Source organism: Arvicanthis niloticus, chromosome X, assembly GCF_011762505.2.
Source record: "Arvicanthis niloticus isolate mArvNil1 chromosome X, mArvNil1.pat.X, whole genome shotgun sequence".
In the NCBI taxonomy this organism is placed as follows: Eukaryota; Metazoa; Chordata; class Mammalia; order Rodentia; family Muridae; genus Arvicanthis; species Arvicanthis niloticus.
In genome coordinates, this window is record NC_047679.1 from 82,429,160 (window position 1) to 82,573,338 (window position 144,179).

At 40.5% G+C, this 144,179-nt stretch overlaps 6 protein-coding genes and 1 pseudogene across 14 annotated transcripts; 4 read left to right on the forward strand and 3 right to left on the reverse strand.

Annotated features, from left to right (window-relative positions):
• The first annotated feature begins 25,263 nt into the window (after positions 1-25,263).
• On the forward strand, positions 25,264-26,728 carry Bex4 (brain expressed X-linked 4). Its single transcript, XM_034485571.2, has 3 exons — positions 25,264-25,426; positions 25,789-25,864; positions 26,135-26,728. The coding sequence occupies exon 3, from the start codon at positions 26,140-26,142 to the stop codon at positions 26,494-26,496; it is 357 nt and encodes a 118-aa protein (XP_034341462.1). The 5' UTR covers positions 25,264-25,426; positions 25,789-25,864; positions 26,135-26,139; the 3' UTR covers positions 26,497-26,728.
• Positions 26,729-52,975: 26,247 nt separating this feature from the next.
• Positions 52,976-55,217, reverse strand: Tceal8 (transcription elongation factor A like 8). 2 transcript variants are annotated; one of them, XM_034484683.2, is made up of 3 exons: positions 55,061-55,217; positions 54,566-54,635; positions 52,976-53,955 (listed from the first exon to the last, which is right to left on the reverse strand). In XM_034484683.2, the coding sequence occupies exon 3, from the start codon at positions 53,923-53,925 to the stop codon at positions 53,569-53,571; it is 357 nt and encodes a 118-aa protein (XP_034340574.1). In that variant the 5' UTR covers positions 53,926-53,955; positions 54,566-54,635; positions 55,061-55,217; the 3' UTR covers positions 52,976-53,568. The 2 variants fall into 2 exon arrangements, with proteins under 2 accessions (XP_034340574.1, XP_034340575.1); XM_034484684.2 differs by having other exon boundaries at positions 54,965-55,134.
• A 19,664-nt stretch (positions 55,218-74,881) lies between these two features.
• LOC117693958 (eukaryotic translation initiation factor 3 subunit L-like) lies at positions 74,882-77,213 on the forward strand (annotated as a pseudogene).
• A 5,550-nt stretch (positions 77,214-82,763) lies between these two features.
• On the reverse strand, positions 82,764-85,672 carry Tceal5 (transcription elongation factor A like 5). 4 transcript variants are annotated; one of them, XM_076918266.1, is made up of 4 exons: positions 85,499-85,672; positions 84,864-84,981; positions 84,179-84,246; positions 82,764-83,627 (listed from the first exon to the last, which is right to left on the reverse strand). In XM_076918266.1, the coding sequence occupies exon 4, from the start codon at positions 83,599-83,601 to the stop codon at positions 82,999-83,001; it is 603 nt and encodes a 200-aa protein (XP_076774381.1). In that variant the 5' UTR covers positions 83,602-83,627; positions 84,179-84,246; positions 84,864-84,981; positions 85,499-85,672; the 3' UTR covers positions 82,764-82,998. The 4 variants fall into 4 exon arrangements, with proteins under 4 accessions (XP_076774381.1, XP_034340566.1, XP_034340568.1 ...); XM_034484675.2 differs by lacking the exon at positions 84,864-84,981; XM_034484677.2 differs by lacking the exons at positions 84,864-84,981; positions 85,499-85,672 and adding an exon at positions 85,372-85,462.
• Positions 85,673-96,296: 10,624 nt separating this feature from the next.
• LOC117694506 (protein BEX1) lies at positions 96,297-97,755 on the reverse strand. Its single transcript, XM_034485450.2, has 3 exons — positions 97,683-97,755; positions 97,235-97,310; positions 96,297-96,914 (listed from the first exon to the last, which is right to left on the reverse strand). The coding sequence occupies exon 3, from the start codon at positions 96,907-96,909 to the stop codon at positions 96,523-96,525; it is 387 nt and encodes a 128-aa protein (XP_034341341.1). The 5' UTR covers positions 96,910-96,914; positions 97,235-97,310; positions 97,683-97,755; the 3' UTR covers positions 96,297-96,522.
• Positions 97,247-108,366, forward strand: Tceal7 (transcription elongation factor A like 7). Of its 4 annotated transcripts, none has more exons than XM_076918975.1 (7): positions 97,247-97,333; positions 99,293-99,385; positions 99,879-100,012; positions 101,839-101,918; positions 104,048-104,105; positions 107,142-107,210; positions 107,521-108,366. In XM_076918975.1, exon 7 carries the CDS (start codon positions 107,538-107,540, stop codon positions 107,832-107,834), a length of 297 nt encoding a protein of 98 aa, XP_076775090.1. In that variant the 5' UTR covers positions 97,247-97,333; positions 99,293-99,385; positions 99,879-100,012; positions 101,839-101,918; positions 104,048-104,105; positions 107,142-107,210; positions 107,521-107,537; the 3' UTR covers positions 107,835-108,366. The 4 variants fall into 4 exon arrangements, with proteins under 4 accessions (XP_076775090.1, XP_034341602.1, XP_076775091.1 ...); XM_034485711.2 differs by having other exon boundaries at positions 107,524-108,366; XM_076918976.1 differs by lacking the exons at positions 97,247-97,333; positions 99,293-99,385; positions 99,879-100,012; positions 101,839-101,918; positions 104,048-104,105 and adding an exon at positions 106,166-106,357.
• Positions 108,367-125,612: 17,246 nt separating this feature from the next.
• Positions 125,613-127,649, forward strand: Tceal9 (transcription elongation factor A like 9). 2 transcript variants are annotated; one of them, XM_076918974.1, is made up of 3 exons: positions 125,613-125,772; positions 126,251-126,316; positions 126,821-127,649. In XM_076918974.1, the coding sequence occupies exon 3, from the start codon at positions 126,878-126,880 to the stop codon at positions 127,190-127,192; it is 315 nt and encodes a 104-aa protein (XP_076775089.1). In that variant the 5' UTR covers positions 125,613-125,772; positions 126,251-126,316; positions 126,821-126,877; the 3' UTR covers positions 127,193-127,649. The 2 variants fall into 2 exon arrangements, with proteins under 2 accessions (XP_076775089.1, XP_034341193.1); XM_034485302.2 differs by having other exon boundaries at positions 126,848-127,649.
• The last annotated feature ends 16,530 nt before the right edge of the window (positions 127,650-144,179 follow it).

Below are 144,179 nucleotides of genomic sequence, written 5' to 3' on the forward strand. Positions count from 1 at the left end.
ATCTTTTATGCTAAAACACATAAAATGCCTGACCTTCCCGTTTGTCGTTTGTTCTAGGTTGACTCACAAGGTTATCAGTCATTCTGAAGTGGGAACTCATTTTATTGTGTGAATAGTTTATCGTGGCTCATTTAAGCTGCTGCACCAATCCCGACCCTCAGTGTGTCATTTCTGATGTGTTTTCTTTAACTCTGTAACTCTGTTCTGCATTTGGCGTTTAGTGCTAAACTCATTGCATGCCTGGCATATAGAGCCCTTATAGAGAGTTGGAATCTCCATTCACCCTTGTTCTGATTGTGTGTTACAAGGTCTGGATTTTATGCAGGATTTGAACTCAGGTCCTCACACTTGGGCAGCGAGTGCTTTCCTCACTGGCTCAGACTTGTTCAGACTGTGGCATCTTGTACATGAATGAATGAATAAATGAGTGAGTGAATGAATGAGATTGAAATTCCCTGGCTTCCTTTTCTGAAGACTGAACAAATTAGCAGTACCTACTACTAGTGTTCTCGTGAGAAGAGAAACATAGCACAAAGTTAAAATTAAAAAATCACATTTCTTGAAGCTGACAGTATTGTCTTCTCACCTAAGTTACTTGGGCCAATAAACAGCAAGTTATAAACGTTACTAGCAGGAGCTTTGGTCCAGACAATGAAGTCACGCTTCCCCGCCCCCTTGTTATTTCATCCAATAACATTTTTTTCCTAGCTGTCTCATTGAAAGTGCACTCTCCGTTGGTCATTAACCTTGCAGATGTACCAGTCTGGTTCCTCTGTTGTATTTTAAGAACTCAAAGGGAAAATCATTTTCTGTTATAATAGTAGTGGATCTGCATCCGGGGTACCTACTGAAATATTGGTTCTTGTTTCCAATGGTAATGAATTCGACCAGAGGCATAAAGTTAGAAGTAGAAATGGAGATTATTTATTAAGAAAAAAACACAAAAATGAGGATAAGCTTATAATCTGCTGGTAAAGAGCCCAAAATGTAATATTTACACAGCACTCTCCTATCTATATGGAAAGCTATCCTTTTCACACATGCTCTGTTTGTTAAATGAAGCTCAGAAGGGCTTTCTTTTATGTGCTAATGTTGAGGTAGCTTCCTCCAAATCTCTATTTTCCTGCCACACTATGATTAACCTAAAGGTAAATCAAAGGGATACAAAATACCTCATTAGATTAGCCTCCTAGGATTTGTTTCTGCCACCAATTTTTATGAATGGCAAAAATAGTTGATGCTTTTTTTGTTTGTTTTGTTTTGGTATTGGGGGTTGAGCCTAGATCCTTGTGCTTGCTACGTAAGTATTCTACCCCTGAGCTATGACTCCCTCAACCCCTTTTCATGAATACATTGAGACAGAATTTTATTGCTTTCCCAGGTTGACTTCAAACTTGTAGTTATATTGCCTTATTCTCCCAAGTTAGTAGAATCACAGGTGTGTGTCATCATGTCTGGTGATGTCCTGCCTTTTTTTTTTTTAAAATCTTTTTTTAAAAAATATTTTTTAAATTTTTTTGTTTTTTTGTTTTTCAAGACAGGGTCTCTCCGTGTAGCCCTGGCTGTCCTGGAACTCACTCTGTAGACTAAGCTGGCCTTGAACTCAGAAATCCGCCTGCCTCTGCCTCCCAAGTGCTGGGATTAAAGGTGTGCGCCACCACCGGCTGGCCAATGTCTTGCCTTAAAAAAAAAACAACTTTCTTTTATGATTTTATTTTAGTTCAATTTATTTTTGCTGCAAGCTGACACTGACCCTGCTGCCATGGCTCCTGAGTTCTATGCCTAGTTCTTAACAGGACACTATCCACTGGATCCAGTTAGGACTCCTAGAGATGTCTGTATTTTTCTGTAGGACTAATGTGTGCTCTGAAATGACATATAGAAGTGCTCTAAATGTCCCAGGCCAGTGAGTTGATTGTCTGGGTCTTTATTTACCAGTGTAAGGTTCTTGTTTTCAAAGTGAGCTGTCACTCAGCTACTCTTCCTGGCATCTTCTCAGCTATAGGAGACTGTGCTGTTCTCTGTCCGTGGATTCTTAAAAATAGACCTCCTGTGCTTTTGAAAGGACTCAGTCCTTTCCCATTACTACCCCTCAACCTTCCCATAGGAGCATAGCTATAATGTTGTTTCTGATTACAATTTATTATAACTGACTTATCTGACTTAGGGTCACGGTGTTCATTTATTTCTTCTCCTTCTCCTTCTCCTTCTCCTTCTCCTCCTCCTCCTCCTCCTCCTCCTCCTCCTCCTCCTCCTCCTCCTCCTCTTCCTCCCTCTCCCTCTCCCTCTTCCCCTCCTCCTCCTCCTCCTCCTCCTCCTCCTCCTCCTCCTCCTCCTCCTCCTCCTCCTCCCCCTCCCTCTCCCTCTCCCTCTCCCTCTCCTTCTCCTTCTCCTCTTCCTCCTCCTTTTCCTCTTCCTCCTCCTTCTCCTCTTCCTCCTCCTCCTCTTCCTCCTCCTCTTCCTCCTCCTCCTCCTCCTCCTCCTCCTCCTCCTTCTTCTTCTTCTTTTGTGTGTGTGTGGGGGGGGTGTCAAGACAGGGTTTCTCTGTGTAGCCCTGGCTGTCCTGGAACTCACTCTGTAGACCAGGCTGGCCTCAAACTCAGAAATCCGCCTGCCTCTGCCTCCCAAGTGCTGGGATTAAAGGTGTGCACCACCACCGCCCGGCTGTTCATTTATTTCTTACATAAATATTCTTTGCTTCTAACTTCTACTGACTTATGTATCTTTCAAGGCATAAATTTTTCACTTTTGTCCAGGATGATATCCTAAGGTCAAAGAACCATTCATTGAAAAAAAAGAATATCCCCCTCCCTCAAGGTTTTCCTACCTATAGGGGGTGGCTGTGGAGGAAGGAAGAGGATGGGGCTGGGGGTCTCAGTGTCTTTGTGGAATACTTTCTGGAAGAAATCAAGTCTGCAGTATGATCATATCATCAAACATTCTAAGGTGAAGAAGATGAAGTGAACAAAATGTATGATGTCAATAACAAATGAAACTTATGCTTACTCTTTCATACACACAAAAAAAATTTAAAACAGATTTGCTCTTGTGTGGCTGCAAATGTGTGTGCTTCCTGAGAATTAGCTATAAAATGAAATGCTAGGACACTGTCAGCTTATTGGGAAGCTCTGAGATGAGCGTGACTTTGATGTGAGAAATAGGTGGACACTGTGGTCCAAAATCAAACGAGCCAATTATAACAGTGGTGACCAGCAATAAAGGTGGCATATTTTCCCTCATCAGAGCTATCTGGAATCCTTATCAGAACGATGCAGTCATGTCTGTGTGCTTAAGATACTGGCTCCCAACATTGTGAGCACAGACAGAAATATAGCTTTCCTCAAACTGGCAGGTTGAGGGTGGTAATGAGAGAAAGTTGACTCCTTTGAATGTCATATATGATTTATTTTTAAGAGTCAACTGACAGGACAGGACAGTCTCCTATAGCTGAGAGGAGGACAGGAGATGCAGCAAGGTGGACAGCAGATGACTTTTAAAGCAAGAACCACACAGTGGTAAATGAATACCAGACCATCAACTCACTGACACACTGACATGGTGGCCCGGGAACATATTTGTTCCCAAGTTTTCAGAAGCTGAAACTAGAACCTACGCCTACAGAATCCCACCCATGTGCCCTCCTCATGAATTACAGCATGCTGCACCTGGAAGAGGGGCAGGCTTTCTTCTCACCATCTTGGGACAAGTTTCTTGTTCAGTATGAAAGGGAAATTGATTCCATTCTTTTGCAACGTAATCCTAAAGCATGGAACTCTGTGTGTGGATCACAATCCCTTTGCAAAAGCAACCCCTTTATTGGATGAGGTTTTGGGTTGCTCACAAAATGGAGAAATCAGTGAATGGGTGAAGGGTGTTTTTTTTTTTTTTTTCATAACAGATAGTGCTGGACACAAAGAGTTAGGCGCATGGGAGGCAGGACAGTAGTAGAAAAAGGAGATGGGATGCCTGTGAAGGTGTTTTGGAGATACAGTTTCATCCACCTTTCCAAAACCATTGGCAGTACTTGGGGCCACTTTTCCTTCCAGGGACAGTTTTTGGTTCTCAGCTTCTGTTGCTATGCAACAGCTTGCCTCCAAGTTCAATGCAAAATTTGGGAAAAATGGCCTATGTAGCTATGCCCTGTAGATGCAGTGGGGGGGGGGGGGTGTTGGTGGGGTACAGGAGCAGGGAAGTATGGACAGCCTTGACGGGTGGGGGATCTTGGCATCATTGTGGAATGCTTTCTGTGAGAGAACCTGTCTGTAGTGCAGTGATATCGTCTAACAGTATGAAAGAGGGAGCAGAGTAGGTAAGGCAGATGGTTAATGAACAAAATATGTGATGTCAATACCAAATGAATCTTAGGTTTTTTTTTACCTTTTTAATGTTCAAAGAAATTATTCCAGAGAATATTACACACTTTCTTATTTAGTGAATTAGAAGCTTAATTGTTAAGAAATGAGAACCAAAATTATAATCACACCTGGAGGAGTGGGAACTCAAGTATGTATGGTGAAAGGAAGATAGCAATGTGACTTAATGTTTTCAATAGAAGTTTCTGGAATTTTTCTACTCACTAGCAACGATCCTTCTGTATCCATCACTTTTAGAATCTCTTAAGTCTAAAGTAGTTCCAAGTTATCTCCAAAATGTAGAGAAGAACTAAACCTTGTGTGTATCTGTATATGGAGTGATAACATTTGAGATATAGAAACCATGACACATATAGTATCGTAGTGATGCATACACACATATAGACATATATATCTTCTGTGTTTAAACAGTTGGTACCTCTTTGTGGTTATGATGATAAAAGCAAGTGCTTTGCCACTGACTTATATCCATAGGCTTAAACATTTATTTTACTTATTTCCCCAGTGAGAAATATGGTTTGTACCTATTGAAAAATAGTAAATGTATGTAGCATCTTTTTGTTAATGTATGTATAGATTAATCTTTCTTTCTTTCTTTCTTTCTTTCTTTCTTTCTTTCTTTCTTTCTTAGACAGGCCCTCACTCTGTAGCTAAGACTGTGTTCCTTGTTCCTCCTCCTTTAGTCTCCCAAGGGCACACACACACATATATATTAACATATGCATATAAAGACAGGAGAAAGAATGATTACTATATGGATACAAAATAAGATATGATATGGATATTCTCAACTAGATCTAATTTTTTTTTGTGATGGCACGTGAAGTCTACTGTCAGGGTTTTAGTGCTGTGAAGAGACACCACGACCAAGACAACTCTTATAAAAGACAACATTTAATTGGGGCTGGCTTACAATTTCAGAGGTTCAGTTCATTATCATCATGGTGGGAAGCATGGCAGTGTGCAGGAAGACGTGGCAATGGAGGAGATGAGAATTCAACATCTTGATCCAAAAGCAACAGGATACTGAGACACTGGGTCTAGGTTGAGCATAGCAGACCTCAAAGTCTGCCCCCACAATGGCACACTTGCTCCAACAAGGTCACACCTCATATTAGTGCCACTTCTATGAGCCAAATATTCAAACACATGAATCTCTGAGAGCCATACCTATTCAAACCATGACATCTACTCTGACCAAATTTCCTATACACATTACATTATGTGCTATAGGCATGCTGTATATTATACCCTTCTGCTGCTTTTAGATAGATGAATTTGTATACTGTGATGAACATTTCACCATTTTGTATTTCTAACTGGAAATATGTGGCTTCTGAATTTAACTAGGGTTTACATTATAAGTCAAAACACACATTATTTGACTTTATCTAGCTTTATCTCACTTATCATAATGTCTTTCAGGTTCATCTATGTTATCAAATAGCAAATCTTTCCATTATGGCTGAGTTTTTCATTGAACATAGGCAATAATCCATCCATTTGTATGCCAACAGACATTACAGTATTCACATATTAGCTGTTATGAATAGCGTTTTGATAAACACTGCTGTTGTTATACTCTTTTAGTTTGTGACCAAAAGAGGAATTGGATTGCTGGACCACAAGGTAGTTCTATTTTAAATGTCAGAGGAACTACTACATTATTCTGTATAATGTCTGTATCAATCTACATTTCCACCAACAGTATATAAGGGTTCTGGGTTTTTTCTACATCCTTGCCAAAATTTGTAATCTTTTATTTCTTGATAATAACTATCCTAGCAGGTATAAGGTGGTATCTGGGTTTTATTTTACTTTAATTTCCCTAATGCTTAATGATGGTGTACAGTTTTACATTTTTATATGCTTGTTGGCCTTGTGTAAATCCTCTTTGGAAAAATGTCTGGGGCTGAGGAAAGAACTCAGTGGTACACCATATATCTACCACGTAGAAAGCTTTGGGTTCAATAATGCCATCAACTAAAGTGATCACCATGTGTCAGTCCCTTTCTGCAAGTTCTTTCTCCCCAATGAAGGTGGCCCATCATTCAGCAAACATCCAAATAGTGGCCAGTGTTTAACAAGTGATTTAAAATAAGGGATAGATAAGTGTTTTTCTTTTTATCATTGGTTATTTTATTTATTTACATTTCAAATGTTATCCCCCTTCCCAGTTTCCCCTCCACAAACCCCCATCCACTCCCTCCTCCCCCTGCCTCTATGAGGGTGCTCCCTGACCCACTCACCCACTCCTGCTTCAGTGCCCTAGCATTCCCCTGCCCTGGGTCATTGAGCCTCCACAGGACCAAGGGCCTCCCCTCCCTTTGATGCCAAATAAGGCCATCCTCTGCTACATATGTGGCTGAAGCCATGGGTCCCTCCATGTGTACTCTTTGGTTGGTGGTTTAGTCCCTGGGAGCTTTGGGGGGTCTGGTTGGTTGATATTGTTGTTCTTCCTATGGGGTTGCAAACCCCTTCAGCTCCTTCAGTCCTTTCCCTAACTCCTCCATTGGGGTTCCTGTGCCCAGTCCAATGGTTGACTGTGAGCATCTACCTCTGTATTTGTCAGGCTCTGGCAGAGCCTCTCAGGAGACAGCTGTATCAGGCTCCTGTCAGCAAGCACTTCTTGGCATCAGCAATAGTGTCTGGGTTTGGTGTATATATGTGGGATGGATCCCCAGGTGGGGAAATCTCTGGATGGCCTTTCCTTCAGTTCCTGCTCCACTCTTTGTCTCCAGATTTCCTTTAGACAGGAGTAATTCTGGGTTAATATTTTTGAGAAGGGTGAGTGGCACCATCCCTCAACCAGGGGCTATGCCTAACATCTGGATATGGTCTCTATAGGTTCTGATGTCCTATCCTTTACTCCACATAAGGAACACGCAGCAGTGTCTCCTTTACAATACTGGTTTCTAGGACTAAAAGATGTAGACACTCTCCAGTTTCCTGCTATTGCTGCCTTATAGGTCCTTACCAACAGACTCTCTCAATGAGGATGGAAAAGGACAGAAAAGTTTCCCTTTGTGTCAAGATGCCATAATGATATGCATCAAAATGTACATAAAGCCACATGAGGTGGCTGATCCCTGAAGTGGTAAGGTCTCGAGAAGAGTTAGTGAACAGATATGCACTGAACTATGTTAAGCCATCAGGACTTGTATTTCTTCTCCTTTCATCCTAGCAGCTAGTCAAGTCACCACCTATAATTAGTATTTAAATTAGAATGCTGTATTATCACAGTGTATGGAAATCAGGGAGATATTTTTCACATGTCTTAACTAGGACCCTACCCTGAATGATGTCAGTTGATTGTACTATCTTCTTCTAAGCTCCTAGAGTATTCACTTTTAAAGCCTGACCTGGGAAGATTTTAAGCTGCACTGCTATGATTGAAATTGTAAAACAAATTGTAAATTTTTAAAAATTGCACAGTAGTGATCGTGAACACCTTTAATCCCAGCACTAGGGAGGCAGAGGCATGTGAATCTCTATGAGTTTGAGGCCAGCCTGGTCTACAGAGTGAGTTCCAGGACAGCCAGAGCTATACAGAGAAACTGTGTCCTTATTATTATTTTTTTTTTTTTTTTACAAATTCTGAGTACTGTTTTTATATTGGTTTTATATCCTGCAACTTTACTGTAAGCTTATTAAATCTAAGAGTTTTCTGGTAGATTATATAGCATCTTTTAGCTATAGAATCATGTTGTTTACAAAAAGATAGTTTTTTTTTTCTTTTCTTACTTTTATCCTATTATGCCTTTTCTTTTGTCTAATTGCTATCATTAAGACTGAGTCTTATACTGAGTAACAGGGGATAGTGAGTATCCTTTTCTCATTCCTGATTTTACAAGAAATTATCTCAGCTTGTCTCCGTTTAGTATAATGTTGTCTATATGTTTGTTGTATATAACCTTTATTATATTGAGATGTGATACATCTCCTCCTTTGTCACTAAGACACCTTAAGTTTATCAAATGCCTTTTTGGCATCAATTGAGATGATTATGTGGTTTTGTTCCTTGGGTTTGTTTATAAGGTGCATTATATTATTGATCTTTGCATTGCATGTTTTATATTATTGATCTTTGCATGTTCCATCAACCATGAATCTCTGGGATGAAGCCGACTTTGCCATGATGTATTATCTTCCTAATGTCTTCCAGAATTCAGTTTGCAATCACTTTCTTGCCATTTTTGCATTTGTGTTCATTGAAGTTTTCTTGTTCTAGTGTGTCTATTGTGATTTTAGTGTCAAGATGATACTGACTTAGAATGAAATTTGGTAGTGTTCCATTGTTGTTGTTCTTTTGGTTTGGCTTGTTTTGTTTTGTAGAACTACTTCCAAAGAATTGATAGTAAATCTTGCTTGAAAGTTTGACAGAATGCAACAGTGAAAGTGTCCTGTCCTGAGCTTTTCTTTGCAGGGAGATTACAGTATTGATTCATTTGCTTGAGATGAATCAGGTTAAATATCTTCCTATCTTCTGGCTTTAGTTTTGGCTAGTCATCTCTATTTAGAAATTCATCCCTTTCTTCTAGCCTTTCTAGCTTTTTGGAGTATGTATTTTCAAATTATCTTTCATGTATACCAATAATAAAGTCTTAGAGAAAGAATTTAGAATAAAATCCCATTCATAATAGTTTCAAAACTAAAGTATCTAACCAAAGAGGAAAAAGATTTCCAAAATCAAAAGTAAAAGATATTATGAAAGGGATCAGAGAAACACTAGACAATGGAGGACTCCATGCTTATTGATTGGTAGAATATTGGGGTAATGGGTCTTCTACTATAATTAATGTACAGATTCAATGCAATACTTATTTATCAAAATCCTGATGTCATAGTCCATTAATGTAGGAAAAACAATACAGGAATTCATATGAAACTATGAAAGATCATAATTAACCAAAGCCAAGTCAAAAAAAAAAAAAAAAAAAAAAACCACAGCTAAATATATCATAGTACCTGACCTCAAATTATACGATAGAACTTTAGTGATAAAGATAGCCTGGTACTGGCATAAAAAACAGACCAATGAAACAGAAGACCCAGAAATATACTAACAAAGCTACAGCTTCAGCAAAGATGGCAAATGCATGGGTTGGAAAAAACTGGATATCCACTTACTTATAGAAGAATGAAATTATTCCCGTATCTTTTTCCTTATTAAAAGCAGTCTGAAATTGATTAAAGACTTTAATTCAAAACCTGAGCTGTTGAAAATTCTAAAGCAGTAGTTCTCTACCGTTGGGTCATGTATGACCCCTTTGGAGTGAGTAACACTTTCACAGGGGTCGCATATCAGTTATTTACATTACAATACATAAAAGTAGCAAAGTTACAGTTATGAAGTAGCTTATTGTTGGGAACTGCACTAGCCCCACGTTCGGGTGCCAAAAAATGTTGCGGCCTGAGCAAAATGTTGAGGCCTGGGTTGCCCCGCGTTTGGCAGCCACTGTATCCCAGCCCAAGCTGCCGCTCCAGTCCCGGGGTTGGGGTTCAGCAAGAGAGAAAGTGAGGCCGGACTCGAAGAATGGAGACCAGACAGAATGTGTTTCATTCCCGTTTATTCTTCAGTCTCTCTTCCTCTAAGTGTCTCCTAAAAGTGTCTCCTCTGTCTGCTGTGTCTGATTCTCTCTAGAGCCAAGTGTCTTCTACCTAATGTCAAGTAATCTGTTGCTTTCTTTGTCTGCCTCTAGCCTTTTATATGCCTCACTTCTAAGCCACGCCTCTAAGTTACACCTTTAATCATGCCCTTAGGTCTTGTCTCTAAATCTGATCTCTACACTTCTAAGTCATACTCTTAAGTCACACACCTTTAATCTCACACACCCAAGGTATCTAAAACAAGATGTTATCAGAGTGCACTCAGCTGTTGTAGGCTATTGTAATCCAAGTCTCATGTCAGGGTATATGGCTCAAGATGGCTGCAAAGCTGATAGCCGCTTTCTGCTAAAAGTCGGCCCCCAACAGCTTATGGCTGGGGTCACCACAACATGAGGAACTGTATTGAAGGGCTGCAACATTAGGGAGGGTGCAAATCAGTGTTCTAGAGGAAAACATCGAGACTATGTGGCAAGGACACTGAGATGGGCAAGAAAATTTTAAACACAACTTTTGTAGTACAGGAACTTACTCCAAGTATCATCAGATGAAAATATAAATTGAAAAGGTTACTTATTGGCTGGGTGGTAGTAGTGTGCTCCTTTTAATCTCAGGATTCAGGAAGCAGAGGCAGGTAGATATCTGTGAGTTCGAGGCCAGACTGGTTTACAAATCAAGTTCAGGAGTGGGCAAGGGCTACACAGAGAAAAGTTTCTGTACAGTAAAGGAAATTATCAGCAGAGTAGACAGACAGTCCACAAAATGGGAAATCTTCACCAGATATACTTTTAAGGAGTACGAATATCCAGAATTTAACAAAGAACTACAGAAATTAAACACCAAGTAAATGGAAGTGCCAACAGACAAAAGGGCTAATGAGAGATCAGATACTTCACAAAAGAAGAAAGATAAATGGCCCATAACTATATTTTTTAAACTGTTCAACATCCTTAGTCATCAGAAAAATGCAAATTAAAACTACTTTGAGCCAGGTATGGTGGTGCATGCCTATAATTCTAGCACTCAGAAAGCAGGAGCAGGTAGATCTCTATGACTTTGATATTAGCCTTGTCTACAGTGATTTCCATGCCAGCCAGAGCTACACAGTTAGTTCATGTCTCCAAGAATAAACGAACAAACAAAAACAAACCTTGAGTTCCCACCTAGCCACAGTCTGAATGGCTGTTATCAAGAAATGGCTAGAAATTAAGAGCACTGGCTTCTCTTCCAGAGGACCTGAGTTTAATGCCTAACAACCACATGGTTACAACCTAGTATAATGGAATCTGATGGTCTCTTCTGTCATACAGGCATACATGCAAATACAGCACTCATATACATAAATAAATAATAAATGAATAAATCTTTTTAAAAAAAATAAAGAAAACTGGCTGGGTTGTGGTGGAGCACTTGGGAGGCAGAGGCAGGCAGAGTTCTGAATTCGAAGCCAGCCTGGTCTACAGAGCAAGTTCCAGGACAGCCAGGGCTACAGAAAGAAACCCTGTCTCGAAAAAAAGATAAAGAAAAAAAAAGGAAATCTAACCACAAATGTTGGAGAGAATGTGGCGGGAGAAAGAGCCTTTATTCACTGCTAGTGGAGGTACAAATTAACACAGCCATTACAGAAATCAGTGTGGAAATTCCTTAAAAATATTAACTATCATATGACTTATCTATTCTACTCCTGGACATACACACAAAGGACTTTATATCCTAACACAGAGATATTTGCACCTCCATGTTTATCAGTGATCTGTTTATGATAGTAAATCAATGGAAACAACCTATATGTCCTCAACAGATGAACAAATAGTGACAATGGTACACATACAAGTTGGGATATTATTCAACTCTAAAGGAAAACGAAATCATGAAAATTTCAGGAAAATAAGTGGAGTTGGAACATATAATATTAAACAATATGACTCAAACTAAGAAAGAAAAAGAAGGGCTGGAGAGATGGCTCAGCGGTTAAGTGCACTGACTGCTCTTTGGGAGGTCATGAGTTCAAGTCTCAGCAACCACATGGTGGCTCGCAACCATCTGTAATGAGACCTGATGCCCTTTTACGGGTGTCTGAAGACAGCTGCAGTGTACTTATGTATAATAAATAAATAAAAACCTTTGGGCCAGAGCTAGCGGAGCTGGAGTGAGAGGGACAAGGGAAGGGGAGAAAAAGAAAAAAGAAAGAAAGAAAAAGAAATCATACGTAGTCTAGCCTATAATATAAGCATTATATGTGTAAGTGTGATTATTGCATAATTTTAGGAAAGAGACCAAAAAAAGGTAACATTAAGTGACACAGAATGACATATTGAAGACAAAATGACACAAGTCGTGAAATGATAATGATAAAGCTAATGTTTTCTAGTTTAATTATTATAGTAAAATTATAATCATAAAATTGTAATTGACAGTGAAGGTATAAAACGCTAACTGAAGCTGGATGGCCTTGCTATGCCTATTCTAACCATATAGAAGTTGACGAAGATGTCGAAATTTTCCAGTTAGAGGAATTAATTATTGCCAATTTACCAGTTTCCTTACCATTTTCTGAGGAGTGTGTGACAATGCTTCCTGTGACTCCGCTTTTGGAAAAGCTTGTACGTAGGTACTATCATCTTCAGCTCACTCCAGGGACAGACCGCTTTAGGTCAAGAAGTGTAGATTTATTTCAAATATAAATGTGCTTTCATAGAGTTTGAAATTTGTATCAGGATAAGATATATCTGTAAAATGTAAAAGAGAAAATATGTTTGCCTGAACTGATAAACGATTAAGTACCTGCTGTTTTTTTTTTTTATATATATAAAAGAATTCATTCAGTTTCGTGGGGAAACTGAAAAATGAGGGAAATGGAAACATAAAGCGGACTCTGTGTATATGTGGGCCTGTATGTTTCTAATTCTGCGAACCCGGTGGTTTCTGTTGTTTGCTAAGTCTGTTTTTGAGGCAGGGCCTTACTCTGTAGTACAGACGGGCTTGGAAGTCTATATGTAGCCCATACCTGCCTTAAACTCGCATCAGTCAGGACCCAGCCTCATAAGTACTGCTATCACAGCCTTTGAGCCACCATACCCAGCCTCCAGCACCTCAAAAATAGCTCCCAGTTGCAACTCTATCTTCAGTTCAGACCAGGACTAACTTCCAACCTTATCTTTAGAAATGTGATAAAATGTGCTTGCTTATAGCCCAGGAAAACGATGGCGACAGAAGTGTAAAAGCTTCAAAGTCCTGGAGGTTTGGTCCCATTAAAGGCAGTAGGTAGCTTAAGTTCCTCTCCCTTCCCCCGCCGCCCCCCGCCCCCCTCCCCATCCCCAGCTGTGGCTGAGTGCCCAATACAGCTGCAGTCCTCACTTTGACCAGGAGATGGCATCCAAGCGGTACCAGCTATACGTTTTAGTTGATAGGGTGGACGTTTTGCAGAGAAACAGATGCCATGACGGAGTTTATTGTACTAATACTCTTATTTGGAAATGCCATAAGTATATTAAATCTCTTACATTTGCTATCGACCTTAAATCTACCTGATATTTTCTGATATATCTTTTCTGTATTCTGTGTAAATTAACACACACACACACACACACACACACACACATATTCCATAAAGATCAGGATGTTCATTTTCCGTCACCTTACCCTTGGTACGGGACTTTCTAGACCTTTCTTCACCCTGTGCTGTGCCATCTCCTCTTCAGGATGCTATGGAACAGCTATCCGGACCCCACTCTGGTACTCTGTTTCTCTGTCACTCAGGGTCCTTGAGCTGCCCTATGCCTGCTTGTGACTTGCTGCCAAGTCTCATAAAGGTAACCTGGTGTTTGTGTTCGTAGTGTGTTTTTACAATATTCATCCACTCCTTTATTTTTTAGACAGAATTAGAGTCTTTTTGTATAAGCTAGTTTTAAACGTAGAGACTTAATCTCCTGCTCATTATGTAAGATGCTTTCCAAGACACGTTTGGTCATGGGAGTGAAGTGGCGCCACCTTGTGGTAGAATTCTGTCCTATAGTTTGAACGCCACTGAGTGGGAAGGTAGAAAAGAGTAGCTGTTGCCTACCCATCTTCAGAGTTTTGAGGAAGCCTACATAGAATAGGGGACAGTCCTAGTGTACAAGAATACTGTGGGGCACCAGACAGAAACTCTGGCCTATCATCATGAACTTTTATGTGAAAGCAAATATTTTATTCTTTGAAATTTCTGGGTAAATACTGCCTGTTTTCCTTGCCTCCTTTCTGATTTCTCTTTTTCCCTAATCCACATTTCCTTCCCCCTCTCCTCCACCCTCCTCCCTCTTCCTGTCTCCGGCTTCCTCCTTCTGGCCTCTTTCCTCCCCTCCCCTCTCCTGGCAGAGTCTTCCTGTGCAGCCTGCATAGGTCTGGAATTCATTCTGTAGCACAGGCTACATTGAATCACTCTGTCTTGGTGCTCCCTGAATAATGGGATTTACATGTATACAGCACTGTGACTGTCTAGAGCAATATATTTCTATAACATTTTAAACTAATTTTCAAGGAAACTCCATGTTTATTTTTGTTGGCTGAGTGTTTCACTGTATGGATGTTCCAAAATTTATTCAGTATACTACTGATAACAATGTAGTTCCTTAAGTAGTTTTGAATCAAAAACAGTGTATGTAATTCTCTGCTGCTAACACATATATTCAGACATATGTGCATCTCTGTTAGTGCAAAACACCCTAACCCATGTTAAAAGCATTTGCTGCATCATGACACATTTCAAATGATTGACAAGCTGATAGTGAAGAAATATTCTTGCATACCTGATTTTCAGTATAACTTGGTTTTGCTGTCTCCAAAATCCCTGCCTATAGAAGTGACACAGTGAATTTTAACGACTCCATGTTGTTTGGTGTCTCCTGATAGTCCCTGTCATAGGCCTTGCAGTAAGTGGCATTTTCGGGGTGCATACACTGATAAAGGGCACAGTTTAGGACCAAGCTCATGTGACCATTTGCAACATGAGATGAGTGTGCCCTGTTTGAGCCCAGCAAACTGACTTAGAGAATTCTAATATTCTAAAAGAGCCGTCTGTTATAGGTATACCTGCATGTGAGAGAGCATGCTGGGAGGGGGTGAGGACCGCATTTCCCTCTGCTTCCTTCTTCCCTTTCAGTGCTTTTGTGTCCTGTTTGGATTCATTTCCCTGTGTGAGCCTAGAAAAAAGGGAAGAGAATGCTTTTGACCAGAGCTTTCCCAGCATCTCTCACACTGCCCTGAAAGTGAATTTCTGCAAGCAAAACTGCTGGGACAAGAGCATGTACCTATTTACCCTAGGCTAGGCACTGTCAAATTGACAAAAAAAGGAAGTGCCATTTGGACCCCTTGAAGACAAAGAGGGATGGTTCTAGATCCTGTCCAACCAAACCCTACTCTCTTCCACTGCCATAGTTGGAAAGATGTGAAGTGGTGAAATGTAAACCAGCTTCTATCTATCTATCTATCTATCTATCTATCTATCTATCTATCTATCTATCTATCTAAAAACAATAAACTTAAAGTTAGCACCTGTAGTAGGAAGTGAAAATTATGATTACTGCAGAAACTTGCACCAATATACAGTCAGTGGGGCTTCAGTATAGCTACCATCTGCAACATAGTTCTTTTTTTTTTTTTTTTTTTTTTTGGTTTTTCAACACAGGGTTTCTCTGTGTAGCCCTGGCTGTCCTGGAACTCACTCTGTAGACCAGGCGGGCCTCAAACTCAGAAATCCGCCTGCCTCTGCCTCCCAAGTGCTGGGATTAAAGGCATGTGTCACCACTGTCCGGCCATACTTGATTTTCAAACATTCATTTTATATCGAATATTCCTCAACAATATTATATGAGAATGATTATATATGGAGGAAGTCCAGGCTAGTATTACGTTTTAACATCTTTCATGTAATATAACTGGCAGACAATAAAATCTACCCATTTGAAGATACAATGGAATGACAAATAGTAATATAGAGAGCAGGGCAACTGAGTTTTAGATGTTTCTGTCATCCTCCAGTGTCCCGTCCTCTCTAGGTCCGGTTAAATCCCAATTTCTTCTTTCAACCCAGCAACCACAAATATTCTTAGGGTCTTTAGAGTTGCCATTTCAGCCATTGCATATGAGTAGAAGAATCATACAACATTAGTCTTCCTTTTTAGTTTATATTTTGAGACAGGTCTCATGTAACACAGGCTAGCTTTGAACTCACGATCTAGTTGTAGATGACCTTGAACTCTTTATCCCCCTGCCTTCACCTAGTGCTGGCATACTGGGGTTGCAAGTATATATATACAAGGACGCCCAGATTATTAGGTGCTCAAAATCAAACACAGGGCTTGGACAAACAGTGTATCAAGTAAACTATATCCCAGCTCACAACATTGAATATTTTGCATCTGATTTTCTTCACTTCACCTGTTCATCACTGTTCGAGTGTATCAATACTCCATTCCATTAATTGTGAAAAGTATAATGTTGTATCTTATTTAGCAATGCATTCAATGGTAAACACACGGGTTGTTTCCAGTGTTGTGAATAATAATGATAATCCTACAGATGTTGTTATATCTTTCTGTTAATTTTGAATGTTGTTCTAGTTTTTTTTAAAAAAGAAATATCTATTTATTGTGGCTAGAGAGATGACTCAGCAGTTAAGAGCACTGACTGCTTTCAAAACCACATGGTGCCTCACAACCATCTGTAATGGGATCCAATGCCCTCTTCTGGTGTGTCTGAAGACAGCTATGCTCAGTGCTCTTAAACCACCGAGCCATCTCTCCAGCCCCATCCCCTAGTTGTTTTTAATGTCAACATAAGTAACCTGAGAAGACCCCGACTGAAGAATTTCTTAGATGACCAGTTTCCATCACCATGTCTTTGAGAGACTGTTTTGAGTGATGGTTGATATGACCAAGCTGACTGTGGTGCTATGCAATTCGGTTACTATGCAATTTGATGTGGACTGTGTAAGAAAGTTAGAATATGAGCCAAGTAGTAAACCAGTAAGCAGTCTTCCTTCATGATTTCTGCTCCAAATCCCTGCTTTGTGTTCCTTCCCTGACTTCCTTCAGTGATGGACCGTTACCTAAAAATGTAAGCTGAAATTAACTCTTCCTTTCCCCAATTTGTTTTGGTCAGAATGTTTTATCAAGGCAATAGAAAGCAGGCTAGGACAGACCTGTACATAGGATAGTTATTTGGATATGTGGAAAGACCCTGTTTAACTGCTGGAAGAAATGCAAGACTATGGTCGTGACTACAAAGAAACTCTCTCTCCTCCTTCCCTTTATTTCTCTCTTCCTTCATGAGTCAGGGTCATACTATGAAAACCATGCTGGCCTCAAATTCACTCTGTAGCCCACCAGAATGGCCTCACACTCATGCCAATTGCCAAGCCTTCTGCCTTGGGACTCCCAGAAAAGAATAAAATTTTCAATAGAGAGGAAATAAATCACATATAAAGCCAGGTCTATCAGAGTAAGTAAATGGATGGAACTGGAAAATATTATATTCAGAAAGAGACATATGTTTTCTCTTATACATGAAGCTTAACAGTTAATATTTATGTAGGTGCATTAATGGGGAAGCAAATGTGCATAACAAAAATGCCTATAAAAGAAATAAAAATGAAATATAAATAAACAAGATATCCAATAAAAAATAAAGAAGAAGAAAAAGAAAGAAAAACAGGCTTTACCAGGTAAATAAGAGAGCAAGCATGAAGTGAAAATGAATGAGGGAATGGGCAGAGGACAGGTTAGACAAGAGGAGAGTGAGATTAGGCAAAGAAGTTGTGGTGAAAGATCAAACAAAACTAAAGATTCACAAAAAAGCCAAAAAGAAGCCCACTAATGAGTAAGATAATCCAAATTTTTTAAAAAGAAAACATTCAGGGCCAGTGAAATGGCTGTTGCTGCCAACTCTGATGACATGAGTTCAACAGCCTTGGGGAGCATGGACGTTGTTGTTTTTCTACTTATTAGACCTGAGTCATCATTTTTTGTGAGGCAATATCTGAGGTGTGAAGTACTATCACACCAAATCTGGGAGTACATCATATGATTGATAATGTTAATCTTCATCCTGTGGCTAAGGTGGTCTATTTACAACTTTTCAGTTGCTGTTATTCTCATCTTGCTGCTCATGATAATATTCTTGCCTGCTGCACACACACACACACACACACACACACACACAACCTTGCACTTGAACCATGGTTGCATGGGCCTATGTATACTGGCTGGTGGCAAATACAACCCTATGCAATTGGGTTCAAGCAGGGAGTCCCTTTGGCATTATTCTGGATTAGACTTGTTTGCTTTCAAATGAATGTGCATGTTCACAAGATGAAGCCTTGGATGGATAGAATCTTGCCATCAGGATATCATATTTCCTTGTGGGGAGTACAGAAAGGGCTTTATTTAGCTTACAGTTAGTGTTTTTGATAGATGCTACAATGTACCTACACTTTGAAAATAAAATTTCAAGTGTAGGTTGTAAGACACATCATCCCTATTCATAAATTCAGAAAGTATATTAGTCTTTGCCAAAAGCTGTGCAATGAATTAGGAGTGGGTAATAACAGCTATAGGCTTTGGGGAGTGGATGATAGAAATTCCATTTAATTATATACTGGTTATTATTATACAACTTTGTGAATATGATAAAAGTTCAACTGAATGTGTCCACTTAGAAATAATAAAATTTTATACTGAACAATATTTCAATAAAAACAGAGGAAAAAAAGCAAATCTATATTGGTAATTAGATTATGGACAAAATCCTTTTTAAAATAATGGATATTTTAAAATTAATTTATTTATTTTACATCCCAACTGCAGTTTCTCCCCTTCTCTCCTCCCAGGCCTTCCTCCACTTCTCCTCCCCCTCATATGCTTCCTCCCTTTCTCTTCAGAAAAGGGGAGGCCTCCCATGTATATCAAATCCCTTGGCAATAGGATTAGGTACATCTTCTTCTATTAAGCGTAGGCAAGGCAGCCCAGTTAAGGGAACAGAATCCACAGGCAGGCAACAGAGTCAAGGTAAGACCCTGCTTCAGTTTTATGGGACCCACAATAAAGTCAAGGGGCACATCTGCTACATATGTGCATAGGACCTAGGTCAGTCCCATGCATTCATTTTGGTTGGTGGACTCCATGAACTTCTTTGGACTCAGATTAGATTACTCTGTAGGGTTTCTTGTGGTGATGGACAAAATCCTTTATATTGGAATTTTATGTCATAGCCTCTCAAAATGATTTGTAACATGTAATAAATCAAGAGTCATTCACCAAAATTTGAGAATTTATAGGCCAGGCATGGTGGTGACTGTATGCGATCCCAGCACTTGGGAGGCAGGGGCAGAAGGAGGAGGAGTTCAATGTCACACTTGGCTACAAAACAAATTTGTTTTTAAACATTTATTTATTTTATTTATATGAATACACACCAGAAGAGGGCATCAGATCCTATTACATATGGTTGTGAGCCACCATGTGGTTGCTGGGAATTGAACTCAGGACCTCTGGAAGAGTAGTCAGTGCTCTTAATTGCTGAGCCATCTCTCCAGCCCTATTTTGTTTTCTAAAAAAAAAAAAAAAAAACCTTTTACTGTTTCAGGAAATACTTTGCTTTAGTGGGTATTGAGGAGACATGTACTAGCTGGAGTTAATTATTATTAAATATGTTCTAAGAAGATAATCAGTACTTTTCCAGACTACAAGTCAAATTATATTCCTTACTTGGGGGAAGAGACTGACAATTCTAAACTACCATTTCTTGTCAGGCATTGGTGGCAGAGGAGGGCCTTGGTCCTGTGAAGGGTGGATGCCCCAGTGCGGGAGAATTTGAGGGTGGGAAGGTAGAAGTGGGCAGATGGGTGGGGGCACACCCTCATAGAAGCAGCAGGAGGGGGTACGGAATGGATGTTTCTGGGGGGGAATGGGGAAAGAGGATAACATCTGAAATATAAATGAATAAAATATCCAATAAAAAATGTGGATGCCAAGGAACTTTCTGCAGTGTCTATGGCACCCTACAACTAGGCATACTTATATCTAGTTGAAAAGGAAGGATCCACTTACTGGCATAAGGCATGATCCCGATCAGGTATCTAGTATGGGGAAGAGGGCATGTTTGTGTTTTTTTCTGCAGGATGCTGAAGGAGCATGGTGGCTGCCAGACAGATTGGTGGGACATGCTGATCCCAGGACAAAGAATGATGCTGACCTGTGAGCTTGCTGAGTGCCCTGACAACACTGACTGGGAAGCTGTATTGGACATATGTTCCTGACCCACCTTTGCTTACCTATACCCCTGATGGGACAAGCTGCCTTGCCTCAAGTTTTTAGACCTTGTGGGACAGAGAATCAAAAAGAGAAGTTATAATGACTCTTGTATCTTTCTTAAATGTGACCAGATATTCAGACTCAATCATGTACTGGTCTAGAAATCAATCCAATATTGGGAATGAGAGTCTTCATTTGGAAGACTGCATCTGGACATTTTCAGAGACATATTTGGAAGTTAGCTGCAGTTCTGTATGATGTTATGTTAGCAAGAGATAAAGTTGGTACAGAATCTGGATTTCAAACAAGTGTTAGTACATGTATTAAGGCTCTTTTAATTGTCAAGTTAAAATTACTTTTGTTTCTTCTACAGTATTTGTTGTAAGTTGCATTGACTTTCCACTTTCTATTTGTGTTAGTGTGTTGAAACCTGGCATGTCTGTTATGGGGTTCTATCAACCAGTATTTGTCTTACTGCCCTGAGTATTAGAAAACCTTGTTTTTCTTAAAAAAAAAAAAAAAAAAAAAAAAGTTTGCAAGTACTTGAAGAAGTGAGACTTTAAGCAGAAGCAAGAGGGGAGTAGGCTTGATTATTGCTGGTACAACAGCTTTAATTACATCAATTGCTAGCACCACTGCTTCTGCAATTGCTTTGACACAAGAATTTAAGACAACTACTTTTGTTAATCACTTAGCAAAAAATGTTACTAATGTGTTGACTATACAAGAGGATGTAGATAGGCATTTGGAACAAAAGATTGATGCTCTTTATCCTATTCAAATTATTAGAAGGAGGTTCAGAGTTTAAGAGTTAGGAGCCAATTTGAGTGTCATGCCAAATACCGTCAGATTCATGTTAGTTCTAAAATTTACAGTGATAGTCATTATAATTAGGAAGAAGTTTAAAGACATTTGCAGTGTATTTGGCATAATTCTAACACCTCTCTGGATGTTTTAACATTACATAATGAGCTCATGAATTTTAAGAATGCTGCTCTGCTTAGCATTGATGTGGTAGACACTGCAGATAAAACTACCCATGGCCTGAGGTCAGTATTTCTATTTTGGTCAAGTTTCAAGAATGGCATATATAGCTTGATCATGCTAGTTCTTTTTGTCCTGGGAGTAATTTTATTCCTGCCCATCATGTTAAAGTTTGTCTTTAACAACATCAACATGTTGGCAGCCAAAGTACATCGCTTGAACCTGAAAATGGACCCTCAGACAGAGTTATTAAATTAATAGGCTGGCAAGCCAAGGATGGGTAAGATTCTGCACAGAGCCTTACCAATCTAAGACAGAAATGCATTGCTTTTGATAATGCATATTCCATGACGGGTAAGGAAGGCTTTCTTGGCAGAAGGACTTAAGACAAGCTCAGTCTTGTTAGTGAAATAAAAAGGAGGAGATGTGGAGAGCTTTTGGGGCTGCTTGGCAGGGATCTGACATTAGGCTAGAACAAAGAAGCAACTCCAGACAGGAATCTAAATTTTAGGCTAAAACAAGGATGTAGGCTTCAGACATGAAAATGACTTTGGGCTAGGACAGGGAAGTAAGCTCAGATATTTTGGTCATCCTTATAAGCCCTTATCGCAGTGACCACGGGAGTGTTCCTGTAATTGGGTTTAATGTCTTGCTTGTTCTTTAACTATTTGTGTTTATTGTCTTGCTTGTTCCTTGACTATTTACATCTATTGTATTGCTAGACCCTCAACCTAGAACTGACCTTAATACATGCATGTAATTAAAATGGTATTAAAGCAAAAAGGAGGAGGGGGATGGGCTAGGGGGTTTCTGGGGGAAGTGGGTAAAGGGGATGGCATCTGAAATGTAAATAAATAAAATATCCAATTTTTTTAAAGTCCTAAATTCCATCATGTGCTCTCTCTCTCTCTCTGTCTCTCTCTGTCTCTCTCTGTCTCTCTGTCTCTCTCTCTCTCTTTCTCTCTCTCTCTCTCTCTGACTACTTGGTATCAGAGCCAAAGCAGCACTGGAGCAATAACCATCTAAAAGTAAAAAGTGATAGATAAGAACTTATCCTCACTTTCTTAGAAGCAGAGTCAGACTCTGGCACAGCAGAAGATAAGACTACTACAGAAGGGACAGTACCTAGTTCACACAAAAATACCATTGGAAAAGGGAAACTTAGGAATAAATTAGAGGACCCTGTCAGCTAACTGAACTTCCTGAATATAGTTTAAATATCCTATGGACAACTAAGGGCCTTTTACAGGTGTGTTAAGAAATAAAAACCCTTAAGAATTTCAATATGGACACACCTTTAATCCCAGCACCAAGGAGGGAGAGGCAGGCAGATCTCGGAGTTTAAGGACAGCCTGGGCTATACAGAGAAACCCTGTCTAAAAAAATGCAAAACATATAAAATAAAATAAAATAAAATAAAATAAAATAGGCAGTCAGAGGACTTTTGGATTCATACTATGTTATATATTTGAAAAAATCAAAAGCAGACAGAGGAGTTTTGTGATTACACTGTTATATATACCATATTATGTGATGGTTTGTATATGCTTGGCCCAGGAAGTGGCACTATTAGAAGGTGTGACCTTGTTGGAGTAGGTGTGTCACTGTGGGAGTCAGCTTTAAGACCCTCACTCTAGCTGCCTGGAAGCCAGTCTTCTGCTAGCAGCCTTCAGATGAAGATGTAGAACTCTCAGCTCCTCCTGCACCATGCCTGCCTGGATGCTGCTATTCTCCTGCCTTAATGATTATCGACTGAACCTCTGAACCTGTAAGCCAGCCCCAATTAAATGTTGTCCTTATAAGTGTTGCCTTTGTCATGGTATCTGTTCACAGCAGTAAAACCCTAACTAAGACACCATATGTGCTGTGTTATATATACCATAGGCCATACCCATGAAGCCTGTTCTGGCCATGAGTATTGGCTGTGAAAAATAATGTTGCCCCTGTCTCTGACTGTTGTTCCCAACCAAATGGGAGCCACCTTCTCCAGTGATTATGCTGTTTCACTTATATGATATCTGATTTGATGCAGACAGGCACTAGGGTACAAAATCAGTGCCTTCCTATCAAAGTGTGAGCATTGATCTTCAGAGTCTCCAGGTGGTATTAACTAAAGTTAATCTCCAGCTAAGCCGCAGTCTCCCTTCCCCATCCCTTTGCCTTTCTCCACTTTAACAAGTAAAAGTCATGTCCATAAACAAGGCTCTCTTTGTAGGGAGCCAAACCTAAAAAACTCCTACGTCAATAGTCCAACTAGAATTACAAAAAGAGGAAAACAGAAAGCAAGTAATAATTGATATTTATTTTATCAAACAACAAACAAAGAGTCAAAGATTCTCCCCCTGAGAGAACCTAACTCTTTTCTACAATTAGGTCTCTTCTGACAGAAAAAAAAGTTAAAAACAAATGTTAATGATGGTGACAGTAAGATGCAAGGTGTGGAGAAATATCCTACAAATGACTGTTCCATCAACAATTAAATTGAAGAGAAAACTGAGAAGTCTGACAAGAGATTTAGGACACAGCAACCAATCAAATGCATGGGTCATATTTAGCATCTAAACCAAAGCCTCAAAAACATATAAAACAACTAGGAATTTGAACACAAATTAGACATAAATATTAAAGTATTGTGGAATATGTGGGTGTATGTGTGTTTAAATGAACTGTGAATATATGTGGAGAGTCCTTATCATGGAAATACACGACTTTGAAATATGTCTGAATAAATTCATTGAATTGGTAAGGATAGAGAAAAAAATTGTTCATGACTTAACTGTGGAATCTAGATAATAAGTATTTATGTCTATGGCATTCCTCTGTATTTTTAATATGTTGGAGGTTTGCCATAGTAGAAAACCAAAATAAAGTCAATGTAAAAACAAACTTTATTTCAGAAAAGGGACAAGACACACAAGGTATTAAGAAAAAAATTAGAAAAAATCACTCCTATTTGATTTTTCTCATCCTTGTATTTCTGTATGGTAGCAAAAAGAACAACAATTTGGAAGTGGAGTAGGTGGAGCAGATGTTGTATGTGTTTTTGACATCTTGCTCATCATAAATACGTTTTAGCAATCTTATTTTTCTTATAAATATTTCATTAATTTTTTTACTATTCAGTTTTCCCCTCCATTTAAATTATTTTTCCATCACTTTCTGTGCCTGTGGTGTGCTCATGTGTATGCATGTTGATACACAAGGGTCATGTGTCCATGTGCTTATGTAAATCATCTTCCAATGCTCTTCTACCTTATTTTTCGAGGTAGGGTGTGTCTGTCAAATTAGAGCTCAAATATACACTAGCTAGCATGATTTTTTGAGACAGGGTTTCTCTGTATAGCCCAGGCTGTCCTCTAACTTAGAGATCTGCCTGCCTCACCCTCTTTGGTGCTGGGATTAAAGGCGTGTTTCCACTAGCACTCTGCTCAGGTTGAGATTCTTAAGGGTTTTTATTTCTTAACATAACTGTAAAAGGTCCTTTGTTGTTCATAGGATATTTAAACTGTATTTAGGAAGTCAGTTAGCTAATCTCTGACTTCTGAAATTGGAATTACAGGCTTCCTAAAAGACATTTACACGTGTCCTGCAGGAGTTCTGGGGTTCCTTTCTAATTAATATCTTCAAACTTGCACAAGATGCACTTTAACCACTGAGCTATCTTGCCAGCCCTCATTTCCATTTGAATTCTGAGACAAGAATCCAGATTTTGGAGCAGAGGGGGCACCCAGAAGGGGCATCCTGAAAACAGAGAAGAGGGAAAATCAATCTCCCAGAGAACTAGGATGGCCGGCAGTCCATAAAGCACACACATGGCCCTTCTTTTTGTCAGGCCATGAAATGCCCAAGGCTCAAAGAGACTGGTCCCACCCTGGAGACGTTAAAGGGACCCAGAGGTGAAGAAGGGACCTGAACTTTGCACTGCAAGACACTGGGGGCGGAAAGAGGGGCTGGGGCCGGGGGCGGAGCTTTGGCTTCTGACGCAAGTGGCACGTGACTAGCCCACGCAGGCTCACACCCCTCGGTGGGTCTCGGACCTGCCCTCGCTCACTCTCTCCAGCCCGCCATCCCTAACGGAGGCACCTGTTCCTGGTGGCGCAGCTCCTGGTGGCGCAGAGCGCGTGGGCCCAGGCGGCACAGAAAGCAGCAGCAGGAGGAGGAAGAGCGGAGCAGGTGAGAGGGACGGCGATCGGACCCGAGGAGCCCTTGGCCGGGGTCCAGCGGCCGCCAGCTTGGCGGTCGCAGCGCAGGCCGAGGCTGCAGGTGGCCGTCCCCTTGTGCGCAGCGGCGCCGCCGGACAGGGAGGGGGGCGGCGGACCCGGGCGGAGACCCTCGGGGAGTAGGAGCATGCACCCAGCGACAGCTTCCCATAGACCCCCGGCGTCCCTGCATCTGGGGGGCCCAGGGGTGGTCGGCGGGGTGGGGCAGGGGCGGCCGAGGAGGCGGGAAGAGCCTGGGCGGTGGCGCTTGGGACAGCGCCACAGGTCCTGGTCCTCCCTCCCACCCACTCACCCATCCTTCTGGGTTGATCTCAGGTCCGAGGAGCAGAAGCTTCGCGGGGCACCTGTGGTGAGCATCGCTAGCAAGAGGAGAAGGCAAGGATAGGCCCAGGTAGGTGCAAGGGGCAGGGCTGGGGACTGAGAGGAGGGAAAGGGACCGTGCGCAAAGCTGAGTCTGACCTAAGGGAGTTCAACTTTTCCCTCTACTTTTATCTTTTCTTCCATCCCATTCTTCCGGTTTTTTGTACCCATAGGGGCCTTGGAAATGGGTTCACGGGGAAATGGTCGCCTCTGAGGTGGGAGGGGTCCTGGCCCAGGCTTGTGCCTCCTTTCTATGTATTGTTAAGTCCACGAAATAAGCATCTTGTCTCTCCTTTCCTAGGATTAATGGCGTCCAAAGTCAAACAAGTCATACTGGATCTCACTATGGAGAAAGACAAAAAAGACAAAAAAAGTGGGAAAACCACCAAACCAAGTGAGGAAGAATCCCACCATCTGGAAGAGGTTGAAAACAAGAAGCCTGGGGGAAATGTCAGAAGGAAAGTCAGGCGACTTGTGCCTAACTTTCTATGGGCCATACCTAATAGACATGTTAATCACAATGAAGGGGGAGAGGATGTTGGGAGATTTGTAGGGCAGGGGACAGAAGTCAAGAGAAAGAGTAAGGAGCAGCAGATGAGGCCCTACAGGCGTTTCCGAACACCTGAACCTGACAATCATTACGACTTTTGCCTCATACCTTGAAATCTAAGATTTTTGTCTGGGTTCATAAAATGGCTACTGTCTTACAGGCTTGTATTTAGTGGGGTATTTTTTTTCTGTAAACTTTTGGTGTTTCCACTTAACAGTTTCTACATAAACATTGTTTAATTGTTGCATTTAATTCTAAACATTCCTATCAGCATGGCAATTTAACCCATTTTAGAAAAAGATTTTTTTTCATAATTTGAAATTAATAAAGCAATTTAAAAGGCAATATATGCTCAATTATTGTCTACTCAGTTCTTATATTTTCTTCATAGTGTCTTTCCCAGCTGCTTGGACATTGACAATTCGTTTTTTCACGTCCCCAATCAGTAAGGAACAGTGTGTGTGTGTGTGTTGTGTGTGTGTGTGTGTGTAATAGATTAAGCAAGACAAAACAAGGTGACTAATTTTAGTAGCCACAGTATTAAAAACTTCAAGGCCTTACATTATAATAGTAGGGGTTATGGAAAACTGGAGGGTAGTCACTATAAGGCCAAGCAAGTATGGGCTGAGAGAAACATCCATCTTGACTGACCTGTAGTTCTTCTTCATTAACAACACTTTTAATATCTTAAGATCTCATTTTTTATCCTTACCACAACCTATCCAGTCTCATGTCTCCTCTGTACATAAGAGTCCTGGAGTTGAAATAGGCTAACTCTCAGGGATACTCTCATGCTCTATATCTTGTGGATTTCCCTGGTGCCACTGTGTATGGCACCCTCTTTGAGATGCAGAATATTTAATTTGTAATTGACACAAGACACAAACTGAGGGAATTTAAAGAATCAAGTATAGCAACCATTTTGGTGTCTTTAAAAACACAGAAATATAAGAATGTTTCCATTTTAATCCCAGGTGTGAGTTATGGGGCTGTTCAGACTGTCCACAGCAGTTGACTAATTTGTCTCCTGCTCTAGCAGTGACATGATTTGGACAGCTGTAGATAATTTCTGAGAATGCATGATCTTTGGAATTCTGGGGGCTCTTCTGAAAGTATATAAGTGCTAGGGCCCCAAAAGGTGCATGGGTTGTTGGTTGTCTGCTGTTGGTTACAATTTGTCAAGTAGTTGTGTGCAAAGAAGAAGCAAGAAATCAGATATCCTGATGGTGAAGATCAAACGTGCTCCAAAGAACTCAGTGCCCTTAATCAGCAGGAAGTAGTCCAACAACATTGATGCCCCCTTTTCCCTCTGTCCTTTTTCTTATCTAGTGTTGGGGAATTGTAAGGGGAGAAGAAAGTCTGGCTACAAACAACAGAAATGAAGCTTCATTTCTCTTTCTATTTCCAACAGACATTTTGAGAGTTAGAACACTGGAGCATAAAATGTGTTACAGTAATAATCAAAAAAAGAGACTTTCAGTTTGGGAATAAGGGAAGACAAGGAGGGAAATAATGTAAATTTAAAAGTTCTTAATAAAATCTTAAAAGTCCCTTCAGTCCAATATTCTTCAGAGTAAGAATTACCATCCATTTTCGCTCATAAAAGAAGTTTGTGTATCATAATAAGCAGTCAAAATCAGAGACCAGTTTTATCTCATGGTAGAACTCTCCTGCCTAGTGTGTGCAAGGCCCTGGGTTTAATCTCCAACATCAAAAATGAAGGCTATCTCCCTGTCTTAGGGTTTTACTGTTGTGAAGAAAGACACCATGACCAAGGCAATTCTTATAAGGACAACATTTAATTGGGGCTGGCTTACAGGTTCAGAGGTTCAGTCCATTATCATCAAGGAGAGAACATGACAGTGTCCAGGCAGGCATGCTGCAGGTGGAGCTGAGAGTTCTACATCTTCATCTGAAGGCTCCCACATGTCTAGGAAGAAAGTCTCAAAGCCCACAGACACAGTGACACACTTCCTCCAACAAGAGTGAACCACCTAATAGTGCCACTCCCTGGGCCAAGTGTATTTGCATTAGTGTTAAAAATTGGACAGTTTTATCTGCAGAAAAAGCATTCTTAAAATGTGTTTCTTTTTAAAAAAACAAGTATTGAGAGAGAGAGAGTGTGTGTGTATGTTTGCTTGCATGTATGTATATATACTGGGTATTATGTCTGGTGCTTATGAAAGTTAAAAGAAGGTATTGGATCTTCTGGAACTGAAGTTTCAGGTGGTTGTGAGCCACATATGGGTGCTGGAAATTGAAACCAGGTCTTCTGCAAAAGCTGCAAATGCTCTTAACTACTGATCCATTTTCCCAGCTACTTAAAATGCATTTCTAAGGACTAGCTCAATGGTATATCATTTTCTAGCATGCACAAGTCCTTTTGGTTTCACTTCCCAGCACTTCAAAAAAAATCTACCTAGAGTACAGAACAACTTATTTTTATTAGTTTATATTTATTTTACAAATAATGGATTTCAAACATGTGTGTCACACATGCTTATTTCTCATCCCTTCCCACTTCATGCTGTTTCTTCCTTTGTCCGAAATAATCCTTATACTTTCTGTTTTATTATTAGAGAGAGAAAGAGAAGACAGAGCTTGACACACAGAATAGAGCCTACGCAAATGCGTTTTTTTTTTTCCTGAGCAGATCTCCAGACCTCTTGCTATTTTTGAAACAGGTTATCACTAAACTGGTCAGGGTGGCATTGAATTCACTCTGTAGCCCAAATAAGGCTTGGATTTATGATCCTCCTACTTCAGCCTCAGAAGTACTAGGTGTTAACAAGACTCTGCTGCCAAGCCTGGCAACTTTTTTTTTTAGCTCTTTTTATGTTCTAGATATTAATATCCTGTTAGATGAATAGCTGACAAATACATTCTCCTTGATTTTTGCTTGACTCTTTTGTTTCTTTTACAGCTCAGAAGCTAATTTGATGCAGTCCCGTTTGTATTACTTCTGGGCTCTTGGTGTCCTATTCAGAAAGCTTTTGCCTGGGATCTTCAAGTGGTTTCTCTGTTCTTTTCCTTAAAAGTTTCAGTTTCAGGTCTTTTAGGGGTGTTTTATCAGTTCAAACTTTGATTTCACAGATAAGGAAACTGGACAGGAAAATGATTTACTACAGTCAAACAGCCAGTTTCTGTCAGAGCTGTGTTTGCAGCTTTTATCTTATCAATTCCCAGTCCAAGAGGCTTGTCTTCTCATTCCAGGGGCTGCACAGAACAGTGCTTGGAAATTTTTACAGCATATACTGATGACCAGTTGATATGAATGGATGCTCGTGTACACTTGTTGATGTCTGTTGTTCATGCTATTTAGTTATCAACGTTACTACTTTTGAATCAAAACACATTTCAGACCAACCGCCATGCCTATATCATTTTTGAGTTGTAATTATGTGTCCTTTGGCTAGAGAAAGCAGATGATAGTCTGGTCAGAAAATGTATAGTGATAAATTCATGGCCAATTAACAAAGACTAGTCGATTGAGTAAAGTTCATGAATGTTCTTTCAGTACTTTTAAAAACTAGCACTTGATCCTGTTTTGCTCATCAGTAATTCTGGATCCCCCCCTCCCCCTTAACCTGTTCTGTTTTAAAGGTAAAAAAGTGGGAGGAATCAGAACATGATTCCATCCAAGGAAGGGAAACAGAAACCCCCTTCATCCGGCAAGGGATGAGTGCAAAGATTTGGGAAGAAATAAAAATCAGTTTTGATTCAAAATATAGTTTGTTCAAGTACTTAAAAGACCTTGTCCCTTTAATGGAATAAGGACATAATGTTCCAGAGATGGTAAAGGTCAGGAAATAGGTCCACTATGCTTTTGATGTTAAGCTAGATGAAAGCCTCATCTTGGGCTGGAGGTGTATCTCTAGTCGTAAAGTGCTAGTCAAACATTTATGAGTGGGTATTCACCCCACAATACCACACACGCACACAAAGATAATAAACTATCTCCTGGAAATTTGTTTGGTGTTAAAAACAAGAAATTTCTAAAAGCAAAGTTTCAGGGGCCATGATGTCATTGTTTAAACTTTAAAGGAAGTGTCTTTCTAGAGGTTTCTGCAAAAGTGGAGGACAGGGTTTTCTGGGGGGGGGGGGTAGTTAAGAAAGACCAGATCAGAGTGGTACTGTAGGAAAACTGAGTTTCGCCTTCCCGGTGAGTAGTTAATTTATGCATCTTATCTGAGGGTCAAAATTTTTAAACTTGGTTGGTGATAGTCTGTCTTTTTAAAGTGACAAATGGATACCAGTGAGTGTCTCTAAAAAGTCCTTGAAAAGGAGAATGCAAATCTTTGTATGAAACGAATAAAATGCAACAAAAGATGACCAAAGTGATATCCCTGTCAGTCTTTCATGTGTTCATGTTTGTGGATTTGGGGTTCTTAGGGAAATGTGCCTGCTTTTATATTGTGGAGCAAGACTTGAAGTAAAAGCCCAATAATTAATGAGAGAAGGTGTGAGAGAAAAGTCAAGCCTATGTTCCAAAGCATTTGTATGAGTGGATCTTGTTTCTGTGACAAAATGTCTGGCAGAAGGAATGGAGGGGGTATTTTTATATGTTTTCACGTTAGCTTTGTATCCTAATATTGTTAAATTCATTAGATAGTTCTAGTAGCTGCACGCAACCTTGACATATCATTCATACACTCTACAAAAAGTTTCTTGTAAGTATAAAAACATCTTGTTTTATGGCACTCAGGGTCAAAGATATGGGCCCTGTTATCTCCTAAACTAAAGGAGCTGAACTTGCTGAGTCTTTCAGTCCTTTATTTTTTCTCATCTTAAAAAAGTTCCCACAGTAGTCATGATTAGATTGATAGGGCTTCATGAGAATAGCTTGCTCTGCTCCTTTCCAAAGGGAAGCATGAGAAGACAATCAGAAACTAGGAAGTGCACTTGAAATGCTTCAGGACACAATTACAAATTTAAGGATACCTCTATCATTTGAATAACAATACAAAATTTGAGTCACTCTGGAGCATTGACCCAAACATTTCCAAGTGAATGACAGAGTTTAGTACAATCAGACTTGAGGGGCAATTACTTTGGAAAAGTAGAGTAAGAAAAGAGTTGTTAGGCAGGCGTTTCTTAAGCACTTCGCAGCTAGTGGTGTCTTATGTAGAAAGCAAACTGAACCTGGCACTGTGATGTGGGGTGCAAGTCTGTAATTATCATTCTCAGGAGGCAGGGACAGGAGACCTGTGAGACTGAGCCCCCCCCCCCACGTGGTGAGCCTAAGTCTCAAAAATAAAACAAAACTATAAGCACAAATAACGGTGGATGAGAATGTGGGGATAAGGGTTAACCTCATGCTTTGCTGATGAGAGTGTAACCATGCAGTTGCTTCAGAAAACAGTTTGAATGGGTGGAATATAATTAGCCAGAAGGATAGTTTACTATAAACACAACAGTGCCTGGGTGGTGACACACATGTTTAATCTCAGCACTTGGGAGGCAGAGGTAGGTGGATCTCTGAGTTCAAAGACAGCATGGTCTACAGAGTGAGTTCTAGCCAGCCAGGACCTACATGGAAAAACCCTATCTTGAAAAAACAAAACAAACAAACACCCAGTCTGCTTCTCTCACAATAATGAAAAATAGATAAGAAGTAGAACGCGTAACATAGGCCCATTTATGTATAAAAAAATTCTTTTAGGGCCAGGAAGATGGTTCCGTGGGTAAAGGTGCTTGCCACCAAGCTTGAAGACCTATCCCTGTTATCCATATAATGGAAGGAGAGAATAGATTATCATAAATTGTCCTTTGTCCTCCACACAGTACCAAGGCATGCATGCCCATCTCTCCAACTTGCAAAATAAATCAATAACATTAAAAATGTGCAAAGCCTCTTATATATAAACAATGGATGGCTCAATGGATAAAAGGGCTTGCTGTAATAGGCATATCTGAATTTGAATTTCTAGCACCCACATAAAAAGCCAGGCAGGCCTGCATATGAATATAACCCTGAGTTGGGAAGCAGAGACAGGCAGATCTTGGGAGATCACTGGCCACTCAGATTAGCCTAATGTTGTAAGCTTTCACTCCAATGAAAGATCTTGTCCAGGGAATAAGGCAGAGAGTGCTGAAGAAATCCACTGTCCTCTCATCCTCTTCTGGCCTCTGTATGTACTCATCTGTGTGAGCACACCAACACATGTATATGCACAGACCATGTACACACATCCAAACACAGATCTCCCCTCCACATATATATACACAAATACAAAAGTCTTTTGATACATGATAAAATGTGCTTGTCAAATCAAAAGGAGAAGCTGAGCTATTCAACAGATTGTCTTCTTGTCTTATGCTAATTTGAGGCTCAGTCAACTAAAGCAGTTCCCAGAGCCAGGCATCTAATTAGGCCTTAGGAAGGGCTTAATTTCCAATATTCCACTGTATTAAGAGATATTGATGAATGAGTCCCAACATGTCATGGGAGAGCATGAGCATGATATAGCAAAAATTGTATGACCCAGTCTCATCTGAGAGTTGAGAATATAAGCTAAATTCCCAGGTATGATGTTTCTAGGTGCATGCTCTTGGGTAATTTTCTGAGACCCAGGTTTTGTGTTTATCATTTGGGACCCGGAACATTTAACTGTGCTTATCAGTGTGAGGAAGCCATCCACAGTACTTTGTATTTGTGTTATAGTAAGATCTTTATCAAAGGACTCCGAACAAAATATTGAAACATATTGAGGTTTTAAAATTAAGAGGTAATCTACACTAACTACTAGTGGCTCCTATCTGATCTTTGTTTTCCATAATTAGGAGGTTTTTTTGAATAATTTATTTTGCCTTGACATGAAATTTTTTTAAAATTTTATTTATTTAATGTATGAGTGCTCTGCTGCATATACATCCGCCTGCCTGAAGAGGGCAACAGATTTCCCCATAGATGGTTGTGAGCCACCATGTGATTGCTGGGAATTGAACTCATGAAGAGCAGCCAGTGCTCTTAACTGCTGAGCCATCTCTCCATACCCCGAATTAGGAGACTTTAATAACTCAAATCAAATCAGAAATCAATGGTCAACCTACCCATTTCTCTACTAGCAATAAGTACATGTGTAAAACTTTCTGCAATCTTAGAGGTTTAATGAAATTATAACGATGACTCAGATATTGTTTTGTTCAATGCAGATAGGAAGAAGCGGGATCTACTCCTACAATCCTTTGATGGCCAAAGAAACAAGAAGCACCATCATTTTTAATCCAACTATCGAAGTTTTTGTTTTGTGGGGGGTTTTTTTGTTGTTTTTTTTTGGGGGGGGGGGGTTGTTTTTTGGTTTTTTGTTTTTTTTTTTGTTTTTTTTTTTTTTTTTTGGTTTTTCAAGACAGGGTTTCTCTGTGTAGTGTAGCCCTGGCTGTCCTGGAACTCACTCTGTAGACCAGGCTGGCCTTGAACTCAGAAATCCGCCTGCCTCTGCCTCCCAAGTGCTGGGACTAAAGGCGTGCGCCACCAGCGCCCGGCTTGTTTTGTGTTTATATGCAACTGGAATCTAGAGGGGAAAGGGGGGGGGGCTTCTGAGAAATTATGATGGAGTTTCATGAGGAAGATAGAAAACTGGTACCCAGTTTTGCTCAGAGTCCAAAAGCCAGAAATCAGTCACCTACCTGTAATGCAGTGTGGAAAAAGCAGCTCCTGTGGACAAATCCAGGCAGAAAAACTGAACAGAATTTAGTTAATATGTGTCCTGTTTCTGCCACAGAATCATAACAGCAGTTAGCAGCTAACAGAATTCTCCAGTCTAGGACTATTTTGTTATATGCCATTTCTGAAGTAGATTAAAGTAATCAGATCTTCCCTCCAGACTTCTCGTTTTGATACCCGTGGATCTGGCATCACTAACTGGATGCAAGAGCCATGTCAAGTTCCAGTCTTGCTGGAGATATCAGAGGAATTTAAAGAACTTCCTGAAAGAGATAAAGGACAAACAAGTTAGGGAGGGCAGAGTCTTCGCAGACAGAATAACAAAGGCTAGGCTGAAAAAAAAATGCTTCACAAAGTTACCTAAAGTTACATCCCTTCCTGCTTTTATCTAAGGTCTAGAAACCAGATCTCACAGGTTAGATGACATTGTTGCCAGTGTAGCAAATGCATTGGGTGAATAGAATTTGTAGGAGGCAATATCAATCTTACTTTAGTTCCACTGCCTATGCAAACATACTTTTTGGAAGCTGGCGGCCAAAATCTATTTCTTATTAATTTTTTTGCTCTCTCTTATAAAGTGAAAACTACGCCAATTTTATCATGAACGTTTCCATTCCATGAAGAGAGATAGTAAATTAGAAGAGATTAAAATCTTATATGATAGATATGATTGTGATTATGTTTATCTGATGTTGACATTTTCTACTCTGGAAATTGAATTAAAGTTGGCATTCTCTTATGTTGCTTTTTAAAGATATCCTCAGATACCCATTTCTCTTGAAATGGGTAGTTACTTTTTTATGCTTTTTATGCTTTTTAATGCTTTTTTATGCTTTTTAAAGATATCCTCAGATACCCATTTCTCTTGAAATGGATAGTTACAAGTCAGGTGGGTGATGCACACCAATAATCATAGTACTTTGGAGTATTTTTTATTATCTCTGATTTTGTGTTTAGCCTGTCTACAAAGTTTCAGGCATCCAGAACTACTTAGGAAGACCATGTCTCAAAGCATACAGAGAACATACCATAGCTGAGCATGGTAAGACACTTGAAATATCCATACTTAAGAGGCTGAAGAATCACTGAGAATTTGAGGCCAGCCTGGGCCACATAGAAAGTCTGAGGCCTGCTTGGACACCAGAATGAAAACCTGCTTCAAAATAACAAGGGCTGGAGAGATGGCTTAGAGGTTATCTTCCAGAGGTCCTGAGTTCAATTCCCAGCAACCACATGGTGACCTACAACCATCTGTAATGGATCTGATGTCCTCTTCTGGTGTGTCTGAAGACAGCAATGTACTCATATATACATAAGTAAATAAATCTTTAAACAACAACAACAACAAAACACTCTTTCAAAAAAATGTGTGTGCATGTATGGGAGCATATATATCCTAGGGTTTACCATTTTTGATACTTAGCCTTTAAGCTTCTATAAATATATCTCCAGGTTGTTTCTACAAATGTTTCCTTGCTCTTATAGAAGACCACCATAACCAAGATCTATGATAGCACTAAAATACCTGTAACCCCCTCTCAAGCCTTTGTTGCCTGTTGGAAAGCACATCCTTTGGGGGAGGGGGGAAAGGACTCCCAAATGCACAGTCTGTGCTCCTTCCAACCATTCTTCACTCAGATGGCAAAGTAGCTGGCCACTCAGTCTCATGCTTTCACTGCAACTATTCACAAAATGATATCAGGTCCCAGGAACCCGGAATGATCTTTAACTTTCTGGCCAAAATTTGAGGTAAGAAGAAGAGCTCCTGCTCCTACTGTAAGTAAGGATACACATGGGTACCAATATAACGCATTAGAAATCTTCCAAACTTCAAAAACCTTGGTCTTGAAAATGTTTTTGCAGGTTTGAAGTGGGTGGCTGTCTACACATGACAGAAGCAGCATTAATTTGAATTATTTGCAAGATTTGCTTTAACTACCTTGTTATCTACTTTGCAAATGACAGCAACTGTCTTGGGATCTGGATCAAAGATAATACTAAAGTAGGTAAACTTTTGTCCTCTATCATAACAATATAAATATTAAAAGGCTTGCAATTCATCTCTTATATAAGGCATTATAAATTGGAGGGGGGGATGAGGAGGGATTAAGCACAGTCTTCCTTACACAATATCTTTAGGCTCATTTTTTTTGGACGTCTATCTTAGGGTTTCATTGCTGTGAAAAGGCACCATGACCAAAGGCAACTTTTATATTGGTACAATATTTGATTGGGGCTGACTTACAGGTTCAGAGTTTCAGTCTATTATCATCATGGTGGGAGCATGGCAGTGTCCAAGGAGGCATAATGCTGGAAGAGTGGTCAACATCTTCATCCACAGGATGCCTGGAGAAGACTGATTTTTTTTCCAGGCAGCTAGGACAAAAAGTCTTTTTTTTATTGGATATTTTATTTACACTTCAGATTCCATCCCCTTTCCCCATTCCCCCCCCCCTTAGAAAACCCCTATCCCATGCCCTCTTTTCCTTTTTGCATTTATACATTTTTTAAAATGTTAATCAAAGGTTTTATAAGTTTGGTATTGCTCAATCAGAGGTGTAAACCACGACCCAACCTAGATATAAAAACTATCTTTGACTGGTGGAGATACATGAACATCTGCCTCCCTGTCTCCCCCCTCTTTCTCTCTTTCATCACCTAGCTTCTCCTCACCTTCTTCTCCTCCTCTTCTTACTCCTTCTCTTCCTCTCAGTACTCCTCCCACCTTAGTTCCTCCTACATATCACCCTTCCTGTTAAAATGAAACTTTTCTCTCAAAATACAATTAGAGCATAATAATGCCAATTTGTACCAGTGAGGTACAAGATAGTCCTAATACCCAGTCCATCATTTTGTTGACTAACCAGAACCTCTGTCATCTATCCTAACTAAAACACTTAGTTTTGAACCTGGCTTTTTCCTTGGCTTAGAATAAATGTCAGCTGAGAACCTTCCACTCAGATCTTTTCTCTCAAAGTAAATAGCCAGGATTGGCTATGAGACTATAGGTCTTCAACCCTGTCAGAAATCTAGAATGACTGAGTTAACTGAAATTATGGGAAGCACAAAGCATAGCTTCTAAAACTTAACCAATTTATAGAGACCTCTGAAAACCTGGACACTCCCTCTACTACAAAATGTTGGAGCATCTGTTCTTCCGCCTTCTGGCCCAGGATCATCTGACAGACCTTAGTGCTCCAGAATTATTAAGGGCTGCTTACTCTGTCTAGGCAGATATAATCAGTCGACTATTCTGCAAGTGTGTCCTTTTCTGGACACTAATTTGTCTATGGACGGAAAGAGGCAATTCTTGTCTAGTGGCTGTCTCACCACAACTGGCAACTGGAGTAACTCCAAAGATGCTCAATTTCTTCTTAGAATTCAATATAGGAAGCTGTCAGGAGCAGACAGGTCTCTAATCAAAATGAACATTAATACAAAAATGTTTGTCACGTCAATTCTGTGGATTTCTGATGTTTTGAAAACCAACTATTCATGTAAGGTAATCTGGACTGTTGTCTGTTAACTCCACTCAGCTATTTCTAAATAAAACATAGAGAACATCCTAACAATAAACTCCAAGCCATGAATTTGCTATAGTCCCTTAACTCACAGGCTGTCCATCTCAAACCAGTTAAACAAGTTAAAGAAGGACTGGGTCTAAGCCTTGTATTCCTAAATGTGTTATACTGGTACAATGCCTATGAGAGTAACAATATTCATCTAACTTTTATATCAATAAGAAGCTCGTACCAATAAAAACCTTAAAATTTGTAATCAAAGTAAATTGGTGCCATTTAAGAATTTATATCCTAATCTTGATAATAATTGTACATATTTCTACTAATAGGTTATGGCTATGCAATAAATCTTAGCTAATCTTCTCTATTCCCACAAAACCACTACTTTTCCCTAGAGAGACAGCCCAACATTTACCACCTTAGTCCCCAAGCCCAGGGAATAGGGGCGCTGACTCTTCATTACCTTCTTCAAGCTGATTATGGGCATTGAGATATTAGAAGAGGAGTGGGGGGAAGAGCAAATTGATAAGCCTCTGATGCTGTGTCTTCACTGCATCCAGATGGAATTCCCCGACCTCAGAGGTTTGAGCAGGTCTGCACAGCTTGCTTGATGAGTAGATACACCAAGGCTGATCATTCTGCAATATACAATTCTCAAAACAAATTTTAGTATCAAGATAGGGTTTTTTTTTTTTTTGAGAGGGCTGACATTTTATTAAGAATGTTGGTTCTAACCGCTTTTCTATTTTTCCCCTCTTTTATTGGATATAATATTTACATTTCAAATTTTATCCCCTTACCGAATTCCCCCCACCACCCAGGAACCTCTTATCCCATCCCCCCTCCTCCTGCTTCTATGAGGGTGTGTACCCACCTACCCCCTACTCCCCCTCCCCACCCTCAGATTCCCCCTCACACACTCAGTGTTCAGCCTTCATAGTACCAAAGATCTCGTAGGACAAAAGTCTTAAAGGCCACCCTGACAGTGACACACTTCCTTCAACAAGGCCACACCTACTCCAACAAGGCTGAAGCTCCTAATAGTGCCACTCCCTGGGCCAAACATATTCAAACCACCAAAATCTTCAAAAACATCAAAGACTCCATCACCTATCAATGAAGAGTAAAGATAATGTGGATGGAATGAGGGAGGGCAGTAAAGGTTCAAAGTAGGGAGTATTATGAGCCAGAGTTCCATCTGCCCTATTCCCTCTCTTGGCTTTCTCTTTCTGCTAGTTCCAGGTACAGCATGAGTGTGACAGTCCTGTATCTCCTTCCTGTCACTGATGCACAGAACACATAGTCATGAATCTTTCAAGCAGAGGAGCATCCCTTCCCTGCATCAAAGCCTGGGCATGGCTATCTCTAGAAGCTTGGCAACAGCTATTTTCTGACTGTCTCATGAATATATCTTTTGTTTTCCTGCACAGTTAGCAACATAGATTTTACTGATATCTTTGCTGCTTGCTTTGTTTCCAAGTATTAAGAAGCTACTTTGGCGTCATTTAGAGGAGTTATTTCACAGAGGATATCCTCAATTGACTGTGAAGGTGGTGTGATTGCTTTGTCATTAACAGCTATTTTCTGAGCAATTTGATAGCACATAACCAAAAATCTGCCTATGACTTTGGCTTAAACCTAACACTATACTTTTCAATTGAGTGATAGGTCATATGTAAAGCGTAATTGCCTATTTGCTTTGTTTACATTGTTTTCCTTCCAATCCCATCTTTTTTGCTTCCTGAACAATTCAGATACATTACATGATTGTCAGATGGGGAATATCAAGTCTTTATCAGAATTGGAGTGAGGGTTAGGGATTGAAGGCGTGTACTACCTTGCCTGGGCCTAAGCTTTTCGTGGTTACTATGCCTCAAGATCTCCATGCCAAGATCCAGGTTAGAAGCTTGTGTCTTCCAGCCTCAAGATCTGGATCACAAGTGAGCCCTCCAATTCTGGATTGTAGCTCATTCCAGATGTAGTCAAGCTGACAACCAGGAAGAGCCATCACACCTACTGTCCATACTAAGCCCTATAAACTTCATTATTCAATACAAGGAATAGGGACTCTTTGGGTAAATGTTTATTGTGTGGGTTGAATAGGAAGAGAACAGACTGAGCCTTAACTGATTCATTGTTCTAGAAATCAAAGTGCTAAAGCACTACTGTGGAAAGAAGCCTAACCAGGATCAAAGAACCAAATAGAGGACAGTGTGAACACCAAAATAAATATTGACAAACTGTAGCACAACCTGTTGAACTAGGCCAGGAAAATATGAGATTTCATTAAAGAAAATAAATACATGCACATAATTTGAATTAACTCAAAGTAACTTTCCACAAAATAATTGGTTTCAAGGGGAAAGAGGTTCTAGAATAGTCTTGAAGTCACTGCCTTAAACTAATGTCAGAAAAAGGGCTATAACACAGAGTGTGAGCCACTCAGAACAGAAAAAGAATACTGCAACATCACTACCACCGTAGTCATACTAAAGATGCACAATCTGAATCCATCCAAAGTGAAATATCAGACAAACTAAAATAACAAGTAAAATGACACTACTAAAGATGGAAGGCCTCTCAAAGTCATGGGAGGGTTGAGAGTGTGGAGGTGGGGCTTTAGGAGAGAGGAGTGAATACATTCCAAACACATTACATGAAATGCTCAAAAGTAGTAAAATATTGCAAAAATGACACTATAGAAGATAAATGACTAAGTTCATGAAAGCAAAATATAAGCAAGTTTTATTGAATAACAAGAAGACATGACCAGTAAATTCAACAGTTCATTCTGAACCAATTCCTTGTTTTATAAAAGGATCTCATTTGAGTAACTGATAAAACATTAGTGAGGTTTGAGTCTAAGATTAGATGGAAGTAATATATCAGTGTTATGTTTCTTTTTAAAAACTATTTGTTTCAGATTGTGTCTCATGTAGGCCATCAAGGCTATGAACTTCTGATCATTCAGCCTCTGACTCTTAAGTGATGAGATTACATACAGTTGTTTGCCAACATGCCCAACTATTAATTCAATGTTAATTTTATTATCTTAATGGTTGTGTTATGGTTACATAGGAAAATATGTTTTGGAGACTTATAGTCACTAGACATGTATCATCGTGTGTGTGCATGTGTGTGTAATCCAATATTTAGCAAATTATTACAATTATAAGTTTAAACCAAGTTGTTTGTAGTTTATACTAGTATAGATCAATATTTTAAATGAAATTGGCTGATTCTCTGTTTAAGGCCACATACAACTGAAATCAAGGTATTAACTGTCTTAGACTTTTATCTGTAGAACTAGGAGAATAAACTCCTAAATTCATTCAGATAGTTGACACAGTCTAAATCCTTAAAGTTATAGGAATAATGTCCTTATTTATTTGATAATTTGTGACAGAAGTTTGCTTTTAGCTCCCTTAAGTTTTTCTCTGGCTTTTCATATGGCCCTTGGTAGTTCAAATGGTGTTGACACTGTGAAAAACTATAGGGACTTTTGAAATTGGACTAAATGCATTTTGTATTATGATATGGTCACAAGCCCATGGGGACCTGGAAAGGGAATGTGGTCGTTTAAATGACAATAGCCCCCATAGGTGTATATATTTGAAATGCTTAGTCACAATGCAGTAGTTGAAAAAGATTAGGGGTTGTGGTCTTGTTAGAGGAGGTGTGTAACTGAAGGTGGGCTTTGAGGTTTCAAAAGCCTACACCAGGCCCTATCTTGTTCTTTGACTTTGTAGATAACGTTGTAGGCTCTCAGCTGCTGTTTCAGTGTCATGTCTGCCTGCCTATTTCCGTGCTCCCTGATACGATGATCATGGACTCTGTGAAACTGTACTCCCTAACAAACTGGTTTTTTTTCTATAAGTTGCCTTGTTTGGGATATCTTAGATCGACAATAAAAAAGCAGCTAACACAGGTTCCCTCCACCTTCAAGACTGGCAATAGTGATGCATTCAGGCTTTATCATGTTTCAGACCTATCTGCCTTCCCCTTCTTCCAACAGATAGGTAAAATTTTGTCCTTTTAAAGGGCTCATGTGGTCAGATTAAGGATGCTCAAATACTCTCCCTGTTTTTGTAGAATTTAAAAAATGATAGGAGTAACAAAGAGTTGAAAGTATAAATGAGATCTGAAAATCCAGTCACCTATATGAAAGATGGAGCATTAGGCTGACAGCTTATTCTCTTATGTTTTTAAAGCCGCGTGTGTGTGTGTGTGTGTGTGTGTGTGTGTGTGTGCTCGCGCGCGCGCGCGCGCGCGCTGGAATTGGTTTATGAGAAGAAAAGAAGTGATGTTAAAAGAGAGATGGCTCAGTGGTTAAGAGCACTGACTGCTCTCCCAGAGGTCCTGAGTTCAGTTCCCAGCAACCACATGGTGCCTCACAACCATCTGTAATGGGATCTGATGCCCTCTTCTGGTGTGTCTGAAGACAGCTACAGTGTACTTAGCTTAGATAAATAAATATTTAAAAGAGAGAGAGAGAGAGATGTAGCATTGTGATATGAAAAGAGAAAGGAGACAAGTGTAAGAATAAGGCACCATACAACAGGGGCAGGGTGGCAGTAGACAGCAGTGGGGGTGCCCCCCACAAAGAAAGCTATAACAAAATCCTTTACTTTGTTTACTAATTTTTAAAAATTGATACCTATTTTAGAAACCTATTGCTTTAAATGTAATATTTTAAAATTTTAATATTTAAGCATAATCTACAGCTTGGGTTCCAGGACAGCCACGGCTACACAGAGAAATCCTGTCTCCAAACAAACAAACGAACAAACGAACAAATGGGCATACAAAATAACAAAACAAAATAAGAAGGAAAATAAGAAAGAAGAAAATGTGAACAACACAATGTCTTACCTTTTATTTATTTGCCTGTGGACTTCCAAGCATCTTTCTGTTGCTGAATCCTATCACACTACACTACTCCTGGGATTACAGATACATGCTACACTCCGGGCTTCCTGTGGGCTCTAGGCATCCAAACTCAGGTCTTTATACTTGTACAGCAAAAGTTTTACCAACGAAGCCATCTCTTCAGTCCCTAGCAATTACTCATGTTCAGGTTCCTAGGAAGAGATAATTCCCTATTAACATTGTGATCTTGAAATAACTTCAGGATAACGCTGCCTTTTTTAATTTAAATTTTTAAAACCTCCCCCCCTCCTCAGAGTCAAATTTGTGTTTCTATATACTTCTGGGAGTGTGGCCATCCAGTGGAGTTTGGAATCATTTTTCTCTTGGATAACTTTACTGGTATACCCTTGATGTATACAATGCATCATGTTGGAGTTCATATGATTTCATTCAAGGAAGTCATGCACTTTAACCACATGAACTGCCCACTTTTATGTTTACATTCAAGGCTGCAAGGATTGGACCTGGCTCTTTAGATAATGAAAATCTGGTATGATCTAATAGACAATGACTTGTGAAACTCCGTAGGATGTGTCCAGAGTTCCCTTGACCCATATAGCATTCCTTCTTCCCAGGTAAAAGGTGGGACATTTTGTAGAACATTTTGGGAATTATTCTTGCCCCTATCAGACAAGATAGGTCAGAGAATTTCCTTATTTCCAGATTCAAGATAAATTTGCTTTGAGTAAAATGGATTCCAGTTTTTATGGCTGACCTTTAGAAAGACAAATGAGAGTTTCCACAGCCTATCTTTATGGTTGAAAATGAAGCAGGATTAGGTGACAGAGAAACTTTGTTTCTCAGACTACTTTTGAGACTTCAACTTTTGGATATAATTTTCTCAGCCCCAACTTCTTCTTTGGGTTGTTTGTTTGTTTTGTTTTTTTCCCAACTCCTTTGTATTCTGTATTGCTAAACTGAACTGAACAATTGAATACAACTCCTTTAAAATAATAGCATTTTGTGTTGAATTAAAAAAAAGAAAGAGACATTGGCTGGGCTGGAGAGATGGCTCGGTGGTTAAGAGCACTGACTGTTCTGAGTTCAATTCCCAGCAACCCACATGGTGGCTCCCAACCATCTGTAATGGGATCGGATGCCCTCTTCTGGTGTGTCTGAAGAAAGCAATGGAGTACTCACATACATTAAATAATAAAATTCTTTAAAAAATCATTTTAATTCATAGTTTAAAGCTAAATCAGCAAAGATAAAGACAAACATATTGTTCTACTTTTTTTGTTCCACAAGAATGCTAATCAAGACCACACCAAACTGTTTTTTAAAGCAACACCAATAAGCAGGGAAAAAAGCTTTTAAAATGGATTGTTCTCATGCCTTGGAGTTCTGCTGGCTTTGTTTTCCTCCCACATGAGCTTGCCCTTCATTAAGTACAAACAATATAGGTTCAATGTACTTGTAAAATGTTCCAAGTATAATGAAGTGGATAATTTACCATGTTTCAAGGATAACAAAGTAAATTTCCACATCTATATTACATTTACCAATAAATATTTTAAAATTGCTTCCCCCTACATGCACATTCTTCCTCATTGCCGAACAACTTAAAAACAAATCATATAAAATTACACTTCATTTTAGAAATTTTTCTTTTATTGAAAATATGTTTCTTCATATAATATATTCTGATTACATTTTATCTTCTTAGCAAGGCACCCTTCTAAACAACCAATAGAATCATGGGGACAGTCAGACAATTCAGCACTGATAGAATAACTATTATTTGATCCACAAAACTTACTCAAATATTACATGTGACATTGAATTCAGTTAAATTTGAACACACTTTAATCTAGAGCAGTTTCTTCATAACATTGACATTTTAATAAAGATGTGAAAGGACTGGAATTAGGAAAACTGTCTGGCAACTTCAAATAAAATCAATTGTTCATCCTGTCTAACAACCCAGCAATTGTTCTTCTTGATATTTCCCAAAAGAAATGTGTGGACCAATATATATATATATCCATGTCCATATATATATATATATATATATATATATATATATATATATATGTATATATATATATCTGTTAAAAATATAGTCCATATATATAATAAATTATATTTGTAACAGACAAAAATTGGATATGATTTACATGTCTCACAGCATCTGAGTGGATAAACAGTCCATTCTGTATTTGCACTATGGAGTAGTATGCAGAAATATAATAAAGGAATAAACTACCTATGCATACAACTATAAAAACTTATTTTATGACATATGTATATATGTATAGATAGAAAGATGAGTGATAAATGATAGGTAGATGATAGGTAGGTAAATGGATAGATAGATAGATAAATAAGGTGTTTTTTGTGTAGCTCCAGCTTGTCTCAAACTTCATATGTAGCTCTCACTGACTTTGAACATTCAACACTGTATGAGCCTTCCGAGTTCTGGGATTGCATGTGCCTCTTAACTCGAAGATAAAAGCCTTTTTGTTTGTTTGGTTTCACTCTTGCATTTGTTTCTTTGAGATAGTCTCTCCTGTGTAGCATGGAATGTTAATTCTCCTGCCTTCATGTCCTGGGTGTTAGGATTACAGGTATATATCTCGTTTCCTAAGATGAATCTTATTTTTATTAATGTACATTAATTATACAAAAGCATAGCCTTTGCTTCAATATTTTATACATCTTTATAAATGTAATTTGATCCTATTTATTCTCTTCCCCATTTCCTTCTCTTTTCTCCCACTGCTCTCCATTCTCTTCCCCAAATAGTTTTTCTTCTACATATCATTTATTTTATTTTTTAATTCTGGAATGGCTGGAGGAGGGACTTAGTAGTTAAGAGCACTGGCTCTTTCTCAGAGGATGGGGTTCAATTCCTGTCACCTATAAGGTAGCTCACAACCATCTGTCCATAACTGCAGTTCCAGGGAAGTCAATGCCCTCTGGCAACATTTTCCGATGCCAAGTACATAAAGGGGCACAGAAATACATGCAGGCAAAATATGCATACACATAAGATAATAATATAAATTTGAGCCAGGTGGTGGTAGTGCAAACCTTTAATCCCAACACATGGAAGGCAGAGGCAGATGGATCTCTGTGAGTTTGATGTCAGCATGGTTTACAGAGGAAGTTCCAGGATAGCTTTGATAAACAAACATATACTTCTAGGTTCTGCATATATAGGAAAGTAAACTATCTTCATCTTTCTGAGTTTGTCTTGTTCTATGTAACACAGTGAACTTCAGTTCCATCAAGGTGAAATTTTAAAGCATTATATGAATGAATGAATGAATGAATGACAGATAAGATTGCAGTTATGGGGCTGGAGAGATTGCTCAGTGGTTAAGAGCACTGACTGCTCTTTCGGAGGTCATGAGTTCAATTCCCAGCAACCACATGGTGGCTCACAACCATCTGTAATGGGATCAGATGCCCTCTTCTGGTGTGTCTAAGACAGCTACAGTGTACTCAGATACATTAAATAAATAAATAAATAAATAAATAAATAAATAAATAAATCTTTTTTAAAAAGATTGCACTTACAAATAAGTGCATACCATGCACTTACTTTTATCTAAAGTTCTTCAATAGATAACTGAATATCAACTCTTAGGAATAACTAGACTGATTTCTAGCAGTAAACTGGTAAGAAGAGAAAAACATTTGAGAAAGAAATGTTACATTTTACAATTTTAGTCATATTGAGTTGCACACTTGATAGCTGTATTTTTCCCTGTACATAGTAAATTTTATCTGAACTTTCCAAAATCACATAGACAAGCATCCATGCATCAGGAAGGCAAGAACGTTGGTTTGCATGGTGTTGTGTTTTAGGTCCTATCCAGAGGAGTACAATAAATAAATGCAAAAAGGATCAGGCCTTGGACATCATCAATACTCATGGCTGCTAAATATATAATGGAGATTTGGGCAATCAACCTTACATAATACAAGTGTGCTTTTGGATGAAACCTGATTAGTCCATTTCCTGGCTTACTAAGAATCCTGTTGATCACTTATAGAGTTCTGACAAAAGCAAATGCATATTTCAAGCAGTTTTCACAGACTCAAAAGCTTGTGCGTTCCCTCCTATAGCCACTTTACATTGTGAACTGATGAGATTGAGGAACAGATAGTAAAAGTGATGAAAAACTTGGCAGAGTTACACCCACATGGTTAGTTAACAATATTTATTTCATTTTGAATGATTTTGCCCAGAGGGCAGCTGAATACATAGTCTTCAAACTCTGAAATGGATAAATAGATTTGGGCTAGAATGGTCAGACATATACAAGGCTTCCAGGAATTATTTATTGGACTGGGTAAATAAACAGATGAAATGTGAACCTGTGACTATCTAGTAAACATAACTAAAGATATGCCCTTCTAGAATCTCTCTATATATACACCTATAGTACACATAAGATGAATTACATACTTTCATGTGATGTTTGTGACCCAATCCAGGGGCACATGCATGCTAAGCAAGTGCTGAGCTACATACCATAAAGCACCTCAATAGCTCTCTTTTCTTACTGATTTCTTTCTCTCACTTGCTCTTTTTGTCACTGCTTTTTTCAAGATTGGGTTTTTCTTTTGAAAGGTCCGGGACTCCCCAAAAAGGGGTCCACTTAAGTCTCAGGATAACACGCACCCAAAGGACACACGAGAGACCGTCTTGCTGTAAAATACATGAGGTGGTTTATTATATCAGAGCTCTGGGCCAGCCCATATCCCCATATCTCACATAGGGGATAGAGGGACTGACCTCGTGGCTCAGGGGCATAGCGCTTATATATGGGCGGGGTAGGGAAAAATCGAACTTTCGCGCGGGTGCACAGGATTGGTTGTTTTACCTTTTTTGAACACTAGTAGGCCGTACCATGGGGCAGGGTGTAGTTCTTCCCTTGGCCAGTCAGTTTCTGGGATGTTCTTAACAGGCCTTTGTACTGTAACTCCCCCCTCCTCTGTAACTAATTAGATGGACCCAAACCTGCTGGCAGGTGCTTTTCTGCCCAAGGTCTAAGGCGAAAAATTTACACATATTTGATAAGATGGCCTTTATAATTTTTCACTCTACACTTTGAGGCCTTGGTTGTCCTTGAACTTGATATGTAGAACAGGCTGGCATTAAATACATCGGGCACCACCACCCAGCTTCTTTATGTTTTTGTGAGAATTATGTTACTTTATTGGACATGAATACATATTGTAAATAGTCACAATGTTGATCTTGCTTTTATTACAAATGAATTAGTTATTTTATTTAGCTTGTCTGGAAGTTGGTTATCTTATGCAAAGGGAGAAAGAAGGCTAGGTGATAGTTCTGACAGTAGCAATGACAACTGATAAACATACAGTTTTCTGAATTCACTTTCCACAACTCAGTCTCATTTTATATGTGAATATAATTCATTTTAGGTGAATTAACGAATCTGATCTCATACTTCTAAGCAGAAAATCTTACTCTACCATGTGCTTTCTCAATAAACTCAGTTCTTCGCTTTAGGTGATGGGTTTCCAGGGCTTGGTTAATGATTATTTCCAAATCTCACATTTTTGTGACTTGTGCTCAAGCAGAGTCCACAGTGATCACTCACCACTCACAGGTGATGATGATTACAGAGCCAGTCACAGCAATGATGGTGGGAGAGAAGAACCATTTTGTTTCATCAAAGTGTCTTGGTTTTTAAGAAAGTACATGGAAAACAAAAGTAGATGCCCTTCAAGAAAGAAGATAATTAGTACCCCACAGTGATAAGATTCATTTATTTGTCTTTAAGGCTAACTATATACTTAATCTCGTTGTCTGTTGTCTTTCTTTTCTTTTTACTTTCTCCCTGCCCCTTCTTTCTTTATCTAGTTGCCTCTCTCTCTCTCTCTCTCTCTCTCTCTCTCTCTCTCTCTCTCTCTCTCTCTCTCTGTGTGTGTGTGTGCACATGTGTGGGACTTAAAACCTGCTGGAGGAGTTGGTTCCCTTCCTCCTTGCTATGGTGCCAGAGATCCAACTCAGGTTCTCAGGTTTGGCTGCAAACACTGTCAGCTGCAGAGACACCCCCAAGGGTCCCGTTTTACATTTCAAAACCAAAGAATTTGAATTCTCACCTCATTACTCAAAGACTCCTTTAAGATGCCAGAAGCTGGGGCTGAGCTCCGGAAAAGAAAACTCAAAGGACTCTTTGCAGAATTCAATTCCCAGCACCCACTTTCAAAGGCTCACAGCTGCTTGTAAAGGCAGCTTCAAGGCAGGAATCTGAGGCTTCTGGCCTTCATCATCAACCCCACACAGGCATGCTTACATCCATACACCGACATATGCATACCTATAATTAAAAAGTAACCAAAGCAGCCAGGCATTGTGGCGACAGCATTTAATCCCAGCACTCCTCAGAGGATGAGGGGGGATCTCTGAGTTGGAAGCCAGGCTGGAGTACAATAGTGAGTTCGAGGACAGCCAGAGCTACTGTGAATCCATGTATTGAAAAAACAAAAGAGACAGAAGGCAAATATGAAAAACATGACTTACTTAGTTGCACTGTTTCCTCTGTCAGTACCTTAAAAAGCAGCTTTAATTGTGTTTTCTCAATGATTTTGGTTTTTTTTTTAAACATGTATGTGTGTACATGTGAACATGCAGAACGAAGGTGCCCAAGGAGGCCAGATGCATCAGATTTCCTAGAGCTGGAATCACACAGGTGGTTATGTGCCTATGAATATGGACACTGGAAATTGAACTCAGGTCCTCTGGAAGAGAGAAGCAAGTGCTCTTAACCAGTGAACCATGTCTCCAACCCCTTACAAAGCATCTAAACACCAATTCAGTTGGATTGCCCAGTCTCCAAAGCAAAGACTGAGTAACAGCGTTTCCCCTTCCTTTACCTTGGATCATCTATGCTTTTGGGTCTGAGCTGACACAGACTTGAGATACCCTGCATTAGACAGACATAGAGCTAACTCATCATAGAACCAGGACAGAGCACATTTCATGCCGTTCTAGAAGTCTGAACAGGGTGGGTGGGACAAAAATGGGGGAGGCCTTATTTGCTAGCTAACCTCATTTTTGCCGGTTATTCCGGAGGCTAGTTCAATGGACTCTGAAGCAAGGGTCACCTCCTTATTTTTCAATCCCAGGTGACCTAGTCAGAACGAGTGAGACACCTACTAGCTCAAAGTCTGTCCTAAACAATGTTTCCAGTAAGGAAGCCTTGAGGCTTTATCTCTTCTCCTGAAAAACAAACAAACAAAAAACAATTTCCCAAAGAGAAAGATTGACAGAAGAGGAGATAACACGCTCATGCTTGGAATGGCAACAGCCCTCCAGATAAGTCTGTCCGGGATCGCTCTCAACTCCCAGCTCTAGAAGTGCTGGTGCCTGATATAGGACTGAGCAGAGAAAACAAATGGCAGACCCAGGTCACAGAGGAGTGCCCTGTGCCTGACTAACCCTCTAAGTACCAGGGTGATGAACACAGCCTTTTTAATCAAACTGTCACAGTGAGCCTAGCCTCTGGAACCTTAATCTAGTGGCAACACCAACCCAGGCAGCATCCATAAAGCTGTTGCAATCTTAAAAACTCATCTGTGTTTGTAGTTTTTTTTCTAATATGCTTTACTCATGTTACAAGAAAAAAACGCATAGCTCAGCATCATGTTCAAAAAATTTTGTGTCATATTTCTGGTCTTTGGCTTTTTAATTTTTAATCCTGTCTTTCCTTGTAAACAGGAAGCTTTTAAGCCTTATGTATAGAACTGTTAATATTTTTCTTTTAAATTCATATTTATGTTTATATAAGCATTCTAACTTTTAAGTTTCAGCAAACATTCACACACACACACAAGACTTTTGTCTATGTGAGTTCTGTCTGAACATATATTTGTATACCACGTGCATACCTTGTGCCTGTAGAGGCCAAGAGAGGACTTTGGACCCCCTGGGACTCAAGTTACAGTTTGTTGGGAGCCACCATGTGGGTGCAGGGAATTGAACCTCATCCTCTCAAAAAGCAGCTATTCACCAATGTTTTATTCTATTTATCTTTCTTTATAAAACATTATTTATTCATGCATTTTATATATATGAGTGCTCTGTCTTCATACACACCTGAAGAAGGAAGCAGATCTCATTACAGAGGGTTGTGAGCCACCACACCATTGCTAGGAATTGAACTCAGGATCCCTGAAAGAGCAGTCAAATAGTCTTAACCACTGTGCCATTTCTCTAACACCCTTATTCTATTTACCTAATGGTCATAATCTATATTGGAAAACACACTGTGCATACCAGTGGTCCTCATGCTTCAGTGTATACAGTATTCACCTGGGTCAGTTTGTTAGCTATGTTATACTTACAGCCCATCTTCAGAATATGAATCAAGTGGATTATATGTGGGCCCTAGAAGTCAGCATTCTCAAGATACTTCCCAAATGACTGTAATGTAGAAAAGAATACAGCATTTATAGTACAATCTCTCTCTCTCTCTCTCTCTCTCTCTCTCTCTCTCTCTCTCTCTCTCTCTTTCTCTCTCTCTGTGTGTGTGTGTATGTGTGGTGTGTGTGTGTGTCTCCCCCCTCTCTTTTCTCTGCAATTATTTCTTATAACTCTGGAGAAATAAAAGTGCTTGTTGAAAAAACGGAGTGCCGTCCCAGGATGCACATGGTAGAGAACTAACTCCTGCAAGTTGTCCTTTGACCTCCACATACTCTCTGCAGCACATACTGCACACACAATAAATGTAATTTAAAATTTCAAAGGAAAAAATATTGATATTGGACATGGGGTACAGAGAGCTAAGGAGAACAATAGAATAAAGAAATGAACATGTCAGGAATATTTTTAATGGAATCCAAATATATTTACTGATAGAGTCTAAAGGAACAGATAATTCTGCTCTTCTCTCTAGTTCCTCCTTTTTGACTTATCTAGATTTTTTATTCTAAAATAGAATTATTTAATTTTACATCAAAAATAAAAGTATTCGTTAATAGAATAGTATCTGTAAAAACATGATACATCAGTTCAAAAACCCATCAGTATGGGGGGAGGTATCAGAATGAAGATACCCTTTATTCTACAGGATCAATGTAATACAATACATTTATATAATAGCCATTCGTCTGCAAGTACCTTCATCATGTTCATAGTACCTTTGCAAGTTTTTGAATCTTTCAATATTCAGTAAGGGGTAGGTAGAAAGGGGTGGTTATGGATTCTTAGGATTCACGTGCATACACATCTTCACTTTATATTATTTTTATCTTTTAAGAAATGAAATGTAAAACAAACTTGCACAATTCACACATGTTCCCTGAGGGTCCCCTCAACCAATGGGGCCTGCCAGTAGCCTTTAGATAGATTTTTCTTACAAGGCAAGGATATGATCTTATTTTTTGTTAGAAGTAGCTGTTCTGGGAACTGAGTATGAAACTCAGTTGGCAGAGTGCTTGTCTACTGTGCATAAAGCCTTGAATTTGATCCCTGCATCATAGAAAGTTAAAGCGGCGGCACACACCTGCAACCCTTACACTTGGGAAGAATCCAGAGGATCAGAAGCTTAAGGTAATTTTACCCTACTTAAGCAAACTGGTGTAGAGATACTGTCTCAAAAAGCAAAATAAAAACAAAAGACACCACCCAAAATACCCAGTAATTCTCCCATAGTTTTCACTCAAATGGATACCTTGGTCTACTTTCAAATAGGCTTTTTATTATTTGGTTAGAACTCCAGAAAATGCCCCATGTTGAAAAATAGAAGGCATTTCTTTTGCCAAGGAATCTGCAGGAATCCTCACTAACCTAGAGCAATTCTAAAAACTTTTTTCAAAAGTCTGCATGAATACACGTGTACTGTGTCCGGAGCTGGAGAGACAGCTCAGACATTAAGAGCAATGTTTGCTCTTCCAGGTCCTGAGTTCAATTCCCAGCATCTACATGATAGCTCACAACCATCTGTAATAGGATCTGATGCCCTCTTCTTGTGTGTCTGAGGACAGTGACAATGTACTCACATGTGTACCATGTCTGTGTAGAGATCAGAAAAGGGCCTCAGATCCCCTTGGAACTGGAGTTACAGGGAGTTAATATCTCAGCATTTCAGAAGCTGAAGGATTGCCATGAATTCCAGCCTAGTTAGCCTGGGCTACAGAATAAGGCAACACTTCAAACATAGCAAAATGCTGGGTATAGTGGCACCACCTGTAATTGAACACTGAGGGTGGGGATTCAAGGAAACTCAGCGGGGTCTTTATACTTAAGACCCCAGTGCCAGGATCCAGCACAAGTGGCCCTAGTTGGTAGGCAGGACAGGTCCCAGGGAAGAAAAGGGCGGGGACTCAACAGCGTAAGAATGGCATGGAAGCCCAGCCCCCACCTCTGCCTACCAGTCCTGCATCTGAGCACAGGCTGAGTGAGGCCACAGTCCTCTCTCAAATATACTAGGTTCCACACAAACCCCTGTGAGGAAAGTATTTCCCCCACAAAAAGACCAAGTCTTAACCAAGTGCATCTATAATGATTGCCAGTTTTATTCCCCTGGCTAAGCAATCCAGAGGTAATTCCAGGTTTACATTTCATTTTTAATAGTTCATCAAGAGTTTAGTGCCTTTATTGCCTCTATAAGCTGGTTACAAATTAATTTTAATTAACTCCCATTTATTAAAAAATCTGCAGTTCTTTGTGAGACACGTATTCATTTAAAAAAATCAACATAAGCAAAAGGCAAAATTAAAACACACCACACCAAAAATAAGCACTGTTAAGGTTTTTGATACGTATAATTATACATGTACACACATAATTAGGAATTTTCCTATATATGTGAGCTGATCCTAAATACGCTGCTTTTCAATCTGCTGTTTAACTGTATATTTCCATATTTCCATGCATAAGTGTGAAACTTTCCAAATGAAAGATAAAACATGGAAAATGGGTCAAAAATCCAAAATCCAATGAGATGCTGGTAACAACGAAACTACATAAAAGAAAATACCGCCAGGTAATTATTATTAAAAGTAAAATGAAGTTCAAAGATACAACAGAAAATGCTAAGAGAAAGAAAGCAGCAGCCATATTTCAATATCAGAGAAAAACGATTTCAGGGCCTGAAGCACACAGGGTAAGGACGGCTTCGGGAATGTCTTTGCTTCCAATGCATCAACACAAACTTGTTTCTTACTCTTCTTATCTCTTCCCTAAGCCTTTCCAACTCATCTACTCCTCTTATTACTTCTTCAGGGTTGAGATGCCTTGCGGGAGTGTTCTCTTTAGGCTCTGGGCTGGGTTCAGCAGGCTCTCCCCCTCTAAGGCTTCCATCAGTTTCCTCCCTTACATTTTCTCCAGAAGCCTGAAGAGTTTCTTCTGCCTGCTGTGGTGGATCTTCTGAAGAATGGCCTTCATCTGCTTTTGGTGTGTTCTGGGGTGTTCCTTCGTTCTCGTCACAAGACTTTTGCATGTTGATTATTTTTTTCTTAATGAATTAATCCTAGGGGGGAAAAACAAGGGAACAAAATCTGACTAGGTGTCAGGTAGATGGACAAGCTTTTGTGTTCCCATAGCGACTGACTTTTCTGATTCAGGTCTCTTAATTGCAAAAAAGTTTTTTAGCTAGACAAGTCAGGCTCTGAGCTCCTGACTCCACCCCTTCCTCCACCCCCCCCCCCCCCCCCCCCCCCCCCCCCCCCCCCCGCTCTCCAACTCCATCTTCTCCTGTCCCGGCTCCAGCCCACCATTTTCCCAGCAGGCCCTGCAACAAACCTCTCCTAGCACTGAAATGGGAGCGGCGTGGAAACGATTAACCCTTCCCTCACCACATGGCTCTAACACTCCCGCCCTTTCGGGCTTTTCCAAGTCATCCCATCCTCAGCCTCTCACCAGCAGCAGTCCGGTCCGCTGTCTCCTCTCTCTTTTAAATATCTTTAGCCTTTCCCTCCCTTTCCTTCCTTCACCCCATTTCCGAAGTATGATCTGCAGGGGCATTCTGTGCTTAATCCGGATGGGAGGCAGCAGTGGCGCCCCTGGGATATGCTTTTGGTGTCTTCCACACTCCTACCCCCACCCAAAGGGACCTGAAGCAATTGCACCCTTGCACTGACCTGTAGGTATCTGGAGATTTTCCTCTCTTCTTGCACCTTGATTTATGTCGCGCCCAAAAGATCAAGAGTCCTGAAGAAAGACGGGAGAGCTTGGTGAGCACACTAGTGCCTAAATCAAAAGGTCTTGCTAATGGATAGCACAAAGTTTTTCCACGTCCCCCTCTTCTCCCTCCTTTTGTGGCAAACCCGCCTTCATCTGCACCCTCTTTCCCAGCAAGAGGGTAAAGAATCAGACAAGTTTTCTCCACAGTGTTATTGTTTCTTCTCTCCGTCTCTCGCATTTCGCCTTTCCCCCTTCTTTTCTTTCTCTGCCCGACTCGGCTAGGTACCTCCCTCCAAGTCTGCCCCATCCCTCAGCAAGCAACCCCAAACCTCTCGAACAAAATAGTTTAGCAGAACCTTAGGATAAGGGAAATAGTGCGGGATGAGCGTGCTTTCTGTTCTCTGCTCCCTCCACTCTACGGTCTCTTGAGGCAGCGCCCACTATTAAAGTACCTGGAAGTAGCAGGTCCACTCTTCTCTAGTAAGACTGAGCTGCTACTGAGGAACTGGGCCTAGACTATAAGGACTTCTGCACACGTCGACTGCAGGTCACGTGAGGGCCGCGTCATCAATGAGTTCCAGCCTTTGGTTATCCCTCCCATTAACATTCAGCCCGCCCCTACATTCCCTTCACTTGATACTGTCAATCTTTTTTTCTATTTGCCAATAGGAGACAATAAAACTGGTCTCGTCACCAAGTAGTATCTATTCACCTTACTCAGATTACCAGGAAAAGATCAGTCTTTTAGGGTACGTCGACCAATTCTCCTAATTTGGGAAATCAGCGCTTTCTTTCCCTTGCTCTCTATACTTCCCTTCCCCTCCCCCCAAATCCTACAGTCCACCATTTCTCTGGGAAGCTCCTCGGTCTTTAAAATGGGGGAAGGTTGTAGATACGAGCTTGTGGGGGTAGCAGAAGAATAAAAATTCTAAGGAAGGAATGTTTAGCTTCACTGGCCCTCTTGAGTCGTTTTCTCTTGTGTTCCGTTTTAAGAATCAGGTTTTCATATGATATTTACAAAGGAATACTTCGTACTCATTCTTTCACACTAGATGAGGAGAAAATAACTTCATTAAATCAATTTTAAGGTTTCAAAAAGTATTCTAAGGACTGCAAGTAAAAGGACAGTATTTACAACATACCGATGTGTTGGGGTTTTTAAAAATCTCACTAAAATGCCATCGTTTGCAAACTGACTCTGAAAACAGAACCGATTTGTCTTGTTAGTTTTGTATGCACAATCCACTACTCTCTTTGGCTGAACGTAGGCTATTATTAGATGTCTGAACTTTTAATTGATGACTGCTGGCAGCTTCCACTCGCAAATAAAGGCTTCAGACAGACCTCTTTTCCTCGTCCTTTGTAGGAGCCAGTGTCTTTGTTAAACAGAAAAGCCTGCTTTTCACTCAGTGAACTTTCGTGGAACTCAAAGAAATATGTTTGTTGGTAAACTTTTGTTATTAGAAGAGAATGTTTGTAAGGAAATAGTGCTCATAATGAAGCAGAAAGAGGAGAGCTCTTTGTATGTCACTATTGATTGTTGGGCTTATTAAGCATGTGGGGTTTTTCATTCATTCATTCATGGAACTCTGGTAGATACCCTGTTACTATTCAAAGTGCTCCATTAAAACAAGAGCCATCTCAGAGAACTCCATACACTACCATAGAGCTATTTGCACCACATGTTCATTGCTGCTCTATTCACCATTGCAAGGAATACTATTCAGCTAAAAAAAAGAAAGAAAGAATGTAAAAATGTAGTTACAAAATTTTCAGGAAAATGAATGCACTTAGAATGTTTAATATTCACTGAGCTCACACAATATCAGAAAGAAAAAAAATCACATATTCTTCCCCATAAACAGAACCTAGTCACTTATATATATGTATATAAACAAGCTTACATGTGGGTACATCCAGAAATGAAAACAAGAAAGGCCTAATATTAAGAGGCGAGGAAGGATTGAATGCAGGAAATGGACACAAGATATGAAAGAGGGCAGAAATCTAATTATTTTCCTAGTTCTAACTTTGTTGTGAATTTTTTTCCTTTTTCTTTTGGTGATAGATAAATGCATAAAATATATTCAATAGTAAAAACTCAAACTCCAACAGGAAGCTCCACAGCTTCAGAACAGATATTTTAACTGTACAGAAGTCCATTGAGAGGCACAGACTTCAGGTTAATATCATTAATAACATTAATAACAGGTTAATATCATCACCTGGTATTTTTGCAAGTTTTTTTACAATAAAGTTTATAAAAATAAACTATCAGCATGCATAATTGTTATTAAAAAGCAGAGAGGATATTACTGGGGTATAAAAAAGAACAGCGCTATTTTAAAGAAGAAACTGAGCTTCTGAAGCCCAGAGTTCACCAGTATCTGCAGGTGTGGTGGTACTCGGAGTGGTTATCTACTTGGAGAGTCAAGAGAAAGACAATGGGGTGTGGTTGAGATGGTCTCTGGGCCAGTGTGATCACAGCAGGATATATTTGCACAAAATAGTCCACCACTGAGAAAGAAGAACGGATCTCAAAAATAAATGTTTTTGTTGGCTTAATGTTTAATAATTTATAAGTAAGCACAAATGTGAGATATGTTTTCTATTATTTGAAAAGAATGTGTAACAAATTATAAATAATAATATTCTCTTACCACTTACAACAAAATTTTCCGCTCTTTGTGATGCTACCATTACAAATATTAATCCATCTATTCTTCACCTTCCTCTTCCTCCTCCTTCTCTTCCTCCTCTTCCTCTCTCTCTGAGACAGGGTTTCTCTGCATAGCCCTGAGTGTTCTGGAATTCACTCTGTAGACCAGGCTGGCCTCGAACTCATAGTTCTGCCTACTGATGCATCTCAAGTGCTGGGATCAAAGACATGTGCAGCGACTGCCTAGCTTCCTCCAGATTCTCTGTTTTTAACCATATCATTCTGTTTTTAAGCATATTATCATTTAGCAATCCTTGATTTCCACTTTAATAAAATTTTGTCTTGTTTTTCTCATTCAACATAATGCTGCCATTGTATAAAATAAGACCGAAAATTAACAAGGAATTGGTTTTTTTTCCCCTGAAGCAACAGCAAGGAGCTCAAGGATTTAACATACATTTCAAGGTTCCAGTCAGTAAACACACAAAGTCACTAAACTAGTTATAAAAGGTGAGGAGACATTTAACATTCTATCTCTCCACAAGGTCACCGCATTGTAATCAATAAGATTTAGATAATTTTAAAGCTCAAATGGTACCCCTTTGAGGAAGATTTTTTAGGTATAGGTACTCCATTCTTCTCTTTCTAGTTATTATTCAGTCATGTGGCTATCCCACTGTGAATCCATTCACCTACTGAAGAGATGAGCATCTATGAAGAACACTGTTATAGGCATTCATGTATAGAACTTGGTCCCTTCTAGGAACTACCTAGCACATCCATCTGTCCCTCCAACCTACCTCACACATTACTATCAAATGTCATTCTTCCCTGCTCCGAACTGTCAGTTTATTCTCGGAAGTCCCCAGTGGCAAGTCACAAGTAAATCCTCCACTCTTCAGTGTAAGCATGCATTTTCGGATGAGCCCCAGGACCCTCATTACCAAGCTTGTCATGCACTTCTCTGCCTCACTGTGTCTCAAATATCTATTTCATCTCTCTCATTGTTCTTACTGCCATTTTCTATACGCTTTCCTATACACTGCCCTCTTTCCTATACACTGCCCTCTTTCCTATACACTGCCCTCTTTCCTATACACTGCCCTCTTTCCTATACACTGCCCTCTTTCCTATACACTGCTCTCTTTTAGAGGGTTTAAGGAAATAAGGCTTCTCTGTGTATCCCGGCTGTCCTGGAACTCACTCTGTAAACCAGGGTGGCCTTGAACTCAGAGATCCAACTGCCTCTACCTCCCGAGTACTGGCATTAAAGGAGGGCACCACTGCCGCTGCTGCCACTGCCACCACCACCGCCACCACCGCCACCACCGCCACCACCACCGTTGGGCTACTGCCCTCTTCTTTTTCCTCTTAGATTATGGTTTTATATCCTTAGACCCTCAAAGCTACCTCAGCTGGAAGTGATCTGTTCCTTGTTTGTCATTAATGTGATAAGGTTTGGACCGTCCTGTGGCTTTTAACTAAAGTTTTCTAGCACCCTTTCTTTTTCCTGTATATGTGGGTGAGTGTGTCTGTATGTATTGGGGGAGGGGATTCCAACTAGACAGCAGTGATATGTGGATTGGGAGTGGGCATCAGGGATCATGCCCAAACTCTCTTGTTTCTGTAGTGATTCTTGTAATAGTAACTAACATGTTTCCCATAAATTCCATCATTTAAAAAATATGCATGTCTTAGTAAAAAAGAGAAGAAAATGCATATGTTAATTTTAACAATGAGGATTTCTGGAGAATAGCCACACTGGACATCTGAGTTAATTAGTATCTGTGTGTGTGTGTGTGTGTGTGTGTGTGTGCGCGCGCGCGCGCACCCAACCTGCACCAGAGATGCTTCTAAATCTCCAAGTGCCCCAGGCTATGCAGGGGGAGGAGGAGGCTGCAGTTGACCATTATTGTCATATGTATGACTATGATATCTATGCTTTTTGTCTTTTTTCTAAGTAATTTCTGTAGTTTTGCATTCTGAAGCTTTCTATATTTCTACATTTTCATTGCTGTTTAGGTACTGCAGTGTGATACTTCATTACATATGTGCATTGTGAAGTGGCCAAATTGGGGTAATTAGACTATCTAGCACCTTAAATATGTATCATTTCTTTTTGGTAAGAACATCAAAAAAAATCTATTCTAGGCACTTCAAAATTACACAATAAATTATAGTTAATTATACTAATTATAGTTAATTATACTGTACAGAACACTAGAACTTATACTTCCTATCTGACTGTAACTTTGTATCTGTTGAGCAACCTCTCTGCCAAGGACCAGCTTGGAGAGGGGTTCTGAGAGAAGGGGTGTCCGGGAACTGCAAAACAAAGGACTCCAAGTCAAATCAAATCGTGGGTCCAAGCTGGTGGCCTCAGGAGAGCTTTCCAGGCTTTCTCTGAATTCTGCTCTCTTTGGAGATCTCCAGACAACTCTTTCTCTAGACAGCTTTCTCTTGTTATTCTCTGCTTGAGAGAGTTCTCCAAGCAGTACTCTCTTTATATTTAAAAAAAAAAAAATCTCTGGATCTCTTGCAGATCAAAAGCCCAGTCTTTTATTTTACATATCAATCCAGTCATTTACTCCGGGTTTGCTTTTGATTATCCTATGAATCAGCATCCAGCGACTGCAGCCCCCTAATTCTTAGGAGACAGAAAGCTCACATTTTCTTTTAACAATGCAAAAGAATTCAGAGATCTTGCTGCCTCTGTTAAGCACAAATGATAAACTAGCTGGGTAGGTCTCTGTCCTGAAATTACCATTTCCACCACACCTGGGCCTAACCCTGCTCTTTCCATGCAGACCCTGAACTCAGGAGTCTGTCTGCCTTTGTAAGCATAAAAAAAAAAAACCCTTAGCTGCAATCACCAGTCCCTAAATTCCCTTCCTTAGTATCTTGTTGGCTCACAGCTCAGCTGTTTTTGTTCCTTTAGATGCATGAAGTCCCTCATATAATTCATATTGGATCTTTATTTTTTAAGAAAGTATATGTTTTTGAACCCATGGTTTTTTGAGTTCTTTTCCACAACTTTAAGGGCTGTCCTGAAGGTCCCAATGTTTACCGTTGTTCTGAGACACCTTCACCTCCCAAACTCATGCTGTCTAGGATTATCATGGAGTCATTAACAGGGAAGACATTCTTTGAAGGAGGAGCATAAAATATGTACATTATTATACAAACAAACCTTAGACCCACACCCACAGCTGCCCGATGGTCCTGTCCCAGGGGAAAGAACCATATCACTCTGTCCCTACCAAAGCCATGCTGGACTCAGCATCTCCTATCTTTTGTTTTAATTCAAGAGTGTGAACGGCAATTGTGAGTGTGGTTACTGAACACAGGACTTGCTTGATGCAGACTGGAAGGAGAAACAAAAACAGTAAGAGCAAATCAACTGAAATTCCTCCATTTATCAGCAAAGTCATCCAGGAAGATGAAGAAGTGAACTCATGCACAGCAAAGGCAAAAGCTGCGGACACTTCCTCAATAGAAGTGGATCACACTCTAGAATTACAAGTGGATCACACTCTAGAATTACCAATATTCTTGATCTTATGATGTAGAGAATCCATATGTAAAGCCAAATTAGAATTGTTGCAAAGCCCCTTTAAGTGAGACTGAATTTTAGAGCAGTCATGTTCAGAGGTATTATACTCCAAGGGGCTTACACAAACTCAACAGAACAGTGAATGGGATTGCACTGAAAGCCTGATCTTAATAGTTTGAATTTGATTTTACATAAATAGAACTGCTTCCTCTAAAGCATTAAGTCTATCCTGTGAAGTTCCCTGGATCAATATTCTCCTGGATCATGAGTGCTATTGACACACTTGAGGATAACTGATCTATATGATGTGCTGTATGATGTAGCAGATAAGGCAAAACTAGAAATCACAACAATTAAGGCTGTGATCCTCAATATGAAGGCTGCAGCAAATCTTTTACATCTGTTGAGAGCAAAAGAATTATGATGCAAATCTGGCAGAGAAGTGCCAGAGAAATCTCCCCTGAGAAAATGTGGCTGCACCGTGGATGAGACCTAGCCCAGAGTATACCAAGCTTTGTCTGTCTCTTTAGATGCTGGACATAGAGTGGGTCTCTTCAGGCCAGCCAGCTGCAAATGACTGAGAGTTTCCAGGACCTTCTCTGCTCCATCAGGAGAGTTGCCTTTAATAACTGATCATGACTTCCTTTCCACTTAGCAGCAGACCTGTGGGATAGTTACTACAGGGGTGGAGAGAGTGGGTAATGCATATGTTAAGCCTGTAACAGTTTGGCATATCAATGGCCCATTGTTAAAGGCCTAGAAAAAAGGTAAGGACATTGAGGGGATCTTGGTCCTGGTAGGAATTCTTTAACTGGGAAGTCACCTGTGTTGCATTAAGGAAAGCAAAGGGAAGAGTTGGGAATTATTTATTCCATGTGCTTTATGTAGCTGGGGAAGAGGACACCATGTTAATTATGTATCTGGGATAGGCAGTAACAGCCTGTCTGTGAAAAAGAACACTGGCTTAAGTTGATAGTATTATTTTATTAATTAGGGATGAAATAATGGTTATTAATGTAATGAGTTTGACCTATGGGAGGTAGAGTTGAGTGGATTCCCTGAAGCTTATAAGAATCTTTTAAAGTTTAAAAAAGATAAATCACTTTCCTATCACCATCTAAGTTTTTATTACATACTCTTACCTCTTAATTTGCATTACCAGCCTCAATCACTTTCCTCCACCAACCCTCACACACCGTCTCAGACCCTCACACACCTTCTCAGACCCTCACACACCGTCTCAAACCCTCACACACTGTCTCAGACCCTCACACACTGTCTCAGACACTCACTCACACACTCTCTCAGACACTCACACACTCTCTCAGACACTCACACACTCTCTCAGACACTCACACACTGTCTCAGACACACACTCACACACTCTCTCAGATCCTCACACACTCTCTCAGACACTCACACACTCTCTCAGACCCTCACACACTGTCTCAGACCCTCACACACTCTCTCAGACACTCACACACTGTCTCAGACACTCACACACTGTCTCAGACCCTCACACACTCTCTCAGACACTCACACACTCTCTCAGACCCTCACACACTGTCTCAGACCCTCACACACTCTCTCAGACACTCACACACTGTCTCAGACCCTCACACACTGTCTCAGACACTCACACACTCTCTCAGACACTCACACACTGTCTCAGACCCTCACACACTCTCTCAGACCCTCACACACTCTCTCAGACACTCACACACTCTCTCAGACCCTCACACACTCTCTCAGACACTCACAAACCCTCTCAGACCCTCACACTGTCTCAGACACTCACACACTCTCTCAGAACCTCACACACTGTCTCAGACCCTCACACACTGTCTCAGACACTCACACACTCTCTAAGACACTCACACACTCTCTCAGACCCTCACACACTGTCTCAGACACACACTCTCTCAGACCCTCACACACCGTCTCAGAACCTCACACACTGTCTCAGACCCTCACACACTGTCTCAGACCCTCACACACCGTCTCAGAACCTCACACACTGTCTCAGACACTCACACACTCTCTAAGACACTCACACACTCTCTCAGACCCTCACACACTGTCTCAGACACACACTCTCTCAGACCCTCACACACCGTCTCAGAACCTCACACACTGTCTCAGACCCTCACACACTGTCTCAGACCCTCACACACCGTCTCAGAACCTCACACACTCTCTCAGACCCTCACACACTGTTTCAGACCCTCACACACTGTCTCAGACACACACTGTCTCAGACCCTCACACACTGTCTCAGACCCTCACACACTGTCTCAGACACTCACACACTGTCTCAGACACTCACACACTGTCTCAGACACTCACACACTCTCTCAGACACTCACACACTGTCTCAGACCCTCACATACTGTCTCAGACACTCACACACTGTCTCAGACCCTCACACACTGTCTCAGACCCTCACACACTCTCTCAGACACTCACACACTCTCTCAGATCCTCACACACTGTCTCAGACACTCACACACTGTCTCAGACACTCACACACTGTCTCAGACACTCACACACTCTCTCAGAACCTCACACACTCTCTTAGACCCTCACACACTGTCTCAGACCCTCACACACTGTCACAGACCCTCACACACTCTCTCAGACACTCACACACTGTCTCAGACCCTCACACACTGTCACAGACCCTCACACACTCTCTCAGACACTCACACACTGTCACAGACCCTCACACACTGTCTCAGACCCTCACACACTGTCTCAGACCCTCACACACTCTCTCAGACACTCACACACTCTCTCAGATCCTCACACACTCTCTCAGACACTCACACACTCTCTCAGACACTCACACACTCTCTCAGACACTCACACACTGTCTCAGACACTCACACACTGTCTCAGACACTCACACACTCTCTCAGACACTCACACACTCTCTCAGACCCTCACACACTGTCTCAGACCCTCACACACTGTCACAGACCCTCACACACTGTCTCAGACACTCACACACTGTCTCAGACACTCACACACTGTCTCAGACCCTCACACACTGTCTCAGACCCTCACACACTGTCTCAGACCCTCACACACTGTCTCAGACCCTCACACTGTCTCAGACATTCACACACTGTCTCAAGACACTCACTTTCTTCCAATATGATAGTCTGAAGCTCAAAAGAATTTTTAAACAAATTGAGAAAAAGTTTAAACAGTCTTGGGTTAAAAAGCATGAACATTGTTTCAGATATTCCTGTTATGAGGGAAGAGCAAGCATTTAAACAAGTTTTAGACCAAATAAAGCATGAACTTTTAAACTTTTGGGTGAGCTGTGTTGTTCCAAGCACTCAGCAGCAAGATTCCACCCACTATTCTCCACCTGGCAGGTCCTTGGCTGCTGAATGTCATTTCTGTCTGGCCCAGGAGAGGAGGAGGGGCCTGCTTGACCCCCACCAGCAGCCTGTCCCAGCCCTTTACATGACTGTGCTGGGTCCCTCTTCCCCAGGGCAGCTTGTCACCACAGCTGTCCAGGTGGCAGTAGGAGGGTGCCATTCTCTGCAAACCCTGGAAAGTAGAACAGGAAGAGAAAAGGCAACTGTGCCTAGTGGCACCCTGCCGGTTGGGGCCTTTGGTCCAACCCTACCTTTTCTTTGTTTTGGCTCAATGGGCATAAGCATACCTTGCTGCCTTTAGCCAAGGCCTCTCTGAGGATAAAGCTCATCTTTAGCATTGGCTGCAAGACAGGATCTGAAAGAATCAGCAGAAAAGCTCCCATCTGACTGAACGAGTCTCTTCCCCACAGTGTGAAGGGTAGGGAGGGTTTCACATAAGGTTGGAAAATTTCTCCATTTTCTTGTTCCTCCCAATGCAAAATGGCTGTGCTTTGAGCAACACTGGAGGCTTGTCCCACACCAGAGAGTGGATGTAGAGGGCCAAATTGCAGGCCAGTCTTTGCTATTTAAGCAAGAGACATCTGCTCCAGTATCCAAAAGGTCTTTGATAACTTATCCATTTATTGTTATCTCCTTTAAAAGGCCTGGTGTTCTTTACTTCTTCCACTCTAAACACTAGGTTACTTGAACCAAAGCTTTCCCCTCCTCGGGCCTGAGTTTGTACTGACCGACCCCCAACACATAATGGCAACACTACTTGAACAACCAACTCTATACCCTGCATGAATCTGTACTGGTTTTGTGGGCGGCTACAACATGATTTTTTATTTCTCCTGTGTAGTCAGAATCAATAACTCCTGAGATTACATGTATCCCTTGTAGGGAGGTACAGCTTCTGCAGAAAATTAGTCCCACTGTGCCCGTGGGCAATGGACCATGTACCCCTGTGGTTGTGGTCACTGGGGGAGAATCAGGAGTTAATATGACTAAGGCAGTGGAACTGAGAACCAATCCTGCATTCCTAAATTTTCTTTTGATATCCTCAACTGTGCTCTGGGGTCCGAAAATGGCCCTGTTCTAGTCAATACCCAATGTGCAGCCTCCCCATTTTCCTCTCTCCTGAAGAGTACTTCTTTTCTGACCTCCTCCTCATATTCTGCTCTCCACAACTAAAAATCGTCCTGCTGAGAGACAAGCCTTTGCTACCTGCTGCCAGTCCCATGGTGTCTGAGTAGTGCTTGTCAAGAGGGAAAGCCAGTTCTAATTGTGATTCCTAACAGTCTCCTTTTCCAAAGAGAAATTACCTCAGAGATCAGACGACTCCTCCGATTCAGTTTACTTTAATAAATAGCAAGATTTGCCTGTAAAGCCTTTGGTGTTGGGGTGGATGGTGATGGTGGCGGCCCTTGTAAAAGCAAAGTTTTCCCCAAATTAATCCAATCGGAGCAAGTTGACGGTACAGAGGCCGAGCTAGAGTGATTCAGATCACCAACCGCTTCAGTTTTCAAGGTCAGCTTAATTGTGCTCCACAAGAAAAGAGCAAGTTCAAGCATTTCTTCACCCGTGTGGGTCTATACCCACTTGCAAAGGTCTTTGCCGACCTTACACCATGTATCAGGGCTCAATAACCCTTCTGAGAACCATGGGCTTACTTTCTGTATGAACTAGAAGGAATCTTGCAAAAGCCTTTTGTACATCTTGACATCTTTCTTACTAACTGCTTGTTTCAAAACCTAAACGCACATTTCTCCCATGTTTGAATTTGCTTGACCCATTTTTATTTACCAGATCTTCATCCCACTGACACTTGAAGAGGTCACATCTGTTGGCCCTGTAACAGGGACAGGAACAATGTCATTTTGTCCCTACCAAGGTCATGCTGAACTCTCCTTATCTTTCCTCCTCTATCTTTCAAGTTCAAGGCTAAAAGATGCTAGAATGAGTACAAACAGAGCCTGGACTGACTGCCACTTAAATTGATTATGCTTTTTGTTACCATATTTCTTGACATAAAAAAAAAGTGTTCTACAGGGTTAACATGGATAAATTTAATAACTTCTGCAAACTATCCAAAATAGCCATCGGCCATAACAACTCAAAGCAACTTTTATAATGTGTGTTATTTCTTCCACCCATTTTTTTGCCTTCTGCCCAGTGACTGAAGTCACATCATAAGTGATCCTGGCAAGGAGCCTTCCAGTTATGCAGCATATGGAACACTGTAAACTTAAAGTGCTGTGTCATGGCACCAACTTTTCAAATTCCAGTAAGTCTGTCTGCTTAGATGTCACTAGGCAATATTATGCTATGTTTTAGCCCTGTGTTTACTCATTCTAACATCTGTACTCTGTTTTGCTGACTTTCTACTTTGTATCTCTCACTAGTCTGAAAGTACCATATAATAGATTTAATTCAACTTTAGAAGCACTCCAATGGTAAAATGTCAAGTAAGTAAAAATAGTTTTAAATTCCATCACTATAAAATGTTTAAATGAATACATATTTAAAAATAAGATATAAGATATAACATGGAACAAAATAATATGCATAAAGTAGATTATATTGAAGTTATATGGGGAGTGAAAAATGACAGAATATTATTTAGAAAATGGTTTTATATGGTTCTATCTATCTACCTATCTATCTATCTAGGAATTCAAATACTTTATTTAAAAGTTCTATTTTTCTGGTATAAATATAGACTGATCATTTATATTTTACTGTATACCTGTCTGGTTTTGTTTGTTTGTTTGTTTGTTTGTTTGAGACAGGGTTTTTCTATGTAGCCCTGGCTGTCCTAGAACTCACTTCACAGACCAGTCTGGTCTCAAACTCTGAGATCTGCCTGCCTCTGCCTCCTGACTGCTGGGAGATGCCATATAATTGGGCACTGTCCAGCTGGCATGTATGCTTTGCATCAATACCGAGCTTATTTTGTTACTGTGACTCTGTAACATAATTTGAGACAAGCGATTGTGATTCTCCAGCATTGCTCTTTCTGCTTGGCATCAGCTTGTTTAGAATCTTTTGTGCTTCTATGTGAATCATAGAACTGTTGTTTTCTTATTCTATGAAGACTATCATTGGGCTTTTGATACTTATTGCATGGAGTCTGTATGAGACTTGTGGTAAAATAGCCATTTCACCATATAAATTTGTCAATCCATGATCATGGAAGATCTTCCCACTATTTTAGCATTGTCTTCAATTTCTCTTTTCAGTGTCTTAAAATAGAGGGTTTTCATTTCTGGTTAGATTTATTTCTAAGTATTTTTTAAGTTATTGTAAATAATATTTTTTTCTCATTTTGTTCTTGTCAAGTTTGTTATTGGTATATAGAAAAGGCACCTAATTTTTATTTTTATTTTTTTTAGTATCTTACAGTACTGATGTGTTTTTTTCTTGTGCGGTCAGTCTCTCAGGTCTTCAAAGTATAGGCAGAAATACAAATGTCCAATTAACATTTAGAAAACTGTTCAACATCCATAGCTATGAGGAAATTAAAACTGCTTTGAGATTCCAGTCAGAACTACTGTCGTCAAGAAAGGAAATTACAATAAATTGTAGTGTGGGTGGGAGGAAAGGGGATCTCTTATAAAACTGCTGGTGAGAAATGGAAACTGATTCAGCAACTATGGAACTCAGGATAGAGGCTGCTCAAAAGACTAAAAATAGAACTTCCAAATTACCTAGCTAAACCCCTCCTGTGTATCTACACAAAGGATTCTATGTCTAACCAAAAAGATCCTTGCGCATTCACGTTTATTGCTTCACTGTTCACAGTAGATAAGAAATGGAAGCAGTGTTTCAGATGCGTATCAGAGATAACTAAAGAAAGGCTGATACATACACACAATGGAATTTTATTAGCCAGAAAAATTAAATTATGACGTCTTTAAGAAACTGGATGGAAAGGGGAGTCATTATGCTAAGTAAAATAAGCCAGACTCAGAAAGACAAATGCCATGGTCTCTTTCCTATGCAGAAGCTAGATTTAAGTGTATGAGTGTACATGCACATGTTCATGTGTAGATCATGCAGCTGGGAGTTGTCCATGGACTGGGAAGAAGACTTAAAACAGTAAAGGAATATTGTTACTTGAAACCAGAAAAGAAGAGTATTGTGAGAAGAAGGCAACCCACAATTGGAAACAGGGTGGCAGTAGGGGGCAGTGGGGTGGGGCATAAAAAGGAAGTTTGTATAAGGAAGCCATAACAAAATCCACTAAATTGTTTACTAGTTTAAAAAATTGATTTAAAAAATCATTAGAAACATTGTTTCAAGCATAACAATTTAAATGATCAAATTTCTATTCCAGTCAGCTAAGAGGAAATATGTATTTGTACTGTCTCTTAACAATTCATAATGACCTTTAATCATGCTTTTCTTTTTTTATTAGCTAACTTTTTAGACTATCATATAAAGTAGTGGTTTCATCATGGCATCCTCATATACAGTTTTCTTGTGAATTCACATCACTATCTGAAGTAAATTATCTTCATGTGGTGGACTTAAAATGTTATATTTATGAACTGGTGAGATGGCTCAGTGGTTATGAACACTGACTGCTTTTCTAGAGGTCTGAAGTTCAATTCCCACCAACCACAAGGTGGGATATAAAAGGAATCTGATGCCCTCTTCTGGCCCATGGGTGTACAAGCAGACAGAGCACTGCATTACAAACAAATAAATATTCCATTTAAAAAGAAAATGTGAACACGGCACTTTGCCTTTTATTCTTTCAAGACTGTGTTTATTTTGTCTTCTTTTGAAAGACAGTTCTGTTAAGTGCAGTTCTTTCTTGAGAGTTTTTCTATCTGACCATATATATCATCCTTCTTATTTCTGACATTTATTGTTTGGTAGGTAAGTTGGTCACTAATTTACAAAGGTCTTCTTGTAAGTAATAAGTTCCTTCTCTCTTGTTGCTTTCAACATTTTTTCTGATTTATTTTTGGCAAAGTTTGGACATTTTCAGATATTTTGTACTTTTCTTTCTTTTCTTCCTGCTCCTGTTGGTAGTATGTTTATTGGTATAATTTATAGTGTCACACATTTCTCTGAATTCTGCTCATTTCTCTTTCTTCTTTTATTTTGATTACTATTATTATTATTTTATATCCCAACAGCAGTTTCCCTTCCCTCCTGTCCTCTTAGTCCCTCCCCCAACACACTTCCCCTCTCCATCAGATCCACTCCTCCTCCCTTTCTCTTCAGAAAAGAGCAGGCCTCTCATGAATATCAACCAAACATGGAGTATCAAGTTGCAGTAAGACTAGCCATATCCCTTCCTGTTAAGGGTGGATGAAGCAAGCAGTATGAGGGAAAGGGTCTCAAAAGCAGGCAGAAGAGTCAGAGACACCCCCTGCTCCCACTGCTAGGAGTCCCACAATAATGCCAAACTACACAACCATAACATATATGCAGAAGGCCTAGGTTAGTCCCATGCAGGCTCCCTGGTTGGCAGTTTAGTTAGTCTCTGTGGGCCCCTATGGGCTCAGGTTAGTTGATTCTTGTGGTTCTTGACCTCTCTGGCTTCTATAATCCTTCCTCCCTGTCTTCAGCAGGATTCCCCAAGCTCTGCCTAATGTTTGGCTGTGGGTCCGATCAGTTGCTGGACAAAGCCTCTCTGATGAAAATTGGGCTGGGCACCAATTCATGAGTATAGCAGAATATCATTAGGAATCATTTCATTGACCTTCCTTCCTTCCTTCCTTCTTTCCAGGATATCCTAAATCTGTGGGCTATCCAGCCTCTGTCTCGTCCCTGGACCTCCAAGTAGAGTCAGGGGTGGGCTTCCTCTTGTGGAACGGGTCTTAAGCTTGATCAGTCACTCCTTGTATACTCACACAATTTCTGCACCACCTTTACCCGAGCACATGTGTAAGCAGGACAAATTGTGAGTAGAGGGTTTCATGGCTGGGCTGGTGCCTCAACCCCTCCACTGGAAGTCTTGCCTGGTTACAGGAGATGGCCAGTTTAGGCTCCGTATCCCCCATTGCTAGAAGTCTTAGCTTGGGCCACCCTCTGTAGATTCCTGGAAGTTTCCATTGCACTAGGTTTCTAGCTCATCTCTGCCTACTATATACAAACAATAAATGGGCTAAGAAAGAAATCTGAGAAACAACACCCCTCACAATAGCCATAAATAATATACAATATCTTGGTGTAAGTCTAACCAAGCAAGTGAAAGAACTGTATGACAAGAACTTCAAGCCACTGAAGAAAGAAATTGAAGAAGATCTCAGAAGATAGAAAGATCTCCTATGTTCATGGATCTGTAGGATTAGCATAGTGAAGATGGCCATTTTACCAAATTCAATGCAATCCCCATCAAAATTTCAACACAATTCTTATTTTAATTTCTTATTCTTCAGATTACACAAGCTTTTTTAATCCAAACATTCACTATTCTTTTCTTGCATTAACTCAAATCTAGTTGAACTCTTGTAGACTTTTAAAATTTTTAGTGTTCTTACTTTCTAGATTTTTCATTTGGTCTTTAAAAAAATATGATATCGTTGTCTCCATAGTTTTCTGTTTGGTGTAACATTGTCATTATACTTGCCTTCATGACTTTAATAACAGGGTTCAAAAATTGAGACATCTGCAGGATGTAGTATTTGCTGCCTTTAATCCTGGCATTCAGAAAGACAGGGGCAGGAGGTCCTGTGTGAGTTCGAGGTCAGCTAAGTTTATATAGTGAAATGCTGTCTCAGAAAGGGAATGGAAAGACACACACCACAAAGACACATCCACACACACACACACACACACACACACAGAGAGAGAGAGAGAGAGAGAGAGAGAGAGAGAGAGAGAGAGAGAAAGAGAGAGAGAGAGGAAGAGAGAGAGAGAGAGAGATCTGTATATGGTTTACTTTGAAGACTTTGCTAAATTCAGTACCTTGTCTCTTTCACAATTTCTCTTGTTTGTAGCTTGATTCCTCATGCATGGCTCATACTGTCTGTTTCTTTGCATTTGATTTGAAACAAGAACTTTTAGGTTATGGATTATTCCCTCAGAGGTTTCCTATCATTAATTATTTATTCACTCAGCTTCTGGCAGTCACGTTTATTCCTCCTATACCCTCACAAGGATCACTGGGTTTAAACATAGTTTGTGTTTTTGTAACCCTGTCTCTGATTTGCTCAGTGTGTGAAACACCTGGCTGCGATGAACCACAACTTGCAAGATAATTTATAGTTTTCAACAGTGCACTTAGGCATGAAGAACTCTACTAATTTTCAGATTCATGGAATTAATTTTGAACTCTTCCAGAATAGATTTTTGAGGTCAGTACTTAAGATCTGTTTTGGACCCCAGAAGCTTATACTTAGTATCTTTTCTTTCATGCTTAGTATCTTTTGTTGGCCTTCATTGATAACACTTAACTTCTATCTCTGACAAACCTACTCACTTCCTCTTACGTCTACTTCAATGCAAACATCATTTCCCCCCAAGGACCTTTAACCATCAATTTTAGCATACTGGGGTGCTGGGCAGATCGCTTATTCAGTGGTCAAGAGCACTGGCTGGTCTTGTCCTTGCTAGGAGACCCAGGTTCAATTCCCTGCACTCACATGGTGGCTCAGGCTCAGTCTTGTAGCCACCTAAAACTCTAGTTCCTGGGGATCTGATGCCTTCTTAGAATCTCCACAGGGACTGGGCATACAGGTGGCAAGAGACATATATGCTGAGGTCGCTGTTTTATTTATGTATTCCATTTTATTATACCCAGATCTTTTCCTCATATAATCCCAATATACTTTCTTTTACCTCTGCTCATCCTAGTTGCCCTCCTCCCCTTCCATCCAGATCCACTCCCTTTCGTCTCTCATTAGAAAAAAACAGGTTTCTGACAGATAACAGAACATAGCAAAATACAGTATAAGCTAAAACCAAAACCATCACATGGAAGGACAAGACAAATCAACAGAAGGAAAGGAGATGGAGAGAAGGCACAAGAATCAGAGACACTCTCATTCCCACACTCAGGAGTCCCATAAAAGCACTAAACTGAAAGTTATAGTATGTATGCCAAGAACCTGGTGCAGATCCATGTAGGCCCTGTAATTTCTGCTTCAGTCTCTGTGAGTTCATATGAGCTTTGCTAGGTTGTTTTAGAGGCCTTGTTCTTCTAGTGCCCTTTGTCCCCTCTATCTTCCCTGCTCTTTCTGCCTCCTCTTCTGTGGAGTTGCCTGAGCTTGGAGGGGAGGGATTTTATAGCACTATATCATTTAGAGCCGTATGTGCCCAAGGTCTCACTTGCTGTGTAATGTCTGGCCGTGGGTCTCTGAATCTGTTCCCATCTGCTGCAGGAGGAAGCCTCTATGATGGCTCACTAAGGCACTGATCTATGAGTATAGCACTGGGAGCCATTCAGAATCATTTTATTGTTGGTTTCCATTGAATTAGGTTTCCATACCCCACTTCAATTCTAGCTGTCTTTCCCCGTCATCCCTTTTCTCAGTCCTATATCTCCTTCCCCTCCTAACTAATCCTCCTGCTCTTGCACCCCCCTCATTCATTCCACCCATAAAATCTATTCTCTTTTCTCTTCCCAGGGAGATCCGTGTGTTCCCCTGACCCTTCTTTTTCTCTATGCCTAACCTTGGTGCTTCTATGGATTGTAGCTTGGTTATCATTTATTTAGTGACTAATATCCATATATTAGCAAATACATAGGAGGTCTCTATTTTAAAACCCGCTTTCATTCCAGCAAAATGTCTTGGAAGCTGGAGCTGGATACAGTGGTATAGTTGTTTCGGAAAGATACTCCTAGTTTAGGGCCTGAGCACTAGACTGAAGTTGGGCACTGATTTCATTCACGTGTTCTCATCTTCTCTCTCTCAGCAATTGGGGCCCCAGTATTTTCACCAGTCTGTGCTGGAGTTAAAACCACTGTCTAAAAAGTAGTAGCTAAAAAGCCCCCATGTCTCAGTTGTACTCATTCAGAACTTAGCCTCTGCAATACAGTTTAACATAGGATGAGAAGTTCTATCTGTTTCAAAGATACCGAGATCCTCTAAGAGTGAAGTGAGGCAGATGAAATCATAGCCTTAGTTGAACACTGCTGGGGTGCTCTGATCATGCTATGCTAGGAAGAAGAAAGGAAGAACAGATTTAAGCACCACAGACTCTAAGTATTCCAATTAAGATTTTTTTTTTGGTTGATGTTGGTTTGTTTTTTTGTTTGTTTTGTTTGTTTGTTTGTTTGAGACTGCGTTCTGCTTTCCTGGCTGCTTTGGAATTCTCTTTGCAGATCAGGATCATCTTGAGCTTGCAGAGATCCACCTGCCTCTGATTCCTGAGTGCTGGAATTAAATGCATGCAACACCATACCAAACCTTGTTCCTGTTATGTATTAATAGCTATTCCTTTTTCACTTTTCTCTTATTTTTGAGATTATAATAAAATTATGTAATTTCTTTCTTCCCTTTCCTCTCTTCAAAACATCCCATATGCCCTTCCTTGCTCCCTTTCATAGTTGTAGCCTCTATTTTCACTGATGTTACACAAACACACACACACATACACATATCTGTATATGCACATACATTCCTAATATAACCTGTTCAGTAATGTTACTTGTATACATGCTTTCAGGGCTGACCATTTGGTATTGGATAACCAATTGGCATGTTCTTCCCTGGGGAAAACTATTTCTCTCACTCTCAACATTCCTTAGTTGCCTATAATTTTTCTGTGTGTGTAGGGTTGAGGCCTTTTGAGTCTTATCCCATCCACTTTAGCATGTCTACTGTGTTGTCTTTGTTCAGCTCACATTTAGACAGTCATGTAGCATGTCTACTGTGTTGTCTTTGTTCAGCTCACATTTAGACAGTCATGTTTCTGAGATTTTCATGGCTGTAGCTTCTGACATTACTAGGAGACACAGTCTCATAGCAAACTCCCAGATCCTCTGGCTCTTAAAATATTTCTGTCTCATCTTCTCCAACAGTGTCTGAGTCTTGGAAAAGGAATGTTTTGTAGATGTATCCATTAGGGCTGATCTTGATAATGTGACGCTTTGATTGGTTGTGGTTTTCTGTTGCAAAGATCAGTTTCTTTGATGAGGGGTGAAGACTACATTCTCTGTGGCTATAAGGACAAAAGTTTAGATCGTTCTTTGGGATTATTCTGGTTTAGTAAAGTGGTGGTTATAGGTTCTCCTCCAAGATCCACTATTTCACTAGCATGGAGTAGTTAGCTAGGTTTCCAGTACCAGGCATGCTTGTTTTCTTGATGAGCTGCTCTTAATTCCAATTAGAGAGTTGTTGATTACCACCAAGGTATGTGTACCACCATTTCACCCTTAGGGTTATTGTGTCATGCTGGTGAGTTTTTTGGTTCATGGATGTCATAGCTAGGTAGGAGGGTTAGTTATTTTCTTCTGGAGGCTTGCATGCCACCTTCTGGTACCATGAAACTTAATCCTCAAGGAAAAGGCATTCAGGTCAATTCCACCTCAGGCGCTCCCTGAGCTCCTTCCTGTACCTGAAGTACATGATGTCTTCACCAATAGACACTTAGTTTCCACCTTTGAGGGGGCAGGTAACAAGGTAAATAGCAATACCCTGTATGTTTTGAGAGTCTCTTGGACACTCCTGACCAACAACTCAAAGAGACCTTCCTGTGCCTGGTGGTTTGATTGTTTTGTTTTGTTTTGTTTTTAGATGTTCTTTGCCTCTGGGATGGAACATTGGCAGCTCAGATAAGAAAACTTCTCTTAGGTACTTCTGCTCTCTCCCACAGGCTTCTGGAGTGCCGTAGCCATGTCTTATCCTGCTGATGACTACGAGTCTGAGGCAGCTTATGATCCCTAAGCCTGCCCAGGCTACTAAGATATGCACACATCAGATCCGAAGTAGGACCTTGCCTATGAACGACAGTATGAGCAGCAGACTTATCAGGTGGTTTCTGAAGTCATCAAAAACTTAAGGAGGAGAGGGGATGGGATAGGGGGTATCTAGGAAGGGGAAATGGGAAAGAGGATGGCATCTGAAATGTAAATACATACAATATTCAATAAAAATTTTAAAAATCACAAAAAAGAAAAAGAAAAACAAACAAACAAACAAAAAACAAAAACAAAAACCTCTTCATTCAGTACATCCGCAAAACTGTCTTGGATTTGGTTGACCAGAAAGTGTTATGAGCTTCAGGCCAGTCCTGTCTCTAGTGATGTCACTGACCAGAAGGTGTACGAGATCCAGGACTTTTATGAGAACAGCTGGACCAAGCTAACTGAAAAATTCTTCAAGAATTTTTGTGGCCTGAGGCAGAAGCAATTGCAACCCAAGTTGGCAACAACACTGTATTCCTAATTTTGTACAAAGAATTGTACTACAGGTGTATTTACTCCAGAGTCATTGGGACACCCTCCTTAGAACACAGGTTCAAATCCTGTTACAATTACTGTGATCTCTTCAACTACATCCTCAATGCTGATGGACCTACTCCACTTGAACTCACCAACCAGTGGCTCTGGGACATCATGGATGAGTTCATCTACCAGTTCTAGTCATCCAGTCAGTATTGCTGCAAGACTGCCAAGAAGTCAAAAGAAGAGATAGAATTCCTTAGATCCAATCCTAAAATCTGGAATGAGCACACTGTCCTCAACGTGCTGCATTCTCTGGTAGACAAGTCCAAAATCAACCGGCAGCTGGAGGTCTACACCAGCTGAGGTGACCCCAAAACGTGTGGCTGGGGAATATGGACAACACTCTCTCTACAAGGTGCTCTGCTACTTCAGCCTGGTGGGGCTTCTGCGCCTGCATTCTCTATTAGGGAATTACTACCAGGCTATCAAGGTGCTGGAGAATATCGAGCTGAACAAGAAAAGCATGTATTCCTGTGTGCCTGAGTGCCAGACACTCACCATCTACTATTATATTGGCTTTGTGTATTTAATGATGCGTTGATACCAGGATGCTGTCCGGGTCTTTGCCAATATCCTCCTGTACATTGGGAGGACCAAGAGTATGTTCCAGAGGATCACATGCAAGTATGAAATGATTAACAAGCAGAATGAGCAGATGCATGCCCTGCTGGCCATTGCTCCCATCATGTACCCCATGTGGATTGATGAGAGCATACACCTCCAGCTGCGAGAGAAATACAGGGACAAGATGTTTCACATGCAGAAGGGTGAATGACCCCCAGGTCTATGAGGAACTTTTCAGCTATGCCTTCCCCAAGTTCCTGTCACCTGTGGTGCCTAACTACGACAATGTCCATCCTAACTACCACAAAGAGCCCTTCCTGCAGCAGCTGAAGGTGTTTTCCGATGAAGTGCAGCAGCAGGCCCAGCTCTCCACCATCCGCAGCTTCCTCAAGCTCTACACCACCATGCCTGTGGCCAAGCTGGCTGGCTTCCTGGACCTCACAGAGCAGGAATTCTGCATCCAACTGCTTGTCTTCAAGCACAAGATGAAGAACCTGGTGTGGACCAGTGGCATTTCTGCCCTAGATGGCAAATTCCCCTCAATCTCGGAGGTGGACTTTTATATTGATAAAGATATGATCCATATTGCAGACACCAAAGTTGCCAGATGCTATGGGGATTTCTTTATCCAGCAGATCCACAAATTTGAAGAACTTAATAGAACCCTGAAGAAGATGGGTAAGAGGCCCTGAAGATTCTCATATACGAGTCAAGAACCTGTTTTGATATTATAGATGGGAAGTATTCTTGTCACCAAGAAGCCTTACCTAAGTCAGCTATCAGCTGAATTGAAACTTGCTTTATAGGAGCACACAGTCTTACAAGTCTTATGACCTCCTCACTGAGCAGTCACAAAAACATTCGTTCACTAGTGTATCCTGTCTAATTAAGCTGCAAAAGTGCCTTTTAAGGGTTGGCAGTGACAGAAGCAGTGACATTTGGCCACTGTTTTTGTTTGTTTGTGGTTTTATCTGCCTATTTGGTTTTGTTTTTAAGATTTTCCCCCTTAGGAAACAGTACATACAACTTTTCTGAAACCCTAAAGGATCAATTATACAATAAACTGAAGATTAAATTTAAGAACACTAATTAAGAATTATTCATTTAGAGCCAAATAAACTTTGATTTCAACCTAGGCTCCTTTTCTTACCTGTATGTGACTTTGTATAAACCATTTGTCTTCTTTTGTTATTGTTTGTGTAGTCGATCTTCACAGCAGTTTTGATTTCACCAGTTGTGCTGAAACTCTTGACTCTTAGTCAGCAAGAAATGAAAATGGGATCCCAAGACGAAGAACTTTTCCTTCACATGTCCTCCTATTTTTCCTATCTTTTCTTTCCTGCCTCATAGGGATTCCTATTACCTGATATTCTGCTAGCATCATAAGCTATGTCCCTGAGATACTATAGGAAACAGAGTTTCTCCATCCCTCATCTTCTACCATTTGAGAAATAAGCATCGCATATACATTTTAAAAATTTACGCATATGAGTGTTTTGTCTGCTTGTACTTTTGTGTGCCATGTGCTTGCCTGATGCCCACAGAGGCCAGATGAGAGCATCAGATAGTCAAAACTGAAGTTATAGATGGTAGTGAGTCTCTATGTGGGTGCTGGGAGTTTATCTTGTGTCCTCTGAAGAGCAGACAGTGCTCCTAACTGCTGATCTATCTCTGTAAGCCTCCATTATATTAAGTCAAGAGGTGTTTGGCATATAAGCTTACTCTAGTGTGAACTTACCTTAAACCAGCAAATGAGTCTCAGAGATCATTAACTCACTGTTGTACTTGTCAAAGGTGGTAAGAATGTCTGTGGTAGAGCTGTGTGGGGTGTGTGTGTGTGTGTGTGTGTGTGTGTGTGTGTGTGTGTGTGTGTGAGAGAGAGAGAGAGAGAGAGAGAGAGAGAGAGAGAGAGAGAGAGAGCAGAGGATGACATCGGGTATCTACCTTATTTTATTCATTTATTTATTTTTACTATTTTATTTTTTGTATTTATTATTATGTTTTATTTGTATCTGAGTGTTTTGTCTGCATGCATGTCTATGCATTACATGTGTGCTTGGTGTCCATAGAGGACAGAAGAGGATGTCAGGTCACCTGGAACTGGAGTTACAGACAATTGTGAGCTGCTATGCTGGAAATTGAATCTGGATCCAGTAGAAGAGTACCAAGGGCTCTTAACCATTTAGGAGTCTCTCTAGCCTCCTTTTATTTCATTCATTCATTCATTCATTCATTCATCAATCCATTTATTTATTTATTTTTCGAGACAGGGTTTCTCTGTGTAGCCCTAGCTGTATTGGAACTCTGTAGATGAGGCTGGCCTCAAACTCATACAGATCTGGCTGCCTCTGTGTCCCAAGTACCAGGATTAAAGGCATGTGGCACTACAACTTGGTGTATTGTCTTTACCTACACCACATCTATGCAATACCTACAGAGGCCAGGAGAGGGTGACAGATCCCCTAGAGTTGGAATTACAGGTGGTTGTGAACCATCCAGCATGGGCTCTGGGAACCACAGCTCTGCAAGAGCAGCAATCGCTTCCAATCACTAAGCCATTTCTTCAGTTCCTCCTCTTTATTTTTTTTACAACAGGGTCTCTAAGACTGAAGTTCACGTATTAACTAGAATGAATGTCCAGAAAACTCCAGGGATCTACCTATCTCACTCCTACCACCACCCACCCCTGTCCAGTTCTAGAGTTGCAGATGTGCACTGCCACATCTGGCATTTATGTTACTGGAAATCTGAACTCAGGTCTTGATACTTGTACATCTAGCACTTTAACATAGGAGTTATCTAGATCCTTTGTGTCCCCCACATACCCCTTTCTCTCTTAATATTTTATGTGCAAGGGTGTCTTGCCTGCTTGTACTCAAGTGTATTGTGTGTATGCAGTTCCCTCAGGGACAAGAAGAGGGTGTCAGATCCCCCTGAAATTAGAGTTACAGATGGCTTCCAGCATATGGCAGTAGGGAATCCATCCCGGGTCCTTTGGAAGAATAGCCAGTGTTTTCAATCTCCCCAACCATAACTTTTGCTCTTTTAAAGTTGCTTTTTCTCAGACATTTATTATGGCACAGGAAAGCTGACTAACGCAGTTGGTAAGGCAGAAAGTGCTCCATTATCATTTCAGAAGGTCCACAGAGAATGGTTATACTTAGCAAGTCAAGAAATAATACTTGCAAATTATCTATCTGATAAGGAACTTGTCTCCCCACTAGGCAAGGAGTTATTTCAACTCAACAATAAAAACTACTATCAACCTCATTTAAAATCTGCAAAATTAGCCATCTGTAGTAGTGCATGCCTTTAACCTCAGTACTTGGAAGTCAAAAGCCGGTGGATACACATTTCTCCTCAGAAGATATATAAATAATCACTAAAAATACCACACAATGCTGAAGGCTGTTAGCCATTAGCAAAGTTTAGATTAAAATCTTTATGAGCTGCTACTTTTTAATCAACTAAGATTGCTATAATAAAATTGTGTCAAAAAAGATACTGAGAAATTGGAACCCTAGTGAACTGCTGCTAGGATTGTCTAGTGTCACAGTTGTTTTAGAAAACAATTTGGCAGGTTTTCAAAATGCATGCCAAGTTATTATAGACTTTAAAAACTTGTCTCCTAAGAATGTATCCAAGAAAACAAAAAGAAAAAAAACATTTTGAAACAAAACCTTAGCCACAGATATTTAGTGATGATGAATTCTGTAATATTATGACAAGCTGAAGAAGCCAGATACAACAAGCCATGTAGTGTGTGATTCTATTTATGTGACCAGACAAATCCGTAGAGACAGAAAAAGGATCACTGCTTACCAGATGCTAGGGACATGGAATAGGCACAATGTCAATGCATCTCAGGTTTCTTTTGAGGGTGATGAAAATATCTAATTTAGAACTAGATAATGTGATGGTTTCAGAACTCTGCTAACATAGTAAAAAGTACTTAATTGTGCACTTAAGTGGATAGATTTGGGGATCTGTGAATTATGTTTTACCAAATCTGTTAAAGTATTAACATGTGCACACTAAAAAAATATGGTAGATATCAGAAGCCAAACATATTTAAGCAGTGGGTATATGAACTGGCAGTACAGGCTGCTGTGTTTATTAATATTAATCTCTTTTGCACTATTGGTGGTTTTGTTTTAGTGTATGTATCTATTTTATGAAACATGAAAATGAGAGCTGGAGAGATGAGTCAGCAAATAAAGGAGCCTGTTCAATCCCCACTGGCCACATGGTGGAAGGAGAGAAACAACTACTGATGTGAAATTGTCCTTTCACTTCCACAAGAACATCACACACACACACACACACACACACACACACACACACACACACATGTAAGCAGGCATGCATGTGGATGAGCACACACAGACCATCTAAAAATAAATGGATTTAATAAAATTCTTTAAAATGAACTAACAGTAGAAGAAATGTCAGATCAGAAGTGATCCTGATAATTTGGGTGTGTTATGAAAGTCAGGATTCTATATCTTCTGCAAAATAGATGGGACTTCTATGCAGACATTTCACCAGTAGCTCTCAAACTTTGAAAGCTACTACCATATCCCATTTTAGAAAGAATTATACAAAAATTCCCCCCACACACACACCACCATGTTTTCTTAGAAATGGCAAATTTCAGTTGCATAAGAATGAACTGGGGCTGGAGAGATGGCTCAGCAGTTAAGAGCACTGACTGGTCTTCCAGAGGTCCTGAGTTCAATTCCCAGCAACCACATGGTGGTTCACAACCATCTGTAATGGGATATGATGCCCTCTTTTGGTGTGTCTGAAGACAGCTATAGTATACTCATATAAATAAAATAAATATATAAAAAAGAATGAACTTACGTGAGAGAAGCATGGTAGTTAATGCCTGGAATGCCAGCATTTGGGAGACAGAGGCAGGAAGATTATGAATCTAAGGCCAGCTTCAGCTATATAGTGAGGTATAGTCCAGCCATGCCTCAAGGGACCTTGCTTCAACAATAATGACAGTAACAAAGTAATGAGATTACATATTTAAGAGTGTGCATACAACCAGGAGCAGAAATGGTGTGAAGACTGAGGCCTTCTGACTTGATGGTTAATGTGTTTGTTTTGTAAGTTTTGATTAAGTGTTGTGGGAAGTCAAAATTGAGTAAGATAAGCTCTTGGCCTTATAAAGGGAAAGCCTGCAGGATGAGGATGTATCTCCATTAGTAGCATGTTGGAGTAGAGTGCACGAAGCCCTGAGTTGGATCATTGGCTCTTCACAAACCTGGTTTAATGGTGCATACCTATAATTCCAGCATAAATATATAGAAACAGGATTTTAAAACAAAAAGCAAAAGGCCATTTCTTGTCTACATAGCAAAGTTCAAGGCCAGCCTAGGCTTACATGAGACCCTGCCACAAAGCAAATAAATGAGTGACTAATACAGGGCAAATCTAGTGGATGTAATTTTCAGTTAAACGTTTAGAAAGCATTTTCCACATCTTTTTTTTTTTTTTTTTTTTTTTTTTTTATGATCGAGAGCTATTATAGTGAGAAAAAGCACATCAGAATGGAACACAAGGGATATTCTAGTTAACAGGAACTTCAGGAAAATAAAAGAGGCATTATTACCTCAAGGACTTCACTTACTAATAGTAGTGGGTGTCTTGAGTGGATGCAGGGTCCATGAGGGAGAAAGCATATGCCTAGCAGATGTGGCATTTGCTCAAGGGAAGGCATTACCCACCTCTCAGCTTCCCACATCTTTTTCTGGGCATAGATGAGACTTCCTTCAGTTTCCCCCCAAGTGTCTGATTTGGTGTTGTGAATGCACATCAGCAGCACTCATTTTCCAAGTCACTGTATGCCATGGTTCTGTGATGTAAGCTTTCTCTATCCCCATTTGACATATGACGACGACGGAGCAGGAGCATTGATGGGGACTGCAAAAACTCCTCCAAATTTCAGGTCCGGAGGCCATGCAGTTTTACCTGTGATTCTGTATTCTGACAAGAATGTTAAGGGTCTCTTTTGCCTTACAAGCTTAATATTAGTTATTTTGATGGCTTAATATGAGACACTGGGCCACTCTCTGTTGTCCTGGCTGGCCTTATATGATCGGCAGTGAAACCTAGGATAGCCTCAAAGTCAGAGATCTGCCTGCCTCTGTCTCTGGAGCCCTATGACTAAAGGCATGTGTCACTGCACCCAGCCTTTTATTTTACCTTTTATTGTTTCATTTATAACAAAACTAGCCTTGGGCTGGAGAGATGGCTCAGAGGTTAAGAGCACTGGCTGGTCCTGAGTTCAATTCCCAGCAACCACATGGTGGCTCACAACCATCTGTAATAAGATCTGGTGCTGTCTTCTGGTCTGCAGGCATACACGCAGGCAGAACGCTGTATACATAATGAATAAATAAATATTTAGAAAAGAGTAGGCTCTGTTCTTAGTGGGACAGGAGGGGGGATTATATGAGAAAATGAAAATCTCAAATGCCACCACACAGAGAAAACCATTATTTCTTGTAGGCCTATGTAGTTGCATGGTTTTCCTTGTGTACATATTCTACGTGATTTTGTTTTCAAAAATTGACTGATACTATATCTGTGGTTCTGCAAACTTTTATCTTTATTATTTTACAGTATACCATGAACATCTCTTCCATGCACATGGGTGAAAGTCCTTTACTAAAAGACATAGTGCTGTCTGCTGGTAACAAGAGTGACACCTAAAGGAAAATCTCAGCACAAGGTTAAAGCACAGAGCCTGGCAAAAGCCTGCCAGGGAAAGCAGGGCTGGCAATATTTCCCATCAAAGAAACCAGAACGAAAGGCCAAAGGCATTAAACGAATGGAGCATCTTCCAAGTCCTTTTGGCCCCTGCCTCCACCGCCCCTCACCCCCCTGACTCCCCGTTGGCCCCTGGGGACTAAAGCATCCTGTGCATCTCTTGGCACCCAGTGAAAACCACCCATTTTCTGTCTCTTCCTCAGCTCTTCCTGAGCCCGTGTCATATCTGCACACTCTCTCATCATCTCCTCACTGCTTACATGCCTGTCCTGTAAGTCCTCCTGGGAATTCTTGGGAGAATCATCTGTCCCCCGATCTGTTTTTCGTTTTGCTTTCCGGGGCACATAATCCTCAGCAGGGCGCTTTTCTGCAGCCCGCGCCTCGCTGGCTGACTTTGCCTGGGAATCGGGCTTGCCTTCCGCTTGGCGCTTGCCCTCCCCGTCAGACTTTCCCTGCTTCTCAGGCTTCCCCTCACCTTTCTGTTGCGCCTGCTCACCTAGCCCTCCCTCCTCCTCTAGCTTGCCCCGGTGTGCTGGTTTCCCCTCTGCATCTGACTTGTCTTCATCTGCTTTTCCTCCCTCGTCTGTACTTCTTTCTTCTTCTGCCCTTCCCTTGTTTTCTGGCTTTCCTTCATTTTCTTTGTAGAACTTTTCCATGTTGCAATTTGTCTTTGTTGCCTGTCCTAGAAGACAAAGAAAAGAATGCCAAGGGTTTCAATAGTTGCTTTCCTTTTCTCATGTTTTTCCCAAACCACCTTAACCCACCTTCCACCTTCCGGGTGCACTCTTACCCTTAGATTACTTTCCCCACACACTTCTTACATGAACCAACCTTGCTGGAAACGTCAAGGGTGTTTCTCCCTACCTCTAAAGGGATGTGCTAAGAAACACAATAATGGTGTCTCAACTTTGCTCTGACTCTGGTGTGTAGTTTCAACTTACAAAGAACTACAGGAGCATTTATATTTTTTCCTCATCCTTTCACTTATAAAAAAAGCATATGCAGATTTCAGGGGTGCTCTGATAGCTTCACAGAGTATGGCAAATGCCATCCTCTCTCCTCCCTTTCATAGTGTCTTCTTTGGCATCACCAGTTGCAAAGGATCATACTCCCTTAGGACCTTGTAATGTGTCTTAAAATTGTAATGAGGAGGATTGGAGGGAGGAGGTGAGCAGTGGCCTCCCCAGCTTTTGCTCTGCTTCCAGGGTGGAGCACATCCCTTCTTTCACTAACCTGCACTGATGCTGCAGGTCTTTCCTTTCCTTGTCTGGGTTGCTGCCCACAGTCACAGACTTGAAGACCTGCAGGGAGATGGTGGAGGATTGGAAGACAAAATGACTGGCAAGCAGGACCCAGAATCTTTGTCAAAACTTTCCCAGTCCCTCCCTTTCAACCCATCTTCCTTTCCCCGTGTTCTCTGATTTTCTTCCACAAGTCTCCCTCAACAGTTTACCTTTTTCTAGTCCTGAGGTTACGGAAAAGAAAAATTACTCCTAAACTGTTTCCCTGGGTCTAATTTCCCTGCCCAAATCTACTCCCACTTCGTGGAAATTAGTACAGTTTAGGACTTTGAAAGTCAGAAGGCAGGTCTTGCCACCCTCGGATCTCTGTATCAAGACCCCCACTCCAGGGTCCCTTGATATCAGTGGGATACTTTTCTGAAAATGGAGAAGGTAGAGCAGCTATAACTACAGCACCCCATTCACCCCCTCCTCCCCACATACACAGGAAAAAACCCACCCAGCTTTCTACAGTGACAGGGACAAATTATTTCTGAACTCTAACATTTTGGGTTCTTAATACCTCCATTTGAATCCCTCTGAGTTGAGGAGTCACTTCCTAATTAGGAGCTGAGCCTCCCACTTAAACCTGTGTCTCTCCTCTGCAGCAACCCCCACCCTTGGTCACCACAGCCTACCATTTTGGGATCCAAAATGGTTGGGGGATGGAGAAGGGAAAAGAAGAACTCGAGCCTTGGCCTGGGGCAGTCCACCTTCCTCAGACTGGCGTTAGGGCCCCAGCCCCTCTCCTGCTACCTAAAACGGATTAGGCCATCACCACCCCCACTCCCTCGGCTGTCCCCTCCCCCATATCCTCCTCCTCCTCTATAAGGCATATGTAGTTCAATCACTGTTCCCATGATTTCTCAATTGGTATTCTCCCCGCCCCCCCCCCATCTCCCTCCCGTGACCCTTGTCCCCATCCCCATCCATTTCCTGCACCAAGTCGGTGAGCATCTGGAAAGGAGTCGAGAGTATCTGGTTTGAAATCAGCTCTGATCTTAGCCTGCTGTCATTCCTACCCAGCGATCTGCAGGCCGTGAAGGATTTGTAGCTATCCCTGGGAAATGACTCCTTCTCACATTTCCTTCTGCCATTAGCCCACAGTTCTCCGAGAATATCAGAGCTGCTACCCCCAACACTCACACAATCTTCTGCGCCAAAATGAATGGGGGTGGAAAGGGGGCGGTATCTGAAAAGCAGACAGAGTCCTCTGCTCGGCAGCCTCTGTCCATTACCACCCCTCCCCCAGGAATCCCTGGCTTGTACCAACCTGCCGGGCTATAGGGCAGTTGCCCCCCCTCTGTCGTTCGGTTTCAAGTCTGCCTTCCTTCACAGAGATAAGGAGCTGGTAGCTGGTACCTGGAAGAGACTTCTGCATACGTCTGCTCTTGATCACATGACAGGAACGTCACCAGTGGGCTCAGGTCCCTAGTTCCCCTCCCAAACACCCGAAAGTGCGTCAGGAGCCAGCCTACTTTACCCCCACCACTTTCTGTCCCTTCCCCCACAGCATGAGGCCTTGTCATTCATTTTGTTACTTGCAAATTCCAGAGGTCAAATATGGTTCGTCCTGTGATGTGTGTTTAGTCCTGTGTGCTCATTAGGGAGAGGCTGCATCTTTTCCTAGTACCGTTTCCTGTTAAGATCTCAGAGGATTTGGGGGCCACTTTATCTTTAAAAAAATAGCAAATCGTGTACTTCTTCAATCTACTTCATCTCTTAGCCACCGATACTCATTCTGCACATGGTCTAATCTACACCTGCACATAAAGGACACGGGCAGATCATATGGAAGCGAAGCAAGCTGCTAAAATGGAGATTTTCTTTTCTTCTTAATGTTTTTTATAAAAACTTCATTTACTCTGCTGAACATGTGTTATTCTTATGAGCACAAAACTATTTCATTTAGAATAAAGTGTTTAAAATAGAGGGGAAAGTCCGTCTCCAATTTTTCTACTCTGAAGACCTGAACAGCTTGTAATTGAATTGGCTACTTACAAAATACTAATTCAGCACCATGACAGCTGGTGCTGTCATGCATTGTTTTTAAAAATTCATATTAGTCTAATGTTCTCCAACAATTGTCGAATGATAAATAGAAACTAATGATTAACAAGATATCCGTTTTGAAAAATTGGACTGTGGCTATCTCACTCATCCTGGGGAAGGGAAAAAAACTAAGCAGCCCAGGTGATGCAGAGAGTTTGTATCACCCATGCCTTGGGAAAAGAAGAGGAAACTCTTAGTACCCCCTCCCTGCCATGTTTCAGAGCCTCTCCTCTTTCTCTGTATTTGGGTACCTGACTGTGTTGGTCTCTTCAAAAACCTACCATAGTAGGTGACACAGGTAAATTTAATAAATGCTTTTACTGCATTTTCCTCTCTCCTCCAGAGTCCCACCAGGAGAAATCAGCTTCAGCATAGAGGAAAGGAAGAACAAATCCCCTCTATCCTCCAGCAACTTGGGGTTTCAGGAAGCCTGGAGAAGTAATTGTTGCAGGGACAGTGCTTAGACCTGTTTGCTTCCTGAGGTTTTTCACAAAACTTGGCAGAGGCTTCTCTAGACACTGCCTTCTCCCTTCTACATTACCTGGACAGTATGGCTTGCAAGGTCTCTCAAGTCTGCCACCTTCACTCCAAAGCACCCAAGAAAGGCCTAGCCATCCTTCAGGGTTTCTGACTATAATCCATACTCATTTTTTTAGTACTTTCTGACTTGGTGTCTGCATGCTGATTATATTGGTTGATCTAGACCATGTGTTCTGACCTGACCATCCAAGATATTATCCAAGGGATATATGCATAGGACTTGACTTATTGAACTATATATAATGTGTAGGGAGATCTATGCCATAGGAATTTAAAATCAATGCTGATACATAAGCAGGTTGACATAATGAGGAAGCAGGAAATAATGAGCTTGAGAAAAGAAAAGACATCATGCATGAATGCACCTGAGGAGAGGAGAAACAGACACTCAGTCCTTGAGTTTGAGCATTTTCTGTTCTTTTCTTTTTAAATAAAATTAATTTTTTTTACTTGTTCACTTTACATCTCTGTCACTGCCCTCTCCCAGTCACCCCCTCCTACAACACTTCCCCCATGTTCCCTCCCCTTCCCCTCTGAGTGGGTGAGGGGCCTCTGTGTATCCCCCCAACCCTGGCATATCAAAGTCTCTGTGAGGCTAGGCACATCCTCTCCCATTGAGGCCAGACAAAGCAGTCCACAGACAGGCAACAGCTTTTGGGATAGCCCCCGCTCTAGTTGTTCAGGACCCACATGAAGACCAAGCTGCACATCTGCTACATATGTGCTGGGAGGCCTAAGTCCAGCTCATGTATGTTCTTTGGTTGGTGGTTCAGACTCTGAGAGCCTCAAGATTCCAGGTTAATTGACTATTGGTCTTCCTGTGGAGTTCCTATTCCCTTCGAGACCTGCAATCCTTCCTCCTGTTTTTCCATAAGAGTCCCCAAGCTCCATCCACTGTTTGACTGAGGGTGTCTGTATCTCAGTCAGCTGCTGGGTGGAGCTTCTCAGAGGACAACCATTCTAGACTCCTGTTTGAAAGCATAACAGAGTATCATCAATAGTGTTAGCGATTGGTACTTGCCCATGGGATGAGTCTCAAGTTTGGCTAGTTATTGTTTGGCCATTCCCTCGGTCTCTAGTCCATCCCCAATGCTGAGTTCAGCCATTTTTAAACTGTGAACCCCTTGAAATTATGTTCAAAATTATATTCATGGGCATAAGCTATATACATTTTATTTGATGTATACATTTGCTGAAAGTAGACATCACTGTTTTTATTAGACTTTCAAAGGCCTAGGCTGAGGAGATGACTCAGTGGGTAAAAATGCCTGTTGCACAAACTTGACCCAGTGTGACATCAATTCAATTCCAGAACCTGTGTAAAAAACAAAGGAAAAAACCTAGATGTTGTATAACTCCAAAACTCTGATGGTGAGTCAGAGACAGGAGAACGACCCAGAAGGTTATGGAACAACTAGTCTTGAGTACATTGCATGGTAGAAACAAGAAGAGAGGACCTACCTCAACAAAGTGGAAGAGGAGAGCTGACTCCTGAAAGTTGTCTTCTGACCTCTGCCATGGCATAAGCACATCCAAAATACATCCTGCTCTTCTCTCTCTCTCTCTCTCTCTCTCTCTCTCTCTCTCTCTCTCTCTCTTTCTCTCTCTCTCCAAATAAAGATTAATTAAAAAATTAAAATTCAAGGGTGTATATAATATATAAAAGATGAAAGCTGCTGGTCAAGAGAATATATAAAAATACATATTATTTCTAAAATGAGTTATTTTTATTGTTCTTTGCAGGGAAAATATACATTTGTGTCAGGGAAATCAAAGCAGGCAGCAAAAACTTGAAATAGATGGTCACATCACAGCCACCATAAGGAAGCAGAGTGAAATGAATGCTATTGCTGCTTCTTTTCATCTATACAGTACAGGATTCTTGCCAGGAAATGGCCCCACTCACAGTGAGAAGTTCTTCTCATGTCAGTTAAAGCAGCCAAGATATGATCCACAGGACTTCATAAAAAAGCTTCTGTACAGGAAATGAAATAATAAATCAAATGATAAGGAGGCACCCAGAGTGGGAGAGAATCTTTGCCAGCCATAGAGATTTAATATACAGAATACATAAGAATTTTTTAAAAAAAAGTCACATACACACAAATGTATGAATCTGAATGGGGAGTTCTCAAAAGAAGAAATAAAGATGGCTAAGAAGTACATCTAAAAGTGCCCATCATCCTCAGCAGTTAGGGAAATGGAAATCAAAACAACTTTAAGATTTCTTCTTACAACAGTCAAAATGGCAAAAAAAAAAAAAAAAAAAAAAAAAAAAAAAAAAAAAAAAAAAACAACAACAACAAAAAAAAAACCCGACAAACTAACCAACTACAAATGCCTCAGGAGATTCAAGGTAAAGCAAACATTCATTCATTGTTGGTGGGATTTCAAAAAGATGCAGCTACTATGGAAATAAATGTGGAGAGGTCTCAAGGAGTTAAAAGTAAATCTGCCATAAAACCAAACTATACCACTCCTCACATGTGTCCAAGGGCCTAGGCATCCTACTTTACGGATACTTTCTCTGCCACGTACATTGAATCTTTAGATCAGAGTAAATAACAGAGTAAATCAGGAAAGTAGACAGAATCCATTACAGAAATCTCCACCTAATTACCTAGCCCCAATTTATACATCTACAACATACCCTACAGGAAACATTGAGGAAAGGATTGGAAAGTTTGTAAGAGCCAGAGAGGATCAAAATATCTGCCTAGAGCTGGTGATATATATATATATATATATATATATATATATATATATATGCATACATACATATGACAAGAAAGCTGCACCCTCTAAATGTCAACCCTATGGCTTCTTAAACAAGACCTGAAAAATGACACTAGTTGGTATGGTATACCAATGTGGGTGGGAGAAATCTTCTACATGAGTGGAACAGTCAATTAATGATTACTGTGGTGGTTTGAATAAGAATACTCCCACATATTTGAATGCTTAGTCACCAGAGAGTTGAACTACTTGAAAGGATTAGAAGGACTTAGAGGTGTGGCCTTGTTGAAGAAAGTGTGTCACCATGGAGCAGCATGTAGAACTATCAACTGCTTCTCTAGCATCATGCATGCCATGCCTCCTGCCATGTTCCTTGCCGTAATGATAATAAACTAAAACTGTGAAATTGTAAGCAATCACCCAATTCAATGCTTTCTTTTATAAGAGTTTCCTTGGTCATGATGTCTCTGCAAAGCAGTAACACACTGAGCAAGACAGCTACTAAGAGTGGGAGAATCAGTCTTCTCCAGAAGCAGTCCCATGATAGATAGATTATTTACATATTAGTAACATTAAGGGACTCATCGGATTGTATTAATAAATGTATGTATGTGTGTAAAAATAAAAAATGAGAAGCCATGAATTTGAGAGGGTGTCACAGTGGGGGGATACAAGAGGAGTTGGAAGGAGGAGAGGAATGAAGAATGGTGTAAATATAGTGTTCACACATAATAAAATTTGAAAACAGTTATGCCTGTTTTGAAATATTTGCTGTTTTTGGATTGATCCCAGAGCCTCATGCATGCTATGTAAATGCCTTCCATGAACTGTTCAAACGGCCTAATTTCCATTTTGTTTTTTTACTTTGGGCCATGAGTTACTTAGACATATATTAATTTTTCCTATTTTAAAATTTTGGCATTTTCCAGGAATCTATTTTGATTTCTCATTTAATTTCATGGTACTCTAAGAACCTAGTCTCAAATATCATTTCAATTCGGTAAATATTATTAAGATGTATTGTTTGCTAATGAGTAGGAACTACATTGATAAAAGTGCCATGTACATATTAATCTGGCGTACATTCTACTATTGGTGGTTGGAAGCTATATAATTATCAAATAGATTAAACTGGTTCATGTTGTTCTTGAAGTCTGTTTTCTGTTTGCTTGTTCCCTTAATATTTCAGAGACAATGTTTAATTTCTGACTTTAAAATGCTTTTTTTTCATTGAATTACAATTTTTTTTTTGCTTCATGTAGTTTGAAACACTGTAATATGTAAAAATTTACCACATAAAATTATGTAACTGACTTGATTTATCCCAGGTCTTTTGTTCTGTAATTTATTGTGCCTAAAATCAATATGGTAATTTGAATTTTGTTTTAATTGGCATAGAATTATCTAGTTTCCATTCTTAGAGTCTATTTTTATTTTTACACTTCAAATGAGATTCTTACAGGCAATATACAATTGTATTATATATAGGTGTTTCAGCCATGTGTTAATGTGATCACTGGCAAATTTGCGTTTAAACCAACCATCTGGTCTCCATTTGTTCCATCTTTTTTTCATTCTCTTTTTTTCTTTCTTTCTTAAAAATATTTATTTTATGAATGTGAGCACACCATTGCTATCTTCAGACACACCAGAAGAGGGCATCAGAGCCCTGTATTGGAGGTCGTGAGCCACCATGTGGTTGCTGGGAATTGAACTTAGGACCTCTGGAAGAGAGGTCAGTGCTCTTAACTGCTGAGCCATCTCTCAAGCCCACCTTTTTCTTTTAAAAAAGAAAAAAAAACCATCCTGAGTTTTGAAGAGTTAATCTCACTATTTGCTTAGCTATAATTTAAATGATTGTTTTAAGGGTTATAGTATACTTTTGAATGTATCAGAATTGACTTTTGAATATAGAATAAAATATTAAAAGTATGTATATCCATGTCCTTCTGGCCTTTGTTATATAGTTGACATATAGTTTACTGATGTGTTATAAATCCTGCTATGTGTCATAAATTGTAGATAGTCATAAGGCCCATATACTTCCCTTCTCCAAGACTGAACACTAACATTTCATGAATTTTGTCCAGGTTTTAGGTTTCAGTTTTAAAGCTAGTCTCTGTTACTCCCTTTTCATTGGTGTTACTTCATTTACATAACTGTAGCCTAGTGTTTAAATGGCAGTTAGTGATGAAAGCTTTATTTTACTTGTATCCAGAGGGTATTTTTAGGTTGTCTGTGTTCGTTCTCTGCTCTGAATTAGAAAGTTCATTCTGCAATACTTTCTGTGGCTACACAGCTACCTTGTATTCATTTTAGGATTTTCTTCAGTGATTTGGAAATTTTAAGAAAAGTAATTTTAATAAAATGAGTGATTATCTGCATTACTTTGCTTCTGTTAGATCGTTAGACATATGCAAGCATCTAAAATGTATACTGATTATTTGTGGAGTACCACCAAATTTGTGTATTTATCAGTTTTTTCATATATTTCGTAAGTATTTACTGGATGCCTATGATACGCTAAGTCTCAATGGCCCAATTCACTCATACATATATAAAGCTTATTTTTTTGTCATTAAAATATGCTTTCAGCCCAGTATGGGTTGTTAATGACTGTAATCCTAGAACTTGTAGGGCTGAAATAGGAAGATCATTGTGAGTTACTGTCTAGGCTTCATAGTGATTTCTAGGCTAGCTTGGGGTGCAGAGTGCAAGTCTGTCTTAAAACCTGAAACATCCATGATATTCTTTCAAGCTATATCAAACTAAAAACCACAAAGATAGTATAATTTTTATACTCATAATTAAATAATACTTTATAATTAAATAATACTTTCAGCTGTACTATAAAATGCATATTAGAAATAAAAGACTGATTCAGTTAGAATGTTATATGACAAAATCACAATAAGAGTGATCTACATGTTACTGGAACAGGTTCAAACTGCTTTTATTTTATTCTTTATTCTTTTTTTACAGTCCAGTCTTTATCTTCCTCCTGGCTGCCCTCTGACTGTTCCTCATCCCATAACTCCTCCCCCCAACCCATGCTTGTCTCCAAGAGGATGTCCCCACCCCCACCCTACCAGACCTCCCCTACTCCCTGGGGTCTCAAGTCTCTAGAAGGTTAGGTGTGTCTTCTCTCATTGAGGCCAGACGAGGCAGACCTCTGCTGTATATGTGTCAGGGGCCTCATATCAGCTCCTGTATGTTGCCTGGTTGGTAGCTCAGTCTCTGGGAGCTCCTGGGGGTCTGGGTTAGTTGAGACTGTTGGTCCTCCTACAGGGTCGCCCTCCTCCTCGGTGTCTTCCAGCTTTTCCCTAATTCAACCACAGTGGCCAGCAGCTTCTGTCCATTGATTGGGTGTAAATATCTGCACCTAACTCTTTCAGATGCTTGTTGGGTCTTTCCAAAGGCAATCATGACAGGTCCCTTTTTGTGAGCACTCCATAGCCTCAGTAATAGTGTTAGGCCTTGGGGCCACCCCTTGAGCTGGATCCCAATTTGGGCCTGTCAGTGGACCTCTTTTCCCTCAGTCTCTTCTCCATTTTCATCCCTGCACTTCTTTCAGACAGGTACAATTCTGGGTCAGAGTTTTTGACTGTGGGATGACAACCCCATCCTTCCACTTGATGCCCTGTCTTTCTACTGGAGGTAGACTCTACAAGTTTCCTCTCCTCACTGCAGGGCATTTCCTCTAAGGTCCCTCCCATTGAGTCCTGAGAGTCTCTCATCTCCCAGGTCTCTGGTACATTCTGGAGGGTCCCCTCACTGCCTACCTCCTGAGGTTGCCTGTTTCCACTCTTTCTGCTGGCCCTCAGGGCTTCAGTCTTGTCCCCCCAAAAACCTCCTTTTGAACATTCTTTTTCTCTGTAAACACCTCTAATCTTAAAGCATGTACCTTGCCAGGATTTTGTTGCCTGCCTTTTTTTTTTTTTTGGTAAAAAACGGAGAAAAAGGAGCTCATTACATTAGCTACAGAAATGATACTTAGGAAAATGCATCCAAAACCTTAGAAACTTCTTTATATTAACTGCTGTCTTCATGATTTGTCTTATATTTCAAGTGCCTGCGAATGGCCACGACACTTTGGAATTAAGCATATGGTTCATACTGGGGTTTGTTACTTTTCTTTCTTTGTTTCTTTCTTTCTTTGTTTTTTTCTTTCTTTGTTTCTTTCTTTCTTTCTTAAGATTTATTTTATGTATGAGTACACTGTAGCTATCTTCAGACACACCAGAAGAGGGCATCAGATCCCATTACAGATGGTTGTGAGCCACCACGTGGTTTCTGTGAATTGAACTCCCGACCTCTGGAAGAGCAGTCAGTGCTGAGCCATCTCTCCAGTCCTGGTTTGTTACTTTTCATGATGGGTATTTTTACTTGTTAACTACCTCTCATATTATAGTCTTAGGTGGGTGACAACCATTCTATATCACGACCAGATGAGTCTTTGCAAATAAACTACACTTTCTATTTTTACGAGTACTTATCATTACCACTGTAATATAAAACCAGCCATAAACAATGTGTAAATGAATTAGCATTTTGTGTTCCAATTAAATTTTATAAACACCAAATTAAAATTCCATATTTTTACAAAGTATTTTACAACCATTTTTACAGCCCCCCCCCCCAATAAACAGTAGGCCAGAATTTGGTCATGAGTTATTTACTAACCTGTTCCAGAATCTTTTTGTTGTTGTTATTGTTAGTTGTTGTTCTCTAAGAAATAATTTTTAAAATTTCACTTTTTACTTGTTCACTTTACATCTCACTCACTGCCCCCTCCCAGTCACCCCTCCCACAATCTTTCCCCCATGCTCCCTCCCCTTCCCCTCTGAGTGGGTGGGGGCCCTCTGAATATCTCCCCAACCCTGGCACATCAAAGTCTCTGTGAGGCTAGGTACATCCTCTCCTGCTGAGACCAGACAAAGCAGCTCAGCTAGAAGAACACATCCCACATACAGGCAACAGCTTCTGGGATAGCCCCCACTCCAGTTGTTCAGGACCCACATGAAGACCAAGCTGCACATCTGCTACATATGTGCAGGGAGGCCTAGGTCCAGACCATGTTTGATCTTTGGTTGATGTTTCAACCTCTGAGAGCCCCAAGGGTCCAGATTGGTTGACTCTGTTGGTCTTCCAGTGGACTTAAACTTTAAGTTTATATTTGCAAAATATTGGCATGCCTGGTATGCATGAGGCTGTGTTCACCACCCAGTACCACAAACAATCAATTTTCATAAATAAAATGTACCTTTTTCCGTGGAATTAAAACCATGATACACCGACATGACCAACTCAGTATGTACAGAACAAAATTCTGTACATTCCTAAGTTTCAGGATAATGCGGCTTGTCTTGAGCAACTGTCTCATTCAGTGAGTTGTTGCCTCATACATCTGGTCAGCTAGAGAGATAATTGCCCCAGATAAGCGATCTTTACCAAGAAGATAAACAGAAAGGAATCTAGCTGCAGGTGCAGAGCAGGATTCAGTACAAAGAGCACTCCAGAGAAATCAGTGAGAATCTCTCACTTTGTAGATATGTGGGTATCTGTCTGGGTCTGCTGTAGGAACCTGTAATCTAGTACATAGACTCTCTAGGGGAAAGGATGAGAAAAAGGCACAGTAAAACAATATGTACCCATTCTTTGTCCCACAGGACCTTTGAGTAGAGACCTCTTACAAATACCCCCCAAAAACTGAAAACATCTCAGGGTTTAGGTTACCCACATGGTAAGAGAATGAAAAACTGAAAAAGCTCACAAACTTATTACCTTATTTAGTTCATATTTCAGTCCTGAGGTGACTATTATTTTCATCTTACTCATAAGCACAAGGGGAGATATTAAATAGACTTATCTCTTATTATCTCTCAGTAACAGATGCCAGATGATAAACTAAATCTGAGATCATGCCACGAGTCTGGAAAGTTTTCACCTAATTTTTTTATAAGGTTATCATTAAAATACTTTTAATTTTTAAAGATTTTATGCATAGCTGACTGAGAAAGATGCAGATACTTACTACACCCAACCATTGTACTGAAGTCAGGGACACCTATGGAGAAATTAGGGAAAGGATTGAAGGAGCTGAAGGGGAGGGCGACCCCATTGGAAGACCTCCAGTCTTAATTAACTAGGAACCGCAGGAGGTGGGGGGAGGAAATCCCAGAGATTGAGTCACCAGGAAGGCAGCAAACATGGGCTGATTCAAGGCCCCAGGCACATATATAGCAGAGGATTCCCTGGTCAGGCCTCAATGGGATCAGATGTGCCTAATCCTGAGACTTGAGGCCCCAGGGAGGAGGGATGAGAGGGCAGAGAAGGGGAGCAAACTCTCCAAGGCAAGGGAATGGGATGAGTAATTGTGTGGAGGGACCAGAAAGGGGGACAATGGTTGGAATGTAAATAATTTAAAAAAAATTCATGCACAAGTGTTTTGGCTGCATGTATGTCTGTGCACCACATGTGTGCCTGGTGGCCAGAAGTTATCAGACTGCCCCAGACTAGAGTTTTAGATGGCTGTGAGCCATCCAGTGGGTGCTGGGAATTAGAGCTGTGTCCTCTGGTAGAGCTAAGTCATCTCTTAAGCCACCAAATTCTTCATTAAGTATTCAATTTTGAAAACAAAGATTTAAAAAAAAAGTTTTTCAGTTCTTCCAGTGATCAGCTCTACTTATGCCACCATGTGGCTGTTCATATTCTTATATATAGAAAAGAGTAAGTACAGAGAGTGCCTTTTTAATCTGCTTTATTAGGTTTACAATATGTAATATGGATCTTCCCATGCAACTGATTTTGCTAACAAAAGAATTACAGGCTGAGTAAAAAAAAAAAAAAACCCACAAGTTTCAATTAGAAGCTGGTAACAGGAAGAGATCTACACAAAAGGAGCAATCTCAAAACTTGTACATCACAAAGCAGGGGTCCCCATATCATCTTCAGAGAAAGCCTCAGGACTCAGGGCATAAGGCAAAACTCATCATGGTGGTCATGGTGAGGGGGGTCAGTGCTAACAGCCCGCATACTATGGCTCAGCTGCTTTTCCCTTAACTTCTCCATGAGCTGTCTCATATCATCCCCAAACCTCTGTACATTCTCCTCTCTCATCCTTGCCTGGGGCTCCCCAACCCTATACATCAGGTCCCATCTGTAGTGAGCGATGGGCTGCCTAACCCGGAACCGCCTGCGACCTCCTCTAGGCACACAGTTTTTGCCAGGCTCAAAAATCAGGGCCACAACCGGCTCCCGTTTGGTAGTATCTTGCGGCTTTTCTTCCTTCTCCTCCTTTTTCTGATGGTCATTTTCCATGTTGAGATTTTTTACTTCTTGATCTTTGGCCTCCATTACTCCTAAGACACAAGAGAAGAAAAAGATTTCTTCGTGGATTGATCAGCAACGAGGACAAGAGTCTCTGCTTTGCACCTTCCAAAATTCATTTCCCCACCTGAAAGGTCCCTAGCTCTGTAGGGGGCTCAAATCCGGCTCACCTCTCCCCAAAGCCCACCATGTTTCCTGCAGATACATCTGATGCATCTGCGTCATCAAAATGGAAGAATAGGATGGGAGAGAAGAATACAGCAGAGGGGGGCAAGTACGGCTCTGACATACCCAGCTTTGCGCATGGTCTCTTTCCCTCCTCTCAGTCCCCAGCCCTGCCCCTTGCACCTACCTGGGCCTATCCTTGCCTTCTCCTCTTGCTAGCGATGCTCACCACAGGTGCCCCGCGAAGCTTCTGCTCCTCGGACCTGAGATCAACCCAGAAGGAAGGGTGAGTGGGTGGGAGGGAGGACAAGGACCTGTGGCGCTGTCCCGAGCGCCACCGCCCAGGCTCTTCCCGCCGCCTCGGCCGCCCCTGCCCCACCCCGCCGACCACCCCTGGGCCCCCCAGATGCAGGGACGCCGGGGGTCTATGGGAAGCTGTCGCGGGGTGCATGCTCCTACTCCCCGAGGGTCTCCGCCCGGGTCCGCCGCCGCCCCCCCCCCCCCGCGCCGTCCGGCGGCGCCGCTGCGCACAAGGGGACGGCCACCTGCAGCCTCGGCCTGTGCTGCGACCGCCAAGCTGGCGGCCGCTGGACCCCGGCCAAGGGCTCCTCGGGTCCGATCGCCGTCCCTCTCACCTGCTCCGCTCTTCCTCCTCCTGCTGCTGCTTTGTGCGCCGCCCGGGCCCGCGCGCTCTGCGCCACCAGGAGCTGCGCCACCAGGAACAGGTGCCTCCGTTAGGGATGGCGGGCTGGAGAGAGTGAGCGAGGGCAGGTCCGAGACCCAGCGAGGGGTGTGAGCCTGCGTGGGCTAGTCACGTGCCACTTGCGTCAGAAGCCAAAGCTCCGCCCCCGGCCCCAGCCCCTCTTTCCGCCCCCAGTGTCTTGCAGTACAAAGTTCAGGTCCCTTCTTCACCTCTGGGTCCCTTTAACGTCTCCAGGGTGGGCCCAGTCTCTTTGAGCCTTGGGCATTTCATGGCCTGACAAAAAGAAGGGCCATGTGTGTGTTTTATGGACTGCCGGCCATCCTAGTTCTCTGGGAGATTGATTTTTCCCTCTCCGTTTTCTCCCAGGTTACGCCTCCTTCTTTCTGCTGTCCCCTCAGCTTTTCATTTTTCTTTCCCTAAAATATGTGGGGAAAGTTAGTCAAGAAATGGGCTTATGCTCTCTTGCACTCTTGCTCTCTCTTGATCTCTTGATCCCTTCCCCTCTCCCCTTCCCCCTCTCTCCATGTGGTCATGGCCTGCCTCTATTTCTTTACTCTCCATCTTTCTGCCTCTACTACCCTCTGAACTCCCCTCCCCATGCCCTGAATAAACTCTATTCTATACTATAAAAAAAGAGAAGAAATGGGCTTATGCAGATTTTAAAAAGCTGCCTCCCTCTGTCCCTCGGTCTCCCCACCCCCTTCTCAGTTCCTCTCTCCCTCCCTTGGAGACAGGGTTTTCTATGCAGTCCTGGCTGTTCTGGAACTCACTCTGTAGTCCAGGCTGGACTGGAATTCAGAGATCTGCCCGTCTCTGCCTCCTGAGTGCTCGGATTAAAGGTGTGCGCCACTACCTACCACCTGTCTGATTTTTAAATTTCTTTATTGGATTCCCATAGTGTTCTTTTGGTGATCACGAAAAGCATGTATCTTTTATATGCAATGATAGTAAGGGGGAAGAAGAGGCTTTTGATTTGAGAATGGGGCGAGCATGGAAGGAGTTGGAGAGAAGGGGCTTGGGAAGGGAAAAGCGATGTAATTCTATTTGTGTTAAAATTTTTAAAAAGAAAAGGAATGGTGTCTCTTGTTTGTAAAAACAAAAAACAAAAAAAAAAAACTAGCACTGGGAGAACTGAGGCAGGAGGATTTCTAGTTTAACACTGGCCTAGGCTGGAGAAATCTTGTCTCATTAAAAAAGTAGTCTTATTTGAAAAACAGGATTAAATTTGGGGGGGAAAACGCTAACCATCTGTCTCCCCCCCCCCAGTCATTATATAAATATAGACTCCACAGGCAGCAGCTGCTGTTTTTGGATCTTGGAAAAGGATAGGGCAGCTGATGCTCCGCTTGTGAGGGGCCCCTAGACATGCAAGGCATCTTCATGAGGTGAGCCAGCATTTACTGCGCCATAAAACCTTGTCAGATCTTCAGAATGAAAAGAAACGAACAAATCTCTTTCAGAAATTTCTGGTTCATATGCATTTGCAAGTCAATGAACATGTATTTAAATAATCTTAACTTATATACAGTAAATCTATTTCAGGACCAGCTTTGGTGGCTGAGAGGACAGCAGGAGTAGAGGACAGGGGGAAGGCGATCCCCAGAGAATTGGGAAGTCGGTGCAGGAAGGTTTCAGGTATATAATTAACAAAACAAAATACACTTCTTTTTGATATTCTAGTCATGAGCAATTGGAAATTAAAACGCAGAAGTATCACTTATGTACTTTATGAACTTTAAATGTGAGGGTTTTTTTTTCCGTTCAAAAAAGGCTAAGCAGTAGCCTTTCAAAAAGTGATTCTCTGAGTAGCCTGACTATCCTGGAACTCACTCAATAGACCAGACTGGCCTCGAACTCAGAGATCTGCCTGCCTCTACCTCCTGAATGCTAGGAATAAAGATGTGCACCACCACATTCTGGCTAAAGGTGATATGTTTAGAAGTAAGCTATATATAAAAACTAAAACAATGATGAAAGCATTAAAGACATACAATAAAATGTACATATTTTAATTTTGTAGTGTTGAGGATGAAACCTGGGGCTTCCTGCATGGTAGACAAGGACTTTTATTTGAAATTTTTATTGTTTATTTATTTAATGTATATGAGTACACTGTCACTCTCTTCAGACACACCAGAAGAGGGCATCTGATCCCATTACAGATGGTTGTGAGCCACCATGAGGTTGCTGGGAATTGAACTCAGGACGTTTAAAAGAGCAGTCAGTGCTCTTAACCACTGAGCCATCTCTCCAGCCCAGTAGGTAAGCATCTTACTATTGACCTAAATCTTCAACCCAAGATAGTCATAGTTAAACTATATAATTTAATATTTAACATACTTATTAACAGATAAATGATTATTAAGATAGAGACTGTTCTCCTCTGCTCAATAAGTTATGTTGTGAACCTTCACAGTCAGAAAGACCATAGCTTTCCAGTCAGACAAAAATGGTCAGGTTTATATTGTATAGGTTACGTTTGTTTATTCTGAAAATCATGGAACAAATCATGTAGAACACACTCCTCTTTAGCTGATAGCTTTTGAACTATCTTTTGAGATTCATCTGTCATCGTTTGCATCAGTAGCTTTTTCTTTCCTTTGATGAGCAACACTGATTTTCAGAACAAAATCCTGCACTTAACTATCCTACTCCCAGAAAATGTGGTCTTGCTTCATGTTATGATTCCATAGGATGCGTTCACAAAGGCAACCTCTTGCTATCCAGGCTTGTGCTTAGCTGAATTACACCTGAATCTCATGAGGACCTGCACAATCTCCAAGTGCCCTTGGGTCTCTGCCATAGATAGTGATTTGAACTAATATAGTCTACTGGAGTAAATTTTTTGGCCTAATAGTATTCTTGTCCTGATAAATTATTAAAGCATAAAGATTTCTTGGCTGCAGACAGTATTCTTGTTACTGCTTAGCCTGTTGCAGCAGTGTAGTCCTTCCAACTGTTCTGCTTTATTCATTGGTGTGTGTGTGTGTGTGTGTGTGTGTGTGTGTGTGTGTGTGTGTGTGCAAGTCAGAGAACAACTTTTGGGAATCAGTTCTCTCCACCCACCTTGATATCAAACCCACCAGGGTATCAAACTAAGGTCATCGGACTTTGCAGCAAGTTCCTTTTTACCCATTGAGCCACCTCACTCAGCCTCAGTCTAGTTTCTTTTGAAAAAATATCAAGTTGCCAGAAAGATACAATTTTGTACCTTCTTTTTATAGGACCGTATAATGACAGTTTTCTAAATTCTTATAAATGTTCAAAGTATTTGATAGAGTTACTTCAATTTTTACATCCTATTCACAGAAAACATACCTAAATATCTGGAAAGATTTGTGGATACTAATGTGTTTCAGGGACTGGAAATACAGCTCAATTGGTAGAATGCTTGCATGGTGTGTACAAAGCCCTGGCCTCAATCTCCAACACCATATGAAACTGATTGTACCTGTGTGCATTTAGAACTCCAGCACTCAGGAGATAGAAGCAGGAAGTATCAAGTGTTTAAGAATGTCTTTGGCTACATAGTGAGTTTGAGACTATCATGGGTTTCATGAGGCCTTTTCTTTAAAAAAAAAATAATAAACACCACATTTTAATAATACAAATGTAAGAAAAACAGACTAGAATATACCCAAATGTAGATTAATTGGCTTATATAAATTATTACCTTGGATATAATTTTCTACAAAGCAACAGAAAATATACCACATATGAGGATTTAATGAAGTACTATTAGGTAAGGAAATATAAGGTAAATTATCACCAGGGACAATTAGCAGCCATGGCTAAAATGAATGATCCCTGAACTCTTGTCAAAGTTGTTGATCTCGAATACATCTGTATACAGATAATATAATAAAAACACAAAGTTTTCTCCATTTGTATTTAATATTGACCAGGTGAATATCAGTGTGGATAAAGTAAGTCTGATAACCAAATGCATAATGAATAGTTATGTCATAGTTTCACTTACATAATTTTGATTTTTTTGAGACAGGTATGTATCCCAGATTGGTCTTGATCTCTTCGCATAGCTGAGAATGATCATGAATTTTTTAATCTTCTGATTCTCCTTCCTCTAGCGCCTGAATACTAAGATTACACGTACGTGCCAGGTTTTATGTATTGCTAAGGAATCAACCCAGGCCATTATGCATGCTAGGTAAGCATTTGACTTATTGAACTACATCTCCAGTATAATTTTGATTATTTCCTTAGTATGAATGTCTCATAATGTGTGTGTCTTAGTTAGGGTTTTACTACTGTGAACAGACACCATGACCAAGGCAACTCTTATAAAAACAACATTTAATTAGGGCTGGTTTATAGGTTCAGAGGTTCAGTCCATTATTATCAAGGCAAGATCACGGCAACATCCAGGCAGGCATGGTGCAGGAGAAGCTGAGAGTTCTACATCTTCATCTCTCAGCTGCTAGCAGAATACTGGCTTCCAGGCAGCTAGGTTGAGGGTCTTAAAGCCCACACCCACAGTGACACACCTACTCCAACAGAGCCACACCTTCTAATAGTGCCACTCCCTGGGCTGAGCATATACAAACCATCACAGTATGTATGACTTCAATGATGGATGAATATGTTAACATACTTCTATACAAGAATGTTGATGAATTTTGACAGCACGACCTAGAAATAATTGGGGAAAATCATCAAGATGACCACTTAGCTTGGTAATGTATGCTTGGTAATGTATGCTTGTAATCACGGTATGTGGGAGACAGAAGAAGTAGAGTCAGGATTTTAAGGAAGCTACACAGGAAGTTTGAGGTCAGCCTTGGCTACATATGATCCTGTCTCCAACAAATCAAAAGTCCTTGGAGGAGAATTCCTGGGTTTGTGTCATAAAGTACTTACACAAAAGATCTTTCAGACAAAAAAAAAACCAATAAACAACCCTAAAGATGGAGTGAGGGGACCTCTACCTATGTTACAAAGTTTTATGGCTTAGGTTCCTTTGACAGGTCTCTTCTATACATCTCATCCTAAATTTAGGTCCTTCCTACCCTTTGTGATGCTAGTCCACATATTTCCTAAAACATTTTCTATCTGGGGCCAGCCTAATCATTGCCTTCTACTACCTACTGATACAAAAATCCCACTCCTCCTTTCAACCTTTCTCTAAACCATCATCCAGAGAGAATATATTCTCAGCTGTATAGAACTTGCCTCTAAGAATGTAGTACTAGGCGTCAGGAGAAGTCAAAGAATAACTGTTAACTTATTGTGCATAAAAGGATGGCAGTTGTATGTAGAACTTAGAAGAGAATGTTGTGGCAGATTGGGACCAACCTCATTTTAAATCCTGAGTGAACTCTTATGCATAGCACTAACCAGAGAAGTGACCTTGCACACCTTACATAGATATCTCTGGAGGTGAAAGAGAGAAAATAGAAGAAAGAGCACGAGAGAAATCTGCCCTAACAGTTCACATGTAAGATAAGGACACAAACTGGGAAAGTGCCGGATGCAGCTGTCAAAAGGGAGTAGAAGGCATAGTGATTATGGAAGGCATGAGAATTAGACGAGGCACAGGCAGGGTGACTACAAAAAGTAACAAGACACACTGGGTTAATTAATGCTAATAGTACAAGATGTCATTTAAAGATGAATGTCAGCATTGACAGAGAGTTAAAAGTTAAATGCATTCTTATAAACACTGAATAGCATCATCTAGACAAGGGCAAAATATTTTTTATAGGAACAGCTTAAGGCCTTGTAGCTAAATGTCTATGTTTGTCTTGATTTCAAAAGTGCATTGCATATGTATATGTGCATGCATATATATACTTGTTGACATATATTAAAATCAAGTATATACCTAAATATAGGTACACAGGTATGTATATATTCATTCACTATTTCATTCCTATTTTCCCTCAGTCCATAGATTATACCCATCTAAGATGAAAGTGCAACAGAGCTAAGGTGACAAAGAAGATTCTATCTAGCCTATCACTGTCTAAAGTATTTTCAGGGTTTTTTTTACAGCCATAAATCTCCTCATGTGTGGTTGTGACTGCAAAGGAGCATAAATTTCTTGGGTAATATAAATTTTTCACATAATAAGAATGATTTCATGTGGGCATGTGTTTGTTATTACTCATTTGAAATGTCTTTTTCATGTGTATAATTTCTTGTAATGTAAATAACAGTTCTACCAGTAAAGAAGTGATAAAAACAAACATACATCCTCATAAAATCACATCAGTTTTAGTATTACCCCAGAATGTTATACTTCTTTGCAATCAGTATTCCAAATGTCCTTCATTCCAGGAAGTCAGTGTTCTAACTCCTGTCACTACTGGAAGAGCTATCAGATGAAGAACACCATGTAAGTGGAATTATATTGCATGTACTCTTTTGTGTTTAGCTTCATCTTAATGGCTGTCTTCATCAGTAGCTTGTACTTGTTTATTGATTCACCATACATGTTTAGTTATCTGTGATAGTCAACTTTTTCAGTTTGACATCATCTAAAATCACCTAGGCAACAAGCTTTTAGGCATGCTTGTGAGAGCTTATCTAGATTAGATTGATTAAGTTGAAAAGACCCAACTTACCTGTGGATAGTACAATTCCGTGTGGTTGAGTCCTGTGCTCTATAAGGAGAAAGCTAAGTAACTGACAGCTTTTGTCTCTTTGGTCACTGTGAATGCAAGGCATCCAGCGGCCCAAAGCTTCCATTTCCATGACAGACTGCACCCTTAAACTACCAGCTAAAAGAACTCCCTCTCAGCTGGGCATGATGGTACATGCCTTTCAAGGTCAGTATGGTTTGGGTAGTGAGTTCTAGGACAGTAAGGGCTGTATAGAGAGACCTTGTCTCAAAAGGAAAAGGAAAGGAAAGGAAAGGAAAGGAAAGGAAAGGAAAGGAAAGGAAAGGAAAGGAAAGGAAAGGAAAGGAAAGAAAAGAAAAGAAACCTTTCTCATTAAGTTGCCTTTGTCCCATAAGCCAAGTAAATAATATGTTATCTATTTCTGGATTACAAATTATATGATATATTTATACATAGTGATGAAAAACAACACCCCTTTTTTTTCCTGTCGATTCCTGAGGGCCTTTGAACTAGACAGTTTAGGTTGGATGGTTTCACTTTAACATCTCTTACAAGACTGAGATGAAGGTGCTGATAATGCCAGTGTCATATTAGCATTCAATTCCAAGAAGATCCACTTCTTAAATTACAAATGTGTTAGTAGTTTTAGTGAGCTGTTGGACTAAGAGCCTCATTTCTTCTCTGGTCGGTCATTAGCTGGTTTCTCTTTTAATAATGGGTGCAACAAGCTCTACTTTTCAAAAGATCTCTTCTTCTGCCCACTTAACTTTTCTTCTGGAATCATTTACATCAAGCTTACTAGTAGTGATTATATTAAAATGAGCTATGGAGTTCCTAATAAACAAGAACTTTTCGTAGTTACACCTCCTCCTCCCCCTCCCCCCATTGCTTATTTTCATGGAAACAAATCCATTTATATAAGTAACAGAATCCTTAGCAGGAAATGATGGGTGGTGGGGTTTGTGACTAGCTGAATAAAGTCTAGGAAAACCTAGGGGACAGAAATGTTTGAGAGAAACAAACAAACCAAAAATGTTCTTACTGAGGTAAAGAATTTTTTTTAAAGTAATATATTCAGGGACAATCTTCAAGGGAATAAAAAAAAATATGGCATGGCACAATCTGTGAAAATGTGTAATCAAAGTAGTAGATATTTGTGATTGACTTCTGAGATCTTCATGTCTGAGCACAAAGTGCTGTAGGATTATAGTCTTAGTTATCCATGTGACAGAAGGACTTCACCTGCTCTGAAGTCTCCAAGAAAGGGCATGCTCCAACTGCTCTGTACATTTTGAGCTTCTAAAAATTTGTCCGCCTGAAAGGTCTATATTTATATTCTGACTTCATTAGCTAGAACAGGTGCTTGGGTCTTTTTATCTTCCTATTTTTAATCTTTTTTCCAAATATGCATATCTTTACCATATTTCAAATTATGAAACTTGTGTTTATGGAAAATCAAAAAATAGGAAGATATCTGAAAAAAAGTAAAAATACATAAACCCCAATTATGACCTCATTACCTAGTTTATTTCATATCCTCCAATTTGGTTTCAAAAATTAGACTATAAGGAAAATGATATTTATGCTGGATGGAAGCGTGAGTAGAGGTAAGACTGCTTCTTTCTTGTTCTTGCAACCAAGACGAGGACGAGTAATCCTTTCTCTCAACACAACCCTTAAAAAAGGAATGATGGTTAATATAACCATGGAAGATGCAGCCCCTCCCTGGTAATCAGAGAAAGGCACATTCCATCCATAAGAAGGGGCCACTTTTGACCTCTGAAATTAGCAAAGGCAAAAATGAGTGACAGGGCCTGGTGTGGTGGGGGTGGGAGATTAGTAGACAGGTCTACTTCTGCAGTAGTGCTGATGGGAGGGGAAACTAGGGACCAGAGTTGGAAGATGACATAATCCTCACGTGATTAAAAGCTGACGTGATCCCAAGTCATTATATATCCAGGTTTCTTTCTCCTCTGGGTATGAGCTCTTTACTGTCCTGAATACTCGTGGCCAAGGAGAAGAGAAGGTAAATTCCTTAAATCCCAGCAGATTGGTATACAGAAACCACCAGGAACCCTTGAATTGATAGTGGCTGAACGAGAAGAGAATTCATCTAGACTTGTTTCCCCATATCTCTAATTGGGAGATAGACAATTGCATATGTTTTAATTTTTAATTACATTTGTCTATTTGCATGCATGTTTGTGAGTGCATGTTTCACTACATATGCATGGATGTCACATAAGATGTGTAGGAGTTGGTTTTCTCCTTCTACCATGTGGATCCCAGAGACTGAACTAAGATTTTCAGACTAAGCAGCAAGTGCCTTTATGCACTCAGGCAGCTTGCTGGTCCAATAATTGCATATTTGGCAAAAAAGCAGGAAACATGGAGAAGGGTTTAGAAACATCTAGCAATCTAATCATAGGGTTTCTCTTCTTCTGCAAAACTTTGCCTTCTCCTTTGTCTTTCCCCAATGCACTGGAGAGCATGGTAGGAGTTAATGCATGGGGAAAGGCTGAAATCGTGGGACAGAGAAAAGAAATATTGAGATATTGTAAAAATGGTTCACCTCATTCAATGCTAACCTGCAATGGTGGGGTCAAAATGGGAGATGGGAAATGCTGAGTCTTACAAAGGCCAAGTCTGAGACTGAGGGTGGGCAAACAGGCACATAATTATAGACTAAAGGATAGCTATCAGAAAAGAACCAGGCAGTAGAACTATCATATTGAGGAGAATACCAGATTCTGGATAACATGTGTTTGGTCTCCATACTTTCTTCCTCGATCCTTTGTTTCTGTTTGTAGGTCCAGGAATCTGTGTTCACAGATACCACCTGACAGGAAAACGAGCGAGAAACTACCCTGTTTGTACAGGTTAGTGTGTGGGAGTTTCTTAGGCTGGGGTTCCGAGGGTTGGACTTGAGAAAGGATAACGCTGGGTAAAATTTGCAGCTTCGCTGGCTCAGGGGGACCATTCAGCTTATTTTCTTGCAAAAGAGTGGGATGAGATTGAGGAGTGGGGAAGAAAAAAAGGAGATTTGACAGTAAGCTGAAGAAGCTGAGGTATTTTCAGTTTCTGAAGCCTGGAACTGTGGGTCTGTCAGGTATGGGGAAGTGGATTCCAAGAGAAAGGGACTAAAAGTAGGAAGGTAATCTGCCTCTGCATTTTCTCCCTGGACTTAAGCAGGAAAGGACAAAATCATGCAAAAGTCCTGCAATGAAAAACAAGGAAAACCTGAGTGCAGTGAGCCAAAGAGGGAGGATGAACATCCCTATGGAGCATTTGAAGGACAGCGACTGGAAGGGAATTTCAGACAGAGGCTGCTTCAGTCTCTTGAAGAATTTAAAGAAGACATAGACTATAGGCATTTTAAAGGTGAAGAAATGACAGGAGAGGAAGAAGAGATGGAAAGGTGTTTGGAAGAAATAAGAAGTCTGAGAAAAAAATTTAGGGCTCTGCATTCTAACCGCACCCCTTCTAGGGACCGTCCCTTTTAATGCAATAGCCTCAGAAATTATTTTCTGTTATTAATATTCCAACTGCTTCCTGTTTTCACTTGATTTTATAAATATTTGCTATTGTTTACTTCAATCCTTCAGTTTTGGTTACAGCCATGTATAAACCTCATGCTGTCCACATCCCACTTTTCAACTTCACCCCACCAATTTAATAAGAAGTTTTGTCCATTTATATGAAAGGACAATCATCTGGTAGTTTATTGTAAACCCCAAACTGCAAGCTGAAAAGCATTATGCATGCCTTATGTGTTCAATTATGTATGATATCATACCAAAGAGGTTAATATATGTGATCTGGATTTTCTTTCTTACTTTCCACAAAATGAATATATTCATATCTGTATTTGTTTTATTAATTTTGTATCACAGAAAGGAAAACAATTAGACATAAAGGAAAGAGGTTTATCAATCACTTTTGGGAAGCAGTGAAACGGCAAACTTTTAATAACAGAAGTATAAGAAAGGCATGTCAACTGCAAATTGCCTTTGGATTTCTTAGCCAGAGGAATAAACTGACCATTATAAAAATACATATGTTTAAGACTTCATCATTTCATGGGGAAACTATTCACTTCACAGAGATTTTGAATAGAACTGCTGTGGGACAATAACTCTGCGCTATGTTGGTGAGACCTCATTTGTGCATGTGCATATAGAAACCCAGCTTGTATTGAGCCATCCATTTGAGGGAGGACAAGGGATTGTTTCAATATATGCTCAAGAACACTGTTAGAAGGCAGAGGCGGGGTCTTCCATGCCAGTCCTCAGCTTTTGAATCCGACCTTTGTTTACAGCATGCCCTGCCTTGGTTTTATGCTCTCTGATAGCAACACAGGTGCTAATGCACCTGGGGAGGGGGTGGCTTATGTTTCAAAATTTCACTGAGTTCCCAATGAATTGATCTCTCAGTGTCTTCTTAAACCTCTGCTTTCTAGTGATATTTAAAATTGGTGGCACTGCTGGAACACTTCCAGTTCCACACTGTCCTGGGACATATTTTTTTCCTAGATACATATTAAGAAGTAGAATTCTTAAGTCATAGGTTAATTCGGTTTAATTTTTACAGGGATTTCTATCTGCTTTTCAAATATGACCATTAACAATACATAAGGTTTCTTATTTCGCTACATCATTGATAATGTGTGCACACTCGTGCAGGCTTGGAGTTGGTGGATGTCTTCCTTGTTCTCTTCCCACTTGACTTACTGAGGCAGGGTCTCTGGGCAAACCCTACTCAACAATTGCAGGTGTTCTAGCCAGCCTACCTTAAGGATTCTGTATCTAAATTCCAAGTGCTAAGATTACAGGCAGCTGCCACATCTGCCAGGCTTTTAAGTGGACTCTGAGGATCCAAACTATGGTCAGTATGTTTATCCACTGAGCCATCTCCCTAGATCAACGTGTTTTGTTGCCTGAATGTTCTTAGTGTAGTCACCCCTAGTAGAGATGAAGTCGTGTCTCTGTGTGCTTTACTTCTGGCTTCTCTTTTTTTTATCACTCCCAACTTTTATTGTATTTCTTAATTAATGAAAATATGTGAGTGTAGCAGCCTACTATTTTAAGTTAGCAGCTGGAAATTTAATGCTATAAAATACAAAATCTTTTTTTAGGGCAATAATGGACACATTTAACTTTCCCAAATCCGAGAACAATTGAACATTTTATTGCCTATTAAATATAAAACTAGATCATATTAATGCTCCTCATAGCTAAAGAATTCAAGGGACAATAATTTTGTTCTATGTATTTGATGTGTTGACTGACATGAGGAACATCTGCCAACACCCTACACTGATGACTTTCACACTGGAGTCTGGCTATTTTGAGAGTTTTCTGGTATGCAAAGGGATACTGTTAATAATGAGGTGATAACAGCTTTTACTTTGCGGTAAATAATTATATATATTTAACGTTAAATACAACCCCCCCCCAACTGAAATAATACAGAAACCCAACATACAAAACAAGTTTTAGGAAACTGTATTGGCAGTGAGGACTAACATGTGTTCTCTGAACACACACACACACACACACACACACACACACACACACACATTCTAGGGAATGTGTGGCTCCTTCCTTCTCTGTGAACACTAGGGAAATGCTTAGCAAACTGTGCCACACTACATTTGGATCACAATTCAAAGACTGGGCATCCTGCCAAGGACATAAAAAGGTATGGAAGGGACTCTAAGAGTCACCCATGTGACCACCAGACCTCCAAGCTCTCTTTTTAGCTAATTAATAGGCACAGGAAGTATGGCTGGAATTTCATGAATTGACTTCTAGCCCTGTATATCTAGGCTTTAATGTTTAGTAGCCACACATTAGTCCTTCAGATTTTGTTAAATAATAGTTCTTAAACTTGCTGTCACGTTCACTTTTAGGACAAACAGCAAGGGAGTCCTGAATGCCCCAGGTGATGTCTTGGCTCTTAAAATGATTCTCTGCTTCTTTTTCTTTTCTCTATTATCTTTCCAGTCAAAGAAGTTATTTTGCCCAGTACTGGGAGTAGAGACCTTCATCCATGAAATGTAGTCGGTCAGTCACTGATCTTCGTAGGCCACCACAGTTGAGTCACACTGAATCTGAAAACTATCCCAGGCAGCGTGGTTTACGCCACCCATGTTTGTACTGGGTTAGCATGTGTATTTTAGATAAAACACTTTCATTTCTCTAGTGTCATATAAACACTCAAAGTTTGGCCCGCTATCTAGCCACATGGTTCTGCGCTGCGCCCACATTACAATCTGACCTCCCGCTGAACAGCAAGAGCTCACACTCAATTGTTAACCTTTGAAATACATTGAAAGAGTCGGTGAAGCCCCTTTCAAAGAGATAATAATCTCTTTGAAGTTTCCCTAGGGTACAATTACACTTTGCAAGGGTTCCTGGAAGTACCTTCCTCCTAAAAAGATATCTGCAATATGTTCTAAATCAGTCTTCTCCAGGCTCCAGAATTATCTGTTGATTCTACTTCTCCTAACAGATTTTTTCTAATGTCACGGTCTGCAAGAATCATTTGCGTTTGGTTTTACACCTCTCTTCATAGCTGATATGAGCCATTTGTCTGGAACTCTTGCCTCCTCCTCTTGTTTTGGGCATTTTTTAAACCCGCAGGTACAAAATGTAAAGCACCTACTTCGAACAATGATTCTGGGTTCAGGACTAAAACTTTGAAAGAAAAGCCACATCTTAGGAAACAGTAATCCACTTCCTCGTGAGGATTTTTAACCCAACCACAGGAATAGGAGGAACTTGAGAAACTCACTAGGAGGCTTAGCTGGGTGTACAGAAAACCTCTGAACTTCTGAGCCAAGTGGCCTGCTTATTGTTTGAAATGTCTTCATTCTTACATTTTAAGATTCCCTCTAGTGTGTAACTTAAAAAAAAATTATCGAGATGCTGCCATGCTTTGCTTAACACCCAGACAACACAAAGAACCACGCAAGAGTGGTGACACCATATCAGAGAGATGCATTAACAAAAGCAGAAGAATTAATCTGCTGCTACTAAAAATTTAGAAAAGTCTAGGCATCCATGTGGTACTGACTCTGCAGGCATAGAGGATGCAAGACTTCCACCACAGTTTCAGAGAGCCATTGACACCAAGCAATGTGTCGTAGTGCTGAAGTACCTGTAAGTTGGCCCTGAAGCATGAAGATCTGAAGGTGAATCAATGGTGATCCCTGGATGTTATAGATGTTAGGACAGTAAAATGTTCATTGAGGAAAGCAGCAGACATAGAAAGTGGGGCTTGCCCAAGGTAGAGTTATATATTGCTCCAAGCAGCAGAACTGGAGGGGTGGGGCTACTCAAGCTCTCTGGAGGTCCATCACAATCCCTAAATGTTGGCCAATGGACTTGCAGGATTTGATGCTTGCCTTGCTGCACATTTTAATTGGTTAGCTCTAATCACTTCTTGTTGTGTGACTCCATTCTTCCTTTCGGGGATTAATGATTACATTTGGTGACACTATGTGTTAAAATTGTGGATTCTTTTAATGTTATAGGAGTCTATTCTTAAGAGACTTCCTTGAGTCTCAAAAGACACTTCAGACTTTCAGTGTTGGAATTGTTATAGATGATAGGGACTTTTTAAGTTGTATGAGATATATTTTTACATTATAAAATAAGACTGTGGGAAGAAAAGGTGAAAATGTACAGTTTAAAAGTGATAGGCTTGGGTGTCAGGTTGACAAGGGGTTAAAGTTATGATCTTTAGTATTATCAACATGAACAGGATCTAGAATCAGGAAGGAGACAAATTTCCAGGCTTATCTGCAATGGATTGTATACATTAGGTTAGCTTCTCAACATGCATATGAGGAACTGTCTTGATTAGGTTTATTGAGGTGAGATCTACACTGAAAAGGGTTTCCTAGGTTTAGATCCTGAACTGTATAAAACGAGGAAGCTACTTGAGCACAGAACTCTTTGCTTCCTGATTGTGAACACAGTGTGATCAGCTTCCTCTAGCTCCTGTCACTAGGAAGAACTATACCCTGGGGCTGTTAGGCAAAATAAACTCTCCTTTCCTTCTGTCACCCTTCCTTCCTTCTTTCCTTCCTTCCTTTCTTCCTCCCTCCCTTTCTTCCTCCCTCCCTCCCTTCCTTCCTTCCTTCCTTCCTTCCTTCCTTCCTTCCTTCCTTCTTTTATCTTCCTTCCTTTTTTCCCCTTAAGTTGATTTTGTCAGGTTTTTTTTAATCACAAGAGATACATAACTAATACAAATGATAATCCTGTTTATATTTTTAATAACTACAAGGCCCAGAACAGTGGTTCTCAACCTATGAGTCATGACCCCTTTGGGAGTCACATATCAGATATCCTCTTGTATATCACATATTTACATTACAGTTCATAACACTGACAAAATTACAGCTATGAAATAGCTATGAAAATAATTTTAGGGCTGGGGGTCACCACAACATGAAGAACTGTATTAAAGGATCACAGCACTAGGAAGGTTGAGGACCACTGTACAAGGCTGTCTTCAACACCAGCTTCACCATTTTAACTTCCCATTAGTAATGTATAAAGATTCCAGGCCTCCACACCCTTACCAGTACTGATTTTCCATTTAAAGCATAAATATACTAGTGGTATGATATATCTTATTGTGCTATTGCTAGCAACAAATGATAATGAACAATTACTTACATTATATCAGTTTTTGTAGATTCAAGTCCTACCCTTTTAATTATGAAAGGTTTAGTGTCCTTTTTCTGAGTTGCAGAAGTTGTTTATATATTGTAGGGATCAATCATTTGGTTGTGGTTAGGGAAAATATATTTTATAGCATTAATTAATCATCTAAAATGTATTGACACATAATTATAAAATGATGGTTTTAGAGGATTTTCCACGAGCACTTAAGAACAACGAGTATTCTATTGTTGTTTTGTGATGGTTACTGTATATACCTTTTATATACAATTGACAGTGTTATTCTCTGCTCTTTTTATTTACCTTCAGTTTGCAAGTGGACTATTGAAGTTTACATAATTATTCTCTCGTAAAGATTATATCATTTTTTGCTCTTTTGTTTGGTTATATCATTATAACTTATTTATAAATTGAACATTTTAATCAAAGTATAGTGACCTTCTTTGTCTTCTGTATTTTAATTTTTTTAAAGTCTGGGGGAATGGTCATTTTCTAGTTTCTTGGTCCCTAAACACACTCATTCCCACATTAACAGGTGTGAAAATAACAAGTTAACTTGGTAGCATTTTTAAAACGATATACTCCAGTTCCATCTGTTTTCTTGAAAAGTTCTTAATTTCATTTTTTTTTCCTCTATGGATGAGAAAAATTCTATCTTATGTATGCCCCACATTCTTCTAATACACAAATTTGGACATCTATCTGTTTTCTAAATCAAGCAAGCAATAAAAAGTAGAATTACAAGCCAAGCATACAATATTGACTTTTATGTCTGCCCAGTTAATTTCATCTGACATATTCCTTTCTTCATGTAACTTGAAGTTGTGGTATGGTTCCCTTTCATTTCAACCTGATGAATACCCTTTCACATTTCTGGTAGGACAGGTTTCTCAGGAAGAAAAATCTCCTTCAGCTTTTGTTTGTCTAGGAATGACTTAGTTTACTCTTCAGTTTTGAAGACAGCTACAAAGTATTGACCTGTTGGTTGTTATTATTTGTTTCTTTTAGAACTTTATTTTCTTTTTGGTTTTATTGATTATTTTATTTACTTACATTTCAAATGTTACCCACCTTCCCAGTTTCCTCTCCACAAGCCCCCTATCCCCTTCTCCTCCCCCTGCCTCTGTGAGGGTGCTCCCCCCCCCACTCTTGCTTCAGTGCCCTAGCATTCATTCCCCTATTCTGGGTCATCAAGCCTGCACAGGACCAAGGGGCTCCACTCCCATTGATGCCTGACAAGGCCATCCTCTGCTACATCTGCAGCTGGAGCCATGGGTACCCCCCTGTGTACTCATTAGTTGGTGGTTTAGTCCCTGGGAGCTCTGGGGGGGGGGTTGGTTGGTTGATATTGCTGTTCTTCCTATGAGGTTGCAAACCCCTTCAGCTCCTCTACAGTCCTTGCCCTAACCTCCCCATTGGGGTCCCCACACTCAGTCCAATGTTTGGCTGTGTACATCCATGTCTGTGTTGGTTGGGCTCTGGCAGAGCCTCTCAGGGGACAGCTATACTGGGCTCCTCTCAGTAATCACTTCTTGGTTTCAGCAATAGTGTCTGCATTTGGTGTTTGCATATGGAATGGTTCCCCAGGTGGATCAGTCTCTTGATGGCCTTTCCTTCAGTCTCTGTTCCACTCTTTGTCCCTGCATTTCTTTTTGACAGGAGGAATTCTGGATTAATATTTTTGAGGTGAGTGTGTGGCCCCATCCCTCAACTGGGGGCCGTGCCTTACCACTGGATATGGTCTCTACAGGTTTTATCTCCCCTTTTGGGGGTATTTTAGCTAAAGTCCTCCCAGCTAAAGAGCTGGGAACCTCTTGGGTCCCTGGCATCTGGGACTTTCTAGTGGCTACTCCCGTTTCCCCTCCCCCACTGCTATACATCTACTTTCAAATTCCTGACCCTCTGTACTTCTCTCCAATTTCCTCCCATATCTGAACTGGGCCCCCTTTTACCCTCCCCTTCCCCTCTCCCTCCCAGATCCCTCTCTCCTTCTACTTCCCAGAGATTATTCTCTTCCCCTTACTGAGTAGTAAGTACTCTAGCATCCAAACTTCGGTGTGATCTTTCTTCTTGTGTTTCATATGGTCTGTGAGTTGTATTGTGGCTATTCTGAGCTTCTTTTTGGCTAATATCCACTTATCAGTAAGTACATACCATGTGTGTTCTTAAACGTGCTGCTATGATGTGCTCTAGTCTCTATGGCTTTGAGAATTAAGCGGCTGATAATCTTGTCATGTCTCCATTATACTTAACAAAGCACTTTTATTTCCTTCAAGGTTCAGTCTTTGCATTCAGCTCTAAGCAGTGTGAGCATAAGACCTCTTAGTATAGATCTCATTTGATTTATGAGTTTTGGAGCCTCTTGGGTTTATATTTGAACAGTTTTCAACTCCAGTGAATTTGTCATTTCACTTTGCAGCTACAATTTTTTTTTTGGTTTCTATTTTTTTAAAATAATGTCTTCTTATTGTCTTGTTCATACTTTCTTTCCATTTTTCTTTTGCTCAAAGACTGCATTTAATATTTTGAAGACATTTAAAATACTTATTTGAAAGCATTACTGGGCCAGAGAGATGGTTCACTTGGAGGATACATGTGTTTGTTGCCAATCAGGACCAGCCTGACTTCTGCTTCTAGGACAAACATGGAAGGCAAGAGCTGACTACCACAAGTTGTTCTGTGACCTCTATACTTGCTCAGTGACATGCATGTGTGTGCACACATGAATAAATAAACATGCAATAATTTTTAATGTGAACAAATAAACATCATTCCTTGGTAAGTGCTCTCATGAGGGCTCTAGTTTTATTTTCTTCCTTTCAGGGAGATGCCCTTTCCTGTTAACTTGTATGCGTTTTGGTGAAAACTGAACATTTGAGTAACATGATGTGGCAACTTTAGCAGTCAGAGTCTCCATCATCTCCAAGATGTATAGATGTGTGTATGTATGTGTGAGTAGTGGGGATTGCTGATTAGTAGAGTTGTCTATTTGTTTAATAAAATTTACAAAATATTTCTAACTAGCTGATATCAGTGAAGCATCTTTGTAGGCTTAGATTTTTCTCAAAACCTACTTTATTTAGGGTTCCTGAACACTTTAACCTCCCTTCTAGCCCACCAACCAGAGGTAGGGGGAAAAGAAGGTTAATAGGAAGAGCGGGTTGTGGACATGTTTAGAAGTAGCTCTTTGGGGTGATTCCACTCTTTGTTGCCAGGATACCAGCAGTCCATTCCAATAGCAAACACTAAACACAAATCAGTAGCAGCAGAAACCATAAGGCTCCACCAAATTGGCACGAGTCAGCTGAAGTGGCAAGAAGTTTTTTACACAGTGAAGACAAGCGAACACCAGCAAAGTGTTGCATGGTGTAGCAATATAAGAGCATCCTCTCGCTGTCTGTGGGGTTATATTTATATTCTTTCTGAACATCTTGTGTCCTCTCAAGCATCCACTCCAGCAAAACATCATATGTTCCCTCATGTGTCTGCTTCAGCAAAACATCCTCTCACAAGACAGCTTCCAGAAAAACATCATGTGACCCAATCGAGTTTCCAAAGAAACCAGAAATTTCCACTTCACATCTTTTTTTTCTCAGCATGTCCTCAGCTAGTGTTCTAACATGATATTCATCCTAATAATAGAAAAATTTTTAAATTCAAACATAAAGCTAAAAGCAGAATGCTTCTTTTAGTATTTGAAAAACAACTTAGATAATGGAATTTGTCAGTTTCTTTTTATGGTTTTGAACATATAGAATTCTCCATTAAGCACAGACACAGCTGCATCCCCACAGGTATTCGTGTGTTCTGTTCTCATAATTACCTCGTTGAACATAACAGCACACTTGGACATTATTCCTTTTGCCCACAATTTACTGGTAAGTGTATTGTTTTATTGTTGGTTTTGGCTTTTTAAGGTACAGTGTAGTCGGGCTAGCCTGAAACTCATTATTTAGACCAGGTTGACTTCAAATTTATGGCAATCCTGAATCTGCTTCTAAAATTCTGAGAGTACAAGTGTGTGTGACCATATCCACAAAGAAGTCTATTATTTAATTTGGAAACTCCTTGGGACTTGCTTTCTGTCCTGATGGTTAGTTTTAACTGCTAAACCCCACAAACCTAGAATCACTTGGAAAGCGATTCTTAATGAAGAGTTATCTAGATCAAGCGGTCTGTGGTGCATTTTATGGGGCACTGTATTGCTAGTTAATTATGGTGAGAAGAGCTGTCCTAGACGTGGGCAGCAGCATCTGCTAGAGGCTTAGAGAAAAGAATGTGGAAGGAGAAAAGTTATCCTTCTTTGCTGGCTTGGCCTTTGCTCTCAATGGTGATTTCATCTACCGTCTTGCTGCAGCTGCCTATCCCTTTGCTGATAACAGAACAAGGCGCCTTCCTGCCTCCAATGTGAACTGAAGACCAGTATCTCCAAGGCATCCTCTAGGCCTTTGGTGCAGATTGGGACTGCTGAGACACGTAGCACAGCCTTGAGGGCTAAACAATTAGTTGGTTCCCAACCTCTCACTGTATTGTGAAAACCACCTCAGTAAATAAGCCTTTGATGGGCTAGTGAGATAGCTCAGCCAGTAAAATGCTGGATGCCAAGCCTGATGTCCCAATGACCTGAGGTCTATCCCAGTAATCCATATGGTGAAACTAGAGAACAAAATAATTCTGCTCTGCATGGCATCTTCTGACCTCTACATACAGGCTATGGAATGTTCTCTCTCTCTCTCTCTCTCTCTCTCTCTCTCTCTCTCTCTCTCTCTCTCTCTCTCTCTCTCCTCCCTCTCTCTCTGTCTCTCTCTCTCTCACACACACACACACTATCTCTTTCACTGTCTCTCTCTTTCTCTCTCTCTCTCTCTCTCTCTCTCTCTCTCTCTCTCTGTGACATATACAATAAATAAATGAATGAATATAGACAGTGGAACATCTCATAGGTAAACCGTCAGGGAAATTTACTAGCTCACTGAATGTCTTACCCCTCAAAGGGTTTAATGTGGTTCTCATACTTCTTTTGTTGAGGTTTTTGGAGACAAGGTCTCACTATGCAGCCTTGGCTAGCCTGAAACTCTCTGACCAGTCTGGCCTTGAATTCATGGAAATCATCCTGCCTTCAACTCCCAAGTGTTGGAATTAAAGGCATGTGCCACCAGGTCTAGTAGTTCTCATACTTTTTTCTTTTTAAAATTTATTTATTTTAAATATATGAGTATGAATACACTGTAGCTGTCTTCAGACACACCAGAAGAGGGCATCAGCTCCCATTACAGATGGTTGTGAGCCACCATGTGGTTACTGGGAATTGAACTCAGGACCTCTGGAAGAACAGTCAGTGCTCTTAACCGCTGAGCCATCTCTCCAGTCCAGTTCTCATACTTCTAATAGAACTCCAGTTAGTTCACTAAATAGTGATCCCTGTGTTCTCTATTCCCACTGATTAAATAAAACTACAAATGTTTAAGAGAATTTCTGGATCTTCAAAACTTATGTACCCAAAGTTTGTCTGTGTAATATATCCATTGGCTTAAAGAGTATGGATTCTCAAAGTCTTAGATTCTATAAGGCACTCATATTTTATTTTAAAAAGAGATTGTCACAAAGCCAGAAAACAACATATGGCTGTGCTTTCATTGACCAGAATAATTTATATCAATATGGCAGGTACCCTGTTTTCAGTCTCCATATTGTCCTTGGCTGATCTCATTAATTTTTTGCAGTAGTCACAGAATCTTGGGAATGAGGATACTCAATTCTGCAACTAGAATCCAGAGCTCAAAGCCCTATGAGTTTCTACATAATTGTCTAGTGTAACTGTCTTCTACAATATTTCAAAGGCACCTCAGCCTTATCACAAGGAGAAGTAATGACTAGGAGTAAGCTGCCTGTTTCTCTGAACTGGAGATCCTGCTCAGGTATGTTTGAATTGTAGTACTGGATCTGGTCACAAGGTGGCCCTTTATTCTATACAACCAAATTTTGATCAGAAAAAAGCCAATTCTTGCAAGTTAGAGAATATTATTTACTAAACATTACACATTGATTCTTGAAGATGTGTTTGCATCAAATCACCAAAGGATTCTTCTTGCACATTTCCTTTCCCCCTTTTAACCAACACAATCAATATCTATGTAACTTTTTCATTGCTAGAAAGTATCCTTTTCTACCGAGTAGCCTTTTGCTTTGTGTTCTGACTTCTGCTTTTTCATAACTTGGACTTACTTTGATGAGTTCTTCAGTCAAAAAAATTCCTAAAAGTTCCTAATAAGGAACTTCTCTTTTTTGAGTTCTCATTTCCTGTGTGACTCTTGATTGAATTAACAGACACTGCGGTCCTGGGTGAACCTCACCTTTGTATGTGTCTATGAGAGTGTTTCCAGAGAGGATTACCTGTCCTGAACACAGGCAGCACAAATGCATAGGCAGGAATCTGAGACAGAATAAAGAGACAAAGGAGAAAGTTACCTGACTGCTGGCATTTCCCTTTCTGTGCTTCTTGTTGGATGCTAGAGACAAGCCATTAGTGACTTCACCATAATGGATTGGCCCCCAAAGACTTCCTCACTTAAGTTGGTTATTGTAAAATTAGTTTGTCCCAGCATCATGAAAAGTAACTAATACAGAAAATTGATACTGAGAAGTAGGGTTGCTGTTATGACTACCATATTTGTAAGTTTTGGGAAAGAATGTGTAAAAGTCTGAAGCCATGAGCTAGAGAAGCACTAGCATGGCACAAGAAGAATGTAATGGGTAGTAGCTCTTCTGTACTGTAAGAAGCTCGGCATGCCAATAGGAAGGTCAGTAGGAAGGGCAGCACTCACAGGCTTCCACGGGAGAATAAACACACTATCGGAAACCAGTCTGGAGGTTATTTATGCTTTCTTTTGGCAAAGAATCTGACTACACCCTGCCAATTTCCTGAGCATCTGAGTGAGGATGATTTGTTTGGTGGAGGAAATTTCAAGGGAACGTAACACTCACACTGTGGTACTGACATTGCTCTCTGCATTTAGTCAGACTCAGAGTGAGAAGAAACAGAAAGTGGAGTAGAAAGACATTTTTAAAAATGTGCGGTTTGGTGGGGAGCATGGTGGGAAAAGGGGCATGAACCTAGTTAAAGTTGAAGACAGGGCAGGTGCAGATAAAGTGTCAGTGATTATCAAAGAGATTGTCATCTGTAAGGAGAAACCTCAAAGTTTACACCAGGACAATAGGAACTTGAAGCCATGATTCCACTCATTTAGATCTTCAAATTGTATTACAAAGGGTTAGTTGGCATCTGAGAGAGAGACAGAGACAGAGACAGAGACAGAGACAGAGAGAGAGCGAGAGAGAGAGCGAGAGAGAGAGCGTGCGCGCGCGCGCGCGCGCGCGAGAGAGAGAGAGAGAGAGAGAGAGAGAGAGAGAGAGAGAGAGAGAGAGAGAGAGAGAGAAAAGAATCATTCACTTAATGTTGCTTCTTTGGGCATCCAAGATGAAAGAGTTACAGGGTAATGGAGGCTTGCATCAAAGTTTTAGGAATGTGCTGAAGCCAGATGACAGATAGCATGACTGGATTCCCTGAATGGAACTCCTGAGTGGTCTCTGTTCTAAAGGCAACAGAGATGGGGGTGAGAATGGGGGTGGGCAGGTCTATGGAAACCATTCAGATCCCAGATGGTGCCATTAAGTCCTGTCTAACACATTCTGACTTATCTCCATCTTTTCCTGTCTCTAAGCTATTTGACAACTTATTAAGTAAAATATTTAAGGCAAGGGAAATAGGGTTTTGTTTTGAATTTTTAAAGACTGGAAGTCTTTTAAAGTTGAAACGTGCCTGGCAGTGGTGCATGTCTTTAATCCCAGCACTCAGGAGGCAGATGCAGGCAGGTCTCTGTGAGTTTGAGGCCAGCCTGGTCTACAGGGTGTGTTCTGAGACAGCCAGGGCTACACAGAGAAACCCTGTCTTGAAAAAACAACAAATAAACAAGCAAACCAGAAAAAAAAACCTCAAAAAGTTATGTCTAAATTATTCAAGTATCTCTAAGAATCAAAAGTCAATTGTGGACTTTTGTTAGAACAAAAGTTGTTAGAACAAACCTGTTGTTAGAACAAACCTGGTCTCTTTTCTGTCCCATGTATCTTTAATCTGCCTCAGAAATCTATCATTATAGTGAGTGCTTCAGAAATCTAATACCTGTCAAATTGAAAACAAGTTAAGTGCTTTCTTATTCCAAGACGGAAGGACATGGGCACAGTAACAATCAAAGCAAAGCTAAGACAAACTCCAATACTGCAAACAGTTCAGTGTCCAACATCTGGGATTCACTCACAACCTACTGGCTGTGAAGGGCTTAGATAGCCCTACTATCTGCAGCACACCCTGTTTGACTCTAAGGCTCAGACCAGTTTCTCTCCATATTTGCTGTGGTCCTTGGTGGTTAGCACACTGTCTTGGCATCTCCAATATGCTGGGGTCTCCACTGAAACTGGGCTGTACTGCACCTTTGCCGATGGCTTTTCCTGACCTCTCTTCCAGGACTTAAACCATACAGGGTGAAGTCCCAGCTGCTTTCAATGACCCTTCAGTCTTGCAGCTTCCTTGCTGCCAAAACCAGTAGCACATAGAAGACTCTTTTCCATGTCCAAAGTTCAGCTATCAGCTCGAGATACAAGCCTCTCCCAAGACAGAACCATAGCTTCTGTGTGCTGATTCTGAAGAAATACTTCCCAGAAGACTTTGTGTCAATGATCTTGCTCTTTTCTTTGTCAGATGACTTTTTAAAAAATTGTTTCATTTATTTATATTCCAAATGTTGCCCCTCTTCTCGGCCCCCCTCCAAGACTTCTTCACCCCATCCCCCCCTTTGTTTCTGAGAGGGTGCTCCCTCCACCTAACCCCACTACCCCCTGCATCCTCCTTCCCTGGGGCATCAAGTCTCTATAGGATTGGGCAATCCCCTCCCACTGACAAGGCAGCCCTTAGTCTATGGGAGCTCTCAGGGGTTGACACTTCCTATAAGGTTGCTTCAGCTCCTTCAATCCTCACCCTAACTCTTCCATAGGGGACCTTGACCTCAGTAATAGACTCTGGATACATACACATTTAAAATTTATATATGTATCTTTATGTTTTACGAATACTATTTACATATGGGAGTACACTATAAGAGCCAACAAAGCCAGATTTATGAACATTTAAAACAGTTTTTTAGTTTTTTTTAAATTTATGTGTATGTCTGTATAGCACATGCTGTGTGAGTGCCATGGAGTCCAGAAAAGGATGTGGGACTGTCCACTGGGGACATGGTCAACCTACCAGGAGGCACACTTAAAATAACCTAAGTGTCCCTCTCCCAGAAGTCACCAACTGTCAATAACACTTCACCTAATGGTAGGGGCTTATTTATCCTGTAATAAAATTATCTAGGAGAACCCAGGATTTACAAAAATATATACGTGCATGCGCACATGCTTGTGGTTAAGTCTACTTTACAGTTGAACAGATTATTTTCCCTCTGCTCCTTCATGGCTGCTTTTCACCTGGTGCTTCCCACTGCTTATTCATGTTCAAGCCAAAGAATCAGTGCTGGGAATTCAAGCCTACAAATTTTATTGTAGTACATGACTGTATTTATTATAAAACATTTTCTAAAGATGAATACCTAGGAATGGATTTACATCCTCAAAGGAGATAAATATTCTACATTCTTGCTGTCTAGAAAGATAAATATATTTAGAGTCTGGGATCTATACAGTAACTAGAAATTTCTTGTGTAGTAGAGTATACCATAATGTGCTTGGAATGAACCTACTTTCAGCCATATCCACTATCAACAAACCTACATACTCCTCATAAGGAACAAATGAGCAGCAAGGAACCATACAATGGGGTCAGATAACAAATGGTGGGGCACAGCACCTGGGTGCAACTGGACTAGTTTCCTTTTCTTCTTTCCATCTATATCCTCCTCATCCTATGAAACTCAAGTTCACCTCTTTTAACCTGTGTCAAGGCCTGATGGCCCCCTCTTCTTTTGCCTTCCTCTAAATGACCTATGTGAAGAAGGCTCTTTACCTACAGACACACCATTTATGTTACCCCTAGCTCTTAGGTTAGGAGTGAAGACACATGGTACGTAGATATGATCCACCCTTATGAAGACAGTCATCAGAATTACCTGGGAGACCAACTTCTAGACATGTCTACTAGGCTGTTTGCAGATATATTTAACAAAGGAAGAAAAGCCACTGAACACTGAGTGGCAGCATTCCATGGGTTAGGATCACAGGCTGCAAACAGTCGTAAAGGTAAGCACAGCACCAGCATTTCCCTTTCGCTCTCTTCTTCCTGACTACAGATGCAATTTGTTTTAAGCACTTGTAGCTGTACCATTCCTTCCATGATAGACTGTACTCTTAGGCTACAGGTCAAAAAAAAAATCCTTCCTTAAGTTTGTTTGCCATATGTTTTATCTCAGCAAGGAGAAAAGTAACTAATATGGGAGTCAATACAGGGAGTAGACCTTACTGAGGATCTTTCAATCAGCTCAAAGTTTGGTGCAGGCTGTATTAGTTCGAGTTCTGTTACTATAATGAAATTGCAAGGCTGGATACTTTACCAAAAAAAAAGTAGTTTATTTAGCATTTAGTGTCTGAGACTCAAGGGCTTTGACTTCTATGGTGAAGACTTATTGACTATGACAACATGGCAGGTATGTTTGTGAGAAAGACAAGAGGAAGCTGGAGAATAATCAAAGTTGTGTGTTTCGGTGACTGAGCCTTGCCCTTTCATAACAACCCTTTTGTGAGAAATAACCAGAGTTCCTTGAGAATTGTGTCAGTTCCTGTCAAAGGCAATACCATTCAGTGACCTAATAGCCTCCTACTGGACTGCACTTTTTAAAGGTTCCATCACTTCCCATGTTACCACACTGGGGACCAAGTTTCCAACATACAAACGTCAAGGTGTTTACTAAATGCAAGATCATTACTCGTGGCTTGAAAACGATTCAAGCATATGTTTTGGAAGCAAAGAAAAGATTGCACTTGGAATGCTAACAAAGCAAAGAAAATGAGAGGCTATTGCCAATAAGAGATTATTTTAGTGGATTCAGGAATGCAAAGCAGCTTTTAGAGAGGAAAAGGAAGAGAGGCAATGGGCAGCAGGGGACTGTTTACTGGAGATTTCTAGATTCCAATGGCCAAGAATGGAATATTGTCTTAGTTCCTCTTATCTTGCTCTGTAGCTTTGGAGAGGGAACATATTGTGCAAATTTAGGCCAAATTAACCTTGTATTATTGTTCTGAACAAACCACATCTTAAATTACCACTATGTCTACATGTAAAATTGAGCAGAAATCTGACTCAAAGGTTAAGGTAACCAAACAGAAGCTACAGCAAGAAGGCAGCAATGCCAAGTTTTAAAATATTTTTTAAGACATTTTAGACACTCACTGGGTATACGTAACAAAGTGAACAGCCAACACTTTCACCTATAGAGGCTCTTAAGTTCCTAACCCAAGCAACCATTATCATCATAAAACTAGCAACTTGACTTTTAAAGTCAATTAAAAGATAAAGAAGCTAGAGTTCTCCTGTTGAAAGGGGAAACATAAAGAGTCTCACTCCAGGGTTCTTTCCAGAACCCCCAAGCTATTGACTATTGAGTTATCTGCAATCTATATCTCAAACGCACTTGCTTCTCAGAGGAGATATATATATATCCTCTGAGATATATATATATATATATATATATATATATATATATGTGTGTGTGTGTGTGTGTGTGTGTGTGTGTGTGTGTGTGTGTTTATATGAAATAAAATGGGAATAATTAAATGTTGAAAGTTTTCGTTAAGATTGTTTGATAACAATACATACTGGCAAATAACCAAGCAGTGATTCTTCAGGCAACACAATTTTTTGGCAATACCACCACCAGGCCTCTAGAGTTAAACATGATTTTTCTTCATTTTAAATAATTCCCCCAAGTAACATCACAATATAATAAAAAAAAATTAAAGGCATATACTTTGAAAGCATTTACTATACACCAGGTACTCGTCTAAGTAATGTACATATATCAATTCACACATGTATCTAAAGTAATTTGGCTGTCACTTCTGACTGTAAAACAACATTACTTTTGAAAAGACTACAGACATATTAAGAATAAAGTTTAAGTTGTCCCCCCCCAAAGTCCTACTTCTATTTCAAGATTCACCCTTTCCCCTTGTTTTCTGACCTACCTACCTGGCTCCGCAACAAAGGAGGACGTTTCAGATGAAGGGGGCGGGGCTAAGAAAAGCTAGGTAGGGGGTTAGTGATACTGGCAGTTAGGATCCGGGAAACAGGAAGGGCCTGTTATTAAAAGCAGCAGAAAAGTTCCATAGCTCCAGAAAATAAGAAGCTCCTCTTTGGTAATCAGAGAGCTGCAAAAAGAACAACAACAACAAAAATAAACGAATCCGCACATTCTTTTTTCCTCCAGAAAAGACTGACAAGGCCAAATGTGTGTTTGGGAAGGGGGTGGTAGATGAGAGAGCGGAGGGCGGGGCCACATCTGCCGCGCTTTTTGTGGGAGTGGAGATTGGGGACCGGACCTCACGGGTGACGTAGATCTCATGTGACCAGGAGTCGACGTGTGCAGAAATCTTGCTAGTCTGGTCCTTGTTTCCATCTGGGTACCAGCTCCCTTCAGCCTTGCAGGCGGTGGTGTGAGAGGCCAGCGGCAAGAGGAGACAGCTTGCTTGAATTCAGCAGGTTAGTGTTTTAAGCGATACTGCTGGGATTTTTTAGTGCAGGGTGGTCTAGGGTAGTGACTTGAGTCCTAGTTAAGTCTGTCCCTCCCTCCACCCCTTACCTTTAATTCTTCACGAAAGGACACTTGTGAAAGGACTGGGGGGTGTCCCAAAATAAAACAAGGGGACCTGTGACGATTCAAAAATAATCATACTCTCAGATTTTAGACACCACTTTGCTTTCCAAACCCCATCTCGGATCTACAGATAGTTGGGAAATGATAACCCCTTTTTAAAACCCTCTGTCTGGTGAGAAAGATAAGCTAACCTGCGGGGTGAGAAGGAGGAGTCCTATGGGAAACAAAGGGTGGGAAACTTCCAGAAGCAAGACCTTGAATAAGGAAAGCTCGGTGAGCTGGTTCTGTGGTGCTGCTCTACTGAGCACCGAGGGCTTGCTTGCCCCACCCCCAACATCCCCTCCCTTCTCCGTTTGCCTGCAGGTTTATTCTTTGTACGGCTCCAGGCTAAAATAAGTAGGAAAAAGAAAGCGACCAGATTCGTACCTGGTAAGTGAAGGGGAACTTTATAAAAGACTCCCCAGGATATGGGTTGGTGAAGGCCTGCAGAGGCTGAAGGCCCCAGTCCCCTCACCCTTCCCCCCTCCAAAAGCCTTCCCCCCCCATTCGGAGGGCCCCGTGTTAGGCCTGTGGGGGAGATTTGCGGAGGGCTGGGGCGGGAGGCGGGAAGGAAGGCCTTGGAAAATGCTTGAGGGAGGGACTAGAGAGGGGAGGGGGTGGAAAATGGAGGTAAGAGGGGCGGGGACAGGGAAACCTTGATTGCGGACTGGGTTTCTCAGGTGGAAGGTATCTGGTGAGAGCCGTCAGACCAAATAAGGGTGGGGAAGGAGACAGGGGAAAGAGGGACGGGGAGAGAGGAAGAGAGGGAGGGGCGAGAGTGGGGCGGTGGGTGGGGGGCAGGGGAGGGCGTGAGCAAACGGTGAGAGGAGACCTTTGTGCACGGCACCTGCACGTTTACCAAGGCTTCCACCTACTGCCCTCCTTGCTTCCTAGAAATAATTGCATTCACGTATTCTGCAGGAAGCAGCAAAGAAGAGACGCATACACAAGATGAAGCCCTGCCAAAAAATGGAAGGAAACCTTGAAAAGGAGGATGAGCCAAAGCCCGAGGAAGAGCCAAAGCCCGAGGAAAAGCCAGAGGAGGGGGAGGAACCCGAGGAGGAGGAAAAATCCGAAGAAACTTTTCGGGAGAGGCTGATTCAGTCTCTTCAGGATTTTAAGGAGGATATACACAACAGGCATCTGAGCAGTGAAGATATGTTTAGAGACGTGGATGAGCTAGATGAGATCAGGAGAGTGAGAAACAAACTAATAGTGATGCGTTGGAAGGCTAATCGAAGCCACCCTTACCCCTATTTAATGTAGCTGGGCTTGGTTTCCATTTTATCTGGCTTAACCATTGCAATCTAGCTTTCTTTTGATTAGCATTTTCCTCATAAGACCTTTGCCCATCCTCCTCCTTTGAATCTGTTGCTGTTAGTGGCTTTAGCTGTATCTCTTGTTGTCTGTATCTTACTGTTGATTATATTTGAACCAACCTGTAAGTCTCTGGCTTTTAACAGAAGAGCTTTACTGATTTGTAAAAAAAGAAAAAACCAACAAAACGAGCTTCTGATGGGATACAAAATGAGAAAAGGTTACAAAATAATATGGGAATATCATATTTTGAAAGACAGGAGTACCTTTGTATGTTACATATATGCACATATAAACTTGTGAAAGATGAATGATTTTTCTTCTGCTTATTTGTATTTGCCATATTCCTAAAATGAACACGCATTATTCTTGCTAAAAATAATAAAGGTTTTATAGCTAAAAATAAGCACATCAATTTATTTTTAAAACCACTGAGGCACTTGTTATTCATTAACAATATTAGAACCACTGAGTTAAAAGGTTCCAATTTACATCTATCCTCATATGCAATAATAAACATAATAATGGTGTGGTGATCAAATAAGGCACAGAGCTCTTCAACAGGGTTTTATTCCCGTTTGTTCTTGCAGGAGGATCCAAATGCTAGAGATTGGTCTCTTGCTGTTTGGAAGCATAGAATAAGTAATACTCATACTGTGCTTGAGAACAAGCTCAAACAACTGTGAGGCGAGTGCTACATAGTTCTTTCTGCCTCTCTAACTCCCATCTAGCTGCTTTTGGTACTAGCATGGGGTTCCAGTCCTCCCACATTTCTGCAAATCTCAGTCCCCTGGGATCTTATTTCCTCTTAGAAGGTTCTGAGACAGAGCAGGCTCATGAAAGAGTTTGACCAGAACTGGAGTCTGAATAACAATTTAGGCTCTTACAGAATTTCTTTTCTGGATGTGAAGATGCCATTTGGTATTACTGACTCCTGCTTCGATATAGTGAGTAATTTCTACCCTGCAGGGTGAGGACAGGCTCTCCTCTCAGGTTCAACAGGTACCCCAAAACTTGTATAAATTTTATAGGGAGGCTGAAGTCCTATTTGAGACTGTTCTCATCCCTGGCTGGAAGCAACATACTATGGCAATGTGCCACATGCATATAATTTTCCTTTATGGTGTTCTTTTTGGGAGCTCTTCATTTCCTTTCTTCACAGTTATGACAACTGGGCAGATGATGATGAGGCTGGAATTTTGTTTGGAGGAAGGTAAGATTTTAGGGGCACGCAGTGTCAATTTGACAGAAAGAAGTCCAGTTTTCTGAAGCCTGGAAGGTGATCAGGAGCAGGATGTGGAATGTCTCAACCCTAATACATTCTTTGCTAGGGTGGATATTCATTTGGTTTTTCTGCTCCAAACTGCAATAGGAAACTTATAAGGCTGATGGCTGGACTGCCATGGGCAAACTTATCTGAAAGGGAAATTTTCCATCACTGTATATTAAAACACTAGATTTCTTTCTTTTATCAGGAGAAGTTGAAGGGCACTTTTCCAAAGAAACAAAGCACTCTCTCAGAATACTCACTAAACAGAAATATTGGTTGCAGGAATCGATGTCTCCGGATACGATAGCTTTAGATGTAGTCAGATAGCTTATGTTAAGGGAGAAGGATTTGATGGAAGGGGAGAGTGATTATAGATAGTAGGTACATAATTTAAATTGTAATGCCCATGTATTTATTTGAATATGTATTAAATACTTTTGGGTTAAAGCATGAAGATAATTCAGGTTAAGGGTCATATTATAAACTTTCATTTCTAGAAAAACTATTCAAATTATATAAGCGAGTCAGTTTGAAGGAAAACATTAAGTAGAACACAGTGTTAATGGCCTTGGTGGTACATGCCAAAAATTATACAGGTAGGAAAAAGATTTCATAGCATAATTGCATGAGGAATATTATCTTCAAGCACCTGTCAGGAACTGTACACAATCTAAGGCTTTATCCTAGTTATAAGCTAACAAGTTAGCCTGCTATTTTTCAGTGGATGCAGACAGAAGACACTAAAAGTGCTGGGTCAGAGACTAAGGATATTATTGTAGAAAAGCCTTAACTAGAACTTCATGTTGATTTGTACTGTCTCTCTAATTCCCAAATGCTCTCTCGGTGACAAAGGGCCTGCGATAGATAAAATAAGTAAGATAATAAAGTAAGTTCCTTACTATTTTCAAAGAAATCACGACCCTTTTCTGTGTCTGAGGAAAGATGTTACCTCATACTTCAAGGTTGCTCACTGTAAGCACAGCTGAAAAATTATCTGCCTGGGTAAAGTGTGCTCAGGGCCCGACATTCTTGGCATATGCAGTAAGAACGAACAAGGACACTCAGGGCTTTTGGCAGATTGCCTCTCCTAATAACACTTTGCTCTGTATAATAGATCATGGTGATGTCAAGGCTTACGAGAAAGTCTTTGAGGAACTTTAAAACGATACTAAAAGTAGTGTGTGGTGCCTCTAATCCCAGCACCCACTAGGCAAAGGCAGGAAGATTGTGAGTTCAAGATCAATCTGGGCAATATGGTAATTTTAAGGTTAGACTGAACTACCCTAGACTCCATCTCAAAAGAAATTACTGTAAGACATAGTTTGCTATATGGTCTGGAGAATGATCTACAATGGTATATTTTTGGTTTTGAATTTATTAATTATACAGCAAGCAGAAGTAAAAGAATAAGCAGTATGAGGCAGACAGATGATAAATAGATAGAAAATTATCATCAAATCAGACACTTAAAATATCGGGCAGGAACTGATTGAGGAACTGATCTTAAGGCAATTAACTGGAGTTCTGGATACAGACCGCACCCTACTGAGAGTCCCTTGGCAGAGCAGTATGTTCCACCCCCTTTCAGGTGAGACTTTTAGGACCAAATAAGAATAGGTAGCGATAACGTCATCAAATCTGGAGCTTAGAACTCATCAAAAACCAACTGAAAAAGGGGGTCAGCTGAAGGTTTTGACTGAGCTATTTCTCCATGGCTCAGCTCCCATGGCTGAACTTCCAGATTCTTTTTCCTATAGCAGGCACGTTTTGTATCTTGGGTTAAGCAATAGAAAGATCTGTTGGAAACTGTTTACCTTCTAGCTGTTCTCAAGGACACCGTGTTTTTACTTGGGGCTGCTTTGCAGTATTCTCCTTCCTGTTGCAGACTCAGGGATGTCAGCCCATCCCCAGACAAGAGGCTTTGGAGAACACTTGGAGACAAATATGCTTGAGTCTGAAATGAGGGCCAAACCACTTTCAGAGCCAAATATCTCGATGATCTCAAAAGCACATGGAAATTTATTAATATGATATACATTACACAGTCAGTACATTAACATGTCGATTTAAAATGACCGAGGTAGAAGTGTTAAGGTCATTGGATTCACCAGGATACTAAAGACAGGACTAAACTTGTGTAAATATTGCAGTAGGAAAACAACAGATGAATGTGTTTTAAAAAAAAAAATTCATGTCACATACATTCCTACTCTGTAAGAGTATGGGTACTTTGCCTGTGTATGTGCTTGCATGCATGCAGTGCTCACAAAGGCCAGAAGAAGGAGTTACAGGTGTTTGTAAGTCACCAACCAGGTCATGTGCATGTGCTTGTGCATGTGTGGTGAATGGTGGTGGTGGGTACATGACCATGTGAACAATTTTTTTTAGATGGGGTCTTACTATGTAGCCCTGACTGGCCTGGAAATCTGTTATGTAGACCAGGCTGACCTCAAACTCACAGAGTTCTATCTGCCTCTGCCTCCAGAGTGCTGGGATTAAACACATGCCACCATGTCCTGCCACTTGTCTATTTTTAACTGGAAAGGTGTTCACGAAATCTTTTGTTCACATCTTTACTGTTGGTAGTATAAGTGTGGTAAAGTAACTATTTAAACTAGTGAGGTAGATGTGTATATAGTATCTATCTTCCATACATTGTCAAAACATGAGGTAGGCCTGTTTGGTATCATAGTGGCTTACAGGACAGCAGCCATACAGTCTCCTAAGTCGGTCAACTTTTCTGAATTGCTCAGATAGTTTAGCTTCTCCTTTTTTTCTCTTTTCTAAGCCTCCTTTTCCTACCACTCTGAGGTCCACACTTTCACTGAAGCTCCATCCCTATCATGTGGCTGACTCTGTCATGTGTCTGACCTCCATACCAGCTTAACCCAAACAGCATGGCTTCCTCATCCCACCCCATGACCCTTTCTCTTCTCTATCTTCCTCCTCTAGGCAGCTGCTGAGATTTACAGCTGGTCTGCCCTGGGATTTTCTTTTAAACTCTAATTAAATTGTCCTTGAAGTTTTCATTGAGTACATTCTCAAATTGTCTTATCAGTGAGACTAAGAACCCCAAAGTGGAACCCAAACTTCCCTGGTATCAGTAGGAAAATCTCTGCCATGGGCCTCAGATGGCATCTCATGTCATTCTTAGCCTTTTGCTTAATGGAAGACAGTGGTCTTCCTCTATAAGTTTCACTGGATAGTGACAAGCATGTCAGAACAGACACAGAGGTAGAGTAGGAATTAAGTGGGCTAAAGGTAAGCTGAAGATAAATTATAATTAGGCTCTAGACCAGCATCACCGTAACCTTCCTGAAATGATGGAATTTCTAAACAGTATCAGCTTTGCAGAAGGTTTAGTGTAAGTAGTAGGTGTAGTCCTTCCAAGAGCTTTCATTCACACTGACTGATGTAGGATCTGACGCTGTTTCTTTTTACTTTGCCCTTCAGTCTCCTATACAGTTACCTTGGCCTCTTTTCCACTTTAAGAGGGATAAGAGCTATGAGGTGCTTTCTTTACTACGGAGATGTGCTACTTTTCCTAGGGATGCCATCAAACCACTAAATCTTACTGTAAGTACACTATTTTTTTTAGTTAAGAAAGGGCTTACTTATTTTATGTGTTTGAGTGGTAATTTTTTTTGCATGCATGTATATACACGTTGTTGTGTCTGGTGCCGGGGGAGGTCAGAAAAAGGCACTGAGAGTTACAGACAGTTGTGAGCTGTCTATGTGAGTGCTGGCAAGCAAACCTTCTGTAAAAGAGCCACACGTGCTCTTAATTGCTAAGCCATCTCTCCAGCCCAGTGTAAGTACTTTCTAGTGACCTCCATTCAAGTTTGCCTCTAACAATGTACCCCCTACCATTGCTAGAATCTTTGGGCATACAAAAGAAAGCAATGCTCCATTCCAGCTTAAAATAAAAGAAGCATTAAAATCCAGCTCATGTTTACTTTCTAAAGACAAAGAAACCACCTCATCCCAGGCAGCAATACAATTTGCAAGAAGACTTCCTAATGGGCAGTGGACCTAATCTTCTATATTAAAAGAGAATAGCCAGACTAGCAAAGGTTTTAGGTTACTGTGTAAAAAGAAATGTGGAAGCTTAAATGAATGTTAGGATTAAAAGGGTGAGGGCAGGATCGTTAGGGATGAGAAATAACAGGGCTTGAGGCTGGGGATGAGATAGCAGAGCTGACCAAGATAAGAGAAGGGACAGGGCTGATTAATGTGTGACTATAATTCAAGTTGCCTTGGACACCTAGCCCACAGTAGGGGGCTGGGCTTGCTACTGCTGGTGGCTGTAGCTATGGGGGCAGGGCTCCCCTAGAGTAATCTTTGCTTAGGGTCTAAAAGGCCTGGATGTTCTAATATACACTTCATAAATATTTATAAAACTTCTTTAAAATCGCTAGGGAGAACCCACTAGGCTGCTCCTGCCTTGGGGAAGTCTGCTCTAATCTCTTTGAGGAGTATTTGCTTTGTTGAGCTTTGTTCCTGCCACTTTGCTAAATAAACCTTTGCACTAACTGGGGGTAGGGGACAGAACAGAAGGTATAGAGTAATAGATGTCTACACCTGCAAATACCAGTATGATGTCCCTTAGGTGGCTAAAGGAAGGATCATTTCTTTTTGAGTGGCAGTGTGGTGTTTTACTTGTCCTCTGGTGGTTTAGGAAATAATAATAATAATAATAATAATAATAATAATAAATAATAATAATAATAATAATTTTAATGTTCTAATAGCAAATTCTATTGCCCTTGCATCTCCAGAACTAAGACTTGTCTTTTTATCTCTCTTCTGCAGGCTTTTACACCACGAAAGCAAACACAGAAACATACAAAAGGAGGACTGTTAGGATTTAGTCATCAAAAGAAGACCTATGTCTCCAAGACTACATGGAAGGACAGACTCTTAACTTCAATAATTACCAGTACCTTTCCAACCCAAAACAAAACAAAACAAAACAAAACAAAACAAAACAAAACAAAAACAAACCTGACTTTGTATCTTTATATTAAACAACTTTTTAATTTTTTTTTTTTACTTCTATGACTTTACTAATTCCCCCTTTCCCCCTGCCAGTTACTTGCTTTTAGAAATAACAAAATTCTGGAGGTTAAACAGCTGAGTTATATAACAATCTCATTCTAGCTTTACTGTGCACTACAGCCATGGGGCATGGGTTACAAGGATAGCGGTTGCCTGGGTTGCTTTTCAGGGATATGAAGATCATTTTTGTAGAGGTCACCAACTCCTCACTTGGGCCTGTAGCGATGTCTAGCGGGTAAATTTGACTGCCAGGAAGTTGAAAACTCCACTATCATATCATACTTATACCATCATTTTGTGACCGTACATCCCTTGACTAGCCATAAAGATTGACTATGTCTGTCCAGACTACTGATTCCTTTTATTCCAATCTCATTTCTTCAAGCCTTAAATCTACCTGAAAAATATCCCTAAACAGTATCAAGGAAATGAATTTGAGATTAAGCTGTTGTACCTTGACAACTGTTGTGTGAAAAATTCATTTTCATTTGAAAATTTCAGTTTTGGTTACTGTGCAGATAAATTAGATGAGGTTCACTAACAAAAAACTCTCAACGAACCCCTTATATATGTAGCCTGGATAACTCCTATCTATCTCAGGATGTATCTTCCTTATTTTTATATAACATCTTTCTAAATAATAGCATTGGAAAATGTGCTGGATAGTTTAGGTCAACTTGACACAAGCTAAAGGCATTTGGAAAGAGCTAACTTCAATTGAGAAAATATACTCCCATCCAGAATAGCCCGTGAGTAAGCCTGTAGTGAATTTCCTTGATGGATGATCGATGTGGAATCCAGATAACTGAGGGTGGGACCACCCCTAGGCAAGTGCTCCTGGGTGCTTGAAGAAAGCAGGCTGATGAGCACATTAGCAGGCGTCCGTCTTCATCAGTGCAGCAGATGGTATCTGCATCAATGCCTGCCTCCTGTTTGAGCACCTGCCTTGATTTCCCTTAGAGATACACCGTGATGTGGAACTACAAGCTGAAGTAACCCTTTGTTGCTAAGTTTCTTTAGGTGACAGTGTTTTATCACAGCCATAGAAACTGTAACTAAGATAGAATATAGTGGGATATAATTTGAATATCCATCAGTTCACCTACTTAAAGAATACAGTACAACAATTTTCAGTATGTTCACACTACTGTGCTGCCACCACTAGAATTGATTTGGGTACATTTGTATCAAGTAAAAAGAAGCAGGATGGCATGTGGATGCCTCTATCCTCCCAGTCCTAAGCAAGCCTCACTAGACCTTTTATCTGTACAATTTTTCAAACGTGTAAAACAGTCTCTTGTAGCTTATTTATCATAACGCTCTAAGGATTTGTTCGTATCTATCAATATCTATAGTTCAGCATCTGCCAGCACCTCATTTCTCTTTGTTGTCAAGTCAAATACTATTATTCTGTTATATGCTTTGTTCACATTTTGGATACACATACTGGCAAGGATATTCAGCAACAGGGCCTCTCAGTCATTGCTAGTAGGAATGCAGCATGGTACAGGGACTTTGGAAGACATTTTCAGCTGTTTGATGACCAAAACCTACATAAAAGCTAGGATGGGTAGCATGGGCTTGTAATAGCAGCACTGGCTTTGCTCACAGCACTGAAGTTACAGACCACTGTCAGACTCTGGGGATTTAATTCAGGTTTTATGTTTAAGAGGAAGGCACTTTACAAACTGAGCCATCTCCCCAGCACGGTAGTATCACCTTGATAACAATGCTTTTAATAAGGCTTTCTTGATCTCTCATTAACCATGTTCACCTTAGAATCCACTAAGAACCTCTTGATTGGTCTCTTGTTCCCAATAATTCCTTTGGTTACCAATTGCTCTGAAAACTAGTAAAATGTGGCCTTTCATAAAACACTAGTTCTTAAGGTTGGAGGTTTTTGTTTGTTTTGTTTTGTTTTAAGTCAGGGACTTTATTTGTAGCCCAGGCGTTCGAGAAAATGAAATTATGTTCTGTTCCAGCATTCAGAGTGCAGGGACTACAAGCATGTAGCATACCACATCTGCGTCAAGGTCAGTATTGATATTTAAGCATAGGAAGCCTCCTTTCCTTTGGTTTTCCTCAATAGTCTAGCCAGATAGCAGTAAACTACCTTTACCAAACCCATGTAATTACTTCCCAATTGTCCCCATTGCAACTGGAGCAATCTTGGCTTGAATTTCTCCAGTTGAAAATGAACTAGGTTCACCTCAGAGAATAGTAGAAGATATATTCTTTATGGTTTCCATATTTTCAAGGGTGAAATATCTGATCAAGGGCTGTGGATCTGGAGGCAGGAAGCATAGCAGCCTTGTCTCTTAGGGACCTTTCTACTCTGTTTGTCCTCTTCATAGTGAGACGTATAGCCGTCTAAAGTCCTCTCCCCTTACCTCTGTCAAAGTAAAATGGTAGCTTCCTGCAAAATAAGAAAATAGTTTTATTCTTAGCCAAATGTGAGTGGAAATGGTCCAGAAACATGGCTTCAGACTAACTTAAATGACATGTTCCAAAGTGAAAGAGGCTGTATAACTTTCATAGCAAAAAAAAAAAAAAAAAACAAGAAAAAAGTTTGAAGTGAGTCCACTCAGCCAGCATGCTGACTTCAGATGTACTCGGCGTGAATTCCCAGGTGTTTTTAAGGCTTAGTGGAGACTAGATGTCTACTCAGCGTACTGATAACATTCCAGGAGTTTGACCTAATGGCCAGGAGGATGTTCCGACAGACACACAAGCTGAAAATATGTGGCCATTTAAGGGACAAAGATAACCAAAATAGTATTGTCCCTTTGACTCACAGCATTCCAGCCCTTCACAGTGAGGCCATTCCTGCATTCCAGTACTTTTTGACAAAAACCAGTCAGTGGGATTGTTCTAGAAGCAGCACTGTTGGGGAGCTTTGCTCTACACTGCTAATCCTGGGGATCCATCTCTTTAAGACAAAAAAAAGTAGGGGCCCAGCGTTCTCTGTGCTTCCACATCCATCTCTGACTGGAGGTTGGAGGTACAAAGGCATCCCTACCTTTTGGTTGCACTCAACATTCAACTTTCGTCAAGGGTCAGCAGTGCTAGGCTGAGCAATGCTGATATCCTTCCCTTCCCAAGAAGAAACTTCCAGACTTGAGGTTACACTGTGATTGTTCTCAATTGCTTGGCAGAGTGCAATTTATGGCCACCAAATTCAGCTAGAAATTTTGGTGGGCAGAGAGAGGTTTAGATCAAATGCCACAGATTTCTCCCCATTTTCTATAAATTTTGTTGAATATATAATTTTATTGAATATTTTATTTATTTACATTTCAAATGTTATCTCCTTTCTCAGTCCCCTCTCTGAACCCCCCCATCCCATCCCCCCTCCTCCTGCTCCTATGAGGATGTGCCCCTACCCACCCACCCACTTTTGCCTCCCTGCCCTGGCATTCCCCTACACTGGGGCATCCAGCCTTCACAGGACTAAGGCCCTCTCTTCCCATTGATGCCAGATAAGGCCATCCTCTGCTACATATGCAGCTGGAGCCATGGGTCCCTCCATGTGTACTCCTTGGTTGGTGGTTTAGTCCCTGGGAACTCTGGGAGGGTCTGGTTGGTTGATATTGTTGTTCTTCCTGTGGGGTTGCAAGCCCCTTCATCTTCTTCAGTCCTTCCCCTAACTCCTCCATTGGGGTCCCTGTGCTCAGTCTGATGGTTGGCTGTGAGCATCTGCATCTGTATTGGTTAGGCTCTAGCAGAGTCTCTCAGGAGACAGCTCCTGTCAGCATGCACTTCATGGCATTCACAATAGTGTCTGCATTTGGTGTCTGTATATGGGATGGATCCCCAGGTGGGGCAGTCTCTGGATGGCCTTTCCTCCAGTCTCTGCTCAACAGTTTGTCTCTGTATTTCCTTTAGACAGGAGCAGTTTTGGGTTAAAAATTTGGAGATGAGTGGGTGGCCCCATCTTGAGTACATGATTTTTTTTTGTTTTTCGAGACAGGGTTTCGCTGTGTAGCCTTGGCTGTCCAGGAACTCACTCTCTAGACCAGGCTAGCCTCAAAGTTACAGAGATCCACTTTCCTCTGCCTCTCCAGTGCTGGTAATAAAGACATTCACCACCATGCTGGGAAATTATTTCTTGATATATGTCTTTATGCTATTTAAATAGTTTTGAAGTAATTATGTGCTTTGTTCCATTGTGGAACTTTACTAGAGAACAAGACTGCAAAGTTTATGTTGTCATGCTAAAAATCAATCTTTTAGCTATTTCTTATTTCTACAAACCTTCATTAGTATATAGGTTAAGTGCTCTTGTTCTGTGGCCCAGGACATACCATAAATAGTATCTACTGTCTCATATTAATTAGTGATTTCCATGAACATATGAATGCCATATGTGCCACATCCTTTTCAAATTTCCACTGTCTTACCAAAAAAAAAAGTATAAAAAGATACAGAGTAATTGAACTGAATGTATAATTATAGAAAAGAGCTGTATATAGGCTATCAAAACTCTAAAATGGGATCTGGAGAGATAGCTCAGCAGTTACGAGTGCTGTTTTTAAAAACAGAGTGTGCAGTGTTCTTTTAGAGAACCAGTTGCGTTGTCAGCCCCTGCATCATGCAGCTCACAAATGCCTGTAAACACCAGCTTTAAGGAACCCAAAGCCCTTTTCTGACCCTGTGGATTACTTGCCTACATGTGCATGGCACACACACACACACACACACACACACAAACTAAATTAGGTATTGAAAATGAATGGTAAGTGGGCACGTGAGTGGTGGTTTAATAATATAGATTAGAAATATAGATTAGACTACAGGGATTTGAATTCCTATTTTGCTACTTCTTATCTCTTCTGTAGCTTCGCCATTATGCAGTTCTCTTGTTTGTAGAATGGAGGGAGGGTACTATTAGCATGTATTTTCTAGGATTATTGTAAGGATAAAATGTAATTATCAATGTACAGACAATAATGCTTCACAGATAGCAACATTTTCTTAGTTGTTTTACTCTTCATTACTATTTGTGTGTAAGAAAAATAGTTAGGTTGTCTTTTCTAGTTTATAAGACCATTTAAATAAAGTCAATTTTTGTGATTCTAGAGATCGAACCCAGAGGCAGGGTCTCCTTTGTTTCTGCTGCTTTTTGTGCCTTCTCCTGGCTACCTCCTATTTTGCACAGGTGTGCTAGTATTACAAATGCTCTTTATGTGAGTTCTGCTGGTTTCAGGGATCAAATTCAGATGGTCAAACTTGCACAACAAGCACGTTTACCTGCTGATCCATCTCCCTGGCCCTGACATTACTGTTTGTTGACAACTTGAGAAAGTATTCGACAGACTTTAGACCATAACTTCCTCCTTGACAAATCTAAAACTAGGTGAATGCCCAGGAAGTCGAGCTGTAAAAACCCAGTGCTTATTTTTTTTTAAAAATCACATACCCACTAATTGATTTTTTTTTTGACTCATGGTTTATTTTACTCTCGTTTTCCAGCCCACTGCATTAACTATACACAATAGTTTCCAATCAGTGCACAAGTGAGTACTTGTGACTATGCCAATCATTTTTTTTAAAAATGCTTTAGAAATCCTTCAGGTAGCAATATCACCAATGGAACAAGGTTGTGGTGATTTTATTCTAGGTCATAGTCAATGTTATTTGCACCTAAGCACGACACCCAAGCAGGTGTTACTAACATATTGACTGTTGCCTAGCAGGCGATCAAGAAATGGGTGGTAAGAATTTTTCATAACAGTAAGTGGTATGATGGCTTTTAAACGTGGCTAGAATTATTGAGCACTTCTCCTGAACAAGGTGACATTTACATTCTAGCTACTCGAATCTTAGAAGAGGTCTTTTGACTGCTTGTATTGATTGAGCACAGTGGGACTTCCAAGGCTGGATCATAAAAGGCCACATAGCTTCCAGTTTACACACAGGAAACTGTTGCTGCTGAAGCCCTGAGCTAACTACGTCGATAGGCTACATGTGGATTCTGTCTCTCGGCCATTTTAGTTCCAGTATCAGGCTCTTTGTGTCATCCATGGGTTTCCAAGTTACTCTAAACTGAACTATTCACTCTATGGTCACAGACACTGCAGAAGAGAATTGTCCTTACTGTATTATTTCTGAATACTTGATGACAGAATCTCCATGCATACTTTATAGTTCACATCAGTGAATTTGGGGGTGGTTTGTTACCATTAGTGGGCCACTGGCAGAATCGCCTGTCATTCTCCAAGCAATAACACTGCACTCGTTATTATTATTTTTTTTTTTACTGCTGCAATAAAACATATGACCAAAACAACTTATAGGAAGAAAGGTTTATTGAGGACTTGTAAGAGGGATAAGAATGCATGATCATCATGGGTGAGAGTGTGGCAGGGCAGCAGACAGACAGTCAGGCATGGGACTAGTGCAGTAGCTGAAAGCTCACATTTCAATCCACAAACGAGAAGCAGAGAGAGATAACCTGGAATGGCCTAAGTTTTTTAAAACCTCAAATCCCATGCCCAGTAATGTACTTTCTCCAGCAAGGCCACAACTTCTAATCCTTCCCCTCATAGCCACCAACTAGAAATCAAGTATTCCAATGCCTAAGACTTTATGGGGGATATTATCTCATTCAAACCACACACACACACACACACACACACACACACACACACACACACACACACACACACACACACAAACACACCACAATTGTGAAGCCTATTTATATATCAATTTATAATCAAATCAATCAAAGAGAGTTTTGGGCAGCCAGACATGGTAGAGCACATCCTTATTTCCGGCATTTGGCAGAGTGACACAGGAGGATCATGGGTAGGAGGTCAGCCTGCCCTATACAGCAAGACTGTCTCAAAAAAAAAAAAAAAAAAAAAAAAAAAAAAAAAAAAAAAAAGCAGAAGAAAAGGTAAGAAAATCATTGCTATAAATAAGCTGTTTGTTTGGTCTTGGATTTTCTACACTAGATTTCTCTGTGTAGCCTTGTCTGTCTTAGAACTCATTCTAAAGAGTAGGAGGGCCTCCAATTCACAGAGATCCTCCTGCCTCTGCCTCCCAAATGCCGAAATTAAAGGTGTGCACCAATGGGGCCCCGCAGCCACTCATTTTTAAAGAATGAATTTCACATAAACTTTTTACATTTCTGGTATCTCTAGATGGATGTTGGTAATCATCAACCCGAATGTCCTCAAGTAAAGGGAAAAAAGCCCATTATCCAGTTGAAGCATTTTGCCAGTAGGTAAGCGAGAATTCTAGCACAGTTAACAACTATTGAAGGCCTTCCTCTGGTCCCTGCTATCCAAGCTGTACGTTTTCAGGATTCTCACCAGAAATTGCATGTGAAACCTTAGTGGGTCCTGATTTATTTCTGTTTACAGTTTTTAAGATTATATTTTAAATTATGTATATGGGGTGGTATACACACTAGTCAGTGCCCTTTGAGGGTGCCAGATTCCTGAGGAGCAGGCCAGACATGGGTGTTCATAACCCACTTTTATCCTCTGCAAGACTGGTACAAGCCCTGAGTACATGAGCTGTCTCTCTAGCTTGTTTGTACTTTATTTGATTAATCAATTGTTTAATATTAATTATTTTGTGTGCATGTGTATGTACATACCATGGAACACAGGTGGTTAGAAGACAATGCAGAGCTGTTTGTTTTCCCTGACTACCATTGTAGGCTCCAGGGATCCAACTCAGGTCATCAGACTTGTAAACAAGTGCCTTTACCTATCTCCCTGGTTTTATTTTATCAATTATAATTCCGTCAATCTCCTAGACTCCTTTATAAATCTCACTTATCAAAAAGACAGAATAAAAGAAAACATTTTTTTTACTAACCTTTTGAAATGTAACTCAAGAGCCACCAAAATGGTATATATGACTACTGTTAAGACAATTATGATTCTCCTTGAGGAGCCAATAGGCACACATGGGTACCTCTCACTCTACTCTGATATCCCATGGGACGCACACTCACACTTTTTTGCATTGCAGGCTAGAATCTTGGTTTAGCCTGTGTTGAGGTTCCTAAAAGAGTAAAAAATCTTTAGACTTATGAGGGCGGCAGCACTGTGGAATCATCTTGGGGCCTGAATCCATGATCCATCTGAGTCATATTCATGAATGCCTCTGACTGTCACTTAAATGTTCTGCCCACTTTGCTTTTAATTTTCTGGCCAGAAATCCACAAAGTGTTTGAAAAGTGCTACTGGCTCCAAATTTAGAAATCCCTTAAACATATCTATACCCATTCCAAGTTTAAAAGAAACTTTATTGGTTTAATCCAGAAGACAGTCATGAGAGTAGATCACCCAGAGTCTTGAGCCCCCTCAAGCTCCCATAAATACTCAAGACAAGCCTGAATAAAATACATGGAAAAGCTATAGTCAAAGTCGCAGATGCCAGATGCAAACAAAACCCACTAGACACAGCCACTTCTATACTCCGCTGACTTCTAAATTCTAAAGGCATTCTTTTTTTTTCTCTCTCTTCAGCTATTTCTTAACGGTGCTTGCTGTTTTTCCCATATTAGGTACTCTTTGTGAAGCAGATTGTCTTAGGCAAAGGGAACTCTGAACGCAGGCCCCTGAATGCAGTTTTACCAGTCCTCAGCTTCAGTCAGGAAGGAGTCTAACAACTTTTCCCTCAGTTCTGTTCAATAGGTGAAAGGCCAAAATAGGTGAATTTAGGCTTCATACATTTTCATTTTGTGGTTGGAATCCCAGCAGCTGTGCATGTCTATTTCTTTAAAATTTGCACTGGAAGGGGCAGGGCTTTCCAAGACATGAAAGAAATCCCCGTAAAGAGAACCAGAGGGAAAAAGTAGCCACTAAAAGTACAAGTAAGGACCAAATTTTAAGACAATGGCTGTTACTGGATGGGTTGGCATTGTCTGATCCAGGCAGGGATATATCCCAGATTTTCACTGGATGGGTGGATTACTCCTCACCTAGAACTCTATATATCCTTTATCTCTCTCTTCCAGATACACAAGCAAGTACCAAAAATATAGTTTGTCTTCACCATAAATTAGAAAGCTTTGGCCTCAAATGATATAAAGAAAGGCATTTTTTGTCTGTAAGGTCGCTTCCCTACTGCTATTTAGTTCTTAAAATAGAAAAGATATTGCTTGGAATCTGAATGACTAGGCTCATGTTTTGACTTTTATGATTTTATTGTGTATCTTCAGATAACGTTAAAATCTGTCTTTAAGATGTATGTTATCTATCTTTTTTAAAAAAGAAAAATCATACCATAGTTTGTAATTAAGAATTACTTAATGCTATAAAATGAACACTTCAGGTTAATGATCTAACTTAAAACTAAGGATAGCTCTAAATGAAAGCTACACAATTTTTAGTCTTTTAAAAAATCTATTTTTGCTCTCTTGCTCTCTTGTTTCTCTCTTGCCCTCTTGGGTTCTTCCCTTCCCCCTCCCTTCCCTATTCTCTTCTACCTCTCTACACGTGTTCATAACTAGCCTCTGCTTCTCTACTCTCTCTCTGCCTCTACTACCGTCTTAACTCCCCTCTCCATGTCCTGAATAAACGTTATTCTGTACTTTTTAAAAAATCTGTTTTTATGCATGACTATGTATGCCTTGTTCATATGTACTTATGTTTTTACATTATTTAGTGTTAAATGAGTGCTCAGATAAACAGAAATTGTTAAGTCAGCACAAATTCACTTCAATTCATAATGTAACAGGAGTTTAAAGGTTAAAAAAAAGTCTTCACTAGGTACACTTGACCACCTGTGCTAATATACCTGTTAAAGAGAATAATAATTGTCAGGTCCATTGTTGGGGTATTAACAGGAATCTTAAATTACAATTTTAAAACAAAGAGAAATGTTTTAATAATAGTTAGACATAATTAGACAGTTCTGGTTCAGATGTTATCTGGATAATAAGTGTCTTAATTCTGGTTCTATGGGATGCATCAAACAGTCCCTGTTTCTTAGGTGGATGGATCAGTTTTCAAGAGATGAATATTCCCACTTCCCAGTGCAACCGTGTCCTCTTCCTGTTCCAAGGACTGGAGATACAACTTGTTTTCAGTGCTTTCAGTTCTTCTTGTGTAATTAATATGCTTACATCTAAAAGTAAGAAAGCAACTCAAAGAAAAATAGATATGAAACAAAGACAAAAATGCCAGAACTTTGTGTAGCTTTGGTTTTTGGTTGCCTTGTAAGCCCAAATGAAACATGAATGCTTAAAAAAAAAAATCCAGGGGCTGGAGTCATAGCATTGGTGCTCTTCCAGAAGACTAAGGTTGATTCTCAACACCCACACGGTGGCTTACAAGCATCTGTAATTCCAGTTCTAGGGAATCCAATGCCCTCCTTGCTTCCTCTGTAACCAGAGATGCATGTCGTACATAGTCATACATGCAGGGAGTAAAAGGCCTTTCTTCTTCTTCTTCTTTTTCTTCTTCTTCTTCTTCTTCTTCTTCTTCTTCTTCTTCTTCTTCTTCTTCTTCTTCTTCTTCTTCTTCTTCTTCTTCTTCTTCTTCTTCTTCTCCTTCTCCTTCTTCCTCCTCCTCCTCCTCTTCCTCTTCCTCTTCTTCTTCATCATCAAATATTTTTAAAGAATCACTTTCTAGGTGTCTATTA

Coding starts and splice junctions, on each gene's coding strand:
- Bex4 (XM_034485571.2), top strand. CDS start 26,140: ATGGCGTCCAAAGTCAAACAAGTCATACTGGATCTCACTATGGAGAAA.
- Tceal8 (XM_034484683.2), bottom strand. CDS start 53,925: ATGCAAAAGTCTTGTGACGAGAACGAAGGAACACCCCAGAACACACCA.
- Tceal5 (XM_034484675.2), bottom strand. CDS start 83,601: ATGGAAAAGTTCTACAAAGAAAATGAAGGAAAGCCAGAAAACAAGGGA.
- LOC117694506 (XM_034485450.2), bottom strand. CDS start 96,909: ATGGAGGCCAAAGATCAAGAAGTAAAAAATCTCAACATGGAAAATGAC.
- Tceal7 (XM_076918975.1), top strand. CDS start 107,538: ATGCAAAAGTCCTGCAATGAAAAACAAGGAAAACCTGAGTGCAGTGAG.
- Tceal9 (XM_076918974.1), top strand. CDS start 126,878: ATGAAGCCCTGCCAAAAAATGGAAGGAAACCTTGAAAAGGAGGATGAG.